Source organism: Symphalangus syndactylus, chromosome 11 (genome assembly GCF_028878055.3).
Source record: "Symphalangus syndactylus isolate Jambi chromosome 11, NHGRI_mSymSyn1-v2.1_pri, whole genome shotgun sequence".
Lineage (NCBI taxonomy): Eukaryota > Metazoa > Chordata > Mammalia > Primates > Hylobatidae > Symphalangus > Symphalangus syndactylus.
This window is the reverse complement of record NC_072433.2, coordinates 38,086,249-38,220,578: the sequence shown is the minus strand read 5'-3', so window position 1 is coordinate 38,220,578 and position 134,330 is coordinate 38,086,249. Positions and strand designations below refer to the sequence as shown.

Here is a 134,330-nt window from a genome sequence, read left to right as displayed (position 1 = left end):
ACGAAAGAGTCCAGAAAATTTTCTAGACAGAATAAAACAGAGTGGTCATTATATCACCTCATTTGTTTTCCTTCTCTTGGGAATCATAGTCCTGCATTGCCTCTCGTCCAAAGTCTGAAAATAGTTTTCATATATTTTGTTCATTTTAATAATACTTTATAGCAAGTGGGCTAACCAAGTACTAGCTATTCCATCATAGGTGGAAGCAGAGTGTCCTCACTGCCTCCATCCCAAGCATTTTAAAACACAGAGCTTACCTCACATGTGTTTGCATTTTGAAAATTACTGATCTGGTCTATGAACCCCCAACGCTGAGAATTAAGAATTCCCTGGGATACCAACTAGACAGAAATGTAAGTCTTTGGAAGGATACATCTTCAACCTAACATGTGATGGATTGACAAGTAAAGCCCAGCCAAATCAAAGTTCTCAAATTACGAAATATGCAAGGAAATAAGGCAAGAGTCAGCACAAACAAACATTAGGAAAAATCTCAGAATCTTTGGATTATAGAATTGTTGAATATAAAAATTAAAGCAAGATTTTAAAGGCTGTTTAAGAAAATGATGAAACTATGAGAAGTGAACATGGTACCATAAAAAAGACTAGATCTATTTGAAAAAGGCTTCTAGAAATAGAGCATCTAGAAAATAAAACTATATATTACACTAAATAGATGAGTTAAACTGTAAATATTGACACAACTTTACAAAAGAAATAGGAAACTGATAATAGATGTGAAGAAACTATCCAGAATGCAGCATACAGAGGTAAAGAGAGAAAAAGGAGGAAAGAAAGTAAAAAAAAATAGAATGAGAATAATTGGCACACATTTAATTGGAATTCGAGGAGAGAGTAGTAAGAATGAGGAAAAAAAGTATTGTTTGAAGAACTAATAGATAATACTATTCTGGAGTCGACAAGTATGAATCCCTTGGATTCAAAACTGTAATGAGCCCCAGCGAAATTTATAAAATGAAATCTGTACCTCAATTCAACATAGTAGACTGCAGAAACTAAAAGACAGAAGATCTTTAAAGCAGCCAGAAGTAAATATATTACTTACCAAGGAACAAACTTGTCAGTAGCACTGCTAGATTTGTCAACAGCTACCACAGAAGCCAAAAGACAGTGGAATAGTATCTTTAAAGTGCTGAGAGAATATTACTGTCGACCTAGAATTGTATATCCTACTAAGCTAATTTTTAAGTATTGAGAGTAAAATAAAGCTATTTTCAGACAAACAAAAACAGTTTGTAACAAAGAAAATTTATTCAAGAAATATCTAAAGTATATACTTCAAAAATAAAGAAAATGAGCCCTGATGTAAGAACCAAATTCAAGGAAGAATGGTAAATAAAATAAGTGGTAGATAAATCTTTTTTAAAAAATTGACTGTAAAGAAAAAGAAATAGGAGGAAGAAGAGGAGAAGACAGTGGACAGTGAATAAATATCAGTAACAAAGTGGAACTAAAATACTACACAATCATAACATATAAAAGAGGAGAGGACTATGATCAGGTTTAAAGCCTTGAGAGTAGGATTGAGATATGGATTTCTTTAGATTTTATTAATTATCTGTGTTAAGATTTTAAGGAAACCATTAAAAGAATAGACATAGCAGGTGAAATGTGGAAACTGTTGTGGGAATTTTAATTTAAAATTTTAATTTTATTAAAAATCAAGCAACCACTAGTGCATAAAATAGATAAGAACATGGAAAAAGCAAGGTAAATATCACAAAAACAATATGGCTGAAATAAATCCCAATTAACCAATAAGCAAACTGATATAAATAGATTATAAGTAAACTAAATTATCAAGATAGCTAAAGTAAATCCAGTGCTATGCAGTTTGTAACAAATATAAGAAAAGTTTAATATCAGAAGAAACCCTATAAGCCAAAAGAGATTATGCACCTATATTCAGCATTCTTAAAGAAAAGAAACTCCAATCTAGAATTTTACATTCAGCAATCTAAGCTTTGTAAGCAAAGGAGACATAAGATCCTTTTCAGACAAGTAAATGCTAACAGAATTTGTTGCCACTAGACATGCCTTACAAGTCCTTACATGAGGAGTGCTAAATATGGAAACAAAAGACCATTACCAGCCACCACAAAAACACACTTAAGTATATAGACCATTGACACTATAAAGCAACTACACAATCAAGTCTGCATAATAACTAGCTGGCAACATAATGGCAAGATCAAATCTGCACATATCAATATTAACCTGGAATGTAAATGGGCCAAATGCCCCAATTAAAAGGCACAGAGTGGCAAGTTGGATAAAGAAGCAAGACCCAACTGTATACTGTTTTCAAGAGACCCATCTCACATGCAATGACACCAATAGGCTCAAAGTAAAGGGATAGAGAAAATCCTACCAAGCAAATTGAAAAAAAAATATAGGGGTTGCTATTCCAATTTCAGACAAAACAGACTTTAAACCAACAATGGTCAAAAAAAGACAAGAAAGGGCATTACATAGTGGTAAAGCATTCAACTTAACAAGAAGACTCAACTATACTAAATATATAGGCACCCAACACAGGAGCATCCAGATTCATAAAACAAGTTCTTGGAGACCTAAAAAGAGACTTAGATAAACCATGCAATAATAATAGTAGACTAAAACACCCCATAACAGTGATCATTGAGGCAGAAAATTAACAAAGATATTCAGGACCTGAACTCAACTCAACATTGGGCCAAATGGATCTGATAGACCTCCACAGAACTCTCCACCTGAAGACAACACAATATACATTCTTCTCATCACCACAAAGCACATCTTCTAAAATCCACCACACGATAAGACTAAAACAATCCTCAGCATATCCAAAGAGAATTAAAATCATACCAACCACACTCTCAGACCACAGTATAATAAAAATAGATATCAATATCAAGAGGATTGCTTAAAACCCTATAATTACATGGAAATTAAACAACCGCTCCTGGATGACTTCTGGGTAAGCAATGAAATTAAATCAGAAACCAAGAAATTATTTGAAACTAATGAAAACAAAGATACACCATACCAGAATCTCCAGGACGTGGCTAAAGCAGGGTTAAGAGGAAACTTCATAGCACTAAATACCCACATTAAAAAGTTAGAAATATCTCAAATTAACAACCTAATATCACATCTTGAAGAACTAGGAAAACAAGAGAAAGCCAACCCCAAAGCTAGCAGAAGACTAGAAATAACCAGAATCAAAGCTGAACTGAATGAAATTGAGACACAAAAAAATTCAAAAGATCAATGAAACCAGAATTCATTATTTGAAAGAATAAATAAGATAGATAGACTGCTAGCTAGACTAATAAAGAAATGAAGATCCAAATAGACACAATCAGAAATGACATAGGGGACATTACCATTGACCCCTAGAAATGCAAAACAACACCAGAGATGATTACAAACACCTCTATGCACACATATAGAGAACCTATAAGAAATGGATACATTCCTGGAAACACACCTCTCAAGACTGAACCAAGAAGAAATTGAAATCCTGGACAGACCAATAATGAGTTCCAAAATTGAATCAGTAATAAAAAGCCTACCAACCAGAAAAACTCAGGTCAAAACAGACTCACAGCCGAACTCTACTAGACATATAAAGAAGAGCTGGTACCATTCCTACTGAAACTATTAAAAAAAAATTAGAAAGCACTCCTCCCTAATGCATTCTATGAGGCCAGCATCATCCTGATACAAAAATCTGGTGAAGAGAGGAAAAAAAGAAACCTTCAGGCAATATCTTTGATGAACAAAGATGCAAAAATCCTGAACAAAACACCAGCAAACTGAATTCAGCAGTACATCAAAGAGCTATTCCACCACAATCAAGTAGGCTTTGTCCCTGGGATGCAAGTTTGGTTCAACAAAGGCAAATCAATAAATGTGATGCACCACATGACAGAAATGAAAACAAAACCACATTATCATCTCAACAGATGCAGAGAAAGTTTTTGATAATATTCAGCATTTTTTTATTTAAAAATCCTCAGTAAACTAGGCATTAAAGAAACATACCTCAAAATAATAAGAGCCATTTACAGCCAATATCATACTGAATGGGCAGAAGCTGAAGCATTCCCCTTAAGAACTGAAACAAGACAAGGATTCCCACTCTCACCATTCCTATTCAACATAGTACTGAAAGTCTTAGCCAGAGCAATCAGGCAATAGAAAGAAATAAAAGGCATGCAAATAGGAATAGAGGAAGTCAAACTATCTGTGTTTGTAGACAATATGATTTTAAACCTAGGAAACCTGATTGTCTCTACCCCAAAGCTCCGGGATCTGATGAACAACTTCAGCCAAGTTTCTGGATACAAAATTAATGTGCAAAAAACAGTAGCATTTCTATACACCAATAATGTTGAAGCTGAGTGCCAAATCAAGAACACAACCCCATTCACAATAGCCACAAAAAAGAAACAATGCTTAGCTAACCAGGGAGGTGAAATCTCTCTATAAGAACTACAAAACCCTACTCAAAAAAATCAGAGATGGCACAACAAATAGACACAAACAAATGGAAAAACATTCCATGCTCATAAATAGGAAGAATCAATGTTGTTAAAATGGCCATACTGCCCAAAGCAATTTGCAGATGCAGTGCTATTCTTATTAAACTACCAATGATGTTCTTCACAGAATTAGAAAAAAAAAAACTTCTGCAATTTTTATAGAACCAGAAAAAAAGAGCCCAAATAGCCAAAGCAATCCTAAGCCAAAAAAACAAAGCTGGAGGCAACACATTACCCAATTTCAAACTATACTACAAGGCTACAGTAACCAAAACAGCATGGTACTGGTACAAAAACAGACACATAGACCAATGAAACAGTAGAGAGCCCAGAAACAAAGCCATACACCACAACCACCTGATTTTCCACAAAGTCAGCTAAAACAAGCAATGGGGAAAGGATTCTCTATTCAATAAATGGTTGATGAAATGACTGGCTAGCCATATCCAGAAGACTAAAATAGGACCCCTTCTTTACACCATATACAAAATTAACTCAAGATGGATTAAGGGCTTAAATGTAAAACCTAAAACTGTAAAAACCCTTAAAGAAAACCTAGAAAAATACCATTCTAGATATAGGCCCTCGTAAAGATTTTATGACAAAGATACCAAAGGCAATTTAAACAAAAACAAAAATTGACAAATGGGACCTAGTTAAAGAGCTTCTGCACAGCAAAAGAAACTATCAATAAACAGACAACCCACAGAGTGGGAGAAAATATTTTCAAACTATGCATCTGACAAAGGTCTAATATCCAGAATCTATAAGAATCTTAAATTTACAAGAAAAAAACAAAAACTCTATTAAAAATGGCAAAGAACACGAATAGACACTTTTAAAAAAAGACATACACACAGCCAACAAGCATATGAAGAAATGTTCAACATCACAAATCATTAGAGAAATGCAAATGAAAACCACAGTGAGATACCATCTCATACCAGTCAGAATGGTTATTAATAAAGTCAAAAAATAACAGATGTTGGCAAGGCTGCAGAGAAAAGGGAATGTGTATACACTGCTAGTGGAAACGTAATTAGTTCAGCCACTGTGGAAAGCAATTCAGTGATTTCTCAAAGAATTTAAAACAGAACTACCATTTGACCTAGCAATTTCATTATTGGGTATGTACCGAAAGGAATATAAATTTTTCTGCCATAAACGCACATGCACATGTATGTTCACTGCAGCACTATTCACAATAGCAAAGAAAAGGAATCAACCTAAATTGATTATCCAGTAGACTGGATAAAGAAAATGTGGTGTATATACACCATGGAATACTATGTAGCCATAAGAAGGAGCAAAATAACATCCTTTCCAGCAACATGGATGGAGCTGGAAGTCATTATCCTAAGCGAACTAATGCAGGAGCAGAAAACCAAATACCGCATGTTCCCACTTATAAGTGAGAGCTAAACACTGAGTACACATGGGCACAAAGAAAGGAACAATAGATACTGGGGCCTACTTGGGCGTGGAGGGTGGTAGGAAAGTAAGAATTTAAAAAAACTGCCTTTTGGATACTATGCTTATTAACTGGGTAATGAAATGGTATAGGGACCAACTCCCTGTGACACGCAATTTATCTATAGATGTACTCTGAAACTAAAATAAATGTTTAAAAAAAGAAAAAGAAAAAAAAAGCTGACTATCCCAGGAAAGATATACCATGCAAAAAATAAAGTTTATGTTAAAATAAGTAAACTTCAAAGACATTAGGAGAGAAAAAGAGAAGTCATTATATGATGGTAAAAGGTATAATTCACTAGGAATATACAATAATTCTAAACTTACAGGCATCTAGTGATCTAACATCAAATATATTCAAAGAAAAAGTGACAATTATGGAAAATGAAGAATCCATAATCACAGAGAAAGATTTTAATACATTTCTGTCAGTAATTGATAGATAAAGCAGACAGTAATTAGTAAGATTGTAAAATATTAGAACAAGTTAATTAATAAACTGGAGCTAATGAACATACACAGAATACATAGAATTTTGCATCCAACAATTAGAGAATATATGTTCTCAAGCATACGTGAAATTTGACCACATACTGAAGCACCAAGAAACACTCTAACTAAAATTTAGCCAAGTTAGAATTCCATGGCAATTTACCAAAAAACCCCAAAACACATCAAAATAGCATGTGGGAAAGATACAAAAATATATATGTATATGTATATGTATATGTATATGTATATGTATATGTATATGTATATGTATATGTATATGTATCTGTGTGTATATATATACATATATATATGATGAGTTAAAGCCAATAGATAAGTGGATCAATAGGAAGATCGATAGATACATACACGAAAAGAGAGAGAGAGAGATTTTAAGAAATGGTCTCACGTAATTGTGGAGGCTGGCAAGTCCGAGATCTGCAGCGTTGGCTGGCAAGGAGACCCAGTGAGAGTTAATGTTGCAGCTGGAGTCCAAAGACAACTTGGAAGCAGAATTCCGTTCTTTTGGGGACCTCAGTCTTTTTTCTCTTAAGGCCTTCAAATGATTGAATCAGGCTTACCCACATTGCCAAAGGTAATCTGCTTTACTCAAAGTCTACTGATTTAAATGTTAATCTTCTCTAAAAAATGTCCTTACAGCTACATCACACTGGTGTTTGACCAAACATTTGAATACCTCGGCCTAGCCAAGTTGACACGTAAAATTAGTCATCACAACTCCACTCCTTGGCACCCATAGAGACTCCCCTTAAACCATACTTAATCTCCTCTAGAGAAGTATGCCAAGTGAAAACAACCAATCCCCCAAAGTTACATATTGTGTTATTCCACTTACGTAACATTATTGAAATGACAAAATTACAGAAATGGAGAACCAATTAGTGGTTTCCAGAGACTAAAGTGGGTAGTGTGGATGGGAGGGGTGGGAAGTGGCAGTGGCTACAACAAACAAAATGAGGACTCCTCCCTCCTGGTGATGGAAATGTGCTGTATCTTGGCTATATCAATGTCATCTGGTTGTAATATTGTACTATAGTTTTGCAAGATGTTACCACTGGAGAAACTGGGTAAAGGATACACAGGATCTCTCTGTGTTATTTCTTACAACTGCTTGTGAATCTGTAGTTATCTCAAAATAAAAAGATGAGTTTTTAAAACTTCTAGAAAAATGAATGAAGAGAAAAACTATTTTAAGTATCTAAAAATGGGCACTACTACATATTGAGAAATTTTTTTTTAAATCATAAGCCAACACTATGAAACACACTCTTCAGATGAAACAAAATATTCAGGAACAAGCAATGTTTTTTCATGAAACTCACAGTAATATAGTTTGTTCGGGTAGATAAGAAGGAGAATGACCTCTTAAAATTAATCTGCTTTGCTTTAAAGGAGACCCCTTTTACATTTACATTTCCTATATTTTACAGAGAAAAAGGTATATTTCTCATCTATTCTGAATCTTAAGATCATATTTTACCCCAGGGGTGTCAGAATTTCCTGAGCATTAAACAAAGGAACAATTTGAAATAGTGACAGGTGGGAAAATATAATCGGTAAATAACTGGATAACAAATACTTTTGTAAATCAGGTGGTTTTCATTGTTTTCAACAAAATTGGAGGAGGAACAATCAACTCGTGAGCTGGTGAATAATTACCAATAATCCATGATAATTGATCACTGTATGATTTTTGGCAAATAAATGTAATTCAAATAAATTTTTCGTAACAAACTCTTCCATTCCCACCTCTTATATATTCAAATGATTTTTTCAGGGCTTTTATCTATCAAAATGAAAATAGGAATAATACTGATGATAAACCATGATCTTTTAGCAATAAGTAATATTCATGAACACATGCATGAACTAATTAGAAAGAAATCCTGCTCATCTCATAAAAAGATGCACTTCCAGTGAAAGTTTGCTTTTGTATTTGATAGTACTAAAATATATAATACATTCCATTCAACACATTCAATACCGAAGATGTTTTAATGCTTATGGCCTTAATTTACACAAAAACTAAGAATATTGTGATAGGGTGATCAATAAAAGATTTTAAAGCAAAAACTTGTGAAATGGAAATACACAAAGAAGAGAGAATATTATTAAGTTTCTGACTGTTTGAGAAAAGTTTGTTCATGCATTTTTATTGTTATTTTTATAGTTATTTTAATTAAAATATGTAAACATTGCAATGCAAAAATCTATCTGGAAACGCTCATGTAAACCACACTCTTATTTGAAAAAGTTCCCTAAAGTCTATTTACAGCTAATAATCCTCATCACCACGGAGGCAACTACTGTTTTAATTTCTATCACCACAAATTAGCTTTGCCTGTTCTAGAAATTCATATAAATGAAATTATACAGTATATGCTTTAAGTACATAAAATATGCACCCTTTGGTATCCAGCTTACTTTGCATTATCTATGAGATTTGCCTATGTTGATGAATACTATTGCAGAGTAGGATTATATTTTACGAATACATCTCAGTTTGTTTATCTGTTTTCCTAATGATATTTGAATTGTTTTGAGTTTTTACTATTGTGAATAAGAGTATTCAGAGAATCTGCTTTGAACATTCATGTACAAGTGCTTTCTTTTAATTTTTATTTTAGGTTCAGGGGTACATGTGTAGGTTTATTATATAGGTAAACTTGTGTCACTGGGGTTTGTTGTACAGATTACTCCATCTGTCAGGTACTAAACCTAGTAGCCAATAGTTATTTTTTCTGATCCTCTCCCCCTTCTGCCCTCCACCCTGAAGTAGGCCCCAGGTCTGTTGTTCCCCTCTTTGTGTCCATATGTTCTCATCATTTAGCTCCCACTTATATGTGAGAACATGCGGTATTTGGTTTTCTGTTCCTGTGTTAATTTGCTAAGGATGATGGCTTTCAGCTCCTCTAATTTTCCTGCAAAGGACATGATCTCATTCTTTTCTATGGCTGCATAGTATTCCATGTTGTCTGTGTATCACATTTTCATTATCCCATCTACCATTGATAGTCTTTTCTATTGTGAATAGTGCTGCAATGAACATATACGTGCATGTCTTTATGGTATGATTTACATTCCTTTGGGTATATACATAGTGATGGGATTGCTGGGTTGAATGGTAGCACTGTTTTTAGATATTTGAGGAATTGCTACACTGCTTTCCACAATGGTTGAACTAATTTACACTCTTATCAACAGTGTACAAGTGTTCATTTTTCTCTGCAACCTTGTCAGTTTCTCTTATTTTTTGACATTTTAATCATAGTCATTCTGACTGGTGTGAGATGGTATCTCATTGTGATTTTGATTTGCATTTCTCTAATGATCAGTGATGTTGAATTTTTTTTCATATGCTTGTTGGCTGCATGTATGTCTTCTTTTGAGAAGTGTCTGTTCATTTCCTTTGCTCACTTTTTAATGGGGTTGCTTGTTTTTTTCTTGTGAATTTGTTGAAGTTCCTTATAGAGGCTGAGTATTAGACCTTTGTCAGATGCATAGTTTGCAAACATTTTCCACTATTCTGGTAGGTTGTCTATTTGCTCTGTTCATAGTTTCCTTTGCTGTACAGAAGCTCTTAAGTTTAATTGTATCCCATTTGTCAGTTGCTGCTTTTTTGTGATTGCTTTAGGCATTTTCATCATGAAATCTTTGCCAGTTCCTAGGTCCAGACAGTATTACCTAACTTCTTATCTTACAGGATTTTTATAGTTTGGGGTTTTACATTTAAGTTTTTAATCCACCTAGCATTGATTTTTGTAGATGGTGTAAGGAAGGGGTCCAGTTCCAATCTTCTACATATGGCTAGCCAGTTATCCCAGCATCATTTATTGAATAGGGAGTCCTTTCCCTGTCGCTTGTTTTTGTCAGCTTTGTCAAAGATCAGATGGTTGTAGGTGTGTGGCTTTATTTCTGGGGTCCCTACTCTGTTCCATTAGTCTATGTGTCTATTTTTGTACCAGTGCCATGTTGTTTTGATTACTGTAGTCTTGCAGCATACTTTGAAGTCAGGTAATGGGCCTCCAGTTTCGTCCTTTTTGTTTATGATTGCCTTGGCTATTCATGCTCTTTTTTTGGTTTCATAAGAATTTTAGAATAGCTTTATCTTATTCTGTGAAGAATGTCATTGAAGTTTGATAGGAATAATATTAAATTTGTATATTGCTTCGGACAGTGTGGCCATTTTAATGACACTGATTATTTTGATCCATGAGCATTAAATGTTTTTCCATTTGTTTGTGTCATCTCTGATTTCCTTGAGCAGTGTTTTGTAATTCTCATTATAGAGATCTTTCACTTCTCCTGTTAGCTGTATTCCTAGGTATTTTATGCATTTTGTTGCAATTGCAAATGGGATTGTGTTTCTGATTTGGCTCTCAGCTTGGCTGCTGTTGGTGTATAGGAACTTTTTGTATATTGATTTTGTATCCTGAAAATTTGCTGAAGCTGTTTATTAGCTGAAGGAACTTTTATGTCATCAGCAAACAGGGATAGTTTGACTTCCTCTCATCCTATTTGCTTGGCTTTTGTTTCTTTCTCTTGCCTGATTGCCCTGGACAGGACTTCCAATACTATGTTGAATAGGAGTGGTGAGAGAGGACATTCTTGTCTTCTGCCAGTTCTTCAGGGGAACGCTTCCAGCTTTTGTTAATTCAGTATGGTATTGGCTGTGGATTTGTCACACATGGCTCTTATTATTTTGAGGTATGTTCCTTCAATATCTAGTTTACTGAGGGCTTATAACATGAAGAAATGTTGAATTTTATCGAAAGTCTTTTCTGCATCTATTGAAATAGTCTTGTAATTTTTGTCCTTAGTTTTGTTTATATGATGAATCACATTTATTGATTTGCATATGTTGAAGCAACCTTGCATCCCAGGGATAAAGCCTACTTGATTGTGGTGGATTCATTTTTAGATGTGCTGCCAGATTCAGTTTGCCAGTATTTTGTTGCGGATTTTTGCATCAATATTCATCAAGGATATTGGCTTGAAATTTTATTTTTTTTCTTGTGTCTCTGCCAGGTTTTGGTATTAGGATGATGTTGACCTCATAGAATGAGTTGGGGAGGAATCTCTCCTCCTCAATTTGTTTAAATAGTTTCAGTAGGAATGGTACCTGCTCTTCTTTGTACATCTGGTAGAATTCAGCAGTGAATCTGTCTGGTCTTGGGCTTTTTTTGGTTGGTAGGCTATTTATTACTGATTCCATTTCAGAGCTCATTATTGACTTGTTTAGGGAATCAGTTTCTTCATGGTTCAGTTTTGGGAGGATGTATGTGTCCAAAAATTTATCCATCTCTTCTACGGTTTCTACTTTGTGTGCATAGAGGTGTTCACAGTAGTCTCTGACGATTGTTTGCATTTCTGTGGGGGTCAGTGATAATATTCCCCTTTGTCATTTCTGATTGTGTTTATTTGGATCTTCTCTCTTTTTCTCTTTATTAGCCTAGCTGTCAGCCTATCTATCTTATTATTTTGTTTTCCCAAAAGCAAACTCCTGGATTTGTTTATCTTTTAAATGGTTTTTCGTGTCTCGGTCTCCTTCAGTTCAGCTCTGATTTTGGTTTTCTTGTCTTCTGCTAGCTTTGGGATTGGTTTGATCTTCTTTCTCTATTTCTTTTAGTTGTAATGGTAATGTTAGGTTGTTAATTTGAGATCTTTCTAACTTTTTGATGTGGGCATTTAGTGCTATAAATTTTCCTTTTTTTTTTTTCTCTTGAGATGGAGTCTCACTCTGTCCCCGGGGTTGGAGTGTATTGGCGTGATCTTGGCTCACTGCAACCTCTGCCTCTTGGGTTCAAGCGATTCTCCTGCCTCAGCCTCCTGAGTAGCTGGGACTACAGGTGCACACCACTGCATCCAGCTAATTTTTGTATTTTTAGTAGAGACAGGGTTTCACCATGTTGGCCAGGATGGTCTCAATCTCCTGACTTCACGATCCACCCACCTCAGCCTCCTAAAGTGCTGGGATTACAGGTGTGAGCCACCGTGCCCGGCCCAAATTTTCCTCTTAATATTGCGTTAGCTCTGTCCCAAAGATTCTGGTATGTTGTATCTTTGTTTTCATTAGTTTGGTCTTGATTTCTCCCTTAATTTCATTATTTACCCTACTGTCATTTAGGAGTGGGTTGTTTAATTTCTATGTAACTGAATAATTTTGACTGATTTTTAAATTCTTGATTTCTATTTTGCTGTGGTCTGACAGTGTGTTTGGTATGATTTCAGTTTTTTTGTATTTGTTGAGGATTGTTTTATATCTGATAGCGTGGTTGATATTAGAGTATGTGCCATGTGGTGATGTGAAGAATGTGTATTCTGTTGTCCTTGCATGGAGGGTTCTGTAGAGGTCTATCAGATCCATTTGGTCCGATGTTGAGTTCAGGACCTGAATATCTTTATTAATTTTCTGCCTTGATGATCTATCTAATACTGCCAGTACCATCTTATTATTGTGTGGTAGTCTAAATCTCTTTATAGGTCTCTAAGAACTTGCTTTGTGAACCTGGGCACTCCTGTGTTGGATGCATGTATTTTTGTGGGCCTACATTTATACTTCTCTAGAGCAAATATCTAGAAATATTGATAGGTCATTAAGTGACTGTAGGTTTAGCTTTATAAGGAACTAAAATAGCTTTACCAATTTACATTCCTGTCAGCAATGGATAAGAGCCCTGATCACTCTACAGTCTTACCAACATTTGATGGTGTCTCTATTTTTAATTTTATAGGTTGTGATTTTCAAGGAATTTGTTTATTTCATCCAAGTTTTTTATTTTATTGCAATAAAGTTGCTCATAATATTCCTGTATTATTCCATTGATATCTGCAGAATCTAAGTATAGCCTCTCTCATTACTAACATTGATAAAGTATATCTTATACTTTATTAATTATAACTGTTGCTTATTTTCTTTTCAATAGATTTGTGTTCTTATCTTTCTTATTACCTTTCTTCAAGTTTTGGTTTTCATTTGCTCGTATTTTTTTCTAGCCACTTAACATGGATTCTAAGATAATTGATTTTAAGCATTATTTCATTTCTGCCAAAAACAAAATTTCAATGAATTGAGTTTAAAGATCTAACTGTCTTTTATTAGTGATTCCTGAATCAGGAAGCACCCCATCTATTAAAAAAAATAGAAAAGTGCTCTGTTGGACATGGCTGAATGGTTATTTTTATAATGTAGTTTGAGTAGGAACAAAGAAACAGAGCAGTACAAAAGGCAAATTGGTAAAAATCGGGTTACTTCCAGGCTACTCTCCTTGGAAAGGTTAAAGCAGGGGATTTCATTATCATACCAGCTCAGGTTAACTGGGCTTTCCGATTGGTTGCTGTGAATCTCCTATTTTTAGAAATAACTGGTCTGTTTGGAGATTTTCCTGCTTCCTTAACATTTCAGTTTGATTATGTGGCGCTTAGCACAAGTGACTCCAACTATTCTACAATTAAATAATTGACTTCTAAATAAGCCAAAAGTCAAAGAGAAAATTAAAAGAGGAATTAGACAATATTTGAAACTGAATGATAATGTAAATACAAAATTTGTGGAAAGCAATGAAAGTAGTGCTTAGAGAAAAATGTATAAATATAATTGCCTATTTAGGAAATGCTAAATAAAATTTGTGGGAGTCCATTTTTTTAGACTGAGCTCCTGCACTAGACCCCAACACACAAAACCATTTACTTTCAACCTATTTATGTCTGTATATTTAAAGAATATCTTTTCTAGATATCCTATAAGGTCTTGCTTTTGTATCCAGTATTGACATTCTCTGCCTTTTAATTTGAGTGCTTAGTTTATTTACATTTATTATAATTATTGATACAGTTGGATTTAGGTCTACCATTTTGCCATCTTTTCTTTCTTATATATTTTTTCTTTATTTAGATTAAATGAATAACCATTAAGATTCATTTTAACTCATCTATTGGATTTTTATCTGTACCTATTTGTATTATTCTTTGGTGATTGCTGTAGGGCTTTCATTATACAGCTTATCAAAATCTTCTCAGTATTGCAATACTTCATGGAAAATATAGGAACTCTCAACATTATAGTTCCATTTACAACTCCTATTATTTGTGCAATTGTTATCATGTATATACCTACATTATTACAAGTGTAGCAACTCTTCATAATTTTTGCTGTAAAGAATCATATGTCATATACTTGTTGTTTAATTTGGAAATCATAACTGCCTTGAGATCAGTGTGGGTCTCTGCATTTCAGTCCGTGATTGAGGGATCTTACTTTTCCACTTGGATATTGGCCTGGCATTCCATTTGCACATTAGTGCCCACTCTTCTTTGTCCTTAGAGTTTCTAAACCTGAAGTTTTCCCAAATACTATGTTGCCAATAAGCAGATTAGTTTTTTCTTCAATAAAATAAAATAAAATAAGTCATATGTTTTTTAAATAAATTTAGAGGAAAAAATAAATGCAGACTTTTATATTTATCCAGTTATTTACTATTACCCATGTTCTTTATTCCTTCCTATAGATCTAAGTCACCATCTAGTGTCATTTCCCTTCAGCCTCCAGAACTTCATTTAACATTTTTTGTAATGCAGTTCTGCTTGTGAAAAAGTCTCTGTCTTTGTTGATTTGAAAATTTCTTTATTCAATCATTAGTTTTGAAACATAGTTTTACTAACTATAAAATTCTGGATTGATAGGGCTTTTTGGCACTACTTTAAATATACCATTTTCCATTGTCTTCTGGCTTCTATTCTTTTGCATATGAAGTTGGCTGTCATTTTTATTATTGTTTCTCTATATGTAATCTGCCATTATACCCAGCCTGCTTTCAGTCTTGGGAGGCTGTTTAGGCAATATTTTCCTTGCTGTCTTACGTCCTATTGGTTTCAGCCAATGTGGAGACCTAGCAGGAGATTAGAGGATGGGAAGAGGATGAAGTCAGAATATTTATCACCCTAACTTTCTCCCTATAGTGTTCTTATGCTGACTACATCCCTTTGTTGAAGATCACAGCTCATTTCAAGGAAATGAAATGTGACTGTCCTATCAGAATTCTGATAACCACTTCCTCCACTTCCTCCTTCTGGCCTAAAGGTAGTAATAGCCTTCACTGTTACTAGTCCCAGAGTACTGTATCCCATGTGGTTTCCCTGTATCTTGCACACATTTTTATGAAGTAGACCCTTTTTGAAATCCTCCACAAGTTATCTTAATTTGACTGTTCAATCTGTTTCTTTCAGGGATCCTTAGAATTCAGGTCATTTAGAATTTAAAATAAGCCCTGAGTGCTCCAGAAAAATAGTTAGTTTTTACTAAGTCTGGCTTTGTGAGAGAGGCCTGGAATGTTTTCCTAAAATAAGTAAAATCCAAACTGAGTCTGGAAGCTTGCATTAGCTACATACAAGCAAGGGAAAATCCAGGGAGGCTTGGTGGTCTAAGTACTACACACAGTGCAGTCTGACTTGGAGTAAATGAGAGCCTAAGAGTAATACATGAGGGCAAGCATGGAGAGATAAATGGCAGCCTGGCTGTGAAGGGCCTTGTGTACTATGGTAATTAGTTGTAACTTGAAACTCAAAGAGCGTGATCGATATATAATGCTTAGTTTCAAAATATATTGCAACTGATAACATTTCCAGGAACCTTGGAAGCTTTTGTGTAACTTAAAGGCATCAAGAGCATACAAACCTTATCTTGTCAGGAGATCCTAAGGATTACCAAATTACTGTCTAACAGGGCAGCAGCAAGATGCCCTAAAGTAATTAATGCCCCCAGGATATTGTACTGCATTTGCATTTTTTTACCCTGTTGTCAGACCAAGGTTTATTAGGCACTGGGGAGCCACCACTGCCCTTTCCTTGTAAGATTTGTGTGTGACATCTCTTTCTCTGGCTCCTGTATATGCTTAATTCCTTAGTGTTTGGGCTGCCAAACTCTTCCTGTACCACCATGACAAGGTAAGAACATAAAACTTGAATTATCTTCTTGATTTTCCTTCCATTTTATATAAAACCAACGCCTGCATCCACTTGCTTTGGCAGTTGAAAGAACCACAGAATGGCTGTGTGCCCAGTCGTAAGTAGCTCAGTGTGAAAGTGACAGAGAACAGTGTCTCCCACATACACCCATGTCACCTAGCAGGGAGCCCCTATGGTTGGACACACCAGTAAGATGTAGTTCAAAGAATATCAAGTATTAGCCTTTATCAGTTTATCAAGTGAATAAAAAGAGGAACAGAAGGAAGATGGCCGAATAGGAAAAGCTCTGGTCTGCAGCTCCCAGCATGATTGATGCAGAAGACGGGTGATTTCTGCATTTGCAACTGAGGTACCTGGTTCATCTCACTAGGATTGGTTGGACAGTGGGTGCAGCCCTCGGAGGGTGAGCCAAAGCAGGGCTGGGTGTCGCCTCACCCAGGAAGTGCAAGGGGTCGGGACATTTCCCTTTCCTAGCCAAGGGAAGCCGTGACAGATGGTACCTGGAAAACTGGGACACTCCTGCCCTAATAGTGCACTTTTCCAATGGTCTTAGCAAACGGAACACCAGGAGATTATATCCCGCACCTGGCTCGGTGGGTCCCACGCCCACAGAACCTTGCTCACTGCTAGCACAGCAGTCCAACATCGATCTGCGAGGTGGCAACTTGCGCTGAGGGAGGGGCGTCTGCCATTGCTGAGGCTTGAGTAGATAAACAAAGCAGGCTGGAAGCTCGAACTGGGTGGATCCCACTGCAGCTCAACGAAGCCTGCCTGCCTCTGTAGACTCCACCTCTGGGGGCAAGGCATAGCTGAACAAAAGGCAGCAAAAACTTCTGCAGACTTAAACGTCCCTGTCTGACAGCTATGAAGGGAGCAGTGGTTCTCCCAGCATGCAGTTTGAGCTCTGAGAATGGACAGACTGCCTCCTTAAATGGGTCCCTGACCCCCATGTAGTCTAACTGGGAGACATCTGCCAAGTAGGGGCCAACTGACACCTCATACAGCCAGATGCCCCTCTGAGATGAAGCTTCCAGAGGAAGCATCAGGCAACAATCTTTGCTGTTCTGCAGCCTCCGCTGGTGATACCCAGGAAAACAGGGTCTGGAGTGGACCTCCAGCAAACTCCAACAGACCTGCAGCTGAGGGTCCTGACTGTTAGAAGGAAAACTAACAAACAGAAAGGAATAGCATCAACATCAACAAAAAGGACATCCACACCAAAACCCCATCTGTAGGTCACCATCATCAAAGACCAAAGGTAGATAAAACCAGAGAAACCAGAGCAAAAAAGCTGAAAATTCTAAAAACCAGAGAGCTTCTCCTGCAAAGGATCTTAGCTCCTTGCCAGCATTGGAACAAAGCTGGACAGAGAATGACTTTGACAAGTTGACAGAAGTAGGCTTCAGAAGGTCGGTAATAACAAACTTCTCCGAGCTAAAAGAGGATGTTCAAACCCATTGCAAGGAAGCTAAAAACCTTGAAAAAAGATTAGATGAATGGCTAACTAGAATAAACAGCATAGAGAAGACCTTAAATGACTTGATGGAGCTGAAAATCATGGCACAAGAACTACATGACACATGCACAAGCTTCAGTAGCCAATTCGACCAAGTGGAATAAAGGGTATCAGTGATTGAAGATCAAATGAATGAAATGAAGCGAGAAGAGAAGTTTAGAGAAAAAAGAGCGAAAAGAAATGAACAAAGCCTCCAAGAAATATGGGACTATGTGAAAAGACCAAATCTACGTTTGATTGGTGTACCTGAAAGTGACAGGGTGAATGCAACCAACTTGAAAAACACTCTTCAGGATATTATCCAGGAGAACTTCCCCAACCCAGCAAGGCAGGCCAACATTCAAATTCAGGAAATACAGAGAACACCACAAAGATACTCCTCGAGAAGAGCAACCCCAAGACACATAATTGTCAGATTCACCAAGGTTGAAATGAAGGAAAAAATGTTAAGGGCAGCCAGAGAGAAAGGTCAGGTTACTCACAAAGGGAAGCCCATCAGACTAACAGCGGATGTCTCGGCAGAAACTCTACAAGCCAGAAGAGAGTGGGGGCCAATATTCAACATTCTTAAAGAAAATAATTTTCAACCCAGAATTTCATATCCAGCCAAACTAAGCTTCATAAATGAAGGAGAAATAAAATGCTTTACAGACAAGCAAATGCTGAGAGATTTTGTCACCACCAGGCGTGCCTTACAAGAGCTCCTGAAGGAAGCACTAAACATGGAAAGGAGCAACCAGTACTAGCCACTGCAAAAACATGCCAAATTGTAAAGACCATCGATGCTAGGAAGAAACCGCATCAACTAATGAGCAAAATAACCAGCTAATATCATAATGACAGGATCACATTCGCACATAACAATTTTAACCTTAAATGTAAATGGGCTAAATGCACCAATTAAAAGACACAGACTGGCAAATTGGATAAAGAGTCAAGACCCATCAGTGTGCTGTATTCAGGAGACCCATCTCACGTGCAGAGACACACATAGGCTCAAAATAAAGGGATGGAGGAAGATCTACCAAGCAAATTGGAAACAAAAAAGAAGCATGGGTTGCAATCCTAGTCTCTGATAAAACAGACTTTAAAACAACAAAGATCAAAAGAGACAAGGCCATTACGTAATGGTGAAGGGATCAATTCAACAAGAAGAGCTAACTACCTTAAATATATATGCACCCAATACAGGAGCACCTAGATTCATAAGGCAAGTCCTTAGAGATCTACAATGAGACTTAGACTCCCACACAATAATAATCGGAGACTTTAACACCCCACTGGCAATATTAGACAGATCAATGAGACAGAAAGTTAACAAAGATATCCAGGACTTGAACTCAGCTCTGCACCAAGCAGACCTAATAGACATCTACCAAACTCTCCACCCCAAATCCACAGAATATACATTCTTCTCAGCACCACATCACACTTATTCCAAAATTGACCACATAGTTGGAAGTAAAACACTCCTCAGTAAATGTAAAAGAACAGAAATCACAACAAACTGTCTCTCAGACCACAGTGCAATCAAATTAGAACTCAGGATTAAGAAACTCACTCAAAACCACACAACTACATGGAAATTGAACAACCTGCTCCTGAATGACTACTGGGTAAATAACAAAATGAAGGCAGAAATAAAGGTGTTCTTTGAAACCAATGAGAACAAAGACACAATATATCATAATCTCTGGGACACATTTAAAGCAGTGTGTAGAGGGAAATTTATAGTATTAAATGCCCACAAGAGAAAGCAGGAAAGATCTAAAATCGAAACCCTAACATCACAATTAAAAGAACTAGAGAAGCAAGAGCAAACACATTCAAAAGCTAGCAGAAGGCAAGAAATAACTAAGATCAGAGCAGAACTGAAGGAGATAGAGACACAAAAAAACCCTCAAAAAATCAATGAATCCAGGAGCTGGTTTTTTGAAAAGACCAACAAAATTGATAGACCACTAGCAAGACTAATAAAGAAGAAAACAGAGAAGAATCAAATAGATGCAATAAAAAATGATAAAGGGGATGTCACCACCGACCCCACAGAAATACAAACTACCATCAGAGAATACTATAAACACCTCTACACAAATAAACTAGAAAATCTAGAAGAAATGGATAAATTCCTCAACACATACACCCTCCCAAGACTAAATCAGGAAGAAGCTGAATCTCTGAATAGACCAATAACAGGCTCTGAAATTGAGGCAATAATTGAAAGCCTAGCAACCAAAAAAAGTCAAGGACCAGACAGATTCAAAGCAGAATTCTACCAGAGGTACAAAGAGCAGCTGGTACCATTCCTTCTGAAACAATTCCAATCAATAGATAAAGAGGGAATCCTCCCTAACTCATTTTATGTGGCCAGCATCATCCTAATACCAAAGCATGGCAGAGACACAACAAAAATAGAGAATTTTAGACCAATATCCCTGATGAACATTGATGCGAAAATCCTCAATAAAATACTGGCAAATCAAATCCACAAGCAATCAAAAAGCTTATCCACCATGATCAAGTCGGCTTCATCCCTGGGATGCAAGGCTGGTTCAACATATGCAAATCAATAAATGTAATCCATCATGTAAACAGAACCAAAGACAAAAACCACATGATTATCTCAATAGATGCAGAAAAGGGCTTCAACAAAATTCAACAGTCTTTAATGCTAAAAACTCTCAATAAATTAGGTATTGATGGGACATATCTCAAAATAATAAGAGCTATTTATGACAAACCCACAGCCAATATCATACTGAATGGGCAAAAACTGGAAGCATTACCTTTGAAAACTGGCACAAGACAGGGATGCCCTCTCTCACCACTCCTATTCAACATAGTGTTGGAAGTTCTGGCCAGGGCAATCAGGCAGGACAAAGAAATAAAGGGTATTCAATTAGGAAAACAGGAAGTCAAATTGTCCCTTTTTGCAGATGACTTGATTGTATATTTAGAAAACCCCATTGTCTCAGCCCCAAATCTCCTTAAGCTGATAAGCAAGTTCAGCAAAATCTCAGGATACAAAATCAGTGTGCAAAAATCGCAAGCATTCTTGTACACCAATCACAGACAAACAGAGAGCCAAATCATGAGTGAACTCTCATTCACAATTGCTTCAAGAGAATAAAATTCCTAGGAATCCAACTTACAAGGGATGTGAGGACCTCCTCAGGGAGAACTACAAACCACTGCTCAATGAAGTGAAAGAGGACACAAACAAATGGAAGAACATTCCATGCTCATGGATAGGAAGAATCAATATCGTGAAAATGGCCATACTGCCCAAGGTAATTTATAGATTCAATACCATCCCCATCAAGCTAACAATGACTTTCTTCACAGAATTGGAAAAAACCACTTTAAAGTTCATATGGAACCAAAAAAGAGCCCGCATTGCCAAGACAATCCTAAGCAAAAAGAAGAAATCTGGAGGCACCACACTACCTGACTTCAAACTATACTACAAGGCTACAGTAACCAATACAGCATGGTACTGATACTAAAACATTGTGGGTTTGATTCGCATTTCTCTGATGACCAGTGATGATGATTATTTTTTCATGTCTCTGCTGGCTGCATGAATGTCTTCTTTTGAGAAGTGTCTGTTCATATCCTTCACCCACTTTTTGATGGGGTTGTTTGATTTTTTCTTGTAAATTTGTTTAAGTTGTTTGTAGATTCTGGATATTAGCCCTTTGTTAGAAGGGTAGATTGCAAAGATTTTCTCCCATTCTGTAGGTTGCCTGTTCACTCTGATGGTAGTTTCTTTTGCTGTGCAGAAGCTCTTTAGTTTAATTAGATCCCATTTGTCAATTTTGGCTTTTGTTGCCATTGCTTTTGGTGCTTTAGTCATGAAGTCCTTGCCCATGCCTATGTCCTGGATGGTATTGCCCAGGTTTTCTTCTAGGGTTCTTATAGTTTTAGGTCTAACATTTAAGTCTTTAATCCATCTTGAATTAATTTTTGTATAAGGTGTAAGGAGGGGATGCTGTTTCATCGATGACAGACTGGATTAAGAAAATGTGGCACATGTACACCATGGAATACTATGCAGCCATAAAAAGGATAAGTTCATGTCCTTTGTAGGGACATGGATGAGGCTGGAAACCATCATTCTGAGCAAACTATAGCAAGGACAGAAAACCAAACACTGCATGTTCTCACTCATAGGTGGGAATTGAACAATGAGAACACTTGGACACAGGGCGGGGAACATCACACACTGGGGCCTGTGGTGGGGTGGGGGTAGGGGGGAGGGACAGCATTAAGAGAAATACCTAATATAAATGACGAGTTAATGGGTGCAGCACACCAACATGGCACATGTTTACATATGTAACAAACCTGCACGTTGTATACTTGTACCCTAGAACTTAAAGTATAATAAAATAAATTAATTAATTAATTTAAAAAATCTCCAAAAAAAGGACTCTAAAAAAATGTATTACTAAATACTTTTAAAAAGTATTTTAAAGGTTACTAAAACTAGTAACCATCATTTTGTTAATATCAAATATCCAATGTTCAAAATCTCATAAATGTCATTGTTGATTTTTATGGATATTTTATATGAATCAGGCTCAAAATAAAGACCACTTATTGCTATTGGCAAAAAAAAACAAAAAACAAAAAACAGAAGGAAAAGACCCCCTCCTCCTTTCTATAGCCAAAAGTGGAAAAATGAAGCAAGAAAATCTTCTGTTAATTAAGAAGATTACACTAGAAAACATCTAGTTTTAGTATTTCTTCTATCCTTGAGATTCTGTGTTTCTCAGAGTTACTTCCTCAATAGGCAGCTACAGGCATTTTTGGTTGTGGCATACATTTTTGCCACATAGAAAGATAAAGCATATGTGTCTGATGAAGAAGATTCAAGTGGATTAATTGATAATTTGGGGAGCTAGAGTTAGGAGAAGGCTAGAACTCCTTCTAGGGTGGTTGCTTGAATTGGCATTGCTGAATTTTAATTCACTTCTCTATAGCAGAAGTTTCCCCTAAATGTATTTTATTCACATACACACACAAAGTTTTATTCAGTGGAGAAACATTTGTAATATAAACTTGCAAATTTTTCTGGATTCCTTAGAGTCAGTCATCTGCTTGTCAGCATTTCAGGCTAGAAGGCACTACAAATTAAATTGAGATAACTGAAGCAAAATCTCTGTGCTTGGCATAATTGTTAGAAAAAATCAATTTCTTTTGAAAGGTAAACACAGGCCCTGTGAACAGCTGATGGGCCTGCTGAAGTCACTTTTCACTGGATTTGGGATAACTTTCAGATTCATAGGCTAGAGGAAAGCTCAAAGAAAATGGATGGAAATGTTGGGAAGGCTAAAATAAATTCCTGGTATAGCTAATTCCTATAAAAACAAGTATTTTTCAGTAAATAGATTCAACGTGCGACAAAATGAGACATTGGTTTGCTTATTTCTTACTGTATCATACTGCAATGGTTTAATCTTTACAAATTGCATTTCCTTTTCATCCACATCCAGCCACATTTGTAGGCCTCACCTTACCTATCCACCCCTGCTGTGATATTTTTGGGCTAAGAAGTAACCACCTACTCTCAATCTGAAAGTTTCTTGGTGAAGAAAAACAAAACACAGAAATCCTAAAAGAGAAGTGCCGTCACTTTCCCAATGGCAGTTGGACTCACTGTTTAAGTAATATGTAAATGGAAACCAAAACTGTGGGGATGCTGCCTTTAAAACTGCCTAAGAGTGCCGCCTTTCCCATCACTAGCCCACAATGCCTGCGTCCTGCACATTATGAAGAAGTATGGCAAATGGAGAACAGCTGTGGGAAGATATAAACATAATGCACAAATGGCTCAGAAGAGAAGGTACCAGACAATTGGTCCTATGACATGTTCTACGGTGCCCTGATCCTCAGAGGATATTTTTAGAGAATGATTTTGCTTTCTAGCTTGGGCTCACTCATAACAGCCATAAATATACCCAAACTTTGTCTTCATTCAGTCATTGGTTCAGTAGATTATTGGAATCATGAGGCCAAAAAGTTTTGTTTTGTTTCATTTTAGTTATTTAATGGTTCTCAAAGTAGCATCATAAAGAAGCTACTTTTTTGGACCCTAGCAATGTCTGGAAGAAGCAGTAGCTGTCTTTGACAAATGAAGGAGCTGAGGCCCTGTGAAGCAGAACAAGTGCTTGGAGTCAACTCTGAAGACAGACAGAGGTCCCCCAGCTCCGAGGACACGGCTGTCCTCGGATTCCAAGATCCCTAACTTGTCAGCCAGCTCTGATTCCTACACACCACTATTGAGCCACTTAAGTCTCTCTCAGCCTCAGTTTCCAGATCATTGTTTTGTCTACCACACAGGGCCTGAGGGAGATCAGATGAAATTAGATGCGAGAGGGCTCTGGACACTGGTGAAGCCACACATGGGTAAAATGACCTTGAAGGGAGCCCCACGTGCTCATAGGGTGGCCCTTGAGCCACATCAAAGGCTTGCACTTCCTGAGTCATTGTTTGTGTTTATGGATGAGTTCCTGTAGAGGTCACCCAGCCCCAGTGCCCTGATAGCTCTGAAGCATGCGCTCCAGGGTTGGGCCAGCATCACGAGACAGCGAGGGGAGATGGGAGGGTTGTGGGGGTGGGAGGAAAAGCCTTGTTTACTCCCAGAGAGCTTGCCTGCCAGGCTTGGGGCCAGGATATCTATGCCCCTTAGGTCAGGTGTTGCACCCAGAAAAGGCTGCAGAGGGCAGCACCTCAGGAAGAAATCTAGGCACTTGTCCTCTAGCCTAACCCTTCCCCATTCCCATTCCACACCTTCACTGTGCTTCAGCTGTTCTTCTTCTAAGTGAGCCTATAATGCAGAGAAAAGAGCACCAATAGGTTCTAGTCCCTGTGTTTATCCACTGACTTATTGTCATGTCCCTTACCTTCCCTGGGACTCAGTTTCCTTATCTGCAAAATCGGGATACTACTTCATCTATATACTGTCACTGAAATTTTGTGAGGGTCAGTTCAGACCAAACTCATGTATGTGTGTCTCTCTGTGTGCATGCGTGTGTGCAGGTGAGAGACAAACAGAGACAGAAAGAAACTGAGAGAATGAGAGCGAGAGAGGCCGGGCACAGTGGCTCATGCCTGCAATCCCAGCACTTCAGCAGGCTGATGCGGAAGGATTGCTTCAGTCCAGGAGATCAAGAACAGCCTGGGCAACATAGCGAGATGCTGCCTCTGTAAAATAAATAAAATAAAATAAAATAAAATGAAATAGAGTGAGAAAACCTTGAGAAGTGTAATACCCTATGCAAATACAAAGTATTTTTTTTTCTTTTTCTTCCTTTTTTTTTTTTTTTTTTTTTTTTTTTAGACAGAGTCTCACTCTGTTGCTGAGGCTGGAATGGAGTGATGCATTCTCAGCTCACTGCAACCTCTTCCTCCCAGCTTCAAGCGATTTTCATGCCTCAGCCTCCCGAGCAGCTGGAACTACAGGCGTGCACCACCACACCCAGCTAATTTTTGTATTTCTAGTAGAGACAGTGTTTCGCCATGTTGGCCAGGCCGGTCTCAAGCTCATGGCCTCAAATGATCTGCCCGCATCAGCCTCTCAAAGTTCTGGGATTATAGGCATGAGTCACTGTGCCTGGCTGCAAAGTATTTTCTTTAAAGCTGACATTATTATCTGAGCTTTGGAAAATTCAGAGACCCCAATGGATATAATGTGATATTTTTTATTCCAAGGTTCCCTGAGCTCAGTAGAGATCTTGCCTGAGTTGTCCTTCGGATATTCTAGGATACTCATTTTACAGATGTGTGGAGGGAGATACAGGTAGGACCAAGGAGATTGGCAGAATGTGTACTCATTTTCCAAACCACTTCCAAACGATGGCCAAGAAGGAATGCAATGAAGGAATGCACTCTGATTGATCCACGGCATAGTTAAACAATGGCTCTTAATGCAGTCTGGATGGGGACAGTGTGGGGTAGGGGTGGACTGAGTGCTTACTACGTGCTAGGTGCTCACCATCCTGTTGACAACTTCTGATGAGTATAAACTGCCTTCCTCAGAACAGGAAGGCTTTCTTGTCTTGTCAAATGGGATACTTTAGCAAAATGAGTCAGAACTCAAAACTGGAAATAATATCAAGCTTATTTTCTAAAGTTTGAATCAAACCATATATATTTTTTCCCTTGAGTTACAAAGGAAAGCTAAGTTACAGCTTCTCACTTATCCCCAACATCCGCTAATAGATCCATTCCAATATGAATCAACTTATTCCTTTTTTCATGATAACTAGTGTACTATAAAAAAATCTAAATTCCATCATATTATCTGATCTGACTGGATTTGGTCTGAGGCCAAGGTCGTGCCACATAAGAAAAGGCCACACCCAATTAGGACATCACCAGAGTTTCAAGGTCTTAGTCTGAGCCCAGTCAGGAGAAGCAACCAGAAAGCTTCTGGCCCACATCTGGAGCAACTCACAATACTGATGCTTCTTTAGGGGAGGAAGAGAAAAGGACAGCTTTCTGGGACCTACACTAATAATACATAACCACTTACAACCCAGATAGGACTGGCAAGTCTGATGGAGTCAGGACATCCCAACCAGGGCCACATTACAGATTAAACAGGATTAGGAAATGCCATAGCCAGCATGCCAGCATCCTGCTTCACCCACTTTGCCCCTTAGTGGGCCTGTGAGTGAGCCAGCATGGGCTGAGAGACCTGGTTAGCTTGGGTCATTCATGGCAGCATCTCAATTAATTTTGTCATTGAAGTCACCCTTTGGTCATCAGCTTGGAGGCAGCAATGGCTGACAGTGAAAAGAGACGTTGGTACTTGTTATGGGTTTAACGTCTTTTGTCCTCGTGGATTCTAAAAGATATGTTGAACTGTTAACCCCCCAGTACCTCAAATGTGATCTTATTTGGAAAGAGCCAAGAACGCGAAGGATTGCCTTCAAACCCAGAAGCTGGAAGAGGTGACAAAGTTTCCCCTGCAGGTTTCAGAGGGAACATGGCCCTGCTGACACCTTGATTTCAGACTTCTAGTTTCCAGAACTGTGGAATAATACATTTCTGTTGTTTTAAGCCACCAGCTTGAAGTACTTGAGGTAGCAATCTTAGAAAACCAATACAGCACTTTATGTGAACATATTGTTTCCCAAGATAGAGCTGAACAAGCTTCAGCAACAAGCTTCAGATCCTCAGCCCTCTACTGCAGAAGCACATGCAACTGGGCAGCGTGCACGTTAGAAGGATGCTTTCCCAGTTGCTCCTGACTATCCAGCACAACATCGGATCAGATCCTGAATGCCGAGTCAGACAGTCAACAAAGTAGGTTGGTGCCAGCACTGTGCTAGCAGCTAGGGGTATATGGTGCGTAAGACGATGAACAAAGTCTTGCCATTGGTGAGAGCAGAGAAGCCTGAAGAATGAAAAGGTGGGGCAGAAATCAGCACCTTGTTCTTGGTCAAAACCTTCACCAGAGGTAAAAGGCCATGAGCTATCCATTCTGCTAGGTAGTCTCAGTTCTTGATCATGGAGCATTTGTCATTGACTGGATACTCAGGATAAAAGCTAGCGTCCTCAACCTGGCCCATGGCCTCCCTCAGGTCAAGGCCCTGACTGTCTTTCCAGAAGCTTCTCTCACTCTTTCCTCTCCTCACAACCTTCACGCTAGCCATACTGGTCCCCTAATGCCTCCATCATTTACAGGCTGGTCCCTCTGCCTACAGAGGTTTTTCTCTTCCTCTTTGCTTGGAGAATGCCACTTCTCAGGTCTTAGTCCCAACAAATCTGACCCCATGGACCAGGTCAGATCCCCTGCTACATGTTCTAACTGCACCCAGGAATTCTAGTCACAGGCCACATTCTACATGTCATTAATTAATATCTGTGTTCTCTTATCACCTATACGCTTCTAAGGGCCAAGACCAGGTCTGGCCCAAGGAGAAATGCCAGCTCCAGCCTCAGCTCACAGAAACTGCTGCTACCCTCAAAATGGTGAGGGTCTTTATTTCATGACAAACCTTTCTTCTCTGGCAGCACAAAAAAACAAAACAAAACAAAACCGTGCTAGGCAATTTGAGTCTGTGCCCAGCCCCTGGCCCATATGTGGCTTGTAAAAGTGGAGAAACTCCCTGTTGCTAAGGCCTCCCAGGGTTTCATCTGGCTACTCTGGGAGGCTATGTTTCCCAGGCCACTCTGGAACCCAGTCAAGGTATAGAGGCCCCAGATTCTGGGCTAGGTCCCTGTGAGAACTCACGGTGTGTCCTGGGTCACTCAGAGTGTGCTGAGCCGGGCCAGCCCTGGTCTGGCTTCCTGGCCTTCTGTTGATGAAAAAGCCAAATTCTGTAAAACATCTGAAGAGATTTATTTTGAGCCAAATGTGAGGACCATGACCCATAATACAGCCTCAGAAGTTCCTGAGAACACGTACCCAAGGCAGTTGGGTTACAGCTTGATTTTATACATTTTAGGGAATCATAAAATGTCAATTAATACATGTAAGGTATGCATGGGTTCAGTCTGGGTGGGGAAAAGGGAGGCTTACAGGTTATAGGTGGATCCAAAGATTTTCTGATTGGCAAATGGAGTTTGAGTTAAGAGTCAGGCTGGAATTCAGTGTCTTATTGCTACAGAGTATGTGTTAATGTTAAGATCTCTGTTTTAATGTTAATGCTGGTCAGTTGTGCCTGAATTCCAAGGGGAGGAGGGTATAATTGTTATAGTAGATAGACATAAACAGGATAGTAAACGGCCATCCCCCTCCCCACAAAGGAATGTCAGGTGACCGTCAGGTGATGGTCAGGTGGTTGTTAAACTGACTCTCTAAAATAATATTTGGTCACAGCTGGTGCCAGGGAAAGGCTGTCTCCCAGTAACATCTGAAGCTGGTGATTAGCAGCTTCTGATAAGATCTCAGGAGTTGGGTGAGGGGACCCAAGCATGTACACTAAGAGGCAAAATGGCAGAGTTTACCTGGTATATGACCTTACAGGAACCCTCGACTAGCAAGGGCAGAGAGCCCCAAGTGAGCATGTGCACAACTTCAGTAAACTCACTGAGCATGCAACCCTTCCCAAGCGCTGGCAAGCTACTGCGCATGTGGACAGCCCACTCCAAGGGAAGAATCAGGGGAGATGCAACCCCCAGAAGCAGGCCAATGTATAAAGCCCAAGTCAAAGGTTGGACCACATAGTTGAGTCTCTCAAGTAGCCCTCTTGGCCCTCTTCCAGGTGTACTTTATTTCTTATCGTTCCTGTCTAAAACTTTTTAATACATTTTCACTTCTGCTCTAAAACTTGCCTTGGTCTCTCACTTTGCTTTATGCCCCTCAGTCAGATTCTTTTTTCTGAGGAGGAAAGAACTGAGGTTGCTGCAGACTCCTACAGACTCACCACTGCTAACGTACTTTGGTGTTGCATGACTTGGATATGTTTCCCGGTGGTAAGATACCTCTATGCCTCGCCTTCTTTAGCTGGAGTATGCACAGTAAGAAACAAAATGGTGAAGTTCACTTGGTATATGACCTTCCTCTAGGAATACTCAACTGGTAAGGGAAGACTGCCTCAAGTGATCATACGCACAACTTCAGTAAACACACATGCATGTGGACAGGCCACCCCAAAGAAAGAATCCAGGAAGAAGAGATGCAAACCCTCCCACCTGGAAGTGTGCCCATTCATAAAACCCACGTCAAAGGTCAAACAATGCACTTGAATCTCTCAGGTTGCCCATACATGTCTGGAGGCATTCAACCCTTGTATGCAGTTTCCTTCTCCCCATTCACTCTCCTGCTTACTAACCAACCCCCAGAACGATTCCTCTCGACCCCAGTGGCTCTGCTTCCCCCAGCTGACTTCTCAGCTCACTCTGACAGGTGGCTCACAAGGGTGGGAATGACCTTGGAATCTGCACCAAGTAGACCTGAGACCCTAATGGCCCTCCTGTACAGGAGGCTCATGAAAATAGCAGAGCTAAGGCCTAAAACTGTTCAATGTCTGGGATTTCCTCTGCTTTTTCAGCTGAAATCAGTTCTTTCCCAAAAAACCTGCCTTGCCTATTCTCTTGTTTTCTCTGTATGTATTCCAAAATGGCCTTGCACACCCACCAGATTATCCAGCTCAGGGGCAAGTCTGCCTTTTCTGCTTTCACTTCGCATGCTGCATGACTTCCTTCTCTGCCCTAAAAACACTCCCTGTTAGGCATGCACTCATGGCTCTTGCTGCATTTGCATGGCAGCAAAGACGTGGGCTCCCTTGCAAATATCCCCTAAGATTTGTGCTGTTTTCACCCTACCAGCTCAGATGACCTCCAACCCTTCACCTGTCTGCTGGAATATTGCTAGGACAGACACTCATCAGAAGCCCAGCTCTGCCAGCTCCTTATGACTTACCATATGCTTTTTGTTCCTGTTACGCATCAGGGCTAAGTTCTCCTGTGGCTTTTGAAGCAGTTTGTCTGACTGAATAGGGCCTCACTCTGGGACCCTTTGAAGACCCCCATCTGGATTTTTTGAGTTAGCACCCACTCCTTTGGGAGGAGGGGATATTCTTCCTTTGCCATTTGTGAGCCGTTATCCCAGGGCCCAAGTCCTCTGGAGATTCCTCTTGATGTCAACAGGGTAAATAAATGTCAACCTCTGGATTACAAGGGCTGCTGTTTTTGTAAGTATATGAAGGCTTTTCATGAACATTCCTCTGCTTCCTCCCACTTCCTCCTGTAGCCTCTATTTCTCTAATCGCTTCCACACCCTTCTCAGTATGCATCAAGACCTTCAAGATCATATTCAAAGGGAGGGAAATCCATCCCTCTTGCAGCAGTTAGCTGAGAAACAGGCTTCTTGTTTAATTAAAGAACATGGGAAATGGGAATCTGAGAAAAGAGATAATCATTTTGTTGTGAGAATGCTCCATGTGAGAGTCACTATAATGTCTTGAAGACAAGGATATAGGCTGGCCCAAGGCTTCAGGTATAAGAGACCTATAAGACAGAGATGAAGTTTGGTCCCAGGCTAACAGATTACCATTAGAACAGAGATGAAGGCAAGATTAGGGGTATATGGCAATACCAGTTCATTCCAGAACCCCAATGATGAATAGGGGCCCTCCTGTTCACTCCAGTATCTCTTCTGTTCTCAGGTGGGTAATTGTGATGAGATGGGACCTAGGTTAAGGGTACATGGTAAGATCAGTTCATTCTGTAACCCCAAGGATGAATGGGGGATGCCCTGTTCAGGGTAATAGGAAAGTAAGAGGGGATGTCATCTTTTTCATTTTTCCTTTTTTTCTCCTCTGTTCTCTTTTTTGCAGATGGGTAATCATGTCTCCCTACCACAGGACATGCCCCTTGGGTGCATCCTGAAGAACTGGGAAAAGTTTCATCCCCAAAATCTTAAAAGAAAAAACCTAGGTTTCTTTTGTAATACTGTCTGGCCTAAAAATTAACTGGGAGAAAATTATAAAAGTCAGCCTTAGAATTTAGTGTCCTTATGCAGGAAATCCTCAAATTAGCCTCCTCAGTCTTTTATAATCAAGATCAGGATGAGGACAGGGCTAAGAAAAAGGATAAATGCAGGAACAAGAGGCAAGCTCAACTATTGGCTTCTCTGCAAGCCTACCAATCCCCTCCACACTGGCCTCAGAATACCCTCCCAGGTAACTGCCATCAGTGCAGGAAGCCAGACCACTGGAATGCAAACTGCCACAATGGGATAAATGGGAGAAAGGCCCACATGGCTTGTCCCCTCTGCCACAAGCTTGGACACCGGAATCAGTACTGTCCTGAAGGCTGAATGTTCCCCAGGACAGAATCCCAACCCCTGGTGGCTTTGAGCTGAAGGGGGTCTCCACTCCAGCAGGCTTCCAAATCAGACATTGTCATCAAGAGGACAAGGGTAGCTCTGGAGGCAGAAGGTAAAATGATAAATCTCCCTTTTGGGCTCAAGCACTGCCTACTCTTTGCCAATCTCCTTCTCTAAGCAACTCTCCTCCAAATCCTGTTGGGTAATGGGGGCAAATGTCATACCCTCCCTTCAAAAAAAAGATTCACACCCCCTTTATATTACTTAAGGGACCAATTAACATTCTCCCACCAGTTCCTGGTAAAGTCTATATACCCCACATCTCTTTGGGGCAAAAATATACTTTCAAGATGGATACCTACTTAATATTTACCCAACATTTGAATTCATCTTCCCTTCTAATAGTCCTATTTGTCCTGGGAAAGCTACCTAAATCTTTAACCAATAACTTCAGCCTAGACAGTCCTACCTCAAGGGTTTAGAAATAGCCCACACTTATTCATACAAGCTCTAGCAAAACTAACTGAACAATCTTTTGAGGGGGGATAACTTCCACAGTATATACATAGCCTCCTCATCTGTGCCTCCTTCACAGGACTCACACAGCAATGTGCAATACAAATCTTGACTTTCTAACAAAAGGAAAATGACTTGTCTAATCCAGAGGTTATAAAGGTAGAGGGGTAGTTTTGGTAAGGAAGGTTATGAAGAAAGTAGATATTATATTAAAATGATACATTCCTGTCCTAAAGTAAAAACGACTGTTTTTTTAAAAAAAGAGAGATGTTTAGAACAAGTCAGAAAGTCCAAGTATGTCATAGATAGTAATAAAAAGATTTGTGAAAAGGAATTTGTAAAATAAATGTTATACAATTTTAAAGGTTATTAGTTCTACTAACTGCTTTAAGGTCATAAACTGCTACTATGACTCTTAACTGTACAACTTGCCTGCTTTAAAGCTAGGTAAGACCTAAGAACATAGAGTTAGCCATGCCCCTTAGCTATGCTGGAAAGAGTCAGATCTTATCTGCACTTTACCTGGTGTCCTTGGCTCCAAACCTAGTACATAATTAAAATCATTTACTTACCGGGTTTTTCACCAAAAGTTAAATTGGCTAAGAGTTAACAGTGTAACATGTACTTGAGGCTACTGGAAAAACAGTTTTACATGCAAGGCATGTAAGGAAAGTAGAATGTGCTTTTGGCAAAAGGTAATAAAAAGGCATGGGAATATAAATTTTTGGGCTATTTTAGAAAGTTAAAGGATTGTTTTAAGTTGGATAGGATAAAGCTGAAGATTTGAGGAAGTTGTGGAAGATTTCTAAAAGATTAATCTTCTAAAAGAAATTATGTGTGTGAATATATTAGCTAAAATTAAAGGAGTATTATGTAGTCTATCCATATATTGAACATTGAAATAAAAGCACACTTGATTTTTCTTAAAGCATTATTCTATGCTTTAACAGAAAATTGTAAGAGGCTTATGACCTTATGGTCAAACTGGTTAAGATTGGATAGATTTGTCTATTAGATTTTTATTAAGAACTGGGTTTGACATCAATAGTACACTAATGTAAAGGTACAATTTGGCTTTCTTTGGATGTATTGGTATAAATGTGTTATTGGTATGCATTTCAAAATTATGCAAAACTCCTATAATTCTGATATGACTTAGTATACATTATCAGTGGCTGGGCATGGTGGCTCATGCCTGTAATCCCAGTACTTTGGGAGGCCGAGGTGGGTGGATCACGAGGTCAGGAGATCGAGACTATCCTGGCTAACATGGTGAAACCCCATCTCTACTAAAAAACACAAAAAATTAGCTGGGCATGGTGGCGGGCGCCTGTAGTCCCAGCCACTCGGGAGGCTGAGGCAGGAGAATGGTGTGAACCCAGGAGGCGGAGCTTGCAGTGAGCCGAGATTGTGCCACTGCATTCCAGCCTGGGTGACAGAGTGAGACTCAGTCTCAAAAAAAAAAAAGAAAGAAAGAAAGAAAAAAGAAAAGTATACATTATCAGCAATAATTATAATTGTTAATGTTAAATTATTGTGTGATACCAAGGTAACAAATTTCCTTGTCAATCATATCTTTGACTATGGCTACCCTAAGACTTTTTGTCATCCATGAACAATTGTTGTGTTGTTTTAATTTTCTTTAAAAGCTGGTTTTCTAATCAGCTATAGGACTCTAACAGGTTCTGTTAAATGCAGGTTTCTGATAATTTTGGAGACTGTGACATTAGAATAGGAGAAAAACTTTCAGGACTCTCATGGAGAGCTGAAATGTTTATGAATATCAAGCAGAATAGGAGTTAACTGCACGGACTGAACTAATAGAAGACTAAAATAATACTTTTATGAATTTTTGCTTAAAATGTTGCTAATCCTTTGGTTTTCAAAACCAAGAAAACTCTTCTTTTGATCTATTTACAGCTTTTAACAATAAAGTGTACTCCTATAAACAAAATTTGGAGAAATTACTCCAAAATTTGGAAACTATTCATTAGTATTCTTAACTTATGGAAATATAGTTATTTGTATAAGTGCAATAAGAATCTGTTTTCTTTTGTAGCAGGACACAATTGGAGACACTGGTTATTTTACCAAGGCTTTAACCGGAATGACATGCTTTCCATTAAAGAATCAAATTTGACTTATAGAGCCAATAAAGCCCCTTGGGAAAACTGGCCTCATACCTTGCCTATACACTCCCTGTACAGAATTCCTGACTCGTGGTAAGTAAAGAATGTCAGTATTTTACAGGCCCAGGAGGCCAAGTTATCTTGGGACTTCAAGAGGGGAGAAATTTACCCAATTTATACAGGTATTTGACGGCACAGTCCCATGGCTGGACTTAAGGCTTTAAAAAATCTTACCTAAGATGTCTTATGAAATGAGTTCCATCAAAGCCAATGTAAAAAGGAACATATATGGCAAATAACTATTCTTGCTGTGCTTTATGCAAATAATTGGGCAAGTATAACAAGATGAAAGCTATTTTGCAAATAAATTAGTCCCATCATAATTTGTTTTTAATAAAAATGAGGACTGGAGAGAGAAAAATTATTTTTAAAGACCATGGTATGCCTGTTATTAGATTCTACTCTCATCGGTTGTTTTTGAGTTTTTGTCTGTAATTTAGACTAACCCTGCTTATTTCTGGAACCAACCAGTGATCTCTGGCTGCAGCTCAGATGAAACAAGACGGATCAATATTCTAATTATGGGCATATATTGGAATTGGCCAGCAACCCCATGCACCCAAGTCTTAGCAGGCATGACTATAGCCACCAGCCACCTGTGCATGTGGGCAGCCTCAGGATTTTTTGGAGCTGTCCTCAACCCCTTATTTTATTTTGCCTCTCACCTTCAGGCCATCAAGCTCCAGATGATCCTCAGTGAGGGATGCCATACTCTCAATATTCAAGAGTCACTCTCCTACAGAGAATTCCTAGGCTGCCCATCAGAGGAACATGACAATGGTGAAATCCTGCCCCTGTCTCCCTTGGACCTGGATGGATACCACTTCCACCAACCCATAGAGCCACCTGCCCTGACATGTAGCAAGAGGCCAAGACCCACAAAACAACCACCACTATACCTCTAACACCAGGAAGCAACTACAGTAAAGTGATCCTTATCCATTTTCCCCAAAGTATTGGGGTCTTGGACTCTTGAAGAGGAAAATGTTACAGTAGGTAGGTAGTCAGACATGAGCAGGGCAAGAGAGTCCTCCCCCCATCAGGAATGTCAGGTGATCATCAGGTGATAGTCAGGTGATTGTTAAACTGTTTCTCTAGAATAATAATTGGTTGCAGCTGGAGCCAGGGAAAGGCAGTTTCCCAATAGACAGAAAACACATGAAGCTGGTGATTGGCAGCTTCTGATAAGATCTCAGGAGTTGGACAAGTGGACTCAAGCATGCACACTAAGCGGCAAAATTGCAGAGTTAATCTGGTATATGACCTTCCTCTAGGAACACTCAACTCGTAAATGAAGAACGCCTCAAGTGAGCATGCACACAAGTTCATTAAACGCAGTGTGCCTGTGGTCCCTCCCAAGTGCTGGCAGGCCAGACGGCCCAGGCCAGAGGAAGAATCGGGGAGAAAAGATGTGACTCCCTGGAAGCATGCCAAAACCCCATGTCAAAGGTCAAACCATGCACTTGAATCTCTCAAGTTGCCTGTGTGGCCCTCTTACAAGTGTACTTTATTTCCTATTGTTCTTGCTCTTTTAATAAACTTTCGCTTCTGCTCTAAAACTTGCCTTGGTCTCTTACTTTGCTTTATGTCCCTCAGTTGAATTCTTTCTTCTGAGGAGGCAAGAATTGAGGTTGCTGCAGGCCCGTACAGATTCACCGCTGCTAACATAATGAAACATACGTGACCCTTGCCTTCCCATCATGGCCCGAACTAGTTTTTCAGATTTACTTGGGAATCTCCTTGGCCAAGAGGTGGGGGGGCTCCATTTAGTAGTTTGGTAGTCTTGGAATTTTATTTTTGGTTTACACTCCAAACACCAGGTTTGCCTGGTGTTTGTACAGTGATGTACAATGTCCCTCCCTGAGTGGTGTCACTCTGGAGTTTATTTTTGCTTCATCTAGGACACCACAAATGTGAACACACATTGAGACTCTACAGTCCTTTAAGGGTAACAATGATTTCATCAGATTATGTAATCTTCTGTTTCACGTATGTAGATCTGAGATCACACTGCTTGCAGGGTCTCTGCTTTTTCTTCTTTCCCATGGGAAAGATGCTAAAGCATAAAAAGATGCAAACTCATAAAAACAACAACAAAAAAGTATGCTAAGGGAGCCCAGGGAAATGAAGGTCCACATCACAACACCATGCACTCAGAGAAAGGGACATCAAAGCTGATCCTGCAGGATGGATATGCCTTTATCAGACAATGGGGTGGGCAGTGGGGTAAGGTTGTGGAGGTGGGGAAGGGTGCCCTAGGTGGAGAGAATGGCGTGTGCAAAGATGAGTAGGGCAAGGAATAGCAGGCAACACTCCCACAGGCAGGAGTTCAGGTGGATGGCCAGCAATGGCTAAGGAGTTTGGTGAGAATGGAGAATCCTGGGTGTTCATATAGAGGCAAAGTGATAGCCCTTTCCCAGACAGTGATAGCCCTTTCCACCACCATTAGGCCAGTGCTGGTGCAAAGAGGTGGAAGTGTCCAGGGCAGGGATTACAAACTCTCAAACATCACAGAGGCTGGTCAGAAACATAAGGCGGGTAGGAAGTAAGGAGCCTGAGGCCCACTAGAAGAGCTTGTGCCCTCTCCAAAACTCAAGAGTGGCCAGACAGCCAGGCACAGTGACTCACGCCTGTAATCTCAAAACTTTGGGAGGCCGAAGTGGGCAGATCATTTGAGGTCAGGAGTTCGAGACCAGCCTGATCAGCATGGCAAAACCTTGTGTCTACTAAAAATACAAAATTAGCCAGGTGTGGTAGCAGTAGCACACCCCCTGTAATCCCAACTACTTTGGAGCCTGAGGCAGGAGAATCACTTGAACTGGGGAGGCAGAGGTTGCAGTAAGCCAAGATTGCACCATTGCACTCCAGCCTGGGAGACCTTGTCACACACACACACAGACACACACACACACATACACACACGAGTGGTCAGACAGAGCTTCTGATGCTTTATGAGAAGCCAGAATTGCAGGGGTTTTATGTGAAATTTCCTGGATTGCAAAGCACTGGGTGTACCAATTAAACACCACTGGGGGCTGTGGCTGGCCCACAAGGCGCTGGCTGGTGGCGACTCCTGCTAATAAAGGTAACTCCTTCCATGATCACCTTGAACATTGGGCTCTGCAATGCCACAGCTGCCCTAGTGACCTTTGGCAGGCACCTTCTTGAGTGATTCCAAATGGTTATGACCTGTCCTTGGTGAGAGAGGAGGGGCAGGTCTCTTGAGGGTAGTGAAGCAGTACAAATGTTTGCATTTCTTAGGGATGCAATCGATGTAAACCAGATAAATGAAACCAGAGAAAGTCAGTGGCTGAGGCAAGGATGAAATGTGTCCCCGTGGCCTCTTAAGCAATTAGCTTTGATGTCCCTGGCAGCTGCTGAATTCCAAAGGCAATTCCAGGGGCTTTGATTTGAAGCCAGTCTCTTAAGACCCACTTAAAGGCAGGGGGTACCCAGAGAAGAGCGAACCCAGGGTGGGTGGTGGTGATGGGGGTGGGAACAGGGAGTGGTTGTTCCTGTCCTCAATGTCTGCAGAGTTGCTATGTAGAAGGGTGAGTACAAACTTCTTTTGTGTAGATCCGGGAGCTAAACCCAGGGCCAGCTGGTGGAAGCTACAGGGAGGCAGATCTTGACCTAAAGAACTCCCTGACAATGAGAGATGTCTGAAGGTGGAATCATTTGCGTTTGGAAGTAGCAAACACTTTCTCATGGGAGGCCTTCAAGCACATGGGAAATGGCCACTCTTAGGACTAAAATGATAAAGAGAAGGGTTGTTTTGGATAAACTCTGAAGTCCTTTCTATCCTAGAAATTTTGTGATTTATCTTATTAGTAATATTTCATGGTGTTCAACTGACCCGTTTATTTGGGGTCTTGACTTTTTATTTTAAGAAAATGTGCAGAAACTTCGGAATTCTCTTTCTACTCCAGAAATGAGACTCTCTGCACATAAAATATAACAAGTGGCAGGTAACCCAGAACCATGATACTTTAGAGGCACAGGTAATAGGGACTGACTGGCAGTGGCTTCATCTGTGTCTGCCTGGGAAGAGTTAAAGTATTATATAAGCCAGGCTTGTGAAAAACGGGAAGGGGAATGGACAGATGGGATACGGGGGCCTGGAATTAATAAGAAGTCAAATGGCTGAGTCATTGAACTAATTTCAAAGTCTGAAGGTAACAGGAAAACAGAAAATCAGACAATTGGAAAGTAATGAAGGTTTTGTAAAGACCCCAGGTGGCCAAAACAACAGGAGAAGTCAGGAAAACATAATTACAACACTGATGTGAGCCCTCTGAGCAAGACCATCCTGCCTCTGGCTCTCCCCTCTCCCTTGAGTCCTGCCTGGTCAGTAGCAGCTCCCCACCCCAGGACATAATTAGAGGGGTGGGGGGCTCACCATTCACTCAAAGCACTCTTGGGTAATGCCGCCAGTGACAGTGTCCATAAGTCCACCATGGCCAGTCACTCCCTCTTGGTAAGAATCTGTCTCCCCCCGACAAAGAAAGTCAGAACAGATGTGAATGCTGGGAACTGTTTCACCCATTACACAGAGGGAAAAACTGTGGCCCGAAGAGTGGATCCTGTGCATAGTGCAATGGGGAGGATTGAGGTATACGAGACTCGATTCATTTCTACCTCCTGAATTAACAGAAAAGGCCCATACTGGCAAAGTTAGAGCTTTAGCTTGTGCTTCTGCTTTAAAAAGCATTATCTCTGGGGATGAATGTAGACAGTCTCTAAAACTCAGTAACTGGCTTTTGAGGAACAGAGATTTCTCATGTTCTACATTCTAAAAAGCCACCTTTTTGTTGACAGGGTGAGGTTTGAGGACGTACTTAAGAACCATCAAAATCTGTGTTCTGTCCTGTTCATAGACTGATCAAGAGAGCCAGTGGCCATTGAAGCTGCTCATGGTTGTCCGATTTTAAAAGGCAGAGAAAGGCCCAAAGATGGTTTCCCAGTAGGATGGGACAAGTTAGCAAGTTTTCTGAGCCAGGGCAATAGTATCTTTAAAGAACTAGAGAGAGAATGTTGATTTAGTCTTTAAATTCATTTCTTTATTTTTTTTTAGAATCAGAAAATGTCCCCAGATGGTCCTTGTGTGATGTACTTTAGAAAGTCATTACAACCACTTTTGTTTTCTGGCCAATCTTTCTCCTCCTGCCTGGGAGAAGAGGCTCAACTCTTCTCACACTCTCCCCTCCTGGGTGGCTCCAGGGCCTCCTGACCAGTCCGTGCTTCACCCCTGCCCACCACTCTACACACGGCAGTGGGACAGACCCTTTAAAATACAAACTTGATCACATTACTGAGCTATGAAGTCTTCAGTGGCTTTCCCACTGTGTTGAGAGTAAAAGCCGTCCTCCTTACAGTGGCCAAAAGGTGGCTTAAAATCAGGTCACTGCCACTTCTTCATTCACTCTCATCTCCCTTTTCTCACAACTTGGATGGCACTGACCTTCTTTCTCTGCTCAGCCTCCCTCCAGCCCTCACCAGTCCTTTTGAACCTGGTGCTGCCTCTTCCTAACTCACTCCTTCCTGGCTCTCGGCAGGGCTGAGCTCAACTTAAGAGAACTTGAAGAGGACATTTCTGAGCACCTGGCCGCAGATCCTTCCCAGACAGTCTGAGTCTAACTCACCACTCTGGGGACTTGTCAATATCTACCCACATCTTACTTATTTCCTTGTTTATTTGTTTCTAGACTTCTCTCCTGGCTTGACTTTAAGCAGGAACCTCACCTGTATTGTTTACCACTATAGCCCTGGCTCATAGAATTGTTCCTGATACATAGGGATGACTCAAGAAATGCTTGTGAGAGGCAAGGAAGGAAGGGAGAGAAGGAGGGAAGAAAGAAGGGAGGAAGGAAGGAGGGAGGAAGGGAAGGATAGAAAAAGAAAGATTGGAGGGAGAGAGGAAATCTCTCTCTCTCTCTTTTTTTTTTTTAACATATTCTAGTTGGTTTTTAGCCAGAGAAGGGTGATACTTAAAACAAGAGGCTTAATTATGGACTTTATGGCTTAAGAACAACAACGTTTGGGACAAGGTAAGAATAGCTGGGGACTCCCCAAGTCTCACCTTGCAGGCAGCCAGCTGTGTTGCCTAGGGGTGGGACAGACAGATGCCAGGGAAGGCAAAGGGAGCCACCAGTGGGGGCAGAAGGGAATCAGTGGAGGACCTGGGAAATCTCAGCCCTCACAGGTTTGCAGGACCTCTTCCTGCTTGGGAGACTCCAGCATCTGCCTTTCAATGAATGGCATCAGGACTAGCATTGCCCCCAAAGAACCTGGAATCAATGAGAGGGTTGGTGAAGTGCAAATATTTGGGCCAGAGAAAGTGAGCACCTTGGAGACGGAGCTCCGAAGTTCTGCAAATGCAATATCTTCATTTAAAGACTGGTCTGTAAGTGGCACTCCACACACAGTTGTGCAATTTATAGATGATGGCATGGGGTTCTGGAAGCCGGCTCCAGGGAGATGAGGTTGCATGGACCTTAGGCATCACAGAGCACAAGACTCTTATGGATGGAAATAAAAGCAGCTACAGCCACCAGCAGAGAAATCTCTTCTTGTTTGTTTGTTTTGTTTTGAGACAGAGTTTCATTTTTGCTGCCCAGGCTGGGGTGCAATGGCGTGGTCTCGGCTCACTGCACTCTCTTCCTCCTGGGTTCAAGCGATTCTCCTGCCTCAGCCTCCCAAGTAGCTGGGATTACAGGCACCCGCCACCATGCCTAGCTAATTTTTTTGTATTTTTAGTAGAGACGGGGTTTCGCCATGTTGGCAAGGCTGGTCTCGAACTTCTGACCTCAGATGATCCACTCACCACGGTCTCCCAAAGTGCTGGGATAGAGAAATCTCTTCTAAGCAAGAGAGTTGTGCACACAGCACTGGACAATTTGCCAGGTGGGGCGTGAGCTGGCTAGGGCATTGGGAAGGGGCTGGTGAGGCTGGTGGTCAGAGGCGCCTGGCAAACCTCAGATTCTATAACATTCAGACCAGGTCCATTTCCTGCTGATGCCCAAGTGGACTCTCAGAAGCCATCAGGAGGGTGCTCGGCTCATCAGGGGAAAGTCAATTCCCTGGGGCTTTCATTTATAACTTTGTTTGCAGATAGCAAGCCTTTTCCGCCCGGCTCCTCATCCTGAGCCTTTCTGCCTGTAACAATCACATTATTTAATTTAGACGAGTGAAGTTACCTTAGATCAATTATACTTATTTTTCCTGTGTAATTTCCAAAGCTTAATATCTCCATTCGGGCCCAGCCTGGGGGACAGGTTGTCTAGCAGAGTCCTAAACGATTTCAGCCTTTAATTCAATTGTACTTTTACCATAGCCCGGCAGCGAGCATAATTCTTTTATCCCTAAGATGTCTCATTAGCAATAATCTAATAGCACATATTAAAATATAGGTCACTGAGGTGGGCTGCCAAGTGGAAGGCTTGTCATAACTTTGAAGGTTGGACAGCTGCCTTGGTGGGACTTGGTCCCCCAATAACACACAACCCTGACTCTAGGCTTAATTCTAAAATGATCAATAAAACACAACAAAAACAGCTTGCTTTCTGCAGTTCAAGGTTAAGAATCAACGTTGGCTAGAAAATAGAGCTGTGGGGTAGGGTAAGGCAGAGGGGAATGTTCTTGCCCACATGACGTAGTAGGAAAGATCTCCGGCCTCAGGCACTTAGGCTGGAACCTCATCCCAGTTGTGCCATGAACATGCAGACTGACCCGCAGTACAGCTCTTACAGCCCTTGACCTTGGTTTGCACACCTGTAAAAGGGGAAGATACTGGGCTTAGAGCCAATGTTTCCTGAATTCTGGCACTCCCTTATCAACTTGTCCTAGTATGCATTTGATGTTTTCCTTTAAATCAACTCATTCTTCTTAATTAAATACATTTGTTTTAAAAAGTATCAACATGGAAAAACCTCAAGAATATTTGCAGGAGGATTCATGCGGAATAAGGCCAAATGTATAAACTTTAAACATGCACAGAAGTGATGGGTAAAAATAAATCTATGGGGTTCAAGGTCCAGAGAGTAGTTACCTTTGGGGAGGAGGGAGATGTTGACAGGGAGGGGCAACCGGGGGACTCCTCAGATTCTGGTCATTTTTTTTCTTCTTTTTTTAATGGCCTGGATGTAGTTTCATGGGAGTTTTTACTACGTAAAAAGTGCAGTTATAATTACTTCAATTTTCTGTGTGTTAAGCTCATACAAATATATATATATATTTTATATATAAAAATTTATATATATGTTTTCATATATAGTTTACATGTATAAAATTTTAGGAATATACACAACATTTTAGCTACATGTAAATGTACATGTGTAATTTTAAGTAATAATATATACATATAGTGTATACATAGGTACATACACAGTGTATGTATATATTGAGTATGTGTGCTTGTGTGTATATAGTATGTATATTGATTATTCTTAATAATACGTTATATATTTATATTTAATAAGAAATGCATATTGTTATATAATTATGCATTATATATATGTACACCATATATTTAATATGTGCTATTAGATATGTATTATGTATGTATTTAGTGAGGATTATTCCCAAATGTGTATCTAAGTTTCATTATCTGGCATCTATGAACACTACAGAGCAGGTATCTAGTGAGAGCAGAAATACTCTATAGTGACAGTGTAGATACATGCTTGGGAATAATCCACATTTTTTAAGTTAACAGTAAGAAGTAATGAAATAAACTTTATATTGTCATCATGTAATAAATAAAAAACCAACATCACATGCCATAAATAGATAACTAAAAATAAAGCAATGAAAATAAAGCACTGATAGGAGATTCTAGTTTGATGTGGTTTGGGCCTGAAAATTCTGACCCAAAGCCTGGCTTCCTTCTGTTGAACTGGGGATTAGTAAGTGAGAGTCGTTACAGACACATGAACACCAGATTGAGACTCACCCCATCTGTAATCAGAGCTAAAAAAGCATGAAAAGCAGTGGAACTTTCTCCCTCTGTGATTCAAAGTAATTCAAATCAGGGCCTGCATAGCCCTGAGCCATTGCCCCTTTTCCTTGGGGCTGCACTTCTCTACTTCAGGAGAGATCTGCAAGGTCCCTCCAAGCTCCAACCATCCTGGCTTCTAAGGGATGGGGGCATGGCGAGAGGTCTTGTTACAGGTGGGCTGGAGGATAGGGAGAAAGAAAAGGGAGGGACACTATTAGCAAAATTGGAAAATTTTGAAACCAAGCCCCATTCCTTTCTCCAGCTCCCCGGACTGGTTCTCCCAAAGCCTGAGCCAGAGGCAGGGGCGGGCAGGCACACACTCCTCAGAGGGCAGCCCCCAGCCTTCCCAGACACAGCCGTTCCACCTGCCTCCTGGGCTACACTGAGCTGGGGCCTGACTCCTTGAAGCGCGTGTTTGTGGCTCTGGGCCTGCTCTTGGGCAACACGGAATGTATGTGCAGCACCCCCTGGCGACTGCATGTCCACTCCTGAGGCCAGCAGGTCTGTCCCTCAGTCTTCTCCTAAGGCGTAAGTCTCTCCACCAACTGCCTGACCTGACTCTCCCCAGGACATGCACTTCAGCTTCAGCTTCATGGCCCACATCCACACTTGGGCAGTGTAGACCAGCTGCCAGTCCCCTTACAAGAGAAGTGCGTGTGCTGGAGGGCTCAGTGAGGATTCCTGTGGCCCTTGGAACAGTCAGGGTGGCCTCATGATGACCTCTCCCCACCTCTGTTATCACCAAGGATCCTTCCCAGCCTGGACCCTCCCCTCACTGCCGCCCCGACCTGGACCTCCAAGTCTTCCCAGCCTCCTCATCAAAACCTATCTTTCGTGCACCTCCTTCCTTCAGAGTGATGCCAGAGCAATGTTCAACTACCTGCTCTGAGAAATGTTCCATAGAGAGGACATAGGTGTGGGAAGACCCTGGGACCGCATGTCGGAGCCGGGTCTGATCTCTTGCTCTGCTATTACCCTGTGTAATTTTGGGAGTGGAAGAGAGGCAGGGAGGTACAAAGTGGGGCAAAGAAGTGGAGGGTTCTTCTGCCAGCTACCTGGGAGGAAGGGCAAAGCTCATGACACACAGCACTGAGGGGAGACTGGCAGCGGATGCTGAAGACCTGGAAGATGGGCAGGACAAAGGCAGAGGGGGCAGAGAAGAAAAATAGAAGAGAAACAAAATGGGGCTTGGGGCAGATCCAAGAACTAATGGGAGGGATGGATCTAAGGGCTTGAGGTGGGAGGTGAGCCTTGAAGAGGGAAGGACTCTAGCTCCTTGAGGGGAAAGGGCCAGAGGAGATGGTGGCTGACAAACCACAATGTCTGTGTTCAGAAACTCATCAGCCATGGCCTCAAGTTTCCCAGCCAAAAAGAGTGAGCAGCCCTGCTGAGAATAGGGAGCTCGAGCAGAGAGATGGAGTGAGGCAAATGAGGCCCAAACTGGCAACCGCTGAGCCACGGAGATAGAACAGGGGTGAAGAGCGTATGCCCTGGAGCCTCCCTGGATCTGGGCTCAAACCCTACCCTCTGTCCCGCTCTAGCCATGCAGTCCAGGACAGGACGTCTAACCACTTTCAGCATTGTCTTCCATCTGTAAAATGAGAATAATGATTGTCTTGTATGGAATGATACTTAGCATAGTGCCCACACCCAGTTTGCTAAGTGAATAGACCTGCCAAGTGTATAGCAAATGTCTATCGTGTTTATAGTATGTGCTAATCACTGCTGATGCACTTTGCAGTCGCTGATGCATTTAAGCCCTCCAACTCCCCCAAGAGATAGATACTACCATAAGCCCAATTTTATTATCACTATTATTATTGCCCAGGCTGGAGTGCAGTGGCATGATCATGCCTCACTGCAGCTTTGACCTCCCAGGCTCAAGCGATCCTCTCATGTCAGCCTTCCTGAGTAGCTGGTGCTACAGGTGTGCACCACCAAGCCTGGCTAATTTTTGTAATTGTTGTATTTTTTGTAGAGACAGGGTCTTGCCATGTTGCTTAGGCTGGTCTCAAACTTCTGGGCTCAGGCAATCCACCTGCCTCGGCCTCCCAAAGTGCTGGGATTACAGGCGAGAACTACCACACCTGGCCCTAAGACCCATTTTATAAGTGAGAAAACAGCCATGCATCAGCTCGAGGTAGCAAAGCTTATAAGTGAAAGCCAGGATTTGAACTCTCAGGCAGTACAGAAGTTGAGTGCCACCCATCCTGCTGATCACATCAAGGGAGCCAGAGATCAAGGGCCTCCTAAGAAACTAGGAAGGGAGGGTGGTGGTATTACCAGAAAGAGGGGTAGCAAATCATTACCTTGCACCCTACCTATTAGTTCCCCTGTCCTTACTCAAAGACCACCCAGATTTCATTTTGAGGGCTGAGAATACAGAGGAGGAGACAGACTTCTTAAGAATATGTTTCGGGCAGGTGTTCTCTGTATGTAGTCCACAGAGGGTGAACTACTGCATGTACCACCATCACTAAACAACTTAGTACGTTCAGGATCCTGGGCACAAATGCAGAGCAGGACCAGCCCAGACTAGGTGCATCCTCCAGGCCTTGGCTTCATTGCAGACAACCCTGAGCCAAGGCCTCATGATTCCCTTGAAGAGGGTGCAGTTCACACCTCTGTCCCTTCACCCTTCCACGCCTCTGCTCTGGGGGATTGATGGATGCTCCTGCTACCTCCTAGATGGTCCCCTAGACAGTGAATGTGAAGCAGCTTTTCTACCTTCCATATCTCAGAAGGGACCCATTTATGCCTTCATGGAATAGACAGCCCAGGCAGGAAATGGCTGTGTTTTTTGCCAAGCAGTCAGAGCAAAAGGAGGACACACCAGTCTGAGGGAAGAAAGGCATTCAAACTGGGCAAAGCTGAATTGCCCACAAATTGCCACAGCCACTCTCAACTTGGGACAAAGGTTATGAAACACGTCACTAATACTGGAGTTGTTATTTTTTTAAAGAGCAACAATTATTTGTTTTACTCATGAGTCTTCATTTGGGGCAGGGTTTAAAGGGAATGACTTGTTGATGTTCCATGATGTCAAGGGTCTCAACTGGGATAACTTGGTTGGCTGAAGCTAAAATGGCTGAGGGCCGGCTGGACATTTCTTTCTCTTCCTGTGGTCTCAGAGCCTCTCTCTCTGCAATCTCTCCAGCATGGCAACCTCAGGGAAGTTGGACTTCACACATGGAGACTGAAGGTTCCAAGAGAGAGTCGTGGGCAGAGCTGCAAGGCTTCTTTTACTTACCTCACTTGGAAAGTCCCAGAGCATTATTCCTACCACATTCCACTGCTCACACAGAGCCATCCCTGACACGGTGTGGGAGGGCATTGGGAAGTGCAGATCACTGGGGAGCCATCGTGGGTGCTGGCTATATGATTTCTTTGCTTTGGGCATTACTTTACTGAATAGATTCTGTTTTGATTTCACGTTTACCATTTTATTATAGAGGATATTGCAAAGAATATAGATGAATAGATGAGTAGGGTGGCGTTTGGGGGAAAGGGATTGGAGCTTCCAGGCTCTCCCTGGTGCACAACCCACCAGGAACCTCCCCATGTTCAACTATCTGAAAGCTCAAGTTATTTTTTTTAAACAAGAATAAACATGCCACAAACATGCAGATTCCTGGCTCCGACTGCAGACCCACTGATTTCAAATTTCTGGGGTGCGGCCCAGGAATCTGCACTTTTGACAAATCTGCCAGAGGCATGAGCTGGAAAAGTGGAAAAGAGGTAAAAGGCCACTAGGAAGAAACAGTGACCTTTGAGGACTCAACTGCCACTGCATTGTAGAGCCTTAAGAAATGTGACCCTTCATACAGTGCTACCCACTAATTATCTTCACAGGTGTTGTAATCCCCATATTATAGTTGGGAAGGCTAAGGCTCAGAAGCCAAAAGTCACCCAGCCAGCAAGTAATGAAGCTAGGCTTTCAACCCAGTTTTTATTTTTTAAGTCCAAAGGCCACAGTTGTAATAGTTATACCAACCCATATTTGCTATTTTATCCCAGTCTTGTAATTTGAAGCCAGATAAATCTAAATTAAAATTCTGGAGAAGATCCCTGCCTCCCACAGACATAGAGAAATTAAATGTTTTGATAACAACAACAACAAGAAGTAACATGTATGTGATACCGGACACTGTCTAGCTGCTTTACATATATTTACTTGTTTAATTCTCTCAGCAATTCTATGAGCTAAGTGCCCTTATCCTCATCATCATCTTACCCATTTCACGGATGAAGAAACTGAGGCCAGGCCTGGTGGCTCATGCCAGTAATCCAAGCATTTCAAGGGGCTGAGACAGGTGGATTGCTTGAACCCAGGAGTATGAGACCAGCCTGGGCAATATAACAATACCCCATCTATACCAAAAGGCAGGAAGGAAGGAAAGGAAGGAAGGAAGGAAGGAAGGAAGGAAGGAAGGGAAGGAGGGAAAGAGGGAGCGAGCGAGAGAGGGAGAGAGGAGGTAGGGTAGAGAGAGAAAAAGGAAAGAGACAGAAAGAAAGAAAGAAAGAAAGAAAGAAAGAAAGAAAGAAAGAAAGAAAGAAAGGGAAAAAAGAAAGAGAAAGAACCAGAGAGAGAGAAAGGAAGAAGAAGAAGAAGAAACGGAGGGAAGGAGGGAGAGAGAGAAAGAAAGAGAGAGAGAAAGAGAAAGAGAAAGAAAGAAAGAAGAGAGAGAAAGAAAAAGAAAGAGAAGAAAGGAAGGAAAGAAGGAAGGAAGGAAGGAAGGAAGGAAGGAAGGAAGGAAGGAAGGAAGGAAAGAAGGAAAGAAGGAAAAGAACTGAGACACAGAGAAGTAGGGGAACTTGGCCAGGATTTCACACATAGTCCACAGTGGAGTCAGGATTAAAATTCACATGGATGAAACTGGAAAACATCATTCTCAGTAAACTATCGCAAGGACAAAAAACCAAACACCGCATGTTCTCACTCATAGGTGGGAATTGAACAATGAGAACTCATGGACACAGGAAGGGGAACATCACACTCCGGGGACTGTTGTGGGGTGGGGGGAGGGGGGAGGGACAGCATTAGGAGATACACCTAATGCTAAATGACGAGTTAATGGGTACAGGAAATCAACATGGCACATGGATACATATGTAACAAACCCGCACATTGTGCACATGTACCCTAAAACCCTAAAGTATAATAAAAAATAAAAAATAAAAATAAATAAAATAAAATAAATAAACAAATAAATAAACAGCCAGGGCGCACACAGATACCGAAGCAAGTCTATGGAGAATAACTATAGCTGAAATCAGAGGTGTATCTTCATATGACCAACTACGGAGGGCCTCATCGTCTCATGTTGATCTTTCCATTTAGGCAGTCATAACTTCAATCTTGTAGTATAAGCTCAGTGACTATCAGCTACAGTACCTAACGTGAACTATATGTGAAACAAGATCCTGTTTTTGCATGAAACAAAAAGTTTGTCAATTAGTGTATGAGCATTAAACCTCTCTTTCTCTCAAAAAAAAAAAAAAAAAAAAAATTCAGATTAGTGGCTCCTAAGTTCGTGCTTTTAGCCTGGATACCATTCTGCCTCTCCAGGCTCCACAAAAGCTTAATTTGCTGTTTCCCAAGAATAGACATCAGAGGGCCAGTGAGACAAGTAAGAAAGAAGTGGGAAGATAGCTGTAAAAATCACTTTAGTCCAAATATATTCCTGGTGAAGCCATTGGGAATTATTTTCTGAGCAAAAAGAAAAGAGCTCAGACACTAGAGGGCAATAATTTTAAGAGACTCTGAGATGGATTTCATGCAGGAGTTTGCAAATTCTCCCCAAACTCTATTTAAAATGCTGTGTACATTAGAGAAGACAAATACGTGGAAACATGTACTGTGTTCTTGGATGGGAAGACTAAACACTGTGATGATGTCAGTTCTCCCTCAAATTGATCTATAGATTTAATGCAATAACAATTGAAATTCCAGTGGGGTGTTTAGTGGAACTCTGCAAGGTCGTTCAGAAATTTGTAAGGAAGAGCATGGCCAAGACATTTCCAAAGAAAAGGAGCTCGAGAATCTTGCTCCACCAGATAGGAAAGTGTATTATAAAACAATGTTAATTAAGACTGTGTGGTAATTCTTGGGCACAGATAAATAGACCAACAGAACAGAAGAGAGAGTCCAGAAAAAAACCCAACTGTACAAGGAAACTTGGTTTATGATAGAGAATTCTCTGATGATTAGAGCAGAGAAGATGTAACTACTTAAGGACTGGGTCAGGACAATTTGTTATCTGTTATTCAAATGAAAAATAATGAAGTGGAATCCCTACCTCACACCCTATACAAAAATCAACTCCAGGTGGGCATCAATATTAAGGACAAAACTGTCAAATTTTAAAATATAACTTTGGAAAATATCAGCTAGGGACAGATTTCTTAAACCAGACATAAATATAGAAACCAAAAGAAAAGATTGCTACATTAAATTACATTGAAGCTAATAACCTCTACTTATCAAAGTCACCCAACAGAGCAAAAAGCCTTACAATGCAGCCAAGAAAAGATGTTGGCAACATTTCAAAGATTAGTACCCAGGATATATTATTAAGTACTGTGAATTAATAAGAAAAAGATTAACAAGCCAATAGAAAATTGCACAAACAATATGTATCATCATCTCATAGAAGAAAAAGAGACACAAATGACCCATATGTATTTGTGAGAAGATGTTGAACATCATTAGAAGTCAGGGAGGTGCAAATGAAAACTACAGTGAGATACCATTTCACACCCAAAAGTTTGGCAAAAGTTAAAAGCCTAGGTAATACCAAGGGTTAGGGAGGATGTGGAGAAATTAGATGTCAAGAACTGACACGGTGCTAGAGGGAGTTTCAATTGGTACAAACATTTTAGAGAATGGTTTGGCATTACTTGATAAAGCTAAATAAACACATACTCTACAAACCAGCAATTCACTCCTAAGAATAAACCCTAGGAAAACTCTTGCACATTTGTGTAGGTGACATCTTAAAGCATTTATAGACAGCATTGTTCAAAATCAAAAAAAAAAAAAAACTGGAAACAATCCAAATGTCCTTCACAGTTGGATGAATAAATAAATTGTTATTATTCATACAATAGAATGAATATAAACAACAATGAAAATGAGTGAACTACAGCCAACCCCATCAGCAAGGATGAATCTCAGAAACATATTGGGCCAAATAAGTCACAGAACAATATCTATAGTGTGATTCCTTTTACATAAAGTTTGAAGAAGAATAAACTAACAATGTATTGTTTAGAAATATATTCATAGATGGTAATATTACAAAGAAAAAACAAAGAAGTGGTGATTGCCAAACTCAGGATAGTGTTTATTTTGGAGCAGGGAATAGGGGTGAATGTGTTTAGGGGGCGTGGGGTGCATGTGGGCTTGTCAGGCATGGGATATTCTATTTCTTAACCCAGAGGGGAAGGTGGGTTCTTGTATGTTCATATTATTATTATTATTTGAACTGTGAAAAAGATAATACATGTTTTATTTTAAGAGATTCTGAGATGAATTTCTTGCAGGATTTGCAAATCTGCCCCAAAATCTATTTAAAATGCTGTGTACATTAAAGAAGACAAATACATGGAAAGATGTACTGTGTACACTTTTTTCTTAAGTACGAGAAATTTCACACTAAATTTAAAAATGCTGTGTGTGTGTGTGTGTGTGTGTGCATATTTCTGAGAGGAAAGTCCATGTCTCATCGGATTATCTAAGGAATACCTGGTGTTCTAACAGAGTGACAACTGGATGTAAGGTTTCTGAGATTCTGTCCAGCTCTGATATTCTCGGGTGGATAGAGCCCCTGTGCAGGCTGGCAGCCCGGTCAGCTGGCCAAACCTCCCTCTGTCTTAGAGAGAAACCTAAAGCAGCTGTAAGTCTTCTCTCTCCATAACTCACATGACTATCTTAAGGCCAAAGGATGTATCTGGGGTCTCATGTAGGGGAGGGCAAGTTCTCCTCCTGGGAGACTGAGTCCCTTTGCCCTGGGCACCTCCTTCCCTTTCTCCTTCCTTGGCTCTTCGACACGTGCTCTGCCTCTTTCTTCTTTCTATGGTCCATCAGCATCTTGCTAATGGACTTGGCCATTACTGCACAGCCTGAAAATAGCACAGCCCGAGTCAGGACCCAGGGTGCTGTCTCACAGCCCAGTGCTTTTCTACCACACCACTGGTCACTCCTATTCTCTTCTCCCCCCAGCACCTCTGTCCCTGTCTGATCTGGCTTCCCATGGGGACTGCAGGGCTCAGCTGGGCTTGCATTGGCAAGTCCACCAAAGAATGCATTTATCCATTCATACATGTCACCCACGGAAGGACTTTGGGTTTTGTTTGTTTTTGAGACAAGGTCTCACTCTGTCACTTAGGCTGGAGTACAGTAGCATGACCACAGCCCACTGCAGCCTCCTCCTCCTGGATTCACGCAATCCTCCCACCTCACCCTCCTGAGTAGCTGGGACTACAGGTGCACCCCACCATCCTCAGCTAATATTTTTTTTAAAAAAATTTTGTAGAGACAGGGTCTCACTATGTTGCCCAGGCTGGTTTTGAATACCTGGGTTCAAGCCCTCCTCCCACCTCAGCCTTCCAAAGTGCTGGGATTAGACTTTGGATTTTATTCTGAAGGAGATAAAAGCCATCGGGGAGAGACAGTGATAGACTCTGAACTTGTTTCCAAAAGGTGTTTCTAGCTGCTATGTGGAACTTAAACTTCATGGAATAAGGGGACAAGTCAGGAAGGCCATTCGGAGGCTATGACATTAATCCAGGCAAGAGGTGACATGGCTTGGAACAGGGATGCCACCATGAGGTGGCATGTGATTTGGAACCAGTCATTTGCAGTAGGATTGGATGAAGGTCAAGAGAAAGAGGAGTCAAGGCTGACTCCAAGGTTTGTGGCCCAAGGAACTAGAAGGAAGAAGATGTCATCACCTTGGTAGGGAGACTGTGGGGAAGCAGTTGTGGTGTGGATCAGGAAGGGGAGGCCAAGGATCCTACTTTGGACATGGTGACTTCCAGGTGCCTTTGATTACCCAGGTAGTGATGTCCAGTCTGCAGTTTGATAAAGGCACATGAAGTTCAGGGGAGCAGCCCAGGGAGAGGATGTGAATGTGAAGTCAGCAGGCAACAGATGCTCTTTAACGCCAGTGCCTGAATTTGGTCAGCTGGGCTAGGAATTAAGAGAAAACTCTAAGGACTAAGCCACACCGCACAGGTCAGAAGTCTCAAGTATCCCCAGGGCACTTTAGTGGGAGGTGTCCTGAAGGAGGCTGATTTCAGTTCATGGAGGTCTTATGCTATTTGTAAATCCAGCACAACTTATACCAATGATGAATGAATTCAGGGCAGGTCAGTTGCAGTGTAACGTAGGCCTGTTGTCTCCTGATCAAGAAAGAAAGACAGAACGAAAAGGAAGAAGGAAGGAAGGAAGGAAGGAAGGAAGGAAGGAAGGAAGGAAGGAAGGAAGGAAGAAGGAAGCAAGGAAGGAAGGGAGGGAGGGAAAAAAGAGGAAGGAAAGAAATCAGGGAGAGAAGGAAAGGAAGGAAGGAAGGTAGGAAAGGAGAAAGAAAGAAAGGGAGGAAGGGATAAAGAAAAAAGGAAGAAAGGAAAGAAAAGAGAAAGAAAGAAAAAGACAGACAGAAAGAAAGAAAAAAGAAAAGAAGGAAGGAAGGAAGGAAAGGAGAGAGAAAGAAAGGGAGGAAGGGAGAAAGAAAAAAGGAAGAAAGGAAAGAAAAGAGAAAGAAAGAAAGACAGACAGAAAAAAGAAAAGAAAGGAAGGAAGGAAGGAAGGGAGGGAGGGAAAGAAGGAAAGGAAGGAAGGAAGGTAGGAAAGGAGAGAGAAAGAAAGGCAGGAAGGGAGAAAGAAAAAAGGAAGAAAGAAAAGAGAAAGAGAAAGAAAGAAAAGAAAGAATGAAGGAAGGAAGGAAAGAAAGGAGGGAGGGAGGGAGGGAGGGAGGGAGGGAGGAAACAAATATGTAGGCAAACCTCTCCTCCTTTTTTTCCTTAGTCTCCTCATTGGTGCCATGGAGGTGTAGGTTCTGATAGCGTCCTCAGCGGACATAGGCCCTTGGATTCTAAATGTGTCCCAGCCCAGCTGTTGTGTGTCAGGGCCCCAGTGTCTGCAGGTAGATGGCCAGAGATGGACTCACAGCATCAGCCACTGCCTTTCATCCCATGGCCTGTGTCACCAAGTGCCATGGTAAGTGGAAGTGATGCCTCCCCAGAGATCACATTAGCTCTGATAATGCTCCAGCCTCCCATGCACAACTTGCCTCAGGCCACCTGGCTGGGTAGGAAGAAGGGCTCCTAGAGAAGCCACATGGCCCCATGGCAGGGAGTCTGGGCCAGAGATGGAGAGAGACGCCTTCCCTTTCAGCCCAGTCCCAGCCTAGTGTCCTCACTGCTGACCCCCGGTAGTCTCTGAAACCACAGATGGAGCTCCCAGACTTGCTGATTGGCCCCCCGATGGCGTGCGCATTAGAAGGAAATGCCTCCCTCCACCCTTGTAGCAAACACTTCCCAGCTCCATGCCCACACCCCTTATCATCCACTGTTCCTGCCAATGCAGACCCAACCCAATGGCTTCCTGCTGCCAGTACCTGGGGCTCTGCTAGTAGCCTTTCTCTGGCAGCAGGACAGGCTCATCGCTCTCATCAGACAGGCTGGACTTGCTGGGAAGTTAACACTCTGGGGGCAGCCTTCATGGATAAATGCTCTAGTTTTCTTGCCCCTCAAGTGAGACAACCCTGAGGCATGCTCTATGCAGTCTCCCGAGGCCCCGACCAGGGCTAAGCACCAGTTTCCCCAGCAGCAAGTGCTCCTTAATCTACTTTCTCTTGGTTTCCTTCCCTTTGCTGTCTCACTTCTCCTCTCCCCAGTGAGTGCTTCCAGGATTATCTCCTAAATAAATTACTTGTATTCTAATCTTTGTTTCCAGTTGTTTCTTGAGGAATCCAATACAAAACGAAACCAATCACAAGACACCAAACCCAACAAAAGAAAGAGATCTCTTCTAGTTCTGTATTGTACATGTTTCTGGAGCACCATTTAAGTAACAGAATACATCAGGCACTGTCCTTGACGCTGGTAGGGAGGTCTCACAAATAACTGTACAGGCAAATAAACACAGCAGTATAAAAGAGGAGTTTAACTCTGTTGTAGGAGGTGGTTATCAGGGAAGGCTTCACAGTGAGGGTGACTGGAGGTTTTGGAGGATGAGTAGGAGTTCTCCAGGTGGAAAAAAGAATGATGGAAACAGCATATTAAAAAACCCAAAAGTGTAAAAAAGCACAAGGTATTCAGGGAACCACTAGTAGTAGTTTAGTATCTCTCATACTACTGGAGAATAAAGCATATTTTGGAGGTGATAAAGGATTTTTAGGAAAAATGAGGAGAGAATTAGAATAGCAGGAGGTGTGGTTAAATAGCCAGAGTCTTGTCTGTACTCCTCAAAGTGTTTAGGCATTATCTTGGAAAGGTTGGAGGATTTTTTTAAAATTGTGTGTTATCTTTTTCTGATTGCATAAGTATCAAATGCTCATTGTGGAAAAGTTGGCATATACAGAGAAGTATAGAGAAGAAAATAAAATTACCTCAAATCCAGAGTTAAATCACATTTATGTGTTGGCGTGTTTCAGAGGAGTTTCAGGAAGAGGAGTGAGGTGGTCACACTTGAGTTCTAGGTAGACCTCTGGCAGCTGATGATGATCATGCAGGTGGAAAGATACTGAACATGGGGTGACCAGCTAGGAGGCTGCTGCAGTGAGGGTTGATGAGGGTCCTCTGCTGTCGCTTTGCAGGGTATTTCAGAGGTAGGATTCTCAGCACTTGAAAACTAGTTGGATGGGGTGTGGGGTAGAGGACAGGAGGACACCATGACTACTAGAGAGATTCTGAGTGTCTCCACCATGACTTGGTGGAGGGAGCAGAGGCTGGAGACCAGGAGACTTGGATTTTCATTTCCACTCTGTGACTTCCAATCTGTGGGACCTTGGACAAGTCCCTTTAGCCCACAGAGCCACAGTTTCCTGACCGGATACATGGAAAGATGATTCTCTTCCTGCTTTCCTTACAGGATTGTCATGATGGTCCAATAGATCAAAGGAGATAAACACCTTTCATGTGTGGAAACCTACAGTTCTGAGCTCTTGTCCTCAAACCTCTGCTCAATCTTTTCCCTCACCTGCCTTCTGTCGTCTTCCCCAGAAGGCAGGGGAACCCACACCCCTCTAGGTTTCCCTTCCTCTCCCCTCTGCATCCTGCCCAGAGGACATTTGTCATGATTGTCCCTCTGGTACAGATGCTCTAAACACCCCCACGCACCACCATTCTTTCATTCATTAACTCATTCACTTCACATGCTGGTTGATGCTCTAGTATGTTCCAGGTGCCAGAACACGTGCTGTAAAAGACAGACAAGGTACCTGTGCTCATGGAGCTCACATACCACCCAAGGGGAGACATAAAATTAAACAACTAGGACAAATTCGGATAGTGATGTAACAAACGAATAAATAGGGTGATAGGATAGAGTGAGGGTGTATTTTTGATTTGAGTGGTCAGGAAGGGACCTCTGGACTGAGACTTGAACAACTCAGGCAGAGAAAACAGCAAGTGTAAAGGTCTTCGGGTGGGTTTAAGCTTAGGATGTTTACAGAATGGAAAGGTCAGTGTGGCTGGGCTGATCCAAGCCCCACCCATCCCACTTAGCACGGCCACCTCTCTGAAGCCTCCTTGGATCAACAGGATGCTTCCCTTGCTGATTCAGCTCTACCCTACTTCCACACATCTGTGGTCACAACACATCTTGACCACAATGGGTTGTGATAGACTCTACACACTGGTCCGGGAGCTCCTTGAAGGCAGGGGCTATCTCCTCTCTAGCCAGCACTGTTCATGCAAACAGCAGGTGATCAGCATCTGCTAAAGGGATTAATACATTAATCAATAGATGAATGAATGAATGAGAAAACGACTCTCAGGCCCAAATGGCTCACTCCTTTACTTGTCTAATTGTTACCTTCTCAAATTCCCTGACCCGGTATGCAAACTGCAGCCCCACTGTCCCCCATTCCCTCACCCATCATATAACGTGTGTATTTATTATGTTTCCTGTTTCCTCTGTCTCCGCCGGCAGAATGTAAACTCCATGAGGTCAGGAATCTCCGAGTTATGTTGCATCAGTGTAATCCAAGAGCCCGGAACAGTGCCTGGCACACAGCGGGCATATGGAAGAACAAATGTGTGAAGATGTGAATGAATGAATAATTGAATGAATAAATAGTAGTTCTCAGCCTCATAGAACACGGGTCACAACCTCAAATGCCCTGCTATCGTGCCCATAAATAACAGAGATGCAGGAGTAAGTGCTGGGCTGTGACCTGTCAACATGCTAAGCCGCTCAAACAAAACTGCCCAGGAGTCCGCTGGCCGCCTATTTGCAGCACTGGGCCCTGAGCCGCACATTCCCATTTCGTTGATAAAGAAACTCTGACCAGATAGTTTAAGTGGCCTGCTGCGGAAGACAGAGCTGGTGCTGCACTGGTCGCTGCTTCCCCAGTCCTTTTTTGGCCTCCTCTCTGACGCGACGCAGACCCCGGTTGTGGAGAGTCTGTCACTCGCTCCCCGTGGTGGGAGATCAGAGGCCTGGTGTCCTTGGGAGCGGCGAGCGGTGCTCGGCGCAGGATAGAAAGGGAGTGCGCGCCCGGGTCCCCCAGATCCCTGGGAGCCCGCGCCACGCTCCCGCCCCTGCCCATCCCCGGCCGCGCTGTCAGTCTCCATTAGCGCTAACAGGCTCCAGACGGAGCGGGCCGGGCGCTGGGTTAATGCAATCGGCGCGTTACCTGGGGCGCAGGCTACATTACCAGCCCGGCCCCCGCCAGGCACGGCCAGAACCAGTCAGCCCGCGCCCTGCCGGCCGCCCCGCGCCTCCAGCTCTTCCCCGGCCCCGCCCGAACGCCACACGGCGGAGTCCAGCCCCAGCCCGCGCCCCAGAGCCTGCCAAGGCGGCGGCGGTCGGGGGCCGGCAGGGCGCAAGGCACCAGGGATCCCCTCGCCGCCGGACACGTGAGTGCGCCCTGAGCGCGGCACCGGGCTAGGTCTGCCCGGGAGGCCCGGGCCGAGACGCGCCAGCACAGGGCCAGCGAGTTTGTAGTGCAGTGACGTTAAGTGTCCGGGAAGGCTCCTGGGGCTGTTGAAGTGTCGCGGATCCGAGCTGGGGAGGGGGTCGGCACGCTGCCCTCAGTCTCGGTGAGTTCAATCCCAGCCATTTGGGGCAGGCGAGAGTGGGTGAACGAGGAAAAGTGCTGCAGGGTCTTCAGCCGCACCCAGAGGGCTGTCAGAAGAGGTCTCCAACTCTTGAGTTCCGGCGTGCCCTAACCTCCGTTTCCAAATTTTTCCAGCGGACGCGCGCCCTTTTCTGGGAACCCTGCGTCCGCTCAGCGCGCGCTCATCCCAGTGTCTAAGGCGCTCCCGGGTGGTCTTGGGAGTTGCAAGTAGGGAGGAACGGCCCGGTAACCACCACTTTTCCCTTTATCCAAGCAGAGCCTCGGCGTGCCCCCAGGACTGCTAAAGTTCCACTCGCCAGCCGCATCCATGCTTCTGGCGCGGATGAACCCGCAGGTGCAGCCCGAGAACAGCGGGGCGGACGCGGGTCCAGAGCAGCCCCTTCGGGCGCGCAAAACTGCGGAGCTGCTGGTGGTGAAGGAGCGCAACGGCGTCCAGTGCCTCCTGGCGCCCCGCGACGGCGACGCGCAGCCCCGGGAGACCTGGGGCAAGAAGATCGACTTCCTGCTGTCCGTAGTCGGCTTCGCAGTGGACCTGGCCAACGTGTGGCGCTTCCCCTACCTCTGCTACAAGAACGGCGGCGGTGAGTGCGGGGTTGGGCTGGGAATTTGAATTTGGGAGGTCCGCGGTCTGCAGCGGTGGCTGGGACAGGAGCTGGAATACACACGGAAGGGAGGCGAGGAGACAGGGGCAAATCCGGGGCGCAGAAAGAACTGGACAGGGCTAACAGAAAAAAAAAAAAAGGATTGGAGTCCTCTGGAAGGTCATTTTCCCGGGCTCTTTGCAGAGTACCTCGAGCTCATTCCAGCGGAAGTGTCAGGATTGGGCACCCTGGAAGCAAAACAGCGAAAGAGTGAAATGGAGGCATGACCCTAAAGTCATGATAGGGGCATGGATGGAAAGGACAGAATCTGGGGTGCCAGACTGGGTAGGGGAGCCTGTCCTTTTGATGGTCTGCTGGAAGGGAGGTGGAGGTTCCAGGAGCTCTTGAAGGGGCACCAGAAGTGGGTGGGATTTGACAACAAGGCCCACAGTGACCCTAAATCTAGCACTTTCAGCCTGGGGGCAGGAACCTTTGGGCCAGGAGCAGTGGGAATACTTCGGTTTTCTGAAGGCACCTGGGGAGGCCCTGTGGTCTTGGGGATAGAAACACACAAGAAGAAGCCAGTATCAGAAAGAATGCCATTCTCAGGGAGCACAGCCCAGGTGGATCAGGCGAGTAGGTGCCAAGAACTGGCCTGGTCCTCAAGGCAGGAGGCCTAGATGATTGGGGTGAAACCTCTACCTCCTCAAGTTCTAGCCGCATTGCAGGGAGGAGTGGGAGAGGGGCCTGAAGAAGACTCCAGTGGAACAGCCGCACCCTCTCCCCCTTCTGCTGGGTGGTCCAATTGGCCACCTTCCTGAGAATGAGAGCCTAGAGATCACCTACAGCCAATCCAGGAAGAATAACACAGAACCCCAGGCCAGGGAAGTGGCCTGGGAGTCAGGGTGCTGGCTCCCATGCCCTAGCTCCTTCCTGAGGGGCTTTGCTCCTGGGGTGCCCAGTCCTGCCACCTTTGCTGGGATGCAGAGGTACCCTGCAAAGAGTGTGGGAAAATAGACCTTTTGAGGAAGAAATTGGAGAAGGGGGACCCAGCTCTGAAAGCCTCTCTCTCTCCACTGGGCTGCACTGCTTGGTGGTAGCTGTGACTCTGGACTTAAGGGAGGTCAGAGGGAGGAAGGGCAAGAATTTGGAGCTGGGTAGAGAGAAAGCTCATGACCTGTTCACAGGCTCTAGGACTTACAACTCTTTGCTTCTATGTGTACTCTGGACACTTGCTTTGGGATGGGCAATACTTGGTGTTTGCAAAAAAGGAGTGGGGCCAGGCATGGTGGCTCATGCCTATAATCCTAGCACTTTGGGAGGACAAAGTGGGCAGATTGCCTGAGCTCAGGAGTTCAAGACTAGCCTGGGCAACATGGTGAGACTTTGTCTCTACTAAAAATACAAAAACTTAGCTGGGCGTAGTGGTGCACGCCTGTAATCTCAGCTACTCAGGAGGCTGAGGCAGGAGAATCACTTGAACTCGGGATGTGGAGGTTGCAGTGAGCCGAGATCACACCACTGCACTCCAGCCTGGACCATGGGTGACAGAGCAAGACTCTGTCTCAAAAAAAAAGGAGAGGGATCACCATAGAGCACAGGTGGCTCTGAGCAGAGGATGCTGAGTAAGAAAGCAGTTAGCTCTTCCAACGAGAAAGTTAACCCAAGGTTGGAGCTGACAGATGGGGGTTTGCGTCCACAGTCTCCCTGACACCTCCTGAGATGGGTCTGTCACTGTCAGATACTCTGAGGCCAGATAGCTGGGACAGCAGTCCTGAGCTTCAGGAGCATCTGAGGTCTAGGGCCTGATCCCTGGGGGAACAACTTGTGACTCTGCAGGCTCAATGTTTGTGTCTGGCCCTGGGATGGTCATGGGCAGAGAGAGAAATGTGAAAAAAGGAGAAGCTAATCCAGCGGTGAAACTTTCCCACCTTTGGCAGCTGTAGCCTCTCAAGCGTTACTGGGCAGGTTTAAGCATGGCTGTTTGGGCCCAGAAAGGGAGAAAATGCAGATTCTCTATATTTTTTAACAGGCAGGGAGATGATGAATGGGAGACCTTAAGACCCGCCATCCCGCCTGTCCTCGGTGACCGCCCCAGACTACTTGTCTCTAGATAGTGGAAGGCTCTGTCATTAATCAGTAATATTTTTCTGGTTCCTCTTGGTGTGAGGCACAATGCTAGGCTCTGCAGGGGTCACGGTCACCAAGAGGCATGAACCACCACTTCTGCCTGCCAGGAGCTTTAATCACCCGAGTCTTTATTGTCATGCTGCTACAAGTTCTTCCCATTGCTCTATGTGTTTGTTGAAACTAAAAGCATCCAGATGGCCAATTTGACAAGTCAGCTAGATGGATATTCCAGGGCTTTCATTGACACTGTGTGCTCTTTAGTCATTGCCAGCAATGCAAATAAAGAGCACCTGTTGTATGCAGGGTACTATACCAGGTTCTTAGGATACAAAATGGAGCAAACTTGTCACGAGTTCCAGTCTTTAGGTGAAGTTGGCTGAGGGCTCCTTCTCCCGGGCTTGCTAGCTCAAAACACAGCTCACTCCAAGTTGTTTAGTGGTTTGTCTCTTTGTGGGTCTGTCTCCCAAATAGGAAAAGCCACAATGAGGGCAGAGACTGTGACTTTTTAATCCCTGTATTTCTAGTGCCCAAGATAAGGCCTAGATCACAGGAATGTGGTAGAAGGTGCCCAAGAAACTGCCGTTGAATAAGTTAATGAAATGCTCCAAGCCCTCAGAGACCTCCAACCGTATTCAGAAACAACAACAGAAACACTCAGTGGTAACTAATAAAGTGAAGCCACATACAGCAGTGGGGCAGGGGCAGCCTATTCATTAGCGGTCTTAGCTGTGGAGTCCTGGGTTCCAGTTTCTAGCTGTATGGCTTTGGCAAGTCTCCAAGCCTCAGTTTCCTCACTTGTCAAATGGAAATAATGGTGTTCAGCTCAGAACACTGTTGTGGGGACCAAATATAATAACTCATGGAGAGCCTGGCATGGATTGTGGCCTTAGGAAAGGTGGCTGCCGATTTTTGTTAATGTCATTATGATGATGTATAAAATGGATGGAGAGACAAGTGCTTTAGACAAATGCTCTAAAGGCCTGCGGAAGGGCTGCTTAGGAAGGGCTGGGAGGAGGTGGGCTGTGGTTGAAGCTCAGCTGCTCTGGATGGGGAGGGTGCAGACAAGCGGTGGGAAGGGAGGAGATCTCCAGCTGTGCGCCTGGGGCAGGAATGTACATGGAATCATCTCAGAGAACAGGAGTGCAGGCTGGCTGCAGGGCAAGCTGGGAGAGATAAGGGTGCAGGGGCAAGTTGGGGCCAGGCTGCAGAGGCCTTGAATGCCAGGCTAAGGGGTGGGGATATTATACCAGTGAATTTCCATTTCTGGTTAGGATGTTCACAGTTGGTGTCAGGGAGCCGTGCAGCCCTCCATCTCAGACTATGAGGTAACTCCTTCTCTCACTTACCCCTCATCCCTTCAGACGTGCTCAGCTAGCCCCCTCTGGGCTTTATCTCTGCGGAGGCCTCCTGGCTTCTCTGTATTTTTGTGGATCAATTCTCATCCATGACAATCAGTGTCTAATTCCCAAATTAGCCCCAGAGATGAGTGAGTGGTCAGGAAGGTGGGTCTTTGCAGTTGCAGAAGCAGCCGGAAGACTGGAATTTGAATCTGAGCTCTGCCTCTCACTGTGTGACCTCAGGCATAGTACAGCCCCTCTCTGAGCCTCAAGTTCCCAGCCACAGGTGAACGTGACCTGGGATAACACCACAAGATTTATTCCTTTCCAATACCCTGGCTCAGGGTTACACCGAAGCCAGGACTCACCTGGCCTGTTATTTAACAGCCCTCAGTGTGCTCTTCTGGTGCCAGTATTAACACTGTAACCTCTGCAATTCTGACTGTTCATGCTGGCCGAGAATGGAGGATGTTTTGAAATGATGAAGGTGGCAATGGTTTAGGCCCCTGGCTAATGTTTTCTGAATGAATTACTGGAAAAGATCAGCCTGTCTGAACATCTTCCCCATGGCCAGCTGCTGGGATGCACGGGCTGCGGGAGGCTTTGGGAGGGGAAAGCCACTCTCGGAAATTCCGGAGCTTTGTTCAGAACCTTCTCAAACAGCTGGTCTCCATGAGGAGGCAGTACCAGGCGGTGATTCTAGAGTTTCCCTTTGCACCTGTGCTCCTGGTCTGTGCTGGTCCCTGGGGAAGGGCAGGAAGATTGACTGGGTGCTCATGTTTGCCTTTCTTCCAGGGAAGTGGCCACTGTGAATTAACCTTTGCACATGGCTGCTTCTGTTCGAGTCCTGTCCTGAGGTCAGCTTAGAGCTGTGCATTGTAGAGAAATGTAGTCTTTAGGTTCAGGGTCTGAGTCTAACTTTTGCTAGAAAGGTAACGATAGACAAATCACTCACCTTTGCTGATCTGAGCTTCAGTTTCCTTACACAGGAGAATAACCACAGCACCTTCTTGCAGGGTGAGATGGCATCAGAGACAATATATGTAAACTCCTTGAAATGATGTCACATAATAGGGGCTCCATAAATGTAGTCATTAGTATTTTGTTATTGTTCAATGATATTAACTGCATGCTAGACTTAGGAGTGGGGCAGGATCCTGATTTTGGAAGTAGCAGAATTCATCCTGAGATGAAATTGATAAAAGGAAAAAAGGAAATAAGGCTGGAAAGTAGCCCCACTTGGGTCTGGAGCCCAAGCATGACAGACTCAGGAATCAGGGGTTGGGCTTTGCTCCATTTCCTGACAGCCTAACCTTATCTCAAAATAGATTCCTCACCTGGAAAATGGGGTTTATAATTCCTGCATGGGGTCCCATGACCTTCTGTGGTTCTGCGTCCCCAGCAGACTCTCTCCTCTCCCCAAGGAAGCTCAGAGTCTTAGGGACCCCCAGCCCTTTGGGAGCCCTTGTGGCCAAAATATCTGGGATCCTTAACACCAAGTATGAAGTAGTGGCTGCTACAGAGGTCAGGAGTCTCCAAACTCAGTGCTCTTACATCTGGCCTGGCTGCAGGAGGCCATCTACACCCCGGGCTTGCCAAGCCAGACACTGATTGTCAGCTCAGATGCACAATGAGCCAGCAGCTGGTGTGGCACTCAGCTGACAAGTCTGTACACCCCTTGGCAGAAATGTGGTGCTCATCTGGGACTCTGATCTGAGGTCACTGGCATGGTTTGGCTTGTTACTCCAAGCTTGTCAAAAGGATCTGAAAGGGGCTGTTCCTGACAAGATTGGGATTTAATAGGGATAAATATTATATCCTGCCCTGCAGTCCCAAACCTAACTGCCTAAGTAAGGATTAGGCCACAGCACAAGTGGAAAAGGCCCCGGGGCTTTCATTAGCTGCATCCTTCATGTGAGTCACTGCTGAGATCCATTATTTAGCCAAAAAAAATTTACTAAATGCCTATCATATGCCAGGAATATGGAGATGAGCAAAAGAAAATCCTTGCTTTTAAGGCGCTCATGATCTGCTGCAGATCTCCTAAAAGTTTGTCATTTTCGATTCCAATATTGGAGGTATTAATCCCAAATGAGGGAGGTGAGGTCCTGCTCCATTATTTGTGGGTCATATTTCCCTCTGTGATGTAGTTCTGAGCAACCCAAACACTCTCTGATGTGTTTCTCTTAAAGAGACCAAGATGGAGGAAATGGAAACTAGAATCTTCACAGAGATTTTACTAAAGCCACAGCTTTATTAGGAAAAATCAAGTCCAGATCCTCCAAAGTGACCAGCAGATGGAGAATTACCACATGAGGAGGGGTAGCCCGGCGCCAGTTTCCCTGAATTCCACCCCCATTTTTCTGCTTAGAGCAGCTGGGTTTAATCCATCAGGGGAGTGGGTGTGTTCCCTCAGTGGGCCTGTTTCCAAGTCTTTCACTCAACAACAACAATCAACACAGAAGACGTCTGTGACCACATGTTTGGGGGTTTCTCCCAGCACATCAGGCAAGTAATCAAGTCTGCAGCAGACACCAGTTGAGTGCCTCCAATTCAATTCAATTCCTGTGCTGTCTACCTGGAGATAGCATCAGATCCCACAGGTTGAGGCATTTCCACAAGAATGCCCCCCACTTTATGTTCCTATAATGAGCCCCAGGTTGTTTTGCTGTGCTTCTGACCCACTGTCTATAAATCAGGGTTCCCCCTACCCCTTGTTTGGGTTTGATTAATTTGCTAGAGTTGTTCACAGAACTCAGAGGAACACTTTATTACATTTTCTGCTATGGTTTAGATATGGTTTGTTTGTCTCCACTAAAACTCCTGTTGAAGTTTGAACCCCAGTGTGGGAGTGTTGGGAGGAGGGGCCTAGTGAGAGCTGTTTGGGTCATGAGAGTGGATCCCTTATAAATAGATTAATGTCCTTTGGAGAGGGTAAATGAGTTCTCACCCCACTCTCTTGGTTCCCCTCTTGCCATGTGATCTCTGTACCCCTGCTCCCCTTTCCTTTTCTGCCATGAGTGGAAGCAGCCAGAGGCCCTCACCAGATGCAGCTGCCCAACCTTGAACTTTCCAGCCACCAGAATCATGAGACATAAAAACCTCTTTTCTTTATAAATTCCCTAGCCTCAGGTATTCTGTTATAGCAATGCTAAGCAGACCAAGGCACTCCCTCACCTTCACCTTGGGTCCCTCCAGCTGAGGTCTTACCATAGCTTTGTGTACTACTATGATACCTATCTGTCTATCTATCTATCCATCTGTCTGTCTACCTATGGATCTATTGTTCCTGGCTCAAAATACCAATAGCCCTTGTTGTAACACTGGGGCACGTTAGGCCTCAGAAAACAGAACCTCTCTCTCTTTGACCTTCTCCTGCCCTCCTTCCATCTGCTCCCTTGTCTCTCCAAGGCAGGATTTTTCCCTGGCCTTTCTTTCTTGGAGCTGGCAGTAACGAAATTCTCTGACCCACCTTTCTAATTGTGAGTCATAAAACCCCCATTTCAGAAGGAGTCCTGCCCCAGGCCCTGGGGGAAGGAATGCTGCACAGGGAGACCCAGAAGAATCTGAACAGACAGGCCTTGCTGGGCTTTCCCACTCAGCCTATTAGTATTACATCATACTCCGTTCAATCATGGTGGCCAAACATGCCTATCCCATGACATCTCCATAGAAGGCCCAAGAGGACAGGGTTCAGAAGCTTCAAGAGAGCCAAACACATGGAGGTTCCTGAGTAGGAAATGTCTGAGGGGCCATCTCAGCTTCAGAACTCTTCTAGGGTCAGCTAAGGTTTGACCTGGCATATCCTGTCCCCTGCTCTGGACGGTGCTTCCATTCCCTAAATCTCTCCACTGCATGCATCCCCCTCCCACTACCTTCATGCCATCTTTCATGCAGCACTACCGGGCATTCTTTCTAGGTAACGGGGCTGGTTGTGGCCTGGGGGCATCCTTCGTCCTGCATTTGCTCATGGTCAGCACTCTTGTTTGCACACAAGAGTAGAGTAGCCACCCCCACTTGGGACAGGCACATGAGGATCCCGGAGCACTGCCGCAGAGTCCTGTGTGTGGCCTCCAGCCAGCGTTCATGCTATGCTCCACAAAGGGCCCAGCCACCCTCCACCACACAAGACAGCCTTTACTTCCTGTTTCCAGTGGACAGAGCTGCTGCACATCTGCTCTTGAGTATAATGAAAAGACATGAGTCCCATTTACAGTGTACCCACTAAGTGCCTGGCCTCTGTCATCTCTAATTCTCACAGCAAACCAGTGACAAAGGTATTATTATCGCATATACAAAGGGGGAGCTGAGGCTCAGAGAAGGTACATTTAGACAAGGTCACATAGCTATACATAGCAGGGCTGAGGGACAGGATTATCTTTAGGTCCAGGCATGAAGGCCTGCCCTACCTCCATGCTTCAGAGGGCACAACCCTGCCCCTTTTCCATCTCATGGGAGCCAAGTGTGCCTGCCCACCCAGCACACTCCCCATCCGAATACCCCACCGCCCTTCAATACCCGGACGGTGGAATTCCCTGTCCAAACAGCCTCAGGCACCCTTCTGGGTCTACATGAACTTTTTGCTGGGTTCCCTCTTCTGTGGTGTGGGCTGTGCTCCAGGAGGTGGGGGTGTCTGCAAGGCTGGTGGACATAGCTCGGACACCTATGTGCAAGAGCCCTGACACGGCTAGATTGAGCTGGGAGGAAGTAGGGGCAGGGCAAACGGGTCTTCCCCTGTACCTCCACATTCCAGCCTGGAGCTCCAAGAGCTGAGAATTCCAACCTTGAACTTTATAATAGAACTATTACAAAGGTCTCTTTGTCAAAGTAGAAAGCCAGAACATGTTTTATTTAACAGTTGTTGATTTGTCACCTTTAAATGTGTTGAAGTGTGGGCAGCCCTGTCTCCTGACTAAAGTTTCACCTTCTCCTGCATCCCAATGCCTACTGTGCTGTTAGGGCACCCTTGGGGTATTGGGGAAGGGGGACAAATCTAGCTTTCCTAAGCGTGGACCAAGGTTTTCTTGGGGGCTCTGGTGCATGACACCAGCAGTGACAGCCTGTAGCTGAGCTGTGTGTATCAAGGGAACTATTCTGTGGATTGGCACTTCTTGCATATATCAGGGTGTGGCCAGAATTCACAGTTTGAGGAATCCTGTCCTCAACAAACTAGGTGCCAGGGGACCCTCTCTCCTTCTTGAAGCTCCTCTTTGACCACACTCCCTCCACCTCCCCCGAGATGCCCAGCAGATCTTGGCCACTGCACCCCTCACTGAACCCCTCCTCCAGGCTTTCCAGCCCTCTACCTGGGGTCCTCCTCACCTGCTGGGGGCTGCTCCAGCACATCCCACTCTAAACCTAATGACCCCTGGGCTTCCCTTCCTGGGTACTTGGCATTTGCACAGAGGCTTCCAGAGCCCTTCTGTACCCAGAAGTTTCTCTCTAACAGTGGGATGGGAGGCAGTGTGGTTGGGCCAGAGGTGATGGGACTACTGCTTTTCTTACTAAATTCATCCAAAGGCCATTGCTCAGAGTTTCTTCCATGATCGACAGTTCTTTTTCTCATGTGGTTGTGTGAGTGTGTCGACATGCAAAAGTGTGTGTCCATTTGCATGAGTATGCACAGGTGTGCATTTGTGTGCATGCATATGGTTTTTGGAGACTCCCAGGCACTGGGCACTGAGCCCAACATGAGGCACGCCCTGCCTGTGTTTTTCCAGGTCTGCCCTCACCAGCCCAGCACCCATGCAGCCAGGGCATTCCAAGATAAGATTCTGGCCTTGCAGTTCTGAGACTCTCGGACCCTGTATGAGGCTGGTTGCAGCTGGCACTGCCACACATAGAGATGGAGCATGACCACACGAGCATGGCAGTTACAAGCCTTGCAGAGCAGTAATTTTTAGGGGGGTTGCAACCAGCCTTGGTTTCCAGAGAACCACTGCAGAGCTGTTTATAAAAGAGGCAACTTAAGTTGACTTCACTCATCCCTGGAGCTCCTTCCTGACTCTTCAACCTGAAGAGTTTACTTCTGTAAGAGGAGAAGGAAACTCTCCCAGGTTTCCTTCTGCAAGAGGCCTTGGGCAAGCTAGCTGTCCTCTTTTAGAATAAGGCACTGGCCACGGGTAGCTGGCTGTTTTTTCATTCCTACTTAGCCATTTCACCACTCTTTGGTCTTCTTAATCTGTTTCCACTTGAATGAAGCTTTGGCTGGCCCACATCAAATGCACTCACAGAGAAGAGCCGCAGGCACATGCAGACCCATCATCTTCCCTCCTTTTCTCACGTTGCTGTGCCTCCCAGCCAGTAGAGGAAGAATAACTCTGAACTGGGCAGTTTACCTATGTGTTGGCAGTGCCACCCAGAGGTTTAGAGTTGAGGAAACTGGCCAAAGTGAGACACCTGGTTAACTGGCTGATGTTGCTTTTCCGCTTCCTTGGCCATGCAGCAGAGTATTGAGTCGCCAAGGGCAACCCACAGTGGCGAGGTCTGAGCAGTGACTCGGTCTGAGCAGTGACTCCTGGCTTTTTCCTTCCCCATGTTTCCTTGGGCCACTGACTTCCATCTTTAGGCTTATCAAAGAGTTTTTGTTTATTTGTTTGTTTTGTTTTCTTCTCTCTTTCTCTCTCTCTCTCTCTAAATCTTTTTTTTGAGTCAGCATCTCACTCTGTCACCCAGGCTGCAGGGCAGTGGCATGATCATAACTCACTGAGCCTCAAACTCTGATGCCCAGGCTGTTCTTGAGTTCCTGGGCTCAAGTAAGCCTCCTGCCTCGGCCTCCCTAAGTGCTGGGACTGCAGGCATGAGCCACTGTGCCTGGCCCTATTAAACAGTTTAATACACCTATCTAACTGCCTCTTGCCCTGGCTCTAGATCCGCAAGGGGAGTAGCAGTTGGCCACAAGGCAGAGTGGGGCTGAGACAGATTCAGGTTTGAAGCCAAGCTTCATACTTGCTAGCTGGACAAGCAACTTAACCTTTCTAAGCCTCAGTTTCCTCATCTGTAAAAGGGATTGTGGTAATTCTCTCTCAGGGGTGGTTTTAAATAAATAATTATGTAAAAACTTGTGTGCAGCTTGGCATATAACAGGTGCTCAACAAACGGTACTTGTTACTTTCACCAACCCCACTGCCTACCTCCATCTACATCAGCACACCAGCACCACCATTACTGTCAGCAATGTGCATAGGGACATGAGTCAGGTGGCAAACCAGCCTTCTCTATGTGGGAGAGGGAGAAACGAAGAGAATGAAAGGAAGAAATGAGGAAGGGGAGAAATGGCACGTGGCCGCTCCAGAGACTTCCAGCCTGGAGCAGTGGCTGTAGCATTGGGCCAGCCTATGACCAATAGACCAGATGGCTTAGCTGGTCCCAGATCCCCCATTTCAGAACAACCTACCCTCTGATCCGATTCAGACTCATGTTCTTCATCTAGGCTGGAATGTTCTGGAATCTGTGGGGCATGTTGGAAACAGCTCTGGAGCTTTTGAGCCAGGCAGACCTGGACCCAAATCCTAGATCCACAACTTACCAGCAGGATAAGGTCAGTCAGGTCACTTAATTTCTCCAACCCTCAGTTTCCTCATCTGAAAAATGGGTATAGCAGTTGCTATGTCAGAGGGTTTCTGGGTAGTGTAAGTGGGATCAAGCCCAGGTCCTGCTTGATACACAGGAGATGTTCATTTCCCAGTAGTTTTACCTTTTCCTCCTTTCTGCCCTGCCCCCCACCACTGATTCATCTTCTACTCACAAGGGACTGGGTCTGTCAGCATTAGGGCCAACACTTCATGCTTCCTACTTAGGAGAGGCGCCCTGAGAAACAAGTGGAGACTGATAGTCTGAGTAGCTGAGTGAGTTTGACCCTAGGTATCATGTGACTTTGCCACAGTTCTTTGCTATCTTGAAAACTTAGTTTCCACATCTGTAAAATGGAAATAATAATGATCTTTGATCTTTGTGGTGAGGATTGAGTCATCATTCTCAGCAAACTATCGCAAGGACAAAAAACCAAACACTGCATGGTCTCACTCATAGGTGGGAATTGAACAATGAGAACACATGGACACAGGAAGGGGAACATCACACTCCAGGGACTATTGTGGGGTGGGGGGAGTGGGGAGGGATAGCATTAGGAGATACACCTAATGCTAAATGATGAGTTAATGGGTGCAGCACACCAACATGGCACATGGATACATATGTAACAAACCTGCACGTTGTGCACATGTACCCTAAAACTTAAAGTACAATAATAAAAAAAAATTAAAAAAAAAAAAGGAAGTGCTTGGAGCTCAGAAGGGGACAAGCAAGTGTGAGCTGCTGGTGTCTATTGTTAATATTGCTAATGTTACCATTGTTAAAGTATTTCCTGTTTTCTTGATGTGGGTAGGTCAGAGAGTATTTGGTTTCCAGGGTTATAACACCTTAGCTAAAGGCCAGTGGTAACAGGAGTTTAGATCTGGCCTGGCCACCTCCAGCTGTGTGTGGAAAGGAGCTGGTGTTTTGCTTTGGGCATGCTTGCAAGCTGGGGCTCATATGACATGTGTCCCAGTGAGTCACCTCGGAGAGTCAGAACCCACTAAGCACATCCCGGGCTGCCAGGGTGTACTGAGAATTGTCTCCACAACTCAGATGAGTCTAAGTCCACCAGGAATTCTCCCAGGAATGAATTGCTGCCTGGTGCCCAGGGACCCCATCAAGTTTCTGTGATGTTCTGGGTGGGTAACTTCCCTGGTCAGAGACTTGAACCTCTGCCCCTTTGCCTCAGCTGCCTGTAACAGTGGGGACCTAGTGGGTCGCAAGGCCGGAATGTGAATCCGGCTTCCATCACCTACCAGCAGCACCAACAGGAGCCATTAGACTCCCTTCTCTGCCCCTCAGCTTGCCCTGGGGGTACATAATGACCCTGACTGGTTATTATGTTTGCAGGCTGTTGTGAAACTCTAAGAAGAATCCAGTGAGATCATGTTTGGGAAAGCCACATGCAACCCTATGTGATAGGATACCAGCAAAATTAGAAACTCCGTCATGTAAATTTAGGCACTGTCTCTTTTTCTCTGGTCTCAATTTTCTTGCCTGTAAAAGGAAGGGTTTGGGTTAGATTGGCATTCCCAGAGTGATGATTCATAAAAGAAAAAGTTCAGTGTTTAAATAAATCTAGTAAAGGCTACACCTGTGATCCCCCTCCTGGCACATCACAGCATGCACTTGTGTATCAAAGACTAGGAGAAGCCTGCAAGAAGCAAACCTATTTTGCTTTGCTTAACCTAGATTTTACTAATTTGACCACAGAACCTCATTATTATGGTTATGATTATTACTACCACAAATATTCTTAATATTATGATGATCAGTATTGATTGCTGTGCGTCACCTTTGGAAACAGCCAGCTGAGCAGATGCCCGGGATCTTTGCAGCTCTTGCAGACATGGATCCAAGACTGGGAGGGGCAGGGGTCTGTCAGGTCACACTCTGCCCCTGTGTCCTCCAGGTGCCTTCTTGATCCCGTACACACTGTTCCTTATCATCGCGGGGATGCCCCTGTTCTACATGGAGTTGGCTCTGGGACAGTACAACCGGGAGGGGGCTGCCACCGTGTGGAAAATCTGCCCATTCTTCAAAGGTAAAGAAGGGGTGGGAGGAAGTTTCACAGTTGTTCATAAAGGCTTCCCTGTTGCCCTTGGGGAATCTGCTCCAGTGGTGAGATCTAAGGTAGACTTCCTGTCATGTGGGATTCACAAGTATTGACAAGGTCAACAGTGTCCCCCATTCCAAGTTACATGGAGAGCATTCAGTGTGTTGGGAATAGCATTAGCATAGAAATTCTGGAAACCCGGGTTCTAATCCAGCTTACCTGCTGAGTGACCAGAGAGTCTGTTTCCTGTATGGGAAATTTTTACGTAAGTATCAGAAGTACCCAGCACATACACCACTACTCTCTCCTTTTGCTCCCACGGCAGACATTAGAAGTTGATCATGGATCTTTTTGAGCCCAGCCGGAAAGCTGATTCAAAATCCTTAGTACAATAGCCACAACTAATTGATTGCAGCTGAAATATAACATGAAGCCTACTTGCATTTGGGACTAAGAACACATCTGCAGAAAGTAGCCAGAGCAACTGCTATTTCTTGGCCCCTATACAGCTGGGAGAAGGGCATGGAGGAAGAGTTAGTCTCTCCCAAGCACTGGTTGGAGAACTGGGCACAGATGGCAATGAGGGCCAGTGTGACTCCCATGAGCCTCTTCTCAGCTGGCATGTGTCTCCTAAGTACTTCCTGTGTACTCAGTCCTGTGGGAGATACAGCTGGTGCAAGAGTCTTATAAGACATGTGCATTTGTTAATTTTTTTGTTGTTAATTGTCAGAAATTCAACTCAAACTGGCTTCAGTATAAAAGAGAATTGACTTCGGTTACAGTAAAGTCCGGGGATTGGCTTCAGGTATAGATAGATCCAGATGCCCAAATAATGTTGTCTGGAATCTGTTGCTCTTTTTGTGTTTCAGATCTGTTGTTTTCTGTTGGCATCAGTCTCAGGTAAATTCTTCTCAAGTACCTGCAAAGATGGCCATCAGCAACCCCAGGCTTAAATTTTACCAAGTTTAAATTTTACCAAAAGCAAACAAGTAAACAAACAAAAACCCTTATAGAGTCATAGCTTCCTTAAAGGTCCCAGAGAAGATTCTCATTGGTTTAACTTGAGTCATATGCCCATCTACTAACCAATCACTGTGGCTGTGAGGAAGCAGTGCTCTGATTGGCCAGGCATACATCTCGTGATGGAGGAAGAGTGGGGAGTAGCCTCACCCACACCTCACAGGCTAATCATATCTTAAGGCTAATTCCTTAAAAAGCAATGTTGGGCAGGTAAACAATACATCTACCCTAGAAAAAAGCTATAGAACTACCCCTAAAGGAGCTTGTGATACATTGAGGAACACAATACTGGCACCCAAAGCAGGTGGTTGAGAGTAGGACCCAGAAAGCACACAGGGCTGAAGTTCCAATCAGGGAGTGCTTGCTTGGGTTTCCCCAGAAGCAGTTCAGAGACAAGGATGTAAGTGTAAGGAGTTAGTGCGGGAAGTGATCCTTAGGAAGCAGCAACTGGGGATAGGGAAGGGGAGGCAGCCATAAAGGGTGTGCACCAAGTCAGTGCCACCCTGGGCAGGGAGCTCAGTCCCATCAGGGGAGAATGTGAACGCCCTTCAGTGTTATCCTGCCCAGGGGGTGAGGGAGCTGGATACTCACAATCCAGCTCCTAATATGGCTGCCCACTGGGGGCAAGAAGGTGGTGAGTGAGCAGGGGAGCTCCAGTGGAAAGAGAGAGCTCTCGGGCAAAGAGATGGCAGGGGCCTATGGACTCTGTCAATCTGCTATAGCACGTTTCCTCAATCCCCGGGCCACTGACCAATAACTGTGCAGTCGGTGGCCTGTTAGGAACTGGGCCACACAGCAGAAGGTGAGCAGTGGGTAAGTGAAGCTTCATCTGTATTTACAGCTGCTCCCCATCGCTCGCATGACTGCCTGAGCTCCGCCTCCTGTCAGATCAGCCGTGGCACTAGATTCTCATATGAGCGCAACCCCTACTGTGAACTGCGCATGAGAGGCATCTAGGTTGTGTGCTCCTTATGAGAACCTAACTAACGCCTGATGACCTGAGGTGGAACAGTTTCATCTTGAAACTACCCCCACCCCAAAATCTGTGGAAAGATTGTCTTCCATGCAACTGGTCCCTAGTGCTGAAAAGGTTGGGGACCGCTGTGCTGCAGGAAACGACAGGCAGAGGGAATGGGAGTGCAGTGGTGGAGCCACACCCAAGGAGAGGTGGCTGTGGGGCTGGGCCTGGGAGACTCCTGCCTTACCCCCTGTCCCCGCCCAGGCGTTGGCTATGCTGTCATCCTGATCGCCCTGTACGTTGGCTTCTACTACAACGTCATCATCGCCTGGTCACTCTACTACCTCTTCTCCTCCTTCACCCTCAACCTGCCCTGGACCGACTGTGGCCACACCTGGAACAGCCCCAACTGTACCGACCCCAAGCTCCTCAATGGCTCCGTGCTTGGCAACCACACCAAGTACTCCAAGTACAAGTTCACGCCAGCAGCCGAGTTTTATGAGTAAGTCACAGACCCCTTGTGCTGGGCCTGTTGAGGCCAGTGCTTGGTATGACCTGAGCCAAACTCTAAGGAAAGTCACAGACCAAGGAGACACATGCCGTCAGGATATTAATGTTTACTGAGCAGCCACTGGCCTGATGCTGGGTGAGGGGCTGAGGACACAGCCACGGTCAAGGTAGTTGGAGGAGCTTGTGTTCTGGGGCAGGGAAGTGGAGGCAGGCAAGATAATACACAAATAAACAGGTAAGGGAGTGAGAATGTTTTAGAGTGTGTGTGCACTTCAGGGAATGCAACACTTTCTGGGGTGTGTAACTGCTCTTAAAGAACTGAAACCAGGTATGTGGAAAAAATTAATCATGGAGGGAAAAGAATGGTTGCGTGGGTAGTCAGGGAAGGCCTCTCTGAGGAGGTGACATAGGAACTGATGATGTCAGACAAGGGAAGAACTGGGGCTCCAGGGCAGGCGATGAGCTGCAGGTTGAACCCAACTTGACTTGACCCTGAAGCTGTAGTCTGACTCACCCTGGGCTGCTGTCCTTCTGGAGTTCCCATGGGGGAACGTAATCAGAGCTTGGAGAAAATTCAAGAAGCGGGAAGCAGGCAAGCTGTACGCAGCTCTGAGAAATTATTTGGACCATGTGTGCACGAGAAGCACTGGCCATTGGTGCAAGGCAGAATATCATTTAAAAAAAGAAACTTTTATGTTGAAATACCGTTATACATTAAAAGTAGTAAAAATAGTGCATATACCCATCACCCAGTTTCCCCTAATGTTGGCAACTTACATAAACATGGTACGAGTTTGAAACCAGAAAATTAACATTGATAACACTGTTAGCTAACAAGCTGCAGACCTTACTTGAATTTCACCAATTTTCCCACTCATGTTCTTTTCAGGTATTTAGTTGCCATGTTTCTTTAATCTTCTCCAATCTTTGCTCTTCCTTGATTTTCATGACCTTGACACTTGAAAAGTATGGCCAGTTACTTTGTGAAATATTGATTTGAGTTTGTTTGTTGTTTTCTCATAATTAAACTGTGGTTATGCATTTTGGCAAGATTACCCTAGAAATGATGCGTGCCCTCCTCAGTGCATTCCATCAGGGGGTGGGGAGACATGCTGTCAATGTCTTGTTACTTGTGATGTTAACCTTGTACACTTGGTTAAGGTGGAGACTGCCAGCTTCCTCCTGTGTAGAGAAAGTTATTTTCCTTTTTTAAGTAATGTGTCTTTTAAGGACATAGACTGAGTTTATGCAAATGTCTTGATTCTCATCATACTTTTGTCCACGTTTCTTAGCATTCGTTGATGATTCTTGCAAGTAAGGACTATTACCATAATGTTTATCTAGTTATAATTTCCTATTTCCATCATTTCTTCTATTTTATTTTATTTTATTGTTTTTTGAGACAGAGTCTCGGTCTGTTGCCCAGGCTGGAGTGCAGTGGCGCCCTCTCGGCTCACTGCAACCTCCACTTCCCACATTTAAGTGATTCTCCTACCTCAGCCTCCTGAGTAGCTGGGATTACAAGTGTACACCACCACGCCTGGCTAATTTTTGTATTTTTAATAGAGATGGGGTTTCACCATATTGGCCAGGCTGGTCTTGAACTCCTGGCCTCAGGTGATCCACCCATTTTGGCCTCCCAAAGTGCTGGGATTACAGGCGTGAGCCACCACCCCCAGCCTATCATTCCTTCTAGATTAATTGGAATTCTTCTTTAAGGAAGAATTGTCCCTTCTCTCCTGTTTATTTATTTTTTCAGTTATTCATTTATATCAGTATGGGCTCCTGGATATTTATTTTATTCTGTAGTCTTAATTCATTACTATTATTGTTGTTGTTATTATTATTATTTATTTCAACTTTCATTTTAGATTCGGGGGTAGACAAGCAGGTTGTTACATGGGTACATTGCATGAGCTGAGGTTTGGGGTGTGATTGAACCTGCCACCCAGGTAATGAGCATAGTACCCTATAGGTACTTTTTCAACTCTTGTCCCCCTCTCTCCCTCACTCCTCACTCTTGTTGTCCCCAATGTCTACTGTTCCTGTCTTTATGTCCATGTGTAGGCAATATTTAGCTTCCACTTATAAGTAAGAACATGCAGTATTTGGTTTTCTGTTCCTGGATTAATTTACTTAGGATAATGGCCTCCAGCTACATCCATGTCCCTGCAAAGGACATGATTTTGTTCTTTTTGTGGCTGCATAATATTCCATGGTATATATGTACCACATTTTATTTTCCTTTTCCTTTTTTTTTTTTTTGAGATGGAGTCTCTCTGTGTCACTCAGGCTGGAGTGCGGTGGTGTGATCTCGGCTCACTGCAACCTCTGTGTCCCAGGTTCAAGTGATTCTCCTGCCTCAGCCTCCTGAGTAGCTGGGATTACAGGCACCCACCACCACACCTGGCTAATTTTTGTATCTTTAGTAGAGACAGGGTTTCACCATGTTGGCTAGGCTGATCTCAAACTCCTGACCTCAGGTGATCCACCTGCCTCGGCCTCCCAAAGTGCTGGGATTATAGGCATGAGCCATCGCACCCAGCCACCACATTTTCTTTATCCAATCCATCATTGATGGGCACGTAGGTTGATGACATGTCTTTGCTATTTTGAGTAGTGCTGCAATGAACATCCACACGCAGGTGTCTTTTTGGTAGAATGATTCATCTTCCTTTGGGTAGATGCCCAGTAATGGGATTGCTGGGTTGAATGGTAGTTCTATTTTTAGTTCTTAGAGAAATCTCCAAACTGCTTTCCACATGGGCTTAACTAATTTACATTCCCACCAACAGTGTGTAAGCATTCCCTCTTCTCGGCAGCCTTGCCAGCATCTGTTATTTTTTGATTTTTTAAATAATAGCCATTCTGTTGGGTGTGAGCTTGTAACCACCATTATTTAATTTGTGGCTTCCCTGAATCCTCTCAGCCTCTACTTCATCCATTTATGTCCTTGAGGAGGGTGATGACTGACTTGTTTTCAGCCACCTGATTTAAAATGTTTGCACAGCACTCTGTTCACAATGTGGCATCCATTGTCTTCATCCCTCAGGCGTAGGTCAATTCCATTTTATCAATCCCTACACAAACATGCTAACAGGTAAGGAGAAAGTACCTGTTACAACTTGTGGGGCAGACAGGATAGATTCCACCTGAACTCCACACTCAGGGCACTCATGGTCTAGAGCAGAGGTCCCCAAACTTTTCTGCTTAAGATCATAGAGTAAATATTGCAGAATTTGCAGGCCACATATGTTCCTGTTGCATGTTCTTTGTTTTATTTTACCTCTAAAAAGTAAAACTATTCTTAGCTCACAGGTCATACCTAAACAGTCCATAGCTCAGATGTGGCCTGGGGGCCGTGGTGTGCTGATTCCTGGCCTAGTGCAAGATTTCCCAATAAAACTTCCCACCATGAAAGAAATGGTCTATATCTGTGCAATCCACCAGAGTACCCCCTTGCCACAGGTGGTTACCGAGCAGTTGAAATGTGGCTAGTGTGACTGATGAGCTATGTTACTAATTTAATTTTATTTACCTTTAAATAGACATATGTGGCCAGTTGCTACTGTATTGGGCAGTGCAAAAAAGTGTGAAAAAAAAAAACATTCACAAACAACAAAACTTTAGGGCTCCTCTCCTTCAGTCCTGTGGATTCCCCAAGCCCAGAACCTGGGAATGAGTCCTGATTATCTGGAGATTGGGGTTATCCTGGGACCAGTGCTTTCCCTGCCATCTTGGTGCAGAAGGGCCAGGGGGATTTAGTTTGGTTGAAAGAGACTTCTGGAAAGTCTCCTGCCTCCTGGGGCTCAGGGGAGTCAGTGTTCTCAGGATCCAGGAAATATCCTCAATGGTTCACCGCAGAGAATTTGCTAAGGGTCCTATACCTGCATCCACCTGTTTCCATTCATGATTCCCAAGGACTTTTAACAGGCATATGTAAAAATTATGTGTTTTAGAATTTTTCTTGGAGAGGGTCTATAGTTGTCATCAAATTCTCAAATACCTCTCCAGCCCTTCCAGAGGATCTGAATCATTGCTGTAGCTGAACGTCAGCATCTGCTATAAGAAACCTGTCTTCCTCACCATCACATTAATAGCTAACGTCTTACTATGTGTATGAGGTTTTCTGCTAACTTCCTCGTATGTATTATTTTGATTTAAGCCTCACCCACCTAATGAGGTTTTTGTAACTTTTATCCTTGTCACACTCTTGGGGAGGCTTCATTTCACAGTTGAGACAGTAAAGTCCACAACGACACAACTATTACTGCACAGAGCCAAGATTTGGACCCAGCCAGTGTGCATTTGCAAGACCCTGAGAATGAGCATCTCCCATTTTGCACCGTAGGAGCTTACTTCTCCTCACTCTAACCCCAGCCCTGCCTGGCAGGGAAACTTCACAGCATGCACCCTTAACCTTTGTGTTATATTGGCCTCTACCCATTACACATGTTTGTTATTATGCAGAAATATTGTCATGGTCACACATCACATTTACTCAGCTTGGATTGTATTCCAGACATAGTTCAAAGCACCCTTTCTATACTACATTTTAATCCTGACCACTGTGGTCTAAAATTATTTTTATGAATGGGAAAACAGGCACAAATCAGTAAGTGACTTGTCTGAGGTCATAGAGTTTAGAAGTGGCATTAAAAGTCGGTTTGGACCCAGGCAGTCTATCTCCAAAGCCCAAGCTCTTAGCCCAGGGTTCTAAACCTTGACTGCACATCAGAATCACCTGGAGAGCATGGATGCCTGGATTCTACATCCAGAGATTCTGATTTCATTGGTCCGGGTACAACCAGGGCACAGAAATTTCCATCAATAGCCCCTCCTGCAATTCTAACATCCAACCAATGTTGGATGCCCTTGTTTACACACTGCGCTCTTCTGTCTTGGAGTAGGACTCCTGCTGGAGTCTGGCCGACATCTTTATAGTCTCATGTCATGGAAAATCTAGGGCCTCCTTCACTCTTCTGAGGAGGAGTATGGCCTCAGAAAATTCCCGAACCATCAGAGAGCTTGAAGGTGGGGGTTTTAGGCCTTTCTGTCTTGTGAACATGGTTTGGAAGGGAAGGTGGTAAATATAGTGGAGCAGAGTGCTGCCGACACATGTGATTGGTTGCACACTCTCCCCCTCATCCTCCCATAAAGGAAAAAGCGTGATTTTTCTTTTTGCTCTTGGCAACCCTTGTTTTACAAATTAAAATGGGAAACGATAGCTTTGTCTCTAGTCCAGTTAGCATTTGTTTCCTCTGCTGATGTCTTCATGGCTAGTATGTCGGCCCCAGCAGAGACACCCAGCTGGAGGGAGAGGTGAGATAGGTTTTGAGACCCTACTTACTTTAATTACAGCCCTAAGCTTCCCCCAGGCTCAGCTGTAAGGAGAGAGTGGTGGGAAAAGATGGCATCCTCAGGCTGAAATGGTTGGGGGATGCAGGTAGAACTGAATGCAGAGTTGGTTTTTGTTTGTTTGTTTGTTTTAAAAAAGACGGGGTCTTGCTCTGTCACCCAGTGGCACAGTCTCGACTCAATGCAGCCTTGACCTCCCAGGCTCAAGTAATCCTCCCACCTCAGCATCCCAAGTAGCTGGGACTACAAGCATGTACCACCACGCCTGGCTAACTTTTATATTTTTTGTAGAGATGGGATTTCATCATGTTGCACAGGCTGGTCTTGAACTCCTGGGCTCAGGTGATCCACCCACCTCTGCCTCCCAAAGTGATGGGATTACAGGTGTGAGCCACCTCGCTCGGCCTACAGGGCTTATTTTAGGAGCCTTCTGCCCTACAGATCTTCCTTCTTTTTTTCCTCTCCTTAACCTTCCCTCTACTAACCATGCAAACCTTCATTGCTACCATCAGCCAAGCAATGAGGATCTCCTCACATCCAAATCCCATTTAATCTTCACAGTTCATGGAGGTGGAAATCATTTCCATTTTACAGATACGAGAGTGGAGGCTCAGGTTTTAGGTAAGTGGCAGAGCTGGGAGTGCAGGGGCCTCTGCAGGTAGATAGGAGTTCTTCTCATGCCACCCTTTCTTACCTGGAGCCTGCCTCTGTGCTTTGTAATGCACAGCACTGTCATCAGCTGCCTCTGGACTTTTTTTTTTTAAATGGCATGCTGCCCTTTTGTCTAAATGTTTCTGCTTGGAAAACATCCCCTCAACTCAGTTTGGGGACCCAGTGAGTGGGACTGCTAGTGCCAATCCTGAGGAAATAGAAAATTTTTTCTCTTTCTGCCAACCTCCTGGCCAATTTTGTTACCATCCTGTAGTCATTTAGGCTGATGGACTGAGCATAGCATTCAAGGGAACAAAACTGCTATTCTCCCCAGGCTCCAGGCCTGAAGCCAAGCAGCCCCACAGCTAAAAGAAACTCTGCAGCTCTGTAACTTTATCTGTAAAAGGCCACCTTTGGTGAACATGTGCCTGGCAATAGAAAACTTCCACCCCATGCCGGTCCCTGGTGAGGAAGAGAAGTCTCCCTCCAGCCTAGTATCAATCATCTGTGCTAAATATCAAGTGAGAAATTGAGCTTTTTTGGTGTGTAGACTTCGGAAAGCCTGGACAGTACACTTAACGATGATTCATTTTCATTAAACTTCTGGAAAACTAAAATTGATGTAAGTTTCTTGTACTAAACCCCAAGGCTTGGGCCTGCTGGGGAAAGGAAGCTGGATTCTCATTGATTTTCTTGGGTATAAGCTTGGGAGTCCAGATCTTTTCACTGATGAAATACCTAGACAACCTCCACAACCCTGAAAGTGGACTTTGAATGCATGGGACATCAGCTGGGCCTGTTGGGGGGCATTTCAACCATGAGATTGGACACCAGAGGCATTTTGGCAAGTTTCAGGGCAAGGATGATTGGTTCCATGCCTTTTTATTCCCATTATTTGGATAGTCAAGTCAACCAAATGACAATTGACACAATTCAACACCTGTCCCATAAAGGCACAGGAAGAAGTGGAATTAAGCATCAGATAGGGTCAGTATATGCCTCTGGTTCTCTATCCTTTTTTTTTTTTTGAAGCAGATTCTCACTCTGTCACCCAGGCTGGAGGGCAGTGGCTCAATCTTGGCTATTGCAATCTCCGCCTCCCAGGTTCAAGTGATTCTCCTGCCTCAGCCTCCCAAGTAGCTGAGACTACAGGCATGCGCCACCACACCAGGCTAATTTTTGTATTTTTAGCAGAGAGGCGGTTTCACCATGTTGACCAGACTGATCTCGAACTCCTGATCTCAAGTGATCCACACGCCTTGGCCTCCCAACATGCTGGGATTGTAGGCATGAACCACCACACCCAGCCTGGTCCTCTGTCTTTTTAAATATGTGTATGCTCTGCCACCCTTTCCTCTTCTTTCTCTCTCGCTCTTAGGACATAGCAGACGGGTCTAAGTCAGGGGATCGTTTTGAGTTAGGACTAACAGGATGAGAAGTTAGCCAGGCAGACAAATTGAGCTCGGACCTGTGTTCCGGCTGAAGGAACAGAAGGTCCCAAGGCCCAGAGCCATAGATGTACCCTATAACTGGGGACTGACAAGTAGCTTGCTGCTGCTGGGGTGAAAGGCAGAGTGTGGCAAGGCCAGGGATGAACTTGGCACAGGATGGACTGTGGAAGGCCTCAGATTCTGAGAGACTTACATTGTTATCCTCTGGACCTCAATGCTTTCGACTTTTTCGGTTGGATGATTCTTTGTTGGGGGGCAGGGGGGCACACTGTCTTGTGTATCTGTGATGTTTAGCAGCATCCCTGGCCTCTACCCTCTAGAAACCAGCAGCATCTCCCTCCTTTCCAGATGTAACAACCAAAAATATCTCTCTAGACATGCCAAATGTCTCTGGAAGGCAGGGGCAAAGTTGCCTCCAGTGAGAACCACTGTTTTAGGTACTAAGAAGCCTCTGAGGCTTTGGAGGCAGGAGAGTGGCAAGGTTAGAACAGCACTTTGGATGGATGGTTCTGCAGTGGCACAGACAGTGGATTTAAGGGGGCTGACAGGAGGCAGAGAGACTGGGTTTGGGAGAGGGTGGGAGTCATTTACAATAGCTCTGGAAGGACAGTGTATTAGTCAGGGTTCTCTCGAGGGACAGACTAATGATATAGATCTCATATGAGTTTATTAAGGAGTATCGACTCACACGATCACAAGGTGATGTCCCACAATAGGCTGTCTGCAAGCTAAGGAGCAAGGAAGCCAGTCCAAGTCCCAAAGCTGAAGAACTTGGAATTCGGTGTTCGAGGGTAGCAAGCATCCAGCATGGGAGAAAGATGTAGGCCAGAAGACTAAACCAGTCTAGTCTTTCCATGTTCTTCTGCCTGCTTTTGTTCTGGCTTCACTGGCAGCTGACTAGATGGTGCCCACCCAGATTGAGGATGGGCCTGCCTTTCCGAGTTCACTGACTTACATGTTAATCTCCTTTGGCAACACACTCCCAGACACACCCAGGAACAGTACTTTGCATCCTTCAATCCAATCAAGTTGACACTCAATATTAACCATCACAGACAGAATGTGGGTCTGGCCTGGGATGGGGACAGTGGGGGTGGGGATGGAGGGAGCAACCAAGAGACAGGATTAGCGGGACCAGACACAGCAACTGATTGCATGGGGAAGATGATGCAGGGTGAGAGTTTAAGGCCACAACAGCTGGCCTGGGAGCTGCAGGGATGGGAGGGATTCTGGGGAGGGGGCATTGGTCTGGGTAGACCTTGATGGCCCACCCACTCTGCTCATTCATTCACGCATGCTCACATCCCCTCTCCCCATTGCTCTCTCCCCTATACCTGTGCACCTCCTGTCAGCTTTCTGGCCAGCAGAGAAGGCACCTGCCACCTTCACAGCGGAGTCTTCCCAGCCAACCCCCTCTACTGAGTTTTCTGGGTACCTCTGACTCTCTTGCTGACACCTGCTGCTCCTTGAAGCCTAGGACTCAAACATAACGATCATTATAATTACGATTTATTGAGCATTTCCTAGGTTCAGGGTATTATTATCTGATATTCTGTAACTCAGCCCTCATCACAGCCCTTTCACTGAAAAGGGAAAGACTCGGTGATGGGGAATGCTTACACGCACTACTGTCCCCTTGCCTGTGAGCCCCAGGGGGCTGGAGCCATCACCTGCTTCTCCACGGCCATGCCACCAGCCACCGGCACACTGCCTGGCTCAGAGTAGAGATGCAGAGAGAGTTTGTGGAATTGATGAAAGGATTCGGGTCACACAGGAGCTGGTGGTAAGGGCTAGGATGGGAAGCCAGGTCTGTCTGACCCCAGAGCTCAGACAATTTCTGTGCCACATTTTCGTTTTCCTTCATATTCTTTCAAATAACATACACCTATTTTGAGTGGATAAATGATGAAAAAGTGAATGAAACAGCATCGCTGGTGGTCTTCAGCCTTTCTTTCACCTGCCTGGAAAGAAATTTTAATTCCTACCCAAGGGTAAGCTAAGTAAGTTTCCAGACTCAGGGTATATGTTTTCCTTACAAGCCTGGAATCTTCCTGCATCCTTCGGGATGATTCCAGCAAGGGCTGTCATCTGCCTCTGGCAGATGTGTGTCTGCCATTAATGTGTGTTTTGGAATTAAAGCCACCTGCCATTAGTGTGTGTTTTGGAATTAAAGCCACCTTCCAGGGAAGGACAGTATATTAAGCTGTTTGCCTCTAACACTTTAGCGTAAATTTAGTTTGTTTTGTTTTTGTTTTTGAGATGGAGTCTCGCTCTGTTGCCCAGGCTGTAGTGCAGTGACAAGATCTCCGCTCACTGCAATCTCCATCTCCCAAGTTCAAGCAGTTCTCCTGCTTCAGTCTCCCAAGTAGCTGCGATTACAGGCATGCACTACCACACCCAGCTAATTTTTGTATTTTTAGTAGAGAAAGGGTTTCACCATGTTGGCCAGGCCGGTCTCGAACTCCTGACCTCAGGTGATCTGCCTGCCTTGGCCTCCCAAAGTGCTGGAATTATAGGCATGAGCCACCATGCCTGGCTATATAAATCTATTAAGCAGCTGCTTTCTGAATGGACCTCTAGCTGAGCGCAAACACCTATAGAATGAGACAGGGAAGTTTCCGTATGGGAAAATGTGTGGTGCCCTGGGCAGTATGAAAGATCTGGGCAAAAGGGTTAGAAATTTGCCACAAGTGAGGGGAGGAGTTGCTAAGAGAAAGATTGAGAGTGTATGGGAGACTGACCCTCTTTCCTTACTCGTTCTCCTTGGGGTGATCCTGGGATCTCATTTTATATAGTAGAGGGATCGTTGGGTTTAGCAAGAAAGGCTGGGAGCATTTATCTTTTTCTAATCCAATGATCTCTCATGAGCTAACAGGTCTAACTGCCACTTCTGGGCTTAGCACTGGGGACTAGGAATGGTTAATTCACCTCCTCATCCTGGGAGACCCTTGTATACAGTTAGCCCTGACCTTGCAGGAACAGGCAGGCTCTCCTAGCAACTGAGTCAAGAGCCACAGGAACTGGAAGAGTTGAAAGATGCCTATCAAGGATGATCGGGGGCCCTCCCAGGAGAAGTGACACTGGATCTGGGCTTTGAAGGGTGTTGGGCAATGTGCAGCTGACTGTTGCCTCTGAGTGTGAGGCACAGAGAAGAACCCAGTGGGAACTCGTTTTGGGGGCCCCTGCAGCTCCCTTGAACCTCCCAACATGTGTCATGCTTTATTGTGAATTTGCGTGTAGTGTTGCCTCCCATGCTACAATACAAGCCCACCAAGGCAGAGTCAGGACGGTGCACGAGCAGTTCCTGTGTGTGTCCGAGGCCCAGATGGGCTGGCTCACAGTGGGCCTTCAGTGACGAATGAACGATTAGGGTGCAGAGCAAATACCACACCAAGTTGTTCCCATTTCTGCTTGCTTTGCCTTGCAAGGGTGCAGAATGGTCAGGGGAACCCTTCTCTCCTGGGACCTGCTGTACTGTTTCAGCAGTCAGTCTTATTTGACCTTTCCTTAGCTCCTAACCAACTTTGATTAGATTCTCATTAGCAAACGGTCATTTTGTTTTCAATTCTCTTTATCATTTCTTCATTGTAGATTGTACAAGGGACCCCAATATTCTCAGACCACCTTAGGATTGTTTGTTTTTCTTACTCAAAAAAAACCAGGCCTGGTGCAGTGGCTCATGCCTGTAATCCCAGCATTTTGGGAGGCCAAGGTAGGTGGATAGCCTGAGGTCAGGAGTTCAAGACCAGCCTGGCCAACATGGTGAAAACCTATCTCTACTAAAAATACAAAAATTTGGCCGGGTATGATGGTGGGCTTCTGTAATCCCAGGTACTCAGGAGGCTGAGGTATGAGAATCACTTGAACTTGGGAGGCAGAGGTTGCAGTGAGCCATCGCACCGTTGCACTCCAGCCTGGGCAACAATAGTGAAACTCTGTCTCAAAAAAAAAAAAAAAAAAAAAAAAAAAAAAAAAAAAAAAAAAAGAAACAAAACAAGAAAAAAAACCCCAAACACTTTATTGATAGCTAACATATTACAAAGGAGTGACTATCATCAAGCAACAGCTCAGAAAATGTTACCTGTTGAGCGCAGCCAGTAACCTCATCCAGCTCAGGAAAGAGCATGATGAATGTCCTGAAGTCCTCATCGTGTCCTCTCCCAGTCAGTAACCCCCTCACCCCCATCCCAGGATACACCTCTCCTGACTTCTAATCCTTTAGGTCAGTTTTGCCTGTTGTTGAATTTTATATGACTGGAGTCAGACGGAAGTGCTCTTCTGGCTTTGACTTCTTTCTCTCAGCAGTGTGTGCTAGAGTGTGCTACAGCCATCCCTCTGGAGGTAATTGCTGTATAATACTCCACTTAGGCCAGGTGCAGTGGCTCACACCTGTAATCTCAGCACTTTGAGAGGCTGGAGCAGTTGGATCACTTGAGCCCAGGAGTTCAAGAACAGTCTGGGCAACATGGCAAAACACAGTCTCTACCAAAAGAATACAAAAATTAGCCAGGCATGGTGATGTATACCTATATTCCCAGCTACTTGGGAGGCTGAGGTGGGAGGACCACCTGAGCCTGGGGAGGCTGAGCCTGCGGTGAGCCGTGATGGTGCCACTGCACTCCAGCCTGGGCAACAGAGTGAGAGCCTGTCTCAAAGAAAAAAAAAAACAAAAAAACAACAAAACTCCACTTTATAAATATATCCTAATTTATCCATTCCACTGTTGATGGATGTTTGAGTACTTTGTGATTTGGGGTTATTATGAATAATGCTGCCATAAACATTCTAGAGCATGTCTTTTGGTGAACATGTGTATGATGTTCTATTGAGTCAATACCTACGGCACAGGGTAAGCATATCTTTAGCTTTAGTAGCTATTCCCCAATAGGAGAAATGTTCACTCTTGTCTCAGTCTCTAGACCAGGTATTCTCAGATTCAGCAATATGGACCTTTTGGGCAGGATCATTTTTTGTTATTGGAGACTGTCCTGTACATTGCAGTATGTTTAGCAGCACCCATAGTCTCTATGCCAGTAGAACCACCTCTCCTCAAGTCATGACAATCAAAAACATCTCAGACATTGCCAAATATCCTCTGGGGTGGGGGTCGGGGGCCAAACAGTCTTCCCTCCTGCTGAGAACTGCTCTTTACGTGTGAGTTCTGTGAGGACAGGAACCTTCCCTATTTATTACTCCAAGGCCAGGCGAGCAATAGGCACTTAAGAGATTTTTGTCTTTTAAAAGCAGCCATGAGCCTGGAATCTCCCCAGATGATTTGCCTCTTCTAGGACAGAGTGGTCCTGGGCACAGGCCATGGCTGACCAGGTCAGGACCATGTGGTGTATGGCAGTGGCTAGGGCCCCTGAGTTAGGGGAGAGTGGCCTGGTCCTGTCTCCATCAGCATGCATTTGCAGGGACTGGTCTGTGGTCACAGCCTCTGTCGTCCTCCCTGACGACATTTACCCTGGTCCCCTCCCCTCTCCTCTGGGCAGGCGTGGTGTCCTGCACCTTCACGAGAGCAGTGGGATTCATGACATCGGCCTTCCCCAATGGCAGCTCTTGCTCTGTCTGATGGTCGTCGTCATCATCTTGTATTTTAGCCTCTGGAAAGGGGTGAAGACATCAGGAAAGGTAATATCTCTTTGTTTCTCTTTCAGTTGGGTGATCAACCTTGGGGGGTGTGATTATTTCTAGCAATAATTATGTAGCTGGTGGACAAAAAGATGGAGCTGGAAGTGCAAGGCCTGGGTTCAAGCCCCTGTTCTGCCACTGACTTGGACAAATCCCTTCCCTTCCTTTCCTTTCCCTTCCCCAAATCTGTGTTTCCGCAACAATAAGTTGAAGGGGTATAAGTGGATCAGAGTTCCTCATATTTTCCTGCCAAAACCTCCCTAATAGCAGAGACCAGGGACTGGGATACCCCCAAGGGCCTCAGGACAAAGTCTAGAGATACTATCAACATGCCCTTGATAAATCTTGAATCTTGACCTAAATCTTCACGCAAATGTTGCATCCTACTCTGGAATATGACCATAAAAATCAATAAATCCCCCTCTGAATTTTTGAGAAAAAAAGATGCTCTAGAAGATATTCAGATGTATGCTGGATTTTGTGTTTCCTTGGATACAGAAATAAGTGCCCCCAGGGTTCCAGGTGCCTTGGAGAGAAGAGCATAGGTTTAGATGATCCATGAGGGCCAGTCCAGAGTTGGCATTCTTAACTTGGGTGACACTGTCCCCCTATAGTCAGCCTCTCATGGGTGGGGAATATTCAGGAAATGGCTCCTGTTGATTTTTAGCCCAAGGAACATCATGGGAACAACAACCCCATTTGGACTCTACAGGGTCTATTTAGAAGCTTGACTCTATTAAAGAGGATGTGGATGGGAAATTTTCTTTCCAGTGTTCTGGTGAGCTAATGCTGTGCAACAAACCACCCCAAAATGTATGACTCAAAATAACAACCATTTTATTGTCTCTCACAATTCAATGGGTTGACTGGGATCAGCTGGGTGGTTCTTCTGCTCCATGTGATATTCCCTGGACTACATGGCTTCACTGGGCTGGAATATTCTAGATGGTGCATACACATTGCTAGCATTTGGCACTAGCTGGGAGCTAAGTTGGAGCTGCCAACCAGAGCATCTTGGGATGTTTCCATATAGCCTTTCTATGGTGCTTGGGCTTCTCACAGCATGGCGGCTGAGTTCCAAGAACATGTCCCAAGCAGACAAGCCCCAGTGATGTACAAGTAGCTCTTCCAGTCACTGCTTGCATCATTCTTGCTGTTGTCCCAATGGCCAAAACAAGTGTTGAGGTAAAACTCAATGTCCATATGGGAAGGGATTACACACAGGTGTGAGTTCATTGGGGGCCACAGTGCAACAGTCTACCTTAATCAGGTGGGTGTCAATTTGGGAGAATCCTCATTAGGCAACTGATTTTGGAAAGGGCGGGTGCACCAGAGTTATCTCTGATACTCTTAGAGTTCTTGCTCATGCCATTGAGAGCAAAGAAAGTAGCAGGGGAGCAGCAGCCAGTAGAGATGAAATCCGTCAATAACTGGAGAGAGAACTTTCTATCAGCATGTTGGGGACACAGTGTCTACCCTAAGAAAGCACTCAAATAAAATGCAGACCAGGGCTTGGAGAAAGTCTAGGGTTGAGTAAAACCATGATAGGACCACACCTATTCTGATGCCTGGCACCTAGTAGGTCTTCAGTAAATATTTATTGGGTGATTGAAGGATGGGTGGGTATATAAGTTTGGGGAACTTCATTAAGTATTCTTTTGAATTTAGTTCAAAATACCAACATAGGAGACCTACTATGTACCAGGCTTGATGCTAGTACTAGTGATGCAAGAATAAGACAGTTTCCTTCTTCAATTGCTTTAGTCTATGTGTATTACAGGCAGGTTATGGATCAACCAATGGTCACTAGCTTCTTGGGTCTCTATCCAGAGACATATGTGTGTGTCCCCATTTAATAAAAACCAGTAGTCACAAACTATGTGCACTATTATATATCTTGCTATTTTTTAAGCTTAACTTTACCTTGAAGATAATTTCACATCCAGTAGTCGAATTACATTTCAATAGAAATACAAACTGTGGGTTTCAAAACTGTAATTAAATCAGCTTAATGGGTCATCACATACACTTTTTAAAAATGAAAAAGTCTAGATAATAAGAGATCATTGCACATAGTAAAGTAAGAGCTGTCTCTTAGAATTTTTGTTTCAGTTACAGCAATCTCTAAATTTACATGTAGTTTGTCTTGATATTGAAGGTATTTCTTAGCATGAATCATGGTAAAAAAGTGTGAGATGCTGCATTAGTGGAGAAAGGAAGCTCTTTCAACTGAAAGTGTCTCCAAAGACCGTAGAGAAGGTAGCATTCAAGCTGAGTCTACAAGGTCAGGCACAGGTAGAGGTGGGGTGGAGGGAAGGGATTCTTAGCAGAAGGAGCTACATGAGCAAAGCCGTAGAGATGTGGAAGCCCCAGGCCAGCCTTGTCTAGCACTCTCTGTGCCTTTCCTGGGTACCAGGAGCAGAGTTCTCCTGGCCTCTGCAGGCACAGACAGAGACCCTTAGGGGAGATAGGGCTCACCTCTGTGAACTGCAGATGTATGAGCTTTATACTGCTTCTGGCCTTGGCATAGGACCACCACAAACTTCTAATATTGCACCCAAGATTGAGTTCCCCCATGCCATCACCAAAGAGGGTACAGCCTGCCCCACCTAGTTTAACTTCTGACTAGAGTGGAGTATGTGTTGTCTGCAGGCAGGCTGATGCGAAAGAGACCGGGAGGAGTGGGGCTGAGCATGCTCAGTTCTTTCTAAAATGCACCTTCAGAGAAGGTAATGAGGGGCAAACCAGAGTGTTACACTAGGAAAGTCCCCATGTAGAAACACAATGAGAGAGGAATATGAGTCCCCTCTGCATGTGTCATCCGAAACCACAGCCCACATTTTGCATAAGTCCCTCAGTGTTCTGACCACTAAACAGGCATGCCACAGGAGATTTTTAGAATGGGGAGCTTCACTTAGGACATTACTGTGCCCTGTCTTTAATTGTTTTTATAAACTGGCTTATGAGAAACCAAGAATGTTGCTTATTTCTTTCTAGACTGTACCTGGAACAGGACATTGAGCCTTTCTTAGCAGGCTTCCATAGCCTCAGAGCTGGCCTCAAATGAATTGCAAATGTTCATACCTCCGGTCTTGGCAAGTGAAGGTTGTGCTGGTCCTGGCTTGCTTTAGTGACTTGATTGGACTCAATTATAATGAACAGCATCATTCACACATGAGTGCAGCATAGACTAAAATATTTGTAGCTTGATGTTTTCTTCAGTAACATCAGTGCATACCCCACACCCCATAAATCTCCCTTTTTAAAATCACAAATTCTAAATCAGTCAAGGGTAAATTAATGCAGATTTATAGTGGTAAAGTGTGGACATTTATCATCTCTGTTTTCAAGTCAACCTTAGAGCAGGTCCTGGGCAGTGTTTTTCAAACTCTTATTGGTGTAAGAATCACCGAAATGGCTTGCTAAAACTCAGATTCCTGGGTCCCTCTTTGAGAGAGTCTGATTCAGTGGGGATGAGGTGAGAATTTGCATTTCTGACAAGCACCTAGGTGATGCTGATGCTGCTGGTCTATGGACCTCACCTTGATCGAGGCAGCCCTTTTCACGATGCCTGGATTCATAGCAAGGCTTGCACAACTTCAGTGACAGGCACCTCACCACCTTCCTGGGCAGCTCTTTCCCTTGAGAAAGTTCTATCAATTTGAAAGTTCCTTCTTTTATGGAGCCAAGGTCCTCATTTTGATTGTGAACCATTGGCTTGAATTTGGTACCCTGGAACCACACAAATTATCCATAGAAATACCAGTAGGTATGGATTTAAAGTTATAGAAAGCAGTGACCTCCTTTAGGGACTAAGGACATTTGCCAAGACCAATGGGCTGCTCATTGCTTTCTTGATGTTGTGCTCAAAATTGGACCAAGTCTAGGTTCTCGTGGCCAGAGCTGTGTTGCAAGTTGAAATTCTGAGAGCTGAGAAGCCTGGGGTGGAGACGACAGAGCCCAAGCCTTTCTTCTGTTTACCCATTGTGCATTCAGGGCACATTTGAGCATGAGTGAACTGTTGGCCAAAGATCCAGGAATCCTTCTTTCAACACAAGATCTTAGGCAGCTGAAGTAACACCGACTGCCAATTCTGAGAATCTTCAACAAGACTCAGATGGTTTAGCTTCGAACACATGGGCACAGACAAAACAAGTTCCCTGCTTTCTTGAGGCTGGAACTATAGTCAGGGTCTCAGCTCAGTCATGGCCTGATGTATTCCTTAGGGAAACTGAATCCATGACAAGCAAACATGGCCAATGCAGGACCACCTCCAGGCCCCATGGGAGACTTCCTGGAGTCAGAGGTCAAGATACTGTTTTCTGATGGGAGGAATGTAGTCTCACCTGGTTTGCTGGGCTGGGCATTGTAGCAGGGCTGCAGCTATTGACATGAGTTTTAGGAGACCAGAGCAGTTAGGACCAGTCTCAAAGAGATGTGAGAGCTCCTTGTGCCTTTTGCCAAGGGCTTACACCTATTTGTCCCAGATCAGGAGACTGAATACAAGATTGATTAACGTGAGGTCACCCAGATGCAACAGCTTCACTTTCCAGGGCATGTTTCCCTCCTTATTTGTTATGCAATTTGTCCTTCCTGTTCTTGCCTCCATGAAAGAAAACAAGTGGAAATCCCATTTCCACAAAGACCTTCTTAGAACAAGGGAGTGATGGAGAAACAAGTGGATAACATGAAACAGAGGAGGCTTTCCTGAGTCCTTCTGAGCCCCGGAGATGTGACTACCACTATGCATTTATTCGCTCCCATGCTGACCCAGTTACTCATTCATTCATTCATTCACTTGTTCATGCATTTATTCTTTGACTTAGTCGTCCACTAACTTTCTGATTTATCACTTACCCACTCATTCGTCCATCCATCCAACCATCTACTCAACCCTCCACCCACCTAATCACCTTTCCATCCTTTTAACCAGCTACCCAATCATAATCCAGCCATCCATTCATCCATCCATTTACCTAACAATCCAATCATTCGTCTGCACCACTGCCAGTCCAATCATTCATACAATAAACACTTATTTGGACTCACATGCACCAGGTTCTGGGGATTCGGGTTTGAAAAATATAGGATTTTATTTCTAAGGGGCTCATGATCTAGTGGGAAAGACAAGTAAAGAAAGAGGATAAATCCCCATCCTTAAACATAAGTATGAAAAACATATGGCTTTATTTTCTATATCTCCATTTTTTGTTTAGAGCCCATATCTTTTTAGCCTGGCAAAGAACTTTCATGTTTTGAGGTTTCCACTTTCTCCTTAGGGATACATGAAGATTCCTGGGGCTATGTAGTTCCAGGGATTTGGGGGGTGGAACCATCGGACATTTAAGTTATAGGCCTTCTCATGTTTCAGCTGAGTCCTCCTTGAGTCTGACTACCTTGACCTTAGCCTGATTTTTCGCCTGGGGCACAGCCTTCTTTCAGCAAGGCTACCCGTAGCTGCCTCTGCCTGAAGTGGTGATTTCTCACCTTGGCTGCACAATTTTATCATCTGGGGAGCTTTAAAAAAAATACTCATTTCGGGCCCACCCCTGACCAACTAAGTCAGAAACTTCAAGAATAGGATCTAAGCTTTAACATTTTTACCTATAACTTCCCCCATGGTATTTGAATGTGTAGCCAAGGGTGAGAAGGAATAGCAAGGAAACACACATAACACTCCCATCCCTGTCTCTACCTTTCTTTTCTGTTCCTCCAACCTGGACAAGGGGATGGGGCGTTTCTTTTTAGTCTGGAGTAATCTCTTCCTTTGTGTGATTCTCAATAAGGTACGTTGTCTGTGTCCCACATCTGTTCCCACTGAGGTGAAGAATGGTCAAAGGTTCTGCTTTCTGCCCAGCCACATCCCTCCCTGGGCAATATGCTTAGGAAAGAAAATATGCTTAAAGCAGGGTAAAGAAAAAGAGGAAGAGATAAACAAAAGGCAGACAGTGGAGGAGAAGGAGACGAGGGAGGGGAGAGCAAGAAGAGGGAGGGAGGATGGAGAGAGAGAGAAAGAGAGGAGAGACAGAGAGAGACAGAGAGAGAGAGAGAGAGAGATAGATGATAGATAGATAGATGATAGATAGATAGATAGATAGATAGATAGATAGATAGATAGATAGACAGACAGATAGATAGATACAGAGAGAGAGAGAGAGAAATTTCTAAATATCCTGCCAGTCAGATAGGTGCATGCAGCAACCCGTAGCAATGGTGTGATGGACACAGGACTGATGGGGAAAGGGGAGAGCACGAAGGTGGGTGTACTTAGTTCTGCCTGGTCCATGAACCACACCTTGACCTAGGCAATCCTTTGCCAATGCCTGTATTCCTAGCAACACTCGCACAACTTCAATGACAGGTACCTCACCACCTCTCTAGGCTCTTTTCCTTTAGAAAGCTCTATATAAGGGAAAGTTCTTCATTTTATGGAATCAGGAGTCTTTCCTTGAAGGAGTCAGGAGAGGTGGCTTTGTAGATGAGGAGGCATCTGGTGCTATGAGGACCTAGTCTTTGCCCTTGGCTTCCATCATAGTGCTATCCCCACCGCGGCTGACTCTCACCCTGGGTTCTGAGCTTCTCTAGGGTGTGACCTGTGTCCGTTTGCTGGTCTAGCCCTGGATTCTGGCTCAGGGCCTTGCCTAGACCTGGAACTTGTAACATGTGCTTTGGGTAAAGGAAGGTGGGAAAGAGCATGACTGGCTCCCTGGGAAAGGGCTCTGTGCCCCACCAGCCCGCCACAGGACTGGGGCCAGAGCGAGGCTCTCACCTGAACTTATCCATTGCCCAGGTGGTGTGGATCACAGCCACGCTGCCTTACTTCGTGCTGTTCGTGCTCCTGGTCCATGGTGTCACGCTGCCCGGAGCCTCCAACGGCATCAATGCCTACCTGCACATCGACTTCTACCGCTTGAAAGAGGCCACGGTCAGTGCTCAGTGACCACCAAGCCTTGGGCCAGGCTTGTGGGAGGGTTTTCAGGAGAAGGTGATGATGGAAAATATGGTCCCAGCTCTGCCACAAATGTGCAGTGTAGCCTTGGACAGGATCCTTCCCTGTCTGAGGTGCAGCTTCCCCATCTGACCAATGCGGATTTGCACCTGACAGTCTCCATAAGCCCACCCATGTCTGGAGGCCTGGGATTCTGTGGTTCCATCTGGTGGCCTTCACAGACTACTCTTTTTGAGGAGAGAAATTCCCTGTGAAGCAGACATGATGTCCTGGGACCTTGCTCTTGTCCTGTGCCCGCAGCTCCCTAGCCCACCCCAGCCATCCCCTGCCCTCTTTCTACTCTCAGATCCCCAAACTTGGTCTTTGCCACCATCCTGTGATGTCAGCACAAGGATAGTCTCAGCCACCAGGGAGACCCTGCCAACTCTCTTCCCCAACACCCTCATCCAACCACTCCCCCTGTCCAGAGGCCCAAACTCTGGTGAAAGTGGGTGAATTTGGTAGTGGAGTCCAGTGCAGAGGAGTGAGGGTGGGAGCAGAGACAATCACAGAGGTGCTCAGTACCTTGAGCATCTTCAGATAACTGCTGAGATTACTTCCAGCCTCCTCTTGCAGGTTCCGTCAGTGAGAACACCTCAACATGCTATCTTACAATTCTCCAGGGTTTCTTTATTTGAACCCATAATAATCCTGGCAGGCCCCAGCAGCACAGGATGAAGAGGGATGCATCCCAATATACATCTCCATAGTTGTAATGCTCCAACACACTACAATGTTATAGACCGGTAACCAAGAGAAAACCTATTTTCATAGTAGCAGCCAGAAAGATAACAGAGCATAAGACATGAATCAGCCTTGTAAATTGCAAAGTAAGTCAGACTTCTATTTGTTCTGTGACTGTTTATGCCAAACCTTTCAGATGTGTAGAAGCTAAGCCCTCAGTGCAGTCTCAAGGAGCAAATCTGTCTTCCCCCATCAGATCATGCTGCCCTCTGTTTGCACAGCTGGGGAAGCCTGGACTAACACCAGTCGGGGGATGACAGACATCTCTGAAATCTGAATTGCAAGGCTGGGCGCGGTGGCTCACGCCTGTAATCCCAGCACTTTGGGAGGCTGAGGCGGGTGGATCACTTGAGGTCAGGAGTTCAAGACCAGCCTGGCCAACATGGGGAAACCCTGTCTCTACTAAAAATACAAAAATTAGCAGGGCATGGTGGCACGCACTTGTAATCCCAGCTACTCAGGATGCTTGAACCCAGGGGGTGGAGGTTGCAGTGAGCCAAGATCATGCCACTGCACTCCAGCCTGGGTGACAGAGTGAGATCCTGCTTAAAAAAAAAAAAAATCTGAATTGCAGCTCTTAGTCTGAGTGGATGAGGTATAATTATCCCCATTATACAGATGAGGAAACAGACAGAGAGAAGTGAACTTGACCAGGGCTAGAACATGAGGCAGAGAAGTTGGAAAGGAATTCAGATCTTCAGGCCTCCAGCCATGTGCTTTTATCACCCAACAGATGGAATAAGTAAGCCCCATTGGCCCCCAAGGAGTCACCATTGTCTATGGCTTGTAGAAGCCTACTAGGAATGGTCCTCGCTTTCTGAAAGTGCCATCTCCGTAACTCCTAAGATGGCCATAACCCTCTGTTCTTGCCCCATTCACACTCTAGCCTAGAACTTTTCATTTTGTTAACTTTCTTTGAAAATCAGGGCATGAAATTGAGTGAATGAGTTCTTACAGGGTGAGCTCACTCACGACTACCCAAGGCTGGGGGATGCTAGAGAGGCCCAGCCTCTCTCTGCAGTTGTTTTGTACAGGATGCAGGGGAGGGAGTTGCCAGGGCTGCCCTTCTCTGGTTCAGATCATGTTTCCTCTGGTCTCAGAGCATCCCCAGGGTTTCTCAGCCCTTCCAGAGCAGTGAGGTGTTGCAGTGGTGTAGGAAGCAGAGGCTGATGGCTTTTGTCTGCTGGTTTCAGGTATGGATTGATGCCGCAACTCAGATATTTTTTTCCTTGGGGGCTGGATTTGGAGTGTTGATTGCATTTGCCAGTTACAACAAATTTGACAACAACTGTTACAGGTAAGATTCTTCTCAGAATTCCGAGAAGCTCTAAATCCTGGGGATTGACTCTTGTGGGGATGGCAGAGAGGGCTCTGGTCTGAAAGCCAACTCTCCCTGAGCAAGCCAAATTTTCTTCTTGTGAACATCCTGAGCATTCTATAAACTGCGACATGGCCTCTGAGGGTCCTGATGACCACATTTCATTTCAGGATGCCTCTCAAACAAATGTGAGGTGTGGAACTGGGAAAATTGAGGTTACCAGCACTGAGAGTTGGGTAGTTATGACAGAGGAGAACTGTGAAGATTTCAGTATGGACTCTGTCCATCAGATGCCCAGGCAGGGGTGGAATATCCCAGCTGCTGAGGGCCTGGCAGGGTCAGAGGTGAGACTACAGGGGAGACTGAGACCCAGAAGACCATGGTCTAGCTCAGTTCAGGAAGCACTCAATGCTACCTCCTGCTGGCCCAGTGCTGTGGGGACTTCAGGCACAGGCACAAATTTGGGTCCACTTCCATTACACTCCATCCAAGGCTTAAGGCAGAATCACAGTGTCTTTGGTACATGACAGAGTCCAATGAATTCATACCAGCGGTACAGGCTACAGGGAGGTAAGGAAATGGGGTGATCAGCCCCCTGACAGAAGACAAGCCAGTGCATGGAGGTGAATTTGAGATGAGCCTTGGAGGATAGTTAGGATTATGCTAGGCAGACATGGAGTGGACATGCTGTCCTGCACTGGGGGAGAAGGGGGACAACACAGGCAAATGCAAGAAAGTGGTTTGTCTATGGACCAATTTATGGTTTGTTCAGAGTACACCTTGGGAGTCATGGAAGGTAAATATATAAGGAAGGTTGGGTCTTCTTAGCAAAGCTCTTGAATGACAGGATGAGGAGTTGGGAGGCACTGGGGAGCAGCCATGGAAGGTTTGTTGAAGGAGGCTGGTGACTCAATTCCCTGGCAGGAATAGACTCTGGTATCAGGCTGTTGCATCCATAAGCAGTTAGCCTACTTCCTGCACCAGTGATGGTGAGGCCCCGTATCCATGTGGCAGCAGGAGCAGCTGAAGGGGGGATGGCCTTTGAGGCGGGGGCCAGGCTGCAGGTCTATAGCCAGTCCAGCAGTCAAAGCACAGGGTTGAGGATGTCAAGGGACTTGACCTCACTGTGTTTCTTCCCCCAGGGATGCCCTGCTGACCAGCAGCATCAACTGCATCACCAGCTTTGTCTCTGGGTTCGCCATCTTCTCCATCCTTGGTTACATGGCCCATGAACACAAGGTCAACATTGAGGATGTGGCCACAGAAGGTGGGTGGGCAGCCCACCTGGGCCCCAGCCCACTGAGGAGGGAGCTGAGAAGCTCACCTTATTCTTGGCAGCATGCCTCTTCTGTGGCTGTAGGACCACTAGGCTGTCCATGGAGGTGTCCAAACCACCCATGTGATTGACTTTCCCTTGAGGTTATTAGTGGGAATTCCAGGCAGTCACAGGCCCCATGCATGTAGCAGAACCTTCCTCTGAGTCAGGGTGGAAGGAACGGATTTTGGAATGTCCTCTCTGTACCAGCCCTTGGCTAAGCTACTTGACATACCTCCACTTAGTTCTCACAAGGCTGCCAGGCGAGTGTCAATAGACTCACTTTACAAATGGGAAGACTGAGACGCAAGCTAAATACGTTGTCCGGCGTCACCCAGCTAGTGAGCAATTGTGCAATAGTATTCACACCCCAATCAATCCAGCTCTGGAGCTTGTGTCCTTCCCTGCAGCTTTCCATATCCTTATGGCCACAAAGAAGCTGAGACCTGGGGAAGGGCTACCTCTAATGCACTCCGAGGACCCCAAGCTTTTGTGAGTAAGAGTGGATCCCTTATAGAGTATAGGAGGTGGGGTTTGCAGCATGTAGCCTGTAGCTGTCCAGGCAGGGAACTGCTCTCCAGACTGACTGTTGGGGGTCAACCTCTCCGATGCACAGGTGAGCTGTAAGTTCATGCTGACTTCATCTGTTATCTCTAGACCTGTGTTCTGTCCGCCCACACATGACCGAACAATTGGGCCCCCAGGTACTCCCCTATCATGTGCAGCTCAGACCAATGGTTTCAGCCATTGATGAGGTCCTTGATGTTTCTTACAGGAGCTGGCTTAGTGTTCATCCTGTATCCAGAGGCCATTTCTACCCTGTCTGGATCTACATTCTGGGCTGTTGTGTTTTTCGTCATGCTCCTGGCGCTGGGCCTTGACAGCTCAGTGAGTGACCCTGCTCAGGATACTTATCCCCCATCCCACTGGGCCTGATCCCCTTCCCCAACACACAGTGCTGGGCCTGAAGTTCCCACTATTCAAACACCAGGTTAACAGTTGTTTCCAGAAGGCCCTATTTAAATGCAGACAAAAAAACTGAGTCCTCACTCAAAAAGATAAGACTTAGGCCAAAGCCAAGAACCATAGGAACCCCTTTGACATCTTGGAAATCCAAATAAGAAGAGACTTCAGATAAGCCAGCCCCACACTGTCCTCTTGCAGGCGGGGAAATGATTCAGAGGCAACACAGATAGAATCTTGTCCTCTAAACAAGCATTTTCTCATTATATTTTATTATCAATAATCAACAGGCCAGGCATGGTGGCTCACGCCTATGATCCCAGGGCTGTGGAAGGCCGAGGTGGGAGGATTGCTTGAGGCCAGGATGTCAAGACCAGACTGGACAACATAGAGAGACCCCCCGTCTCTATAAAAAATTAAAAAAATTAGCTGAGCATGGTGTTGTATGCCTGTAGTCCTAGCTACTCTGGAGGCTGAGGTGGGAGGATCACATGAGCCCAGAAGTTGGAGGCTGCAGTGAGCTATGATTATACCACTGCACGTCAACCTGCGTAGAGTGAGACCTGGTTTCTAAAAAACACCTCAAAACCCAAACAAACAAACAAAAACATTTTGAACCCAGTAGTTTCTTACACCCTTTTTATTTTATCCCAATGTAAGATTGGATTTACTGATGTCTTTTTAAATCTATGTCTACCCTTAGTACCTCATGCCTGGACGTTTGCAAAAAATCTTATGGAAGGGCTGGCACTTTGTTTCCCTCCCACTGCCTTTTGCTTTCAATCAGCAGATGTGCCAGGAGCAGGGTGTTGAGAAGGATTTTGAGGCTGTTTCTGGACTTATAATGAAGAATACTGATTTTGATTAACAGTGTCTGCCAAGAGGAGGGGAGAGGAGAGTGGTAGCTTGCATGCTTCTTGTCTGCCCTCACATTGTCCTCATAAGGAAGCAATCTGCCCATAGCAGTGGGATATGAGACCCTTTCAGACTCTAAGAGTCTGGAGTTTGAAGTGACCACTTTGCTTGATCATTAGAAAGGCAGCCAAAAATCCTTATCAAAAACTGCTGCCTGAAGTTCCCATCACTAGAAGCGCTTCTGCAGGAGTTGTTTCCAGAGACATTTATTGACATGTAAACGTATGACATGGGTTTTGGTGTTTTACTGCTTTCACTCCACTATCAGCTTATCTGTACCCACTCAGGCTGAGTGGCAGCAGACAGGTAGCTGTTGAGTAGGGGAGACAGGCGTTGACTTAACCCTCACCCTCTCCCACATAGTTTCTGAGTTCTGAGTTTGCCTGAGAACAAGACAGAAATGGGACGAGAGGATGGGGAAGACAGGACGTGCTGATTTCTCGAGACAGGCAAGGTAGCCTACATGAGTCCTGGGCTGCAGGAGGCCCTAGGAACCCTGGGGCCTGAGACTGAGGTCCAGGGAGACCCTAATTCCTGCACCCCACCCCTCCTGGTTCCCTCCAGATGGGAGGCATGGAGGCTATCATCACAGGCCTGGCAGACGACTTCCAGGTCCTGAAGCGACACCGGAAACTGTTTACATTTGGCGTCACCTTCAGCACCTTCCTTCTCGCCCTGTTCTGCATAACCAAGGTGAGTAGGGGCTGGGCTCTGGGTCACCTGGGGGCCTCTGAGGCTGCATTTCAATAAAGTCAAACATTCCTAGCCTTAGAACTGGGGCTGAGCTCAGGGAGAACAATGCAGGATCCAGCATCCTCAATTCAGCGGCCTGACCCACTAGGGTTAGGCCCAGTAGTCTTCTTCCATCTCTGATGCTGAGGATTCCATTCAGCCCTGTTAATTGCTTATTGACTTGAGGGGCAGCAAAAGTCCCTTTGGAACCCATCTAACTCTTTATTGGCTGAAACTGAGGTGACTGTAATGTCAATACAACAACACCACAACCCTATGCCCTGGGTTTTCAAATAGGGCTCCGAGCAAGTGGGACAGGGGACAGGTAAGAGTTGACAGACACAACAATCAGTTCCCACATTTGACCAAAGAGGGCCTCTTGGCTTCTTCTCTCCCTGCGCCAGGGTGGAATTTATGTGCTGACCCTCCTGGACACCTTTGCTGCGGGCACCTCCATCCTTTTTGCTGTCCTCATGGAAGCCATCGGAGTTTCCTGGTTTTATGGTATGTAAGTGTGTGGAAAAGCCTCAGCTCCCAGTCCTCCTAGAATCCTGCACCTGGAGGTGCAGAGAGGCCTTCCATTTCCAGGACAGCCACCTAAAATTCCAGAGTCCAGCAAGTCACTTATTGGGAACAAATCTCAATCCTCAGCTCATCTTTGGATGAACCTGCCCTTAACAGGAGGCTGCAAAGGTCCCTGAGCATCAACTCCTAAAAGAGGAACCCTTAGGAAAATGCTGACCCCCAAGTCATATAATTCATCCTACCAGGGGGTTGCCAGGTTTAGCAAACACAACACAGGTTGCCTAGTTAAACCTGAATTTCAGATAAATAACAAATAATTATTTAGTATAAGTATAGCTCAAATATTGCATCGGACATACTTACACTAATTTTTTTCATTATTTATGTGAAATTCAAACTTAACTGGGTATCTTGTATTTTTTCTGGCAAACTTATTCTGGAACGGAACTGAGATAATATTTTACAAACCCTTAAATGTGTTAATTGTTTGTTTTTCCCCCCAAGTGTCACACCAACATGTTAGTCCTGTTCTTACTCTGCTGCCACTCAGAAAGAGATTCAATGGAAGAGTCTGGGCTCTCCTATCAGACTGAAGTCAGGGAATGTGCTGTATGCATAGTTGTTGTTATTTTCAGAGCGAGAGCAACCAAGAGGAAAGAGCTGGGCTTTGGAGTCAGGCCAACCGGCTCTGGAATTTGGGGCAAATCCCCTCACCTCTTTGAGCCCAGGTTTCCCTATGACAGGTGAATTGGGGTGGCACATGAAAGGGGATACTGTCCTAGAGTTTGTCCTCTCCCTCATTCTGCATTACAAAGTGCCCATCCCTGAGTCTCCCAAGTTCCAGGGTGTCAGCATCTCGCCTCACTGCCCTGCTCTCCACCTGGGGCCAGAACCTCATGGGAGGACCTGGCCCTGGCTGTCGTGGGGGCCATGGTAACAGGCCTGCCCTGTGTGTGCACAGGAGTGGACAGGTTCAGCAACGACATCCAGCAGATGATGGGATTCAGGCCGGGTCTATACTGGAGACTGTGCTGGAAGTTCGTCAGTCCTGCCTTCCTCCTGGTGTGTAGTGTCTGCAGGGAAGCCCTGCATGTGGGGAGGGGGCTGTGTCCAGGATGGAGCTGGGTGACGACGTTTGCTTCTTAGGGGAGGAGGCTCTGGGATCCAGAGGCCCTGGTCATGCAGAGGGGTCACTTGGGATGCTTTGTCCTGTGGATAACGTGGTAGACATCCACCTTACTAGGGGGTTCTCCAGCTGGGGCCAGGTCCCCGGGGGCTGTTATGCCTTCTCCAAAGTCACCTACTGTTCTTCCTCTTTTCTTGCTCCCTGTCATATCTGCCTCCTTTTGATTATTACTTGCTCCTTGAATTCTTTCTTATTTCTCCATCTCTTTCTCTTTTTCCCTCCTTCCTTATTTCCTCCCTTTGCTGTGATGCTCACTGCTCTTCATTTCTCTCCCACCTTTCTTCCACTTCCTTCTCTCTTTCCTTTCTTGTCTCTCTTCTGTCCTGTCTTGCTTTCTCTCCCTTCCCTGCCCATCTCTAGTTCGTGGTTGTTGTCAGCATCATCAACTTCAAGCCACTCACCTACGACGACTACATCTTCCCGCCCTGGGCCAACTGGGTGGGGTGGGGCATCGCCCTGTCCTCCATGGTCCTGGTGCCCATCTACGTCATCTATAAGTTCCTCAGCACGCAGGGCTCTCTTTGGGAGGTGAGCTCTGGTCATCCCCAGGGGAACAGGGTGGGAGGGGGCTGAGGGGGAAGACAGGAGGACTCTCATTCCTGTTGGGGTGGGGGAAGGGAGACAGAAGGACACAGACACTAGTGTCAAACGGACCCACCTCATTGGCCAAGTTATTTTCCCCCATGAGTCTCAGTTTCCACATCTGTATCTTGAGGATAATATTACATACCCCAAAACAAAAAGGAAGTAGTTAGCACAGTGTCTGGCATACAGGAGGTGTTCAGTACATGTTACTTGGGGGTGAGCTCAGCCCTGGAGTTCACTAAGGATTGATTAGACAGACTGCCTGAACCCAGCTCACTCTCATGCCTCTGTCTAAGCTTTGTCATTTCCCAAGGTGTCCCAGCTCTCCCCATCAAAGCCACTGTGATCTGCTCCTTCTGGTTTTCATCTGCCTCTTTCCAGAACCTAATAATCTGGTCAGCCTAAACCAGAGATTTCTGAACTATATTTTCTTTCTATGCATTCTGCATATATGTCAATATTTATACATATGTATATATGTACATGTGTATGTATATACATATATATACACACACACATTTATATAAATATTTAGGAAACTGCCCTTTATTCTGAAATTGTCATTCCTATTTGATTAAAATACCCTTTCTTTCATAAACTAATAGTGATAATCTTTTCCTCATATCCTTACCTTACAAAACAAAGATTTCATTCCTTCATTCCTTTATCCACTCACTTGGAAGGTATTTATTGGGACGCAGATATTTGCTGGGCAGTATTCGAGGCACTAGACAAAAATTCCTGCCCTTATGGAGTTCACATTCTAATGAAGGGCAGGAAAACAAAATGAGGATGGAAGGCATCCTTGGGAGCCACGCGGAAACTCAAGGAAGGGAGTGCCAGACAGACAGTCCCCACCCTCATTCTTTGTGATACGTTTCCTGTCTGTGAAATCCCTAAGTCTGGGGACCTCTTGTTCCGGGTCACTGGGAGGATCAGTGTTCAGTGACCTCATTCTAGACATGGCAACTGGGACCTGAGCCTTCTATTCTCCACACTTTGGGAGTGGAGAGGCTTCCCACTATCAGTGATCAAGGGTTGGTTCAGAACACATGGCTTGAGACCCCACAAGTGCCTCCACTGCAGAAGGGCTTCCTTGATTACCTGCAGGGCCAGAGGCTTCCTTCCACACTCTCCCTGCTGCACTTTCTCCATTCTGGGTCTAAGACGATGTGTGTGTTTGTTCATTGCCAGTCCCTTACATGGGCGGTAAGCTCCCCCAAAGTAGAGACTGCGTGGGTCTCCTTCAAGTTTGGATCCACAGGCCTAGACCCATGTCTGACCACAGTAGGCAGCTCAAGAAACAGTGGCTGGATGAATGACTCAATGGACCAGCTCCACAAACAAGGCTGGAGGTGTCTTGTACAGACCCCGAATGCTACCCATGTGGGGCTGCAGGATCAAATAGCAGGTGGCCTTCATCTGGGGGTGCAGCCAGGCTGCCAGAAGGGTGTCCCTGGGCCAAGCTGAGGCCTCCCTCCTCCCCTTCTCTTCCTTTCAGAGACTGGCCTATGGCATCACGCCAGAGAACGAGCACCACCTGGTGGCTCAGAGGGACGTCAGACAATTCCAGGTGGGTGCAGCCTAGACCCCTGGGGTGGAGATCACAAGGGCAGGCCCTGGCTGTTCCCTGCTGTGCACTGCCCAAGGCTGGACCTCACAGCCAGAAAACCCAGAAACCCAGTGTGAGCTGCCTTTTCCCCTTGGAAACATCGGGATGGGGGACAGGGAGGCTCCCCGCGGGCCCATGGCCTCAGGCTTGCCGTGTGACTTCGGGGAGGTTCTGTTGCCCTTTCTGGGCCTCTGTGACAATTAGGGAATCAACTTACATGTTCCCTGAGGTCCGTGAAGGAAGGGGGTGTTTTTCTGCCTCCTCTCTACCTCCTGCTGCCCCCGCCAGCTGGCCCTTGCTCCTTTCGGTCCCCACCATGTCATCAAGTCCTCGCCATCTTTCTCTGCAGTTGCAACATTGGCTGGCCATCTGAGCCTGCCTGGAGGAGGAGGAGGAGGAACCCCCATGCCAATGTCCAGGTCACAAGCCTCCGCTTCGTTCCCACCCCGGACACCATCTTGGGATTCCTCCCCTGGAAGTTGTCCTTTCTGATCCTCTCTTCTTTTCCCAATTACAAATGATTTCGTGACTGTAGTTTTTGTTCACCTTCTGTGCATCTGGCCTGGGGGCTGTTAGCTCAGAGGAGAGGAGCAAACAGGAAAATGACTTCTGTTCTGTCCCGTTGTTTTGGGGGAAGTCTCTCCCACTTTGGGATCCTGCCGAAGCCGGGTTCATGAGGTCGGAAACCCCCACCACATTTGCCTAGAGTTTGGACACAGGAGTTCTTAGTCCACCAAATCAGAGAGAGGATGGGCTTTTGATCAGATACCCCCCCCAAAAAACAAAAACAAAAACAAAAGCAAAAATCAAACAAAATCCGGCTGAGTTTAGTGGGGTGGTTGGGGAAGGTACATAGACCCTCCTCTTGCCCACCCCAGACAGCCCTCTCATGTCTGAGCCTCAGCCTGGGAGTTAGATTTATTTGTCCCTAAAATGAAGTCAGTGGATAGATGCTTTAAGGGATTTTGAGTAGAAACATTCATAGTTAATTTTCACTCTGGCCAATCTGAGCTTGATGTGTGTGTTCTGGAACATTCCTCCAGCTTTTGGTGGTCAGATGGCCCAGAGCTATGGGGGCCAGAAGGAAGAGGGTAAATGAACCATAGTGAGCAGGTTCTAGGAGGTACCTACATCAGACAAGCTGTGGAGGCCACGTGGCAAGCCACATCTACTGAGGCTTCATGCTGCTCTTGCTCTGAAAGACACGGAGCCCAGAAACCCATCTGCACTTCCTGAGACCTGCCTGGGGAAACGGGGGCAGGGACCAAGTGAGGCCGCATATGTGCCTTCACCGTGCTGTCCTCACAAGGCCAGGTGGGTGCCCAAAGGGAGCCTGACAGGCTGTTGTGTTAATTTATTGTTCTTGGACACCTGCACAGCCTCCCTCTGGGAATCCCACCTGGAGTGGACCGGGGGCCTTGAGAAATGGAGAGTTGGCTGCAAAAACTCTCATGCACTAGATGTGGCACCTTGGAGGCAGAGTGAGACGAGCAGCCCAGAAATACTCTCTCAAGTGGAGGGGAGAATTTCGAGAGTGGATGGGACAGTTTGGTGGTTTCAGAGAACGTCTAGGTTTCTACTTGGATCTACTTCTGATACAAACTTGCACTTGGTGCCCTCTGGTGGTGGTTAGTTTTAGTTCCGTAAGAGAAATGATTCCTAGTTTGCTAAATTATTGGCATCTTTGCGTGGGGTTTCTGTTTATGGTTAGAGTCTCTTACACCCTTGTTGGAGGGATTCTTATTCTGACTGTGGGAGCTCCTGTTGCAGGATCTTGGGAAAAAATAAAGAAGCCGCTGCACTCGAACTTCAAGAAGGTGCTTTGCCTCAAATTGGGGTGTCATTGAGCCTGGTGGCTCCTGCACGAAGAGGATTATGAGGGGACCAGGGTGGGGCAGGGAGATGGTTTTGTCTCCCAGGGTTCTGAGGTTTCCTTGCTGGGTCGGGGTCCTCAGGTCATTCTATAGAGAAAAGAGGGAAAATCGGGAGACTTTGAATCTTTCCGCATAAAAACATCAGCTGAATGCCTGAGACAGCCCAGGTGGCAGGTGTCTTGGAGCCCTGTGAACAGTGAGGCTTAAGAATGGAGGAGAACAATCAGGTCGGGGTCTGGGCCCCATTAGTAACTTTGAATCCTCCCATAAAAGGTAACTTCTTCCTAGGTGTTACCATTTTTCTTTTCTTTTCTTTTCTTTTCTTTTTTTTTTTTTTTTTTTTTGTAATAAAGCAATTTTATGCACATTACCTGCCATCTGCCCAGTGAGGACTGCAGGGCTATAGCTTCTATCTCCCCGTTTGCCAGGTGAGAAAACCAAGGCCTAGCATTTTAGTCACTCTTGCTCAAGGTATTTTAGCAACTAAGAGATCGAGTTGGACCTTCAATTCACATCCGCTGTCTCTCAGCCCAGATTATTTTGAAATTCCCTGCACAATATGGTTCACCCCACCCAGGGCTGTCATTTTTAAAAGACTCATTCAAACAGCAAAGGAAAATTTCTTAGCAAAAGAACAATGTGTTGGAGGATGGGAAGGGGCTAGAGAATGCAATTTATTTTCCTCTAGCTGGTTTCCAGTGAGGAAATTATTTAGCTGCTCTTTTTTTGGTGAAAATAATCACTCTTTGGAACAGTTGGATGTGAAAAGCTGAGTCTACTTGGTTGAAATGAGAGCAAACAGTCAGCAAAGCCTTGTGCATTAGAGCAGGGGCATGCTTCCGAGAGAGCCTGCCATTTCCTCTTTGCCATCTGCATGTGGCCCCTTCTGCCTCCAGACATTTGTCCCGGAGTGAATCGGAGATGTGGTGCTAGCTGAACCAACACCAAACCAACGCAATGGTGCTGCCTTGCAGCGGAAGTTGGCTCCTGAATCTGGAGTGGGAACCTGGCTCCAAGCCTGGGTCCCCTGGGAGGGTGGGGGGGTACCAGAAAGCCCTTGGGAGTTCTCGGGGAGGTGTTTGGAGACCATTTGGGTTTACCTTTCCACCCACATGTAATGGAGAGAGAGTATGGTCTTTATGTTAAGTCATCTTTGACTTCCTTTTTGTAGCTTGTTTTTAATAGCAGAGGTCACCCGGGACAAGGGTGCTGTGTACTGTATATGACACTTGACACTTTTGATATTTTGTCAGGTTTTTAAAGAATTATTATTTTTCATGAAATGTAAAATATCAGTTTGAGAACATCACATTTACATCTACTCAATGTCTAGTTATTTAGCACCCACCTTTTAGCCTTCATTCTAGATGAAAATGAGACAAGGGAGAAGGAGAGCTACCAACTCTTGCCAGATATCCTGCTGAACAGAAATCCCCGAAGCTGCCTTAATTCTCAAAGGGAGTTACCACTCAGATGGGAGCCAGCTCCTGCTATATGATCTGTTTTCCAGCCTTGCTAATGTGAGACTGAAGCATTCTTACCAAAGAAATCATTTCTTAGTAAAGAAGCCCATTGAACTCACTTTATTTGTTTATTTCCTTCGAAAGCCACAGAAGAGAGAAAAACAGAGAAGGTGTGTAGTGTGGCGGAAAAAGCACAGCATATAGTTTTACAGACTTGGGTCTGCAGCTGACTAGCTGGGTGGCCTGGGGATAGTGGCTTCATCTTTTGGGGCTTCAAGATTCTTTGTCTTTAAAATCAGGGGTTATATCAGATCATCAAAGTTCCCATTCCATTAAAGAAAACCCTGCATATATCCATAATGATGCTCTCCTGTTAAATTTACAATGAAGGAAACACATCACTTAACTGTAAGAATTTTCCAAAATGAACTGATGACCAGTGATCTCTCTATCAGAGAAATGTCAGATTTCTAGCCTCCAGAACTTTGATTTTTCTGAACAGTCAATAGTTCCTCTTTCTCAGATATTTTTCAACTGATGCCAGAAACACTTGGTATTTGTTTTTAATCCAACCCTTTTGTTTTGAGGCTTTGGAGGGTAACACGTTGTCATACCCTGTGAGTCCCAGGATCCACAGCTCTGCTGTGGTCTCAGAAGCCACTGAAACATTGGTGAATGTGACGTCACTTTTGGGGTGCCTGCCCTCATCCCTCTGTCTCTCTGCTTCCGTGTAAATAAAGACTATTTCAGTTGTGTCCTCTCTGTGTCATGGACTGTTCCAATGTCATGCAGATTTCTGTGTATGATTTGGATTTATTTTAAAAGTTGTTCTCCTCGTGGAATGTAAGTGTACAGAATAATAAAGAATGTTTCCTGGGCTATGTATCTGGTAGTAGAGTTCTGAATGCTTTCTTCCATGAAGGTGGAATGCTACAAATTATGTAAGGGAGGTGGGTGTGTCTATGATCAGCTTCCAACTAGTAAAGAAGAGCGTCTGGTCATAGTGACCCACCTTTTAATCAAATAACTCTTTTTATAACCTATGGAAAAGGAGATTGGAAGGAGTTAAATCTGTAATCTTAGCTTTGAGATTAACATATATTTTTAAATAAAAAGAGGGCACCAAGTGATACCAGGTTTAGTTTAGTTTAGTTTTCATTTCTAAGGCTGAGCTTCAAGGAGCTCAGAACCTCCTGTTGGATTGAATTAAATACACAATTTGGTGCGTGTGTGAATTTTTCTGGGGAGAGGGATACATTCATATTTAGACCCTTAGAAGATCTAAGTCTTTGTTTGGGGAAGATGTAAACTGAGTATTGTCATTGTTTGGAGAAGATGTGAACTTATAGGTAATTATTTTTAATGCAAGCCAGCAAGCAGATAGTGATACCAATATAAAAGAGGTGTTGTCAAATAACTGTTCAGTCAATGTCTTCAAATATCTAAAGGCTATCAGAGAGTGTGTGGTGGGCCCAAGTGCTGAAATGGTGCCAATGGTAGGAAGTCCAGGAAGACAGCTTGCAAGATTCGACCAGAACAGAGAATGGGCTGTTGCTGGAAGTGGTAACTCCAGCTCTGGAGATATGCAAGCAGATAGCAGGCAGTGTCTCCTGGGGATGCAATGTCAGGTGGAATTGGGGGGAGGGAGGTTGAACAACTTCTAAGATTCCTTCCATTTGGAGTTTCTAGGGTTGTTTTTTTTCTTTTTTCTTTTTTTCTTGACAGTCATAAGCCAGCCTTGTACAGCAGCACTGGGAGATGCAAATACATTCATGTCATGGACCCTGGGGTAGGAGTGGTTTGGCCTCACAAATTAGAGTTGGGCAGATATCCCAGAGAGGCTATTATCATTCTGATCATTTTGTTTCAACCCGGAATTGGAGTTGGGCTTTATTATAGTGAATCAAACAGAAGGCAGCTGCACTTCTGGCACTCCCTTGTGCCTGACGAGATCTGGTAAGCAGTGGTCCTGTGGGAGGAGGGGAGGGAGGCTGGTCCAGAGAGGGAAAGGGCAGCTGTTTTGTGGGGGTGATGGAGAATCTGGTGGCCCAGGCTTCCACCCTGTCCCCTAGGCTGGCAACACAGTAGGAGAAGTCGGAGGAGCACAGATAAGCCTCACCTTAGGCACTTGGTGGGCTTCTGAATTTTCCCTAATTTAATTGCACCCCATCCTACTTCTGGAGATTGGATAGCTTCATTTTTATCTCCTCCTCAAAGGCACTGATACACGTAGTCTCTATCTGAGGCTCAATTTGTTCCTCTGTACAGTGGATCGGGAGTGGTCAGAACTAAGTGTTCATGAATGGGTTTCAAAATTTTTCGGAATCTTCTGAGATTAAATTCAAGCTTCGTTTGAATGAATTTGTGCTCAATTTGGGGGAAAGACGATCCATACATTCATCCAATTTTCAAATATTTAAAACCCACAAGTATATATTACTTTTGGGGGCCTCTCTCTTCTGATGATACATGGCATCGGTCTCTGTCTTTCACCCCAAACTAAATGAGGAAGACAATAGATCTTATTTCTGAATCTCAGTCACCCTGCATTATGCTGTCTTTGTTTTTTTGTCTGTTTGTTTCTGAGACAGGGTCTCACTCTGTCGCCCAGGCTGGAGTGCAGTGGTGAGATGACAGCTCACAGCAGTCTTGACCTCCTGGGCTCAAAGTGATCCTCCCACCTCAGCCTCCTGAGTAGATGGGATTACAAGTGCATGCCACCACAGTTAGCAAATTTTATTTTTGGTAGAAACAGTGACTCGCTAGATTGCCCAGGCTGGTCTCAAACTCCTGACCTCAAGCAAACCTCCTGCCTTAGCTTCCTGAGTAGCTGGGATTACAGGTGTGGGCCACTGGGCCTGGCTTGACTTTTCATATCAATCATCCCACAGCAAATACCTCATTTTATCCCCTGACAATGAGCCTGCAAGATAGGCAGCAACAGGAACACCGTGCCCACTGGACAGATGAGACAACTGAGGCTGAAGCTAAGAAGTGACTTGCCTAAGGTCACGCAGCTACCGAAGGGCAAAGTCAGGTCCCCTCATGCCTGGGTCAATGCTCTTCACATTATATTCACTGCCCTATGGAAAGAAGGTAGAGTGGGGACCAGACAAGTCCTGATGGGTACCACAGAACTGTGGGAAGAGACTGCAGGGCTATAAGGACTTGGTCACCTAACGGGAGCTTGTTGCAGGGGACTGGGAACATTGCTTCGTCACACAGTCTCAAACAGGACTGGAGGGATCAATGCTGTTAGGGATCAATGCTCTGGAAAAGTTCTGGCTCCCCAGTGTCCACTTGAGACCAACTCCTCTGACGTGATGATTGAGTCAGGTTGGAAAAGTCATTGCTAAGCCTTGGCTCTCCCAGCTGTGAAATAAGAATGTTGGATTGGGTGATTCTCTAAAGTCCTTTCTGTTTCTGACTCTATGAGACACACTCAGGGAGCTGGCATGAAGTTGATGGGCTAACTCATATGAAGATGTAAACGGCTACTTTGTCAGGCAGACAGTGACAGATAAAGGTGGGAGTTGCTGCCTTTTGTTCATCCTATAAGTTTAGTGCAAGGCTTGGTAAACTATTTCTGTAAAGGTCTCTGTCGCTACTTCTCAGCTGCTGTTGTAGCATGAAAGTAACCTTATTTATAAGTATCAGGTGGTGGGTTGGATTTGGCCTGAGGTCTCTGGTTTGCAGACCTCTGGTTAGGTGGAAAGAGTGAAGGGTCTGGAGTTGGACTAGACCTGGATTTGAGTTTCAGCTTTACCACTGACTGCTGTGAAATCTTATACAAGTTATGTAAAACTTCCGAAGGCTTTCTTGTTTCTGAAGAGTGAGAATAAGATTCCCACAGTGAGTTTTCAGGAAGGTGAAACAAGGTGATGTACACTTAGAGCAACTCTCTGGGGCTGCAGTATCTGGATTCAAGCCCTGGTTCCATCACTTCACACTGTGAATCCCTGGGCAAGCCACATAACTTCCCTTTGCCTCCGTTTATCATCGATAAATGGGAAAGACAGTAGTGACCCCTGCTAGGGTCATGGGGAGAATTAAATGTTAATACTGTATTCAGAATAGTACCACCTACGCAGTTTATCGTTTTGTATATTTGGTTCATGTCGGCTATAGGATGAATGTATATTTCCTCCTCTCATCACCTCTGCCCATTTCAAAGGCATCCCAGCTACCACTGTGTTTTCGTGAAGCCAAATCAGTGTCTGTTTCATCGTCCTCTTGGATCCCCTCCTTAGGATGGTGCCTTCCTTAGGATGATGTCCTTGAATTTGGCTCTGGGTAGCCAAATCCAAGTTTCCCTGGGCCTGAATGCATGCAACCACCTGGGCAGGAAGTTCAAGCTTCTGGAAATCCCAGGCTCCACAGACTTTGCCTCCTGCAGGACCCGGCTTCCCTGTAAGCCATCAGCTGTCAGCCCCCATTAGACCACTGGCATGGGAAATATTACTCTAGGCTGGCCCTAGTCTTGGCTATGACCTGGAAAGGGAGGAGACAAGAGGCAGACTCCTCAAGGAGCTGGCAATTGTCTGGGTCCTGGTGTCCTGCTTATCAGCTACCGGCTCTGCCAGCCTCAGGCCTGGAGAAAGCTGGGCCGGGTCAGACTAGCAGGACATGAGGGTAAGGGTTGGGCTGCAGTACATCAAGGAGGACCATCCTGTCCCCAGAGAAGGCCCAGCAAGGGTCACAGCCTGGAATGCCCAGGAGCCACAAAGCCACCATCTCTGCAGCAGAGGATAGTCAGGTGGGGAGCACCCCACACACCCCTGCAGCTCCAGGCTGCAATCCAGACCCTAGCCCAGGAAGGGCAGACAAGGAGTCAGAAGAAGAGAGGCCTAACACAGCAGTAGCGCCTGGTCACAGTCAGCCCAGCAACAGGGCACCTGCCTGCCGTCCACCTCGAGCCATTCCCAGGACCCTGCTAAACCTCTTTTCTTGCACCACGGCAACCAAACTGCCTCCTTGTAGTCGCCTTTGACCCCTGACCCACATCTGCAGTCACTTGGTGGTAACAATCCCCTATCATGGGGAGAAGGGACAGGGTAGGGCTGGCATTTGAGGCATACCCACTCACATAAGGAGAGCATTGCAGCTCTGGCCTGTCAAATGGACTGCAGAGCCAAACCAGGGAGTGTCAGAGACAAGATTAGAGGATCTGGGCTCCACAGTTACATTTGTGGAGCCCTTGCCATTGAGTTTTGGAATTGGAAGGACAACACAGCACAAAGAGTGTGTGGCTTCATTAAAACAGCTGAGAGTATGAGGCCACATCCCGGCCACACAAGCCCTGGAGTTCCAGGAAGACCAAGGCTTTAGGAGCATCAGCACCTTGGACAAGGCCAATTGGCTGAGCTGCCTTTAATTAGCAAACAGGTTGGTTTACCTTGTGTCAGTTACTATTCTGAGCGCTTTACAAATATCAGTCACTGAACCCTCCTAATGATTCCATGAGATAGCATGATTATTCGCATTTATAAATGGGGGAAACTGAGACACAAAGAGATGAAATAACTAGTTGTTGGAACTGGGATTTGAACCCGGTAAGCCTGGCTCCAGTCTGTGTCTTAACCATTGATCTGCCCTCTTCCCTGGTTCCCGGCCACATGGGCATAACACGGTCAGGCTGGTGTGGACATGAGTCTTCCTCTACTTCCATCCCTTCTTCAATTGCAAATGCATAATACTAAATAAATAACTTATGTGTACACATATATAAGTTGTACATATATATGTAATTTAACACACATATATGTGTTATACACATATATACCTATTTTTAACAAAAATATGTAAATGTAAATATATATGTGTGTGTGTATATCTATATCTATATCTATATCCATAGATATAGTTATTTAAGTGCCTACACTGTGATAGGAAGCAAACAACTTGCTCTAGATCACACAGTAAGAAGGAATTCAGTTTGGACAGAGGCTCCCTGTCTCCTAGGAAAAGTACCTATCCTGGCTTTCTCCAGAAACCCCCCAATCCTGTACTCTCTGGTTCTTTATGCCAAATACAGGTTTAGTCTGGGCTCACTAGCTAAAAGCAAAAAGATTAGGCACATATATGTTAGGATGCAAGTGACTGCATCTAACAGAAATGTAACTATAATTTCTTCATAAGTGGGGTTTTCTTATCCTCTTGTAACAAACAGGCAATAGGTCAGGGAGAAGATGAGCAGGAAGAAGATGGAGAAGTAACTTTGGCCCTAGAGAAGGACTTCAACAGGGGCCCCTGCCTGGATGTGTCCAGAAGCCCCAGATGGCTCTGGCGCTGCTTTAAAAAGTAATAAAAAAATTGGATGCCTTCCAGCTTCTTGTTCCACTATCCATAGCATGTGGTGCTCATCCTCATGGAGAAAAGATGGTGGAGCCACCTGCAGATGCCTTGCCCAACTTTCAGGCAGGAGGAAGGGGGAGGGAGAGAAAAGGTAAAGGCAGAAGACAGTTGAGTCATCTCTTGTCATGCTGGAGGATCGTGGCTTCCCTGGAACCCCTCCACAGTCTGCCTACACCCCATTGGCCAAATCTGTGTGACACAGGACCCGTGACTATAAGAAAGTCTGGAGAAGTAAGAACTTTTGCTGGGTACGTTGCTGCCCTGAACAGAATCATGGTCCTCTTAGGGAGAGGATGGGAAGGACATTGAGGAGATGCTGATCACTGCCTCCCTCTCTGCAGCTTCCTCACCCCAGGTTCCCTCATCTGCTGAGAACAAGAGGGTCCCTGTGGAAAGCACCCTGGACAGAAAGGCCACAGATAAGGGCATCTATGTTCTATGGTCTGATATTAGTTACTCCCTTGGGCTCAAGTTGTTGGGACTCAGGACTCAGGTCTTGCAGGAGGAAGACAGACAGACCTGGGGTTGGCATTCACAGAGGCACCACTGAGCTGACAGGTAGATCTGTCCATTGAGCAGAGTATTTCTGCCCATTCTAGGTTCCCTCTCCCCTTCCCTGGCCTGACAGGTGCGTTAGCAACAACGGAGGGAGATTTCTAATGGATAATATGAGCACTATGACCACCAGGTGGCACCAACACACACTTCTGCTGCTAAGCAGAGGCTGAACCCAGACCCTTCTCAGAGCCTGTCTGAATCCTCAACACTCTCTGGAACCAGGAGAGTGAAAAGCAGTTCTGAATGAATGAAAAGATCCATTTTGTTTTGTTACTATCATATCTTGGTTGCACTCATTCGTTCATTCATTTATTCATTGATCAGAATCATACGTGGTCCCACTGTGTTCCAGGAAAGAACAATGGAAAACAGAGAAGGAATAGTCCTGCCCAGGAAGAGCTCTCAGTCTAATGGGGAGAGGGATTGTGTGTTGATAAGGAAACATTTATTCAGCACCCATTGCATGCTCATGGGAAGCCCTTTAGTGGCTCCTCATTTCCTTCAAGGTAAATTCAAGTCCTCCGCCTCCCTGTCTTCATCTCACCCCACCTCTCTGCACCATCACCCTACACTAGCTGCACATCATCCAAGCACACCCTATCTCCCTGAGCTCAGCCTTGGGCTCTTCCCCCTCTTTCATCTCTCTGAACCTGGATAACTTCTGATTGTCACTCAAGATATCAGACCCTAAAAAATGCCTTTCCTAACCTATCCATCACATTTGCCACATTTATTGAAATGATCTTTCAGGAGACCAGCAACTTTTCAGACAGGAGGCAATAACTGCTTATTCATATTTGTATGCCTGGTGCTTAGACAAGGATCTGGCACATGTAAGCCTTAAGGGGATGGTTGGGTTTATAGAGATGAATGAGACAAGACCACCTCATAACCTAGCAGAGAAATCATGCACAGAGCCCCATGTGGGGAGATCAGAGAGGGCTCCCCATAGCAGGTGGTGCTAGAGTTGCGTCTCAGGGAAATTCCAGGTCATGAGAATAGCGAAAGTGGCAGCACAGAGGCATGACTCAGTAGCAGAGAGTACAAGATCTGCAGAAATTTGCAGGGTCCAAGCAGAGGGGCTGTAGAGGAGCATAAAATTCAGAATATGAGAGACATCCTGTGCTGAGATAAGGCAGTGGAACTTTTTCCAGAAGGCAAAAGGGAGCCAAGGGTTTTAGATGGGTGGAATGATATAATCATAATTGGGTGTAGATGGTGTATTAGTGAACGATTGTGGTGTAGCAAACTACCCCCAAACTTATAAAGACAACCATGTATTTAACTCGTAAATCTGTGGCCCATCTAGGAAGTTCTGCAGATACTGACCAAGCTCCGCATCTTGATTGGGTTTCCTCATGTGTCTGTAGCTGGCAGGCCAGTTGGAAACTGGCTGGTCTTAGATAGCCTCCCCTGGGATGTTTTCCTTCCATGCAGTGTCTCATTCCCCAGGGAAATCATGTGGGTTCAAGGGAGTGAGTGGACATGAGTAAGGCCTCTTAAGGCCTTGGCTGAGAACTGGCACACCGTCATGTCTGCCGTATATTATTTTGAAACCACATGCAAAAGCTGGTATATAGAGAGGTGAAAACAATTGTGGCCATTCAGATGGCTCACTCTGCCTCTGTAGTGGGGAGAGTAGTAATAGAGAGACCAATTAGGAATCTTACACCAGCCCAGGTGGGAAGCAAAGGGTGGGTTTAAAACAAAGATTTTATTTTTTTAAGTTCAAATTTAACTTTTAATTGACATATAGTATTAGGTTCTTTCAAATGTAATTGCAGTTTTTGTACTGTTGAAATGTGCCATTTGATATTGGAATACATCCTTAAATAAATGTGGTTATGCTATACATGATTTTAATGCACATATCTTGCTTTATTTTTTTGCTAATGACTTATTACTTGCTATTTATTTCATATTTATTTTAGGCTATGGAAATAATGTTAGACAAAAAGCAAATTTGAATGATTTTTTTTAGTTGAAAATGGGTCGTAAAGCAGTGGAGACAACTCACAACATCAACAACACATTTGGCTCAGGAACTGCTAATGAACATACAGTGCAGTGGTGGTTCAAGAAGTTTTGCAAAGGAGACATGAGCCTTGAAGACCAGGAGTGTATTGACCAGCCATCAGAAGTTAACACTGACCAATTGAGAACAATCATCGAAGCTGATCCTCTTACAGCTACAGGAGAAGTTGCTGAAGAACTCAACTTGACCATTCTACGATCATTCGGCATTTGATGCAAATTGGAAAGGTGGAAAACCTCAATAAGTGGGTTCTTAATGAGCTGAGCAAAAATAAAAAAAAGTATTTTTGAAGTGTCATCTTCTCTTATTCTATGCAACAACAATGAACCATTTCTCAATTGGATTGTGACATGTGATGAAAAGTGGATTTTGTATGGCAACTGGCGACAACTAGGTCAGTGGTTGGACTTAGAAGAAGCTCCAAAGCACTTCACAAAGCCAAACTTGCACCAAAAAACAAAAGGTCATGGTCACTGTTTGGTGATCTGCTGCCAGTCTGATCCACTACCATTTTCTGAATCCCAGTGAAACCATTATATCTGAGAAGTATGCTCAGCAAATCGATGAGATGCACTGAAAACTGCAATGCCTGCGACCAGCATTGGTCAACAGAAAGGGTCTAATTCTCCACAACAACCAACTGCACATCGCACAACCAACACTTCAAAAGTTGAATGAATTGGGCTATGAAGTTTTGCCTCAACCGCCATATTTACCTGACCTCTAGCCAACTGTCTACCACTTCTTCAAGGATCTTGACAACTTTTTGCAGAGAAAATGCTTCCACAACCGGCAGGATGCAGAAAATGCTTTCCAAGAGTTCATCGAATCCTGAAGCATGGATTTTTATGCTACAGGAATAAACAAACTTATTTCTCATTGGCAAAAATGTATTAATTGTAATGGTTTTTATTTTGATTAATAAATGTGTTTGAGCCTAGTTATAATGATTTAAAATTCACAATCCAAAACCACAATTACTTTTGCACCAATCTAATAATTGTACATATTTATGGGGGCACGTAGTGATGTTTCACTACACATAATGTACAGTGATCAGATCAGGGTAATTAGAATAGCTATCATCTCAAACATTTAATATTTCTTTGTGTTGGGAATATTCAGTATTCTCCTTCTAGCTATTTGGAACTGCATAGTACATTATTGTTAACTATAATCATCCTAAAGTGCTGCAGAAAATTAGAATGTATTCCTCTTATTTAACTGTAATTTTGTCTCCCTTAACAAATTTCTCACTATCTTTGCCTTTCCCTACCCTTCCCAGCCTCTAGCATCCTCTGTTCTAGTTTTTTCTTTTATGAGATCAACTTTTTAAAGCTTCTCAATATGAGTGAGAACAAGCTTTGTTTGACTTTATGTTCCTAAAACAAAGGTTTTAATAAAACAATACAAAAGGTTGGGCAGGCCAAAGGTACCCCAACATTAAAGGCCCCCAAAGAAGTCTGATCTATTTACCCTAAAAGCCAGAAAGGAAAGATTACAATGAGAAACCCAACCAAAAATTGCTTGGGGCTATGATTAGGCAGGTTAATCAACTGACAAAAGGGCCAAGGTCCTTTTGCTAAACACCTTGCTGGAAACCCAAGCTTTGTGCACAAGAGTGGGTGAAATGGTCGGGAGTTGGAGAAGAGAAACTCCAGGGCTCCTTGATACCAAAGCCCCCATGTGCTGTGGTGAAGCCCCGATGTGGGCTATATACAGAATTGTATACAGGATATACAATTGTAAAGGCTGATAGGATTATGAAAGTTGGAACATTTGAACAGGCTTTATATAAGAAAGCAGTGTCTCCTTTGCCTGAGTGTTTTGTGGGAATGGATTTTGTCTGGCTGGAGAACACTTCCCTTACCTAGTATTATAAAACTGAAATCTGTTGATATAGTCCTAATGGAGACTACAGTTAGGAATATAAGAGTTGAGGGAATTAAGGTGAACATTTGGATGAAAACTAATATGTTTGGGCAGGCTTTATGTGAAGTGCTTGCATCTCCTTTACATGATTGTATTGTGGGAATAGACATTGTATCTGACTGGGGAATGTTTCCCCTACCTAGTACTGTAAAACAGAAGGCATATATATCCAACTTCCAAGCAATATTAATTAAACACGCTAAATGAGAACCAGTAAGATTGTCTGAGCCCAGACAGTGTAGACTAGAAGCTGGAGCACTGGTAGGAACAAATTCTCAGTGTGATAGCCCTGGCGGGGGCAGGGTGGGGGTGGGGGGACATAAACCAGGACTTATGGCAAAAGCCTGTGAGTGCCTCCCAGTGATGAACACTGGGACTTTGAACTAGAGAATTTCCACCTGAGGGTCACTTATTACCTTGTGATTGGACATTAATTGAAGCTACCTCAGTGACTGAAGGACATAAAATGATCTTAAATTCTGAAATACCCATGATATCTTGGGTGATGTCAGAGAAACACTCTACTGGGGTTAGGGGGAAGGCAGTGTTCAGAGGTATTCTGTGAAAATGTGTTCAGTTGAAATAGAATTCACTGGAAATTGTTTATACAGGATCATGCTATCTGGGAGTGCAAGGAGGAGACACTCACAAAGAGAGAGACTCTTTCACCCTAGGACTGATTCCAGAGCTGTGTGAGGAGCTTCTGAATTATACTAGTTGTACAGTGCCCTATAACCCATTCTTAACTGAGCACTAAGAGCTGCTTGTTCTGTGGACAGCAATTCCAAGGTGAACGAACATCCAGTTTGGAAGGCCACTACTTTGTTTGAAGAAGGCAAAAACAAATCAGCTCAATGGGTTGAATTGCATGCTGTTTACCTAGCATGATGGAAGAATTGAACAGTGGGAACAGCCCCCATGTTGGGGCCAGTGGCCTGGCCACACACTCAGGCAAGAAGGCAATGGAAACCTGGCCTAGTAAAAGGATGCTCATATGGGGCACGGTCCTATGGGAATTTGAGGGGTGCATTAAAGTAGGACATGTCAATGCCCTTCAGAAGAATCCCTTTCCAGATTTGAAAGGTAGTTGGAATTGGCAAATAGATGTCCCTGTGTGCTTGCTTAAGGTGGCCACTTGGCTCCATGAAATGAACGGACACTGGGGTAGAGCAGTAATGCAGCTGGAATGAATCTAGGCATATTCCTTTTGCATCCTCTGAGGCACAAAATGCCAATAAGAACTGCTCTGTTTGCCAGCAGGAGACAGAGATTCCAGAGGGCTATGCGGCAGACCCTGGTGGGAAGGCCCTGAACATAGCTGTCAAGTGAGACTGATGGTGGTAGCCCTGGCCTGGGGGAGCTAAAAAGGAGTCTTGACCAGAATAGATGCTGTCTCTAGACTGGGCTTTTCTTACCTGGTGGAAGATGCAAATACTCAGAATGCCATAAAAGAACTGGAATAGAAGATGTTGCACCAATTTGGATGGCAGAGTCACATTTCCTCAGGCCAAGAAATACACAATATAGCCTATAATGTCCAACAATGGGCAGAGAGATCTCCTCCTCAGAATAATAGTTTGATAGAAAATTGGAACAGACAACTAAAACATTGGTTGTCTGAAATGGAGGGAGATAAAGGCATGAAGGGCTGGCTTGCACACCTTCACAAGTATGTGCTCACACTCAGCAGGAGGAGATGAAGGAGTGCCCCCACTAGATAGATTCCTCTGTTTTCCTGGTGGATCTGGGAAGGAGGAGATGGGGAGAATGCTGGTGTGACTATGCAATTCTTAGTAGGGAAAGAATATGCTGATATTATGACTGTATTTTTTTTATCTTCTTCACATTATATCAACTTTTTTTTCTTTTTCCTACCTGATGCAGCCCCTAAGACCAGGGCTGATTCCAACAACAAAAAAAGTGTAAATTTCTAAGGGCCTGATGGGGTGGGTTGTGCTCTGATCCCATCTGTAAAAATTGGGGTTTATAGTAAATGCATTTATATTTTACCAGGTGGTAGAAACACCCCACTAGTTCTGCACCTGTGTAACTGTACCCTATCTGAATGGGAGTGGAACAAGGAGGGAGGCACTTGCTAGACTAGCATTGCTGCCTGCAATCTGGACCAGCACAGTGGACAAAACTAATGTACCTTCCAAAAGTTGGAAAGTTTAGGCAAAAATGAGGAGAAGGAGGAAGAGTAGTCCTTTGCTGAGGGCAAAGGAATGAATAAATGGGTTGTGTAATGAGGGAAATCCAATACATATTAACATCTCAAAAGAGGCTCAGAGCAAGTGATGATATTGTCTCTTAGCTCAATTATACAGATGCCTAAAAGGCTAAAGCTGTGTGTTTGCAGAGTCCAGTCTTGCTTTTGGAACCCAACAAGATCTCTCCAAAAAGGCTACCAACCCAAGTGGTCTCTCCCTGGGAGACATTTTCATACAATACAGTGATGAAGTGAGACTAATTATTAATGATGGAATGGGATTCTAGTAATGTGCCAGTATTTTTTTGAGTTCTATATTGTTTGCTATAAAGGGTCTCTGGCCAGAGTGGCCCAAAGGGATGGGCTGTGACATCATAAGAAATACATATTAGGGCCCTGGCCTCAGCCAGGGACCCCTGCAGTCTGGAACATCCAACAAAAGAAACACAGGCACAGCACCAGTGATAGGAGGGGCCTCCTCCAAGGCCCAGGAGTGTACCTGGTAAGGGGGTTACCGCTCTCTTCCACTGCAATGCAGAGTACGGCTGCAAATGAAAGGAAATACAGAGGAGCCACACTGCTAAGAACCTATCTACAGCTCATTACCCTTAAGCCACTCTGTATCTTTTAAGATCTAGTGGATCATAGCCTGAACTACAACATCAAAAATATTTTGCTTTTATGCCCTCCTGTGAAACCAAGGGCAAGAATTTAGCCACAAATAAAGACCCTGAACAGAACCTCGACCTTCTGAAAACACCCAGAAGCCAACTGACAATACTCAACTTACACCACAGTAAAATGAACACAAACCCTCCCAGATGAGAAAGAATCGGTGCAAGAACTCTGGCAACTCAAAAAGCCAGAGCGTCCCCTTACCTCCAAATGAGTCCACTAGATTTCCAGGAATGGCTCTTAACCAGACTGAAATGACAGGCATAGAACTCAGAATGCAGATGGCAAGAAAGCTCAACAAGATTCAGGAGAAAGTTGAAACCTAACCCAAGGAATCCAGTAAAACACTCCAAGACCTGAAAGACAAAATAGCCATTTTAAGAAAGAACCAAACTGAACTTCCAGAGCTAAAAAATTCACTACAATAATTCTATAATATAGGTAAAAATATTATCAACAGAATAGACCAAGATGAGGAAAGAATCTCAGAGCTCAAAGGCCAGTTCTTCACATAGACACAGTCAGACAAAAGTTAAAAAAAATTTTTTTTAATGAACAAAACTTCCAAGAAATATGTAAAGAGACCAAATCTGCAATCCATTGGCATTCCTGAGAGAAAAAAAGAGAATAAGCAACCTTGCAAAATATACGTGGGAATATAGTCCATGAAAATTTCTCTAATCTCACTAGAGAGGTTAACATGCAAATTCAGGAAATACAGAGAACCCTCTAGATGCTATACAACATGACCATCCTTAAGGAACATAGTCATCAGATTCACCAACATCAACACAAAAGAAAAAAATCTTAAAGGCAGCTAGAGAGAAGGGTCAAGTCACATACAGACAGAACCCCATCAGGCTAGCAGCAGACCTATCAGCAGAAATCTTACACCCCAGAAGATATTGGGGGCCTATTTTTAGTGTCCTTAAAGAAAAGAAATTTCAACCAAGAATTCATATTCCTTCAAACTAAGCTTCATAAATGAAGGAGAAATAAAATCCTTCTCAGACAAGCAAATGCTGAGGGACATTGTTTCAACTAAACCAGCCTTACAAGAGGTCATTAAGGGAGTGCTAAACATGGAATCAAAAGAATGATACTTGTTACCACAAAAACACACTAAGAATATAGCCCACAGGTACTATAAAGCAACTACACAACCAAGTCTACATAACAACCAGCTAGCAACACAGCAACAGGCTCAAAATCTCATATGCCTATTCTAACCCTGAATGTAAATGGCCTAAATGCCTCCACTTAAAAGATACAGAGTGGCAAGCCAGATAAAAAGACAAGACCCAACCATCTGCTGTCTTCAAGAGACTCATTTCACATGTAATGACACCCACAGGTTCAAAGTAAAGGGATGGAGAAATATCTATCATGCAAATGGAAAACTGAAAAGAACAAGTCACTATTTTTATATCAGATAAAATTGATGTTAAACCAATTTCTATTAAGAAGGACAAAGAAGGGTACTACATTATGCTAAAAGGTACAATTCAACAAGAAGAATTAACTATCCTAAATATATACACACCCAACATTGGAGCACCCCAATTCATGAAACAATTCTTCTTGGACTACGAAAAGACTTAGATAACCACACAATAAGAGTGGGAGACTTCAACATTCCACTGACAGCATTAGACAGATCATTGAGGCAGAAAACAAACAAAGAAACTTTAGACTTAAACTTGACTCTTGGCCAGTTAGACCTAATAGACATCTACAAAACACTCCACCAAACAACAGCAGAACAAATATTCTTCTCACCTGCACACAGAACATATTCTTTTTTTTTTTTTTTTGAAACGGAGTTTCCCTGTTGTCGCCCAGGCTGGAGTGCAATGGTGCGATCTTGGCTCACTGCAACCTCCGCCTCCCAGGTTCAAGTGATTCTCCTGCCTCAGCCTCCTGAGTATCTCTGGAATTATGGCACCCATCACCATGACTGGCTAATTTTTTTTTTTTTTTGTATTTTTACTAGAGGCCAGGTTTCACCACGCTGGCCAGGCTGGTCTCAAACTCCTGACCTCAAAAGATCTGCCCGCCTTGGCCTCCCAAAATGCTGGGATTACAGGTATGAGCCACCACACCTGACCACACAGAACATATTCTAAGATTAACTACATGCTCAGTCATAAAGCAAGTGTTAAATTTTTTTTTGTAAAGTTGAAATCATACCAAGCACACTCTCGGACCACAGTGCAATAAAAATAAAAATATTATCAAGAACGTCTCTCAAAACTGCATAAATACATGGAAATTAAACAACTTACTCCTGAATAACTCCTGGGTGAATATCAAATTTAAGACATAAATCAAAAAATTCTTTGAAATTATTGAAAATAGGGATGCAACTTACCAAAATCTCTGGCATGCAGCTAAAGCAGTGTGAAGAAGAAAGTTTAGAGCACCAAATGCCTTCATCAAGAAGTTAGAAAGATCTCAAATTAACAATGTTAGTTTGCACCTAAAGGAACTAGAAAAGGAGAACAAACCAACCCCAAAGCTAGCAAAAGAAAAGATAACTAAAATTAGAGAAGAATTTGTCATTGAGTTGCAAAAATCCATACAAATGATCAATAAAACTACAAATTGGTTATTGGTAAAAATAAACAAGATCAATAGGCCCCTAGCTAGATTAACAAAATCAAAGAAGATCCAAATAAGCACAATCAGAAATGACAAAAATGATGTTACACCTGATCCCACAGAAATACAAAAATCCTCAGATAATATTAGGAATAACTCTATGTGCACAAATTAGAAAATCTAGAGAAAATAAATAAACTCCTGGAAATACTCAATCTCCTAAGATTGAATCAGGAAGAGATTGAAATCCTGAAGAGACTAATATGAAAGTCTGAAATTGAACCAGTTACAACAACAAAAAAACCCTACCAATCAAAAAAAGTCCTGGATCAGATGAATTCACAGCCAAATTCTACCACATGTACAAAGAAGAACTGAGACCAATTCTACTGAAACTATTCCAAGAAAATCCAAGAGGAGGGACTCCTCTCTAACTCATTCTATGAGACCAGCATCAGCCTAATGCCAAAATCTGGCACAGAAACAATGAAAAAAAAACTTCTGTCCAATATCCCTGATGAACATAGACACAAAAATCCTCAACAAAATACCAGCAAACCAAATTCAGCAGCACATCAAAAAGTTAATAAACGATGATCAAGTAGGCTTTATCCCTGAGATGCAATAATTGGTTCAACAAGTACAAATCAATAAATGTGATTCACCACATAAACAGAATTTAAAGCAAAAACAATATGTTCATCTCAATAGACAAAGAAAGAACTTCTTATAAAATCTGACATCCTTTCATGTTAAAAACCCTCAATAGACTGAGCATTAAAGGAGCACATCTCAAAATAATAAGAGCCATCTATGACAAACCCACAGCCAACATCATACTGAATGGGCAAATCTGGAAGCATTCCCCTTGAGATATGGAACAAGACAAAAATGCCGACTCTCACCACTCCTATTAAACATAGCCCTGGAAGTCCTAACTAGAGCAATCAGTCAAGAAAAAGAAATAAAAGGCATCTAAACAGGAAAAGAAGAAGTCAAACTATCTCTCTTCACTGATAATATAATTCTATACTTAGAGAACCCTAAAGAATCCACCAAAAGGCTACTAGAACTGATAAATTATTTTAGTAAGGTTTCAGGATACAAAGTCAATGTACAAAAATTACTAGTATTTCTATACATCAATAACATCCAGGCTGAGAGTCAAATCAAGAGCACAATCCCATTTACAACAACCACAAATAAATGAAATACCTAGGAATATAGCTAACCAAGGAAGTGAAAGATCTCTACAAGGAGAACTACAAAACACTGCTCAAAGAAATCAGAGATGACACAAATAAATGGAAAAACATTCAATGCTCATGGATAGGAAAAATCAATATCATTAAAATGGCCATGCTTGCTAAAGCAATTTACAGATTGAATGCTATTTCCATCAAACTACCTACACCGATTCTTCACAGAGTTAGAAAAAGCAATTCTAAAATTCATATCCAACCAAAAGAGCCAGAATCATCACAGCAATCGTAAGCAAAAAGAACAAATCTGGAGGCATCACATTACCCAACTTCAGACTATACTATAAGGCTACAGTAACCAAAATAGCATGGTACTGGTACAAAAATGGACACATAGACCAACGGAACAGAAGGGAAAACTCAGAAATAAAGCCACAAACCTAAAACCATCTGATCTTCGACAAGGTCAACAAAAACAAGCAATGGGGAAAGGACTCCCTATTCAGTAAATGGTGCTGGGATAACTGGCCAACTGTATGCAGAAGAATGAAACAATTGAAACACAGCCACGCCCGTTTGCATAGGTATAGTCCATGGCTGCCTTTACTATCACAGCAGTTGCCAAAGAGAACATGGCCTGCAAAGCCTAAAATATTTACTATCTGGCACTTTATAGAAAAAGTTGCTGATACTCTAATTTAGATCACTGAGTGACCATATGGAAGACAACCACATTGTTGACCTGAACAACACTCTACTTCTTTACATTAATGAAAAATAAGCCATTGAAATTCTGGGCCTAATTGCTACCAGAGTTTATCCTAGTCTCACTAATAATTCTTCCTCAGCAGTCACAGGGTGATTGACTGATGAATGTACATGGCCTGATCATCAGTTGTTTGAGCCATTGAGGGTGATTAGTTATGCCCATGGGAGTACAGCTCTCTCCTCTACAACCACCACCCGCCAAAATTTCCTCTAGATACTCTGACCAGTCGGTCCTAGGACCTGATTGACCCCAGGGAGTCTGACCCCCTAAGTATAACACAGCATCATGGGTAGCATCATGGGCCTGGGAAGGTGTAAACATAATACAATTTCTGCCCATTGAACTGAATGTTACCAGGAAGACGAACTGAATGTTAACAGGAAGACGTTCTGAAGCAGAAGGAAATGATCTTGGTGACGATGACCCTTGCCAAAGGTAGGTAACCCTTGCCTTATCACCTACCTGGTAGTCATGATGGCGATCAAGGCTGGCCCTGCTTTCATGTAACTAACTGGCCTTCAATGGTTCACTTTTCCCATTGAGTGACTTTTTTCAGTTATACACTTTTGTAAACTACAAGTGTTTTTACTGGCATTTCTTTATGTACTTTTTTATTTTTACCATCATTTTAATTTAAAAAATGCAGTCACACATTTTCCATGCATACCTCTAATTTATGGCAGGTTATACAGATCTTGCATTTATGGAAATGGTATAAAGTCTCCTTTTTGAGTGAGCATGTTGAAGTAAAAAGAGTGATTTCATTTAAACAAAACTGCTCATAGAAGTACAGATGATACACTGATAAGGCAAAAAAACCATGATACTCGTATGAGACTAACTGAGGTTCCAGAAACACTGCATATGCCTAGGCTGTAGTGGAGAATGTCATAGAATCCTGGATTCATAGAGTATGGAGCCACGGTGAAGGGTGCGTGAGAGAGCCCCTCCCCCATAGCCACCCCCTGCCTTTCCACAAGGAATTCCCAAATGTCACCCAGTGGATTCTCAGACTTGTGTCTCCCATTTCAGTGTTCTCCACCACAAAATCTACACCTGATCAATCCCATAGTTCAGAGACAAAGCTGAGTGAGGGGCCCAGCAAGACATGGGCTTGCTGCGCCCAATGCCTGCTCTAACATGTGTTTTCCATATATCTGCTGAGTAAACTGATGGAGATGGAGAAGCTTGGGAGAGTCCATTTGAAGCCCCCAGATATGCCCACTCTCCCAAGTCCTACCCAACCTCCTATGTAAGCCAGGGGTGGCTGTGGCATGTGTCCGTGGGGATGTTCGCCTCAAAGTGATGCAGGAAGGAGTCAAGGCAGTCCCCTGATGGGCTGATCCTTTGCTCTGGAATCCTTAAGATCATTGTAGATCCTTAGGAACATTCCAGAACTCTCACAGCATTCTGGAGTCCATTATTTAACACATGTTTATTGAGCACCTACTGTGGGCCAGGCATGTTCTGGGTCCTTGGGATCTATTAGTGAACAAAGCAAAGATCCCTAGATTCACGGAGCGGGCATTCTAGCAGAGGGAGACAGATAAGATCAACATGCAAATTACTCCATGGATCATGTGATATGTTAGAACGGGAAGTGCCTTGGAAACAAAGAAGCAGTTAAGCAGGTGAGGGAGATCAGAAGGAAGGATCCCATGAATTCCACTGTCTTGAACTTTGACATAGTAGGGAAGAGGGGTGGGCCAGGAGGTGTGAGTGGCAAGTGTACTGAGGTGTCCACTCGGCAAGTGCTCAACTCTCAGGTGTGCCTATTCCTGAGAAGAACAATGGCAGGTGTGTCCATTCACCCTGGCCAAGCTGGAAAGAAAAGCCCAAATGTTCTAACTGGCCTCACCACCACTCCCCAGGGTACCAAGGACCCTACAGGCATCAGAGAAGACCCCACTCATCTCGGCAGCCAGGCATTCAGAGGCTTTCCAGCAGCCCGCTTCTGGTTGCCTTCTTTTCTTTCCTTTTTTAAAAAATAATATTTACTGTTTTTATTTTCTGACTGCAAATGTAATGTATACTTATTACAGAAAAGGTAAAGTATTATCATCTAATATTTTGTTTGTATTTCCAGTTTTTCTGCCTGTTGCTATACTTTCTTCCTTTAAAATGGAATGCTAATTTCAGATAATTTGGATGCTTGCTTTGCTCATTAAGTATATCATGAGCATCATTCTATGCCATTAAATAGCATAGCCTGATATTAGCAGCTGCATCACATTTGGTACTGCACCATAATTAATTTCCCCAAGCTTTTATCTGGGGTCATTAGGTTACATATGAAGTTTTTGATAATATAGAGAGCACTGTGATGAGTATTTTGTAGTGAAACCTTTATGCCCACTCATAATTATTTTAGGATAAGTTCCCAGAAGTGACATTTCTGAGTCAAAAAGTATACATCTTTTGTTAAAATTCCTTGCCAAAATATTCCAACTACACTTCTCCCATTGATGGATGAAAATCTCCATTCATCAGATTTTTTGCTGTGCTCGGGGTTATTAAAATTGCTTTTGGTTATTGGATAGGCAAAATTATAATAATAATAGCAATATTATTTTCCTGTTTAGTTTGCATTTATCTGAAGACCAGTGAAGTTGAGTTCTTTTTCCCTTTCTTCACATTGGAATGTCTTTATTATTATTATTATTGTTGTTGTTGCTGTTGTTGTTGTTGTTGTTATGCCGCTTGTACTTGGTAATCTGTAGGAAAATCTCCCAGGATGGAAATCAAGAAGCTGTCTTTGCTGGCTCTGATTCTGTCACTTGACAGCTGTGTCATCCCAGAGCCTGAGTGCCTCAGTTTCCTCATGTACCTAGTGGGGGCAGATACGCCTGCCTTCTTGTACTTTGAGGTCTGGGACTGTTGCTTATAATATACTGTGTATAAGCACCACATGGCATGGATCTACCTGGCTATGTAACCTTGGACAGGTTCTCTAACCTCTCTGGGCTTCAGTTTTCTCATTTGTAAAATAGAGATAATAGAATCTATGTAATCAGACTAATCTGAGGCTTAAATGAGTTAATACATAAAGGGTACTTAAAACAGTGCCTGGAACACTGGGAGGACTCAATAACTATTACCAATGTTCATCTATGTTTTGTCCTTGAGATCTTTCATCAGGGCAACCAACAGCACTTGCCTGGGATAGGCAGATGGTAGAATCTTGGCATGTCAGGGCTGCAAGACTTAGGTAGAAATCACTCCTCTCAGGTAGACCTGGCAAATTGGGACCCAGAATGTGAAAGGAATTCACCCAAGGTCACCCCGTAAATGCGTGGGAGAGACAAAACTAGAGCACAGTTCTGATGTTGTCCCACAAAGATTTTACCCCCCAAGATATTGCGAGAAATGTCACCTCCCAGGGAGGATCAGTGTATTGGTGGTCTCCCCTCCTCAATACTGGGAGTCCCAAAGGTTACGGGAAGAAAAGAGGTGTGAAGCCTTTCTCACTCTGCTTGGTCTTAGGAGACCTTAGTGAGTCCCAGCGCCCCCACCTGAAGCCCCTGATAGCCTCCTACCCACTACAATGTCGTGAGTCTGTAAATATCAAGTCCATTTTCAGGCTTAAACCTCCCAGTCCAAGGCACTGTACTAGAAGACACCTCATTTAGATCTGGCTGAACTTCAGAGATTCTTCTTTCCCCTTCCCCAGGTGCACCCAAGATCCCAAGGCGGGGCAGTTTCTCTGAGAACTATTGACCAACAGAAAGGAGAACATACCTCTCAAGCTTTCTGAAGACTGCCTTTACCTCAATATTTACACTCCTGCTGACTTGACCAAGAAAAACAGGCTGCCGGTAAGCCGTGGGATCCCCTGGTCAAAGTGTGTCAGTGCCAGTACCCCACATACTCTAGTGTAGATCGGAAGAGGATGAAGACAGCTTGGGGAGGGAGCTGCAAAAGCCAGGACTGTTTCAGGACCCCAGGGCCTCCACAGAAAAACACAGGTTTTCCACACCTCAGTTTCCCCTCATGACATAGGGACTCTGGGGGAGTTTGCTGTGCATCTTTAATGAACATCTTAATTGTTCCAGTTCCCTCATGCTAATAGAAGGATGAGAATGATTACTTTTAGATACTAGATTAAAAATCTGATACCCAGAGTGGGTAGGACACGATTTTCAATGCTAGTGGTGGAAGGAACTTAAAGAAAAGCCAACGCCCCAACTCTTCCTTTTCAGATAGAGAAACTGAGGCCCAGCCAGGGAAGGGGAGGCCACCCAGTAGGGTAGTTTTAGCTGAAGTCTTCTGATCTTCAAACTAGTGCTTTTGACACAGAGTAGGGCATTGAGCTTGCATGTGGCCTTTCTCCAGCGCACCAACATCCATCTTGGGTAACTTTCACTGTCCGGGTACGGGTGTTGGGAGTGGAGCCTGGGACAATCCCAGAAGCTCTTCCTTTTGCCTTTGGCCAAATATCTGGGATGTTTTTGTACCTAATTTCCCTCCCTAATTGTCTTGGCAAAGGCTGATGACCCAATGTATAAGCATTTCCCAAATAAACAAAGGGCAGGCGATGGGGCTGGCTGCCAGCTGCAGGGTTGGGAGTGTCTGCTGGCAAAGAAGGCCACCCCAAGGTGAAAGAGGAAGGGTGTCAAGTCCAGCCAGTCTCCCAGGGGCACCATGGCATGGTGCCTAGGAGTGGGGGAGCCGGTCTGTGAACATGGGACTAGAAGTTGGCCCTACATGTGCTTTGTAAGACACAGGAAGTGGGAGAAAGGTTTACTCACTCATTCATTCATTGATTCATTCCTTCATTCTTCTATTGTGCACTCAGTGCACTATATACACAGTTAGACCTGGGGCTTCAGGGAAAGGAGGAACATGAACCCACTCCACACAGCCCCTGCCTTCAAGGATCTTGCCTTCTGGGCAGTAGAGACATATCCTCCCTTCAGCATGTTATTGTAGGCCAGCCCTCGGGCTCAGCCTTCACACAAAGGTGAATGCACACTCAGTCCCTCCACAGGAGGCATGCAGGGATTAGCTGTGTGAGAGAAACAGGAGCTCTGGGAACCTGGAGGCAGGAGAACCTCCAGGAATGGCCACAGGTTCTAGAACAACACGTGCTTAGAAAAGCACTTCGTACATAGTTTATGTTATGAGTTCTTTTATATTTCATGAATAATATTATTACAATATTATTATTTTAGCCACTCTCACTTCTTCCCCACTATGTGGACTTTTAAAATGCAAGAACCATGCATGAGGAATTGTACCTACTCTTATCCTCAGGTAATAGCAGAGTCCCTGGCACATAGTAAATACTCAGACAGTGTTAGTCCATTGATTGAAGGCATCCAGAAGAGGATGGGTTTTAGGCTGGGCTCTGCAGGATGGATAGGATTTGGGGATGCAGAGGCATAGAGGAGGCATTTGAGGAAGAGACACCACCATCACAGGCATGTGTGCTTCTCGAGACAATCATTCATGCACAGATAAGTTTACTTCACCATGAGAGAGTTAACTGATATGAAGCTGAGTTACAAGGGCTGCCCCATGGGTACACAGAGTGCATGAACAGTCCAGGCTTGAGGGTGATAGGAGTGAGGGGGAGAACATGACATTCTTAGCCTTTGCTATGCCCATGATGATGTTCTCAGGAAGGAGGCACTGGAGGCTGGGTAGAAAGGAAGGGGCAGCCAGGGTATGTGCAGTGGGGTGGTGGCTTGGGCCCCAGTTGGGAGAATTTTGGAGGAGAGAGACTACCTTTTGCAACCTTGCTGGGCGCTGGTGAATTTTGGGTAACATCCTCCTTCAGTTGTGACCAACAGGTAGGTCACCAAACAAGATGCCCTCTGAGTGCTCCCTGGCTCTTTGTCCTGTAACTGGCATGTTGCTTCCCCCTTGCCCAGGTAATGGTGTGGATTGATGGAGGGGGGCTGATGGTGGGCGTGTCATCAACCTATGATGGGCAGGTCCTCGCTGCCCATGAAAACGTGGTGGTGGTGACCATTCAGCACCGCCTGGGCATCTGGGGATTCTTCAGGTAAGAAATTGGACTCTCCTCACTGCATCTTTGGCCCCCAACATGAGGCTGCTAGGATCAGCTCTGGTCATGTCAGCCCTCAGGTGACCTTAGCTAGATTCCTCATTGTAGCATACAAGCACCTTCATAATTGGACACTACCTACCCTCTCACTCTCCAGCCACACTCGTCCACTTGCCTCTGAGCTTTTGCATGTGCTGTTCCCTCTGCCTGGAATGCTTACTCTACCTAAAGTACTCCTCTTCATCCTGCAAGACCCAGCCCCCAGTTACCTCCACTGAAAGACTCATCTCCTTTTCATCTGTGCTGCTCCCACACATTGCATTTCTTTGTTATGGCAGCTAGCAGGCAGCCCAGCTGTAGAAGTTTGACACATCTGACTTCTCATGGAAAGGAGGGAAGGGGCAGAGTCACAGAGGGAGCTCAGGGCATGTTGTGGGTGAAGGAATGGGGTCTGCAGAAGGTGGGGTGTGGGAGCATCTGACCCCTTCCTGGAGGAGTGTTGGGGCCAACTCACCCCATTTTCTGCTTGAAATCTGGCAAGTGCGGGAAGCAAGGATGGAGTCTTCCCCATCAAGTCTCCATGGAGACTGAAGTCAGATCTCTTTCAAGGTGCAACTACTATGAACCTCTCCTTAGTGTGACCATCCCAGCACTCCAATCCTGAGGTCAGACGTGTAAGCTACAGTGCAACGCTACAATCACTGCAATCTTCGTGAACACACACCAAAGAGAAGCATGGGGTAGGATGAGTTTCAGTGAGCTGTATGAGTCAGAGCTGTCTAATGGGAGATGGGAAAACTCCCCCAAGGTGCCACGAACAGAAAAAGGAATGTGTTTGAATAGCATCCTCGTGTTAACTGAAAAACTCAGGAGTTGAGGGCTTCAGGCATGGCTGAACCCAGATGCCTATAGGATGTTATTGAGAATGTACCATTCTCTATCCTTCAGCTTTGCGCAACTGTGTTGGCTTCTCTCTTAGGCAGATATATCTTCTGGGAAGGTTAAAGACACCAGCACTCTAGAGTTATATCCTATCTGCTTAGAAACCCTCTTTCTAAACAGTTCCTGTAAAAGTTCTGGGGTAACTCTATTGGATTGACATGGGTGTATGCCTATCCCTGAAGTAATATCCGTGATCAGGGAGATGGGGCACCCAAGGTCACATATGGATGCCTGAATTCATGGAGTGATAGGGGAAGAAAGAGGTCCCTGAAAAAGAATGGGAGTGTTCTTCCCTGGGGAACAGGAAGGGGAGAGGGATGGGGGACAGGGCAGGCTCCATAAGCAGGTCTCCTATCCAGAGCTCTAGCAACCGTGGCTGAGTCCCCGGCCCATCCTTCCCGTGCCGGTGCCCGCCCCTCCATTCTATGCCTTCACCCTGTGCTCAGGCCCAGCAGAGCCAGAGTCCTGCCCACTTCCTCTTGGCCCAGCCAGCTCGGCACCAGGAGGGAGAAACTAACCCCTCTGTTGCCTGCTCACCCAGCTCAGTGTTCTCCTGGGAAGCCTCTAACCCACATACTCTGCCTTTGTCTTCACAGAATTTCTTAACTCTGGACTTACATGGAGACCCCAGAGAGGTAAGGATCTTTTGTTTCTCAATTACAGATTTTGAGTCTTAGCACCTTTAAGCTCCAGTTAACTGTGAGTGAAAGAATCCTCTCTCGGGTAGTTATAGTAACTCCTGTGTGCCTTGATGCAGAGGCCCAGAGAGGGGCAGTGACTCACCTGGGTAACACAGCCAGGAAGACTAGTGGCTGGCCTGGAACCCATTTTCCTGACTCCCAGTCCAGTGCTCCCATCATCACCTCTGCGTGCCCTGGGCTCTGCTCACTCCCCTTCTTTTTTACATTTTCTACTCCCAAAAATGGCATGATGGGAGGAGGCTGAACCAGAACCCTCCACTATCAGGATGCAGAGATAACAGGGATGATGAGCCGTGGAGAGGGGAAGCCTGAATCTCAGTCCAAGAACACTCGCCCCCTCCCAGCACACAGGAATCTCCAACAGTATCCTGATCTCCTCACCCCCATCCCCACCTCCCAATGGGTTGACAGTTTCTGGTGACATCACCTCTGCAGCATCTTACAATCCTGTCCTCTCTGCTGCCTGCCTGGAGGTCACAGCACTCTCCTAAATGGTCATGGGTGGAGTACATAAGATTCATTCAGCATAGACTTAATAAGCACTTCCTATGTGCCAGGACTTGTTTAGTAGCTGGGGATATAGCAGTGAAACAAGAAAGATTCCCTGCCCTCTTGGGACCTTCCATTACCGTGCAGGGAGAGTGCAATAAAAAAGCAAATCAAGTATGTATTCTGTTTGATGGTGTGCAGCATTAGGGGATAGAGTTTCCGGGTGGTTTCAATTTAAGTAGCAAGATCAGGGAATGGCTCAATGAGAAGGTGGCATTTGAGCCAAGCTCTGTAGGAGGCAGGAAGCCAGCTGTCAGGAAACCTGGAGAAACCTATTCCAGGCATAGGGAACAGCCACTGCAAACACTCTGATGGAAGTGGCAGGTGTGGCTGGAGTGGACCGAGTGTGAGGACAGACTGGCTTGAGGCTAAAGAGGTAATTGGCGGTGGGAGAGAGATCATTTACGGTACTTGGATTTGAATTCAGAGCAAGATGGGAAGCTTTTGGAGGTTTTGAACAGAGGAGTCACATGATCTTAGATTTCACAAAGGTCTCTGCCCCTGGTGT

General features: G+C 44.4%; 1 protein-coding gene across 2 annotated transcripts; it reads left to right on the top strand.

Moving 5' to 3' along the window:
• Positions 1-57,404: 57,404 nt before the first annotated feature.
• On the top strand, positions 57,405-108,170 carry SLC6A2 (solute carrier family 6 member 2). Of its 2 annotated transcripts, XM_055298486.1 has the most exons (15): positions 57,405-57,586; positions 58,064-58,388; positions 71,343-71,474; positions 73,729-73,966; positions 86,927-87,065; positions 93,856-93,990; positions 95,991-96,094; positions 97,258-97,382; positions 98,206-98,318; positions 99,873-100,001; positions 100,445-100,544; positions 101,527-101,627; positions 102,112-102,279; positions 103,838-103,909; positions 104,298-108,170. In XM_055298486.1, the coding sequence occupies exons 2-15, from the start codon at positions 58,115-58,117 to the stop codon at positions 104,319-104,321; spliced, it is 1,854 nt and encodes a 617-aa protein (XP_055154461.1). In that variant the 5' UTR covers positions 57,405-57,586; positions 58,064-58,114; the 3' UTR covers positions 104,322-108,170. The 2 variants fall into 2 exon arrangements, with proteins under 2 accessions (XP_055154461.1, XP_055154460.1); XM_055298485.1 differs by lacking the exon at positions 57,405-57,586 and having other exon boundaries at positions 107,190-108,170.
• Positions 108,171-134,330: the final 26,160 nt, after the last annotated feature.

What these genes read in the sequence shown, in the direction of transcription:
- SLC6A2 (XM_055298485.1), top strand. Translation starts at nt 58,115, where the DNA reads ATGCTTCTGGCGCGGATGAACCCGCAGGTGCAGCCCGAGAACAGCGGG. An exon ending in TGAGGATGTGGCCACAGAAG is followed by an intron (nt 97,383 to 98,205) that starts GTGGGTGGGCAG and finishes TGTTTCTTACAG; the next exon opens with GAGCTGGCTTAGTGTTCATC. An exon ending in CCCTGTTCTGCATAACCAAG is followed by an intron (nt 100,002 to 100,444) that starts GTGAGTAGGGGC and finishes TCCCTGCGCCAG; the next exon opens with GGTGGAATTTATGTGCTGAC.